We start from the raw sequence: 144,179 nt of genomic DNA, 5'->3' as shown, positions 1-144,179 counted from the left end.
GTTGGTGATCATGACAAAACAAAAGTCCCTGGGCTGGAGAGATGGCTCAGCAGTTAAGGTGCTTGCCTGCAAAGTCTGATGACCCAGGTTTGATTCCCCAGTAGCTACATAAAGCCAGATGCACAAAGTGGTGCATGTATCTGGAGTTCGTTTGCAGTGGCTAGAGGCCCTAGCGTGCCCATTCTCTGTCTCTCCATCTCTATGCTTACAAATAAATAAATAAAGTCCACTGAAAAAAAATGAGGACTTCTCACGCCAGTTGGAGGAAAGGCTCCAGGTTCAAGGCTCTTGTTTCCCACCTGGGCACCCCTTTAAAGGCCATTTATGTCTCCTCGATGACCTTGAATGTGCTCACACAGCTGATGGTCTCTTGGACTTCCCTTCCTAGACATGTCCAGTGTCAAATGCAGACATGCAAGGACTGCCCTGTAAGCTCACCTCAGCCAATCCAAAGCAAGGAATTACAGTCAGGGAGAGAGAAAACCACCAGGAATATTTTCTGGGAACCCAATGAATTCTTCCCGCAAATCCCACTCAAGAGCAGATCTTGGGAAGGCGGTGTTGCCTTGAGACTCATTTCCTGGGGATTTGGCATCAGGGCAGGTGGAGAGGAGGCACGTGCTCACTGTGCCCTCAGAGCACACGCCCAGCAGCGGCTCAGGTTGGGACTGGGGGTGTCAGCACTGCTGCCTGACCTGCTTCCCAGACAAGAGGGGGAGGAGAGGAGGAAGGAGAAAGGGGCGTGTGGTGGCGAGCAAGCAGTGGCTTTCTGAGAGATGGCAAAGTTGCATGGAGAAGGCAGCGAACCAGTGGAAAACATTGTAGGCAAATGATGCATTTGCCTTGAAAAGCCATTTACACTCTGCCAAGAAAGAAATCTGTCTCCTGCCTAGCAAAGAGAGACTGAGTGGGGCTCTGGCCTTGAGTCCAGTCTCCCAAACACGCTTGGGTTCAAATCTTGGTGCTGTTGTAACAGGACAGCTGGGAGAGTGATCCTGTGTCTCTGAGTTTGTCATCCGAAAAATGTTCAATCCGTATGCATGTCTTGTGGGGTTATGGTGACTGAGGGCAAGAAATGGCTTGGTAGTCTTTCCAACCTCTCACCTTCCCCTCCTCCTCTAAGCTTCCTTCCTGTCTTCCCTTCCTTCCTTCTCTCTCTCCCTCCCTCTCTTCCTTTCTTCTTTCCTTCCTCTCTTACCATTTCCATCCTCTTCCTTTTCATTTCTCCAAACATTTAAAATATTTAATTAATTAATTAATTTGGGAGAGAGAGGCAGACAGAAAGACAGAAAGAATGGGCACACCAGGGCCTTCAGCCACTGCAAACAAACTCCAGACGCATGCTCCATCTTGTGCATCTGGCTTACGTGGGTCCTGGAGGATTGAACCTTGGTCCTTTGGCTTTGTGGGCAAGCACCTTAATGGCTAAGCCATCTCTCCAGCCCTCTCCAAATATTGATTACTTCTTCTATACAATTCAATCCAGTTCTGCAAGTAGCAAAGCAATGACCTTTCATAACAAGTCTATCCAGAAAACTGATAGGGATAGTACAACTGAACTGGTAAGGCTGGATAGGAGTGGGCAGGGAGGAAGGGGAAGGAAGGGACAAAGGCTTCAAAAAGGAAGGGGCATTTGGGCTAGCTGAAGGGGGAAGATATCTGGGGAGATGAAGTATTCTAGAGAAAACTCACAACTAGAGCCTTAAATCAGAACCTAGTCCTAGCCTGGCTCTGGTGCCCTGCCTGGGTCTATGGAAGAAAGATTGGCATTGACATTTATCTGTTTTGTGTGTGTGTGTATTGTTTTTCTTTTTTTTTTTTTAACTTACCAAAGGTTACACATGCTGCCCTTTCTTTTTGTTTATTTTTATTTATTTATTTGAAAGTGACAGACAGAGAGAGAAAGAGGCAGATAGAGAGGGAGAGAGAATGGGCACACCAGGGCCTCTAGCCACTGCAAACGAACTCCAGACGCGTGCTCCCCCTTGTGCATCTGGCTTATGTGGGTCCTGGGGAATTGAGCCTCAAACTGGGGTCCTTAGGCTTCATAGGCAAGTGCTTAACGGCTAAGCCATCTCTCCAGCCCCTGCCTATTAGTGTTTTGAGGTAGGGTCTTGCTCTAGCCCAGGCTGACCTGGAATTCACTGTGTAGTCTCAGGCTGGCCTCAAGCTCACAGCAATCTTCTTACCTCTGCCTCCCAAGTGCTGGGATTAAAAGTGTGCACCACCACACCCTGCTAAGATTGGCATTTATAACAGAGATAGCAAACCTTACACTCAGATGTATGACGGTGTTAAATAGTTTAAAAAGATGCCAGTGGCAGGAAAACAAAAGAACAAGGTGAAGACTGTGCCAAGACCTTACACATGTTGTCAAGAAAGGCTAGTCGCTTGTGGTCCTGAGAAGGTGAGACCAGTGTTGTTAGAACTTCTGATTTTCTTTTTATCTTTTTTTCTTTTTTTTTGGTCTTATGTGAAACTTACTGACTCATACATGTTGGCAACAATTCTAAATTCAGGGGAAAAAAATCCACTGTGTGGACTAAATGTGGGTAGAGTTGGTAAACTCTGATTTATTATGTGTCTGCTGCGTGACGGGAACAAACACAGCTTGTCCCTAATCCTTACAACAGTCCTGTCGTGTGGGGTTAATACTTCAGATAGCAAACCACAGAAACCTATGGTCACCTGAAATTAGAAAGAACAAGCTAGAAGGGTGCGCATGAAGTTTCCAGACTTGAGAAAAGGCTGATGGAACAAAGGAAGGAGTGGCGAGCTCACAGGGGAGGACCCTAAACTCTGTACTAGGGGAAGGTAGGTGCTCTAGGAGGGTGACTCCTTCACCCCAGAGGGGATTCTGGTGCTGTCATGGTGCCTGTATAAAATATATAGATTCCATAATAAATCCCTACAGCAGAAATGAATTTCCTTTCTTTCCTTTTAAAATTTATCTTCATTTATTTATTATTATTTGAGAGAGTGAGAGGCAGGTATATATATAGAGAGGGAGACAGAGAGAGAGATTGAGAATGGGCCCGACAGGGCCTCTAGCTGCTGCATCAAAAGTTCAGACACATGCGCCACCTTGTGCATCTGGTTTACGTGGGTTCTGGGGAATCGAACCTTAGGTTTTCCTTAGGTTTCACGGAGTACTAAGCCATCTCTCCAGCCCAGGAATGAGTGTTCGTACAGCTCTGGAGACTGCAAGTCTGAGGTCAGTGTTCCTGACTTTGTGTCGCCCTCGCTGCGCTTCCTCCGAGTGTTCTGGGAGGAAGGTCCCTTGGTCTTCTTCTCCAGCTTCTTTCTGGTGCCCGCTTCCGTCTCTTGGCTTCCGGCCCCCATCACTCTCTCCTCTGCCTTTCATCCTGTTATGAGGATATGTGGGACTACATTGGAGCCCACTAGTGGATTAATTGCAAAATTCTTAACTTAGTAACAGCCACAAAATCCTATTTTGCAATGTAAGGTGATATAACTCAGGTCTTAGGGATTTGGATGTGGGACTCTGGGGAATTAAAAAAAAATCCTATTTTATTATGTATTTATTTGACAGAGGAAGAGAGAGAAAAAGAGAGAGAGAGAGAGAGAGAGAGAGAGAGAGAGAGAGAGAATGGGTGCGTCAGGGCCTCCAGCTACTGCAAACAAACTCCAGATGTGTGCGCCCCCTTGCGCTTCTGGCTAATGTGGGTCCTGGGGAATCGGACCTGGGTCCTTTGGCTTTTCAGGCAAATGCCTCAACCGCTAAGCCATCCCTTCATCCCTGGGGGGAATTTTTGTCTAGTTTACCGTGCCTTGGAGATAGTCCTTGAAGATTCTGGACAGGGACAGCCTGTTGGGCGAGCCTCCTCTTAGACCTCCAGCGGGTCTTGTTCTGGAGTAGAGGAAGAACTCTGCTACCCACCTAAGCTCCTGGGGTAGGTGGTTATGTCCAGGGCAAGAAGGGCTTGGGGTGCTGTGCAGTCCAGTGCTTGCTCCCCTGACTCCACCTGCACTGGGACGGTGTCAGCACCGAGAGTGTCTGAGTTACCAGTGCCACCATCTCCCATCCTCTGCTGAGCTTAGCACAATGCTAGGTGCTTAGTAGGTGTGCACCATTTGCTCACAGGTTGCTGCCTCCCAGGTCTATGTTTTCTCTAGTCCTGTGATACCCAGAGATGCCGGAGCAGCCAAGGGTACAAATGTATACATTTCTACACAGCTTTGGGCATATACCTGCCTTCTGGGGACACAGGCAGGCCACACCAAAAAAAAAAAAAAAAAAAGGCTTTTGCATGCCCCATTAATCAGAAGTCTAAAAGAACTGTGAACAGTGGACCAAAAAAAGAAAAAAAAAAAGCAGGATTAATTTATGAGGCGTTCTGCTGCCTGGATGGCTCATTGCATCCCTGTCCTGGCAGCAAGGTTCCGCAGCGAGCGCCTAGACTTACTGTACTTCCACATCCAGGGGCTCTTTTGTAACAAGCCAAATATTCCGCCGTTATTGTTCTAGGCACCTCCTGTTGGTCATTGGGCTAATTTATTTCAGTCGGAATTTCAGGACCAGACACACTCTTATTACTCACTGCTTCAGAGAGGGAATAAAAGAACACTTGATATTTGGAAAAATGAAAAATATGTCCAGAACACTTTGGGACCTGAGGCCAAGAAGGAAAAAAAAAAAAAAAGGGGGTGGGGTGGAGTGGGGAGCTGGAGGGAAAAGTCAGGCAGGCTCACTTCGTCACGCACCCCGTCGTGGCCGGTCTCAGAGACAGGGAGTCTAGAATGTCTAAATGAATCAACGACAAGTCGCTGAGAAATCCTGACACCTGGGTCCTTCCGCACATGACTTCAGCTGCCACCTGCGAGAGCAGGAGTGGAAAAGATGGGGGTGTAGGAGGCACCCGGGAACTAGTTGGTATGTGAGGGCGAAACCCCAGCGGAGCTGTTGAATTTCTAAGGGCACTTGCTCTCAAACCCAAGACTCTTCCTGGAAGACGAGCCTTGGAGTAGGGTTCGAGACACGACAACCCAGAAACACCTGCTGTCAGGAGATATGTCACAGAACAAGCAGCGATCTTGAGCCGGGTGTGGTGGCGCAGGCCTTTAATCCCAGCACTTACGAGGCAGAGGTAGGAGGATTGCTGTGAGTTCGAGGCCAGCCTGAGACTACATAGGGAATACCAGGTCAGCCTGGGCTAGAGTGAGACCCTACCTCCAGAAATCAAAAAACAAACCAACCAAACAAACAAATAAAAAAAAGGGATCTCTGCTGGGCAGAGAGATGATGAGTGCCTTAGCTAGTACACAGACTGGAGCGAACACCTCCTTTGCCACTCAAGACCTTTGCTGAGAGTCAGGGTGAAATCAGTGACTTTGCTGTTCCTGGGAGTCCTGGTCAGGATCTCTGGCAGCTGCTGCTGCAGAAGGATGGGATTAATCCTGTGCTGGTGACAGAAGTTGCCAGAAGGGGCAGCCTCTGTGATGGAGTCATGGCGAGGGGCCTTGTCTGGGCAGTCAAGAAGACCCTGCTCTCATTCGCTGTGAGACCTTGGGTGGCACCGTGTACTTCACCAGGCCTCAGTGTCTTTGTCTGCGAAGTGAGGATACAACCTTTTGCTTTTTAGGGGGCTGTAAGGGCAAAAATACTACTACCACTGCTACTAATAATAATGCACGTGAAAATTCTGACCCGTGGCCATGGTAACATCTGTCCCCACTGGCTGCATGTTCATTGTCTAGGGCACATTCATTCTCTTGTGGCATCATGTGACATGTCAGGGAGGCAGGACCTCATGCTGCTGCCTTCCAGATAGAAAACAGAGGTGGAGGGAGAGTCAGGGCCTCAGCCAAGATGCCAGAGCCCAAGTTCATAACATCTAGCTGCTTCCATGAACCTTCGAGCCTTCAAAAGACATGCTTCAAGTGGATAGACATCAAACGACAAGGGACTGTCTCCTTACAACTCCAACCTGCTCCTTTTCTTGGGACCACAGGACAGCTGCCATGTCATCTTCCACTGAGTACACGTCAAGGTGGCTATAAGAACATGCTGAACTAAAAAGAAGCCCAGGAAGATGGCATTTGCTTGCGATGCTTGTTACTTGCATTTGATTCCCCAGTCCCCATGGAAAGTCAAATGAACATGGTGGCACTTGCATCTGGAGTTCATTTGCAGAAGCAGTGGGCCCTGATGTGCCCATACTCTCTCACACTCTGTCTCTCTCTCTTTTCTTGCCCCTTCTCTCTGTCAAATAAATAAATAAATATTTAAAAAAGGGCTGGAGGGATGGCTTAGGGGTTAACGCATTTGCCTGCAAAGCCAAAGGACCCAAGTTCGATTCGCCAGGACCCATGTTAGCCAGATATATAAGGGGGAGCATGTGTCTGGAGTTTGTTTGCAGTGGCTGGAGGCCCTGGTGAGCTCATTCTCTCCCTCTTTCTCTGTCAAATAGATAAATAAGTAAAATAAAAAAAACCATATATATATATTTTTTTCGAGGTAGGGTCTCACTCTAGCTGAGGCTGACCTGGAATTCACTATGTAGTCTCAGGGTGGCCTCGAACTCATGGCAATCCACCTACCTCTGCCTCCCAAGTGCTGGGATTAAAGGCATGTGCCACCACGCCTGGCAAAATCAAATATTTTTCAAAATAAAAATAAAAGGAGAAGCCCACTTCAGGAGAAGTATGGGACAGTAGAGCCTAATGAAAGAGGGGCCATACTTGGGTCTGGTGCTAGGCTCTTCCAGCAACACTTTCCATAGGGTCTGGCAGGCTCTGCCCTCTCTGAATGCGTATGTGTGAATGTGAGCACAGGAGATGGCCACGGCCCACACCTCCAGGACGGCAGACCCTGTAAGGGTGCCCCTGAACACACAGCCTTCCTAGCACATGGAAATAGCTCATTGTCTATCCATAAAGTGACTATGGCCAAGGATGAGTGTCTGGCCTTGGCTACTAGCCGTCTGAGGTTGCGATGGCTTCGAGACAAGATCCAAATATCTGTGTCTGGACATTTCTGGGCTCAGAGAGCTGCTCCAGTTCTTGCCCTTCTGCTCTCCTAACAGGTCCCTTGGGGTCTGAGGTTGTCAGGGGTCTCCTGAGCAGGTCTGGGTTTGTATCTGGCATTCCTACCCCTCCCCCACATCCGGTCAGTAGCCTTAAGGCCAAGTTCTTGAGAACTCAGAGGGTGGGTGGTAGCTTGAAGGAACCCCTGCCAACCTCAAGCCAGGTCGTTTTTATTTATTTATTTTTTTTGTTCTAAGCCACTTTGGGTTTCTGGCAGCAAGCAGCAGAAGGATCATGAACACAATAGCCACATGTCAGGGTGTGCTTTTATAAGGAACACTGTGAAACTCTTCTGTGGCCAGGACACTTCTTAGGCCTTGCGGATGAGCCTCGGGATCAAGTTCAAAGGCACCTTTGATGGAATTTCACAGTGGGGCAGGGTAGGGTAAGGTTGGTGTGCCATGGACCTAGGTTGATAGAACCTGTGAGAGGGTTCAAGGGGTGAGCGACACCCAGGTTCCAGGGCCCGCTCAACCACCCAGAAGTGGGAGGAAGGTGAGGAGTTCAGGAGACCTGGGTCCAGTCTTCCCCCTGATTCTTTCATCCCCCTGCCTCAGTTCATACATCTCTGGGTTGTCTTACTCTTATTGTTTTCTTTTCTATTTACTTATTTGCAAGGAAAGAGAGAGATTGAGGATGGGTGCACCAGGGCCTCCAGCTGCTGCAAACAAACTTCTGATGACTGTACAGCTTTGTGCATCTGGCTTCATGTTGGGTACTGGGGAATCATACTCGGGTCTTTAGGCTACGTGAGCAAGTGTCTTAACCTCAGAGCCATCTCTCTAGCCCATGTCTTAGTGTTTTCTGTACAATGGGGACAGTAGTGCTATTGTCTGGGTTACAGGATCAGTGTGTCGAGGGACGGGTTCATCAGGGCCGCAGGACCAGTGTGTTGAGGCAGGGGTTCCCTTGGGCTCTCTTAGTGGGTGGGTTGAAGTGACGAAGGGTAGAACCATGAAGGCTATGGGACCCTGCCTTCAAACTAACTGTAGGGACTGGAGGGCTGGCTTAGCGGTTAGTGTGCTTGCCTGCAAAGCCAAAGGACCCAGGTTCGATTCCCCAGGACCCACGTAAGCCAGAGGCACAAGGTGGCACATGTGTCTAGAGTTTGTTTGCAGCAGCTGGAGGCCCCGGCACGTCCATTCTTCCTCTCTCTCATTCTCTGCCTTGTTCTCTCTGTCAAATAAATAAATAAATAAAAAGAAAATATTAAAAAAAAATAACTATAGCCAGTATGGTTGGGGTAGTAGCCAAGATGACCGGGATGACCACAGCAGATACAGCCTTGCTCTGGATTGTGGCAAGTCTAACAACTTCAATCTCATTCACCCTCTTCACAACCACCCTGAAGACAGATGCTGGTCTTCTTGCTAGTAGGCAGGTAAGGAACCAAACACTAGCTACAGGGCTATGAAGAACCCCAATAAGGAGCTACCCAGGAAGCATATGTGGGCACGTAGAAACGCCACTCACATATGAGCCCTGGTCCTCCAACCTAGGGATCTCTCTCTCTACTGGTCTGAAACAGAGAGGTTCAATAAATAGCAAGAATTTTCTTGCATATTCACATTTCTGGACTTTCTTGAAGAATGAACAATTTGACTACAAGAGCTCATGGGCTCCCCCCCCCCCAACCCCACTGAGGTAGGGTCTCGCTCTAGCTCAGGCTGACCTGGAATTCCCTATTTAGTCTCAGGGATTTTTGGCCCATTGCTGGGCATTCATTCCATCTTTCTTTAGAGGACCTGGTGCATGGGTGCACCTACTGGCCACATGAGGTAGTGTTGTGTTATCTGGCCAGCCTTGTTGTCCCTAGCTATGTTGCTATCCTGAGTTTTCTTTTAGAGAGACAGAGAGGTTGGGGTGGGGGTGGGGGGGGGTACGTGTTAATTTGGGAGTGCCTGCTGCTGAAAAAAGAACTCCAGACACATGCACCACTTTGTACATCTAGCTTTATGTGACTACTGGGGAACTGAACCTAGATTGTCAAGCTTTGCAAGCAAGCAAGCACCTTTAACCACTCTCCAGACTTACTGTATTTTCTTTAGTTATATAATCTTGCTGTCTCAAACCTTTTCTCTTTCTTTCTTTCTTTCTTTCTTTCTTTCTTTCTTTCTTTCTTTCTTTCTTTCTTTCTATCTTTGTCCCTTTCCTTCCTTCCTTCCTTCCTTCCTTCCTTCCTTCCTTCCTTCCTTCCTTCCTTCCTTCCTTCCTTCCCTCCCTCCCTCCCTCCCTCCCTCTTTCTTTCTTCTTTCTTTCTTTCTTTCTTTCTTTCTTTCTTTCTTTCTTTCTTTCTTTCTTTCTTTCTTTCTTTCTTTCTTGTTTTGTTTATCAAGGCAAGGTCTCACTCTAGCCCAGGCTAACCCAGAGTTCACTATGTAGTCTCTAGCTGGCCTTGAACTCATAGCGATCCTCCCTACCTCAACCTCCCTAGTGCTGGGATTAAAGGTGTATGCCATCATGCCTGGATCTTGATCCTTTTCTATACATTTTTTTTTTTTAAATCTGCTCTGGGATAGTACCCATTCCTATGTAAGGGAAACATCTTGATCTTTATCACTATTCCTATCCAGGGCTGGGTGAGCCCCAAGGCCAAAGATCCGTGGTTATCTGCTTGAGTCAGTCAAAGGATACACCAGCCCCACAAGGAAGTCTGGGAAAAGGTCAAATGACCTCAGAGGAAGGGACCAGCATTCTCAGACAGGTTGTGTGTTTCCATCACTCTAAAATATGGTGGGGCTGTGAATAGGAAACTAATGCTTATTAAATCCCTGCTGTACACTTGGCATAGTAGAGGGGCCTATGCAAATATCTTCTTGAGACCAAGGTCAATGACCCTCTCCCAAGGTCAAAACTGGCTTACCGGGGGCAGAGCCAGGATTAGAACCCAGATCTGTTGATTCCCACGTCTGACTCTTTCCATACACGCTCTGGGCCAGCTCGCTATGCCAGGCCCCTCTCTGCCAAAGAGAAGACCTTCGCAATGTTTTGTGTCCTTGAAGGCAAACCAAAAGAATTCCCTGCTCACTGCTGGCATTCCAAGAATTGGTTTATGGGGTTTTTGGTAAGAATGCATCCAGGGGCCTATCACCCTAGTGAAATAGATACTTTTCCAATCAAAGAGTCAAACCAGAACTTGGCTTCCTAGAAAACCACTTGTCTGGAGTGCTTGCCAGCCACCAGACACTCCCGCAGTTCAGATTTTTAAAGCTGTCTCGAACGTATGGAGAGACCTTTAGGGTGGAGGGTGGGAAAGTGTATGCCTTGCTATGGAAATATATAGACATTCAAGTCCTTGGGATTCCGTGGCTGGCCAGAAGCAAGCCAGTCCTTCTGTGGCATTCACAAGAGTCTTGCTGCCTTGCTGAACCCCAAATGGACTTTGATTTTATGAGACTTCTCTTTCATGAAACAAAAACAGTAATTAAAGAGAAAAACCTTCTATAAACAAGTGTCTATAGTTCTCGTTTGCTTAACTTTTTCCAACCTTATGAAAAACTGGAACTGAAATTGCCTTCTGAAAGAAGGTTCGGGAAGTATTTTCTTTCAGGTTCATTCAAAATAGTCACACCTCCTCCTTCACCCCTTCCTGAATCCCCAAGGTTTCCAGAGGTGCCCACCATATCCTGGAGGCTCATAGATCCCTGAGCTTTTCTTATCTCTTGCCACCGTTGTGGGGTGTGTGCAAATGACTTTTGAATATAATTTGTGATTTAGACCCTCAACTCCCAAATCTGGATTGGTCCTGGACACCCTTAAATGGTTTGACCATTTGCACTGAAGAAATTGGTTCATTTTATCCAAGATCCAGTTGTGGGCTGGTTAGAGACTGGTTCATTCATTCCAAATGGTCAATGGAGGGTGGTGAGCAGACATAACCTGTGGTTCAGCAAGGTTTCCCTTTAACCCTTCCTGAATTTTGATCTGAGGTTTATACAAATAGCAGTTCTGTGTGGGGTGGATCCCAGCCAGGAAGCCTCTGAGAAACCTCCATCTTACACATTTTGCTTTGAGACGGCTAGACATAAATCTTTGAGGATATCCGTCTTCACAACAGAGCGGCTGGGTTTTATGGTTACTACACCCTGGTTAGATTTTAATGGATAAAATACTTTTTGGAGTCCAAGTAAAGGGCTAGTATTCCCTGAATAGCAAATATGGTTTTTCAAGCAGAAAGGAACGCCTATTTTTCAAAAGTCAGAGACTATACACTATTAAAGGGAGAAGGATGTGTGTGTGTGTGTGTGTGTGTGTGTGTGTGTGTGTGATGCATTTCCACTTCTTTTTAAGATAAGTAAGTTAAAATTTTCTACTTCAGAAATAGTAGATTTAGTAGATTAAGCTGAAGTAGGTAGGCTACTTCCATGGGAAAGTAAGTCAGTATTTATCGGCACTTTCTTTGTGACCTTTGAAAAATCATTAATAATTCTAAAATGCCATATTTATCACTCATGCATTCCATCTCTTTTTATTTTGTGGGCTGGAGAGACTGCTCAGCAGTTAAGGTGCTTGCCTACAATGACTAACAACCGGGGTTTGATTCTCTGGTACCCATGTATAAAGCCAGATGCCCAAGGTGGTGCATGCATCTGAAGTTTGTTTGCAGTGGCTGAAGGCCCTGGCATGCCCATTCTGTCTCTCTGTCTGTCTTCTCTCTCTCTCTGAATACAAATGAATAAGTGGCCTCAAACTCATAGCAATCCTCCTCTGCCTCCCGAGTGCTGGGATTAAAGGCATGTGCCACCCGGCTTAAAATATTTTTTTTTTTTAAAAGATTATACGTGTGTGACTATTTTGAGGGCAGCCAACCACTTTTTAATTGGATTTGAGGCCTACTCCACAGGAGGGAATTCATGCCTGGTACAGTACAACTGGACAAAAGCCCATGGCTAGGGAGGTCTCCAGCCCTAGAGGAGAATCTACTATTGTTGTCTTGTGAAATGGGTGTGCTGTGCCCAACAAATTGCCTTCTAAATCTTTGTTTATGCCTGTAGATTAGTACTGCTTTCAGCCTTAATCAGAGAAGCCCTTCCCCCAGCCCCCCAGTGAGTGGCAGATAATAGAGAGACACACAACTGGTCAGAGTTCTGAGAATAAGTGACTGTTTTATTTATTTATATCACTCTGTCCATGGCCCAGCCACCACGTGAGAGCCAGGGGATGGGGAAGAGTGCTGTGGAGCACTGTCTTCTGGCTGTTGCACTCATGAACTAGCAGAAGCTGTGGTCACCTTCTCAAGACCTGGGCCCACCAGGATTCCATCATGGATGGGGGAGGGGTCATGATACTCCCCATCCTTCCCTGAGAAGCTAACGGTGGTTAACGATTTCTCGGGGAGAGCAAGATATTTTCTCCAGTGGTATAGCCACACTGGTATTTCCCACCCATGTTTATGCAAGCAGCCCGAATTAAACTTAGTGGATCACAAAAAAAGGGGCCATGAAAAGAGAAGGTGGACTAGTTGGGAGGAAAAAGAAAGGGGGGCTCTACAAGATTGGCAGGGAATGAGAGAGTAATGGGGTGAATATGACCATAACACATCGTATATATATATAAAATTCTCTGTGCAAAATAACTTTTTAAAAAAATAATGTATTTATTTGCAAGCAGAGAGCGATAGGAGCAAGACAGAGAGAAGAGAGATACAGATAAAGACAGAGAGAGAGAGAGACAGACAGATAGACAGTGGAGTGGGCCTTAAAACTAACCAGAGAGCAGTTGGTTACACTCCTAAACTTATACCACTATTGCAGCAGTGGGCACATCTCACCCAGCTAGCTGGTTGCGTCACCCAAAGGCCCACTGCTGGTTAAGAAAGTTGAGGACTTTTCTTCCCCAGCAGCCTACACAGCACTTTCCAGCACTGTGACTGCTGGCCAATGGAGAGGACACTTCCAGCTCAGCTCCAGTTTGACTTCTCAGTGTCGCACAACTGAAGCATGTGGTATCTTCAGCAACAGGGTCTTACCTTCTAGTTCTGGCGGGCAACCAAAAATAGAGGAGTTAAATCTCAAAGGAATTCACTGGTAGAACAAGGAGCACAGTGTGCGCCCTGGTACACTGGATAAATGGCTAATAGTGCAGACCTCCTGCAGGAGGACAACGGGGGAGGGCAACGTTGCAGAGGGCAGGAGAAACCAAACTTAGTAGGTATGGAGCTGGCTGTGGGGCCATGTGAAGCCACCTGGAGGGGAGCAAGGCCCAAGTGACCTGGGTTAATCACAGAATGCTCAGGAATGTGAGGTGGGGGGGCCTGGTGAGAAGGAAGACAGTTTGTATCACCAGCAACATGAAGACATGGAGGATAGAAAACCTGGGAATTCTGAACGGGATAGGCGCTGCTCACCTGTGCTGGCAAAAATGGAACATAGCTACCATTATCTTAAGCTCACAGTCAATGAGCATCTACTGTACACAAAGCCCTGCTCATGCTGGAAATGCATCACGACACAAAGACCCATGAGGTTCTGACTCTTGAGAAACTGACTTTCCATTCTAGTCATTAATAAATAAATAAATAAATAAATTAATTAATTCAGTCAGTCAGTCAGTCAGTCAGCCAGTCAGGCACATGTTTTGGCCATAGGAGACAACATTTGAATCTACTGTTGTATACATGTGGTTTGGGTAGTGTTGTAGTTACCTTCTCAAGGCTGGGACAAAACACCAGACCAGAAGTAGTTTACCGGAGGAGAGTTTATTTCAGGCTTGTATTTTCAAGGGGAAAGCATGGCACAGGCAGGAAGCTGGCTCACATCTTGTCACATATCGGGATGGAAGGAGTCTAAGTACTGGGCTTGGCGCTGGGCTAATCAACCTCAAGTTCTGTCCCCCAGCGACACACCTCCTCCAGCAAGGCTCCACCTCCTAAAGGCTGCACCAGCAGGGGACTGAGTGTGGGGTTTCATCATAAACACGTGAGGCCATGGGGGACATCTTACATTCAAACAGTCACAGATAGGGAGTGTGCCTCCATGTGTTGAAATCTTAGTACCAGCTAATGAGCTTTTGAGAAGTAACAGGTCCTGAGGGTGCTAACTTCACCCTTGGAGTAACCTTCCACATTCCAAAGTATAGAATCGTGCTTGCATGGAGTTCCCAGGAGGTGTGGAAGCTGTAGGAGGTGGAGTCTGGTTGGAGGAAGTAGGTCACTGGAAGTGTGCCTTGGAAAGGTTTATTTTGTCTCTGGCCCCTTTTCTGCTCACTCTGCTTCCCAGCTTCCGTGAGTGAGCATGTCTGTTCCTCCATGATGTTATGTCAGGCCCAACGCAATGGAGCTGACTAACCACAGACCGAAACCCCTGGAACTGTAAGCCCAAGTCACCCTCTCCTCATTTTAAGTTGTTTCTCTCAAGAGCTTGTCACAGGGAGGGAAGACGAACACAGCTAACGTGTACCAGATTCTACTTGTTCTTTATCAGATAGTTAAGTTGTAAACTAAAATACAGATTAAGAAATATATCACATAGAACAGACACATATATTAGTGGATGGTTACTAAGTGAACAACTTTGTAACCACTTTCCAGCTCAAGACATAGAGCTTGGCCAGACACCCAGAAACCCCTCCATGTGCCCTGTCCTGGAATCAAACCTCTTTCTCTTGCCAAGGGAACCACTGTCCTGACTCTTACAGTAGTAATTCCTTCCTTCCTCATCCTTTCTTTGATTTTTATCACTCAAATGTAACACTCTATTGCTAGAGTTTGATGGAATTCCTAAAAAGTTCAAGTGCTGGAAATATAACCCCCAGATTCATACACTAATGGTATTTACAAGTAGAGTATTTGGGAGGTAATTTATGCTAGATAGGATCCCCAAGATGATATTAGTGGTTTTATAGGAATAAGAAGAGACACCCACGCTCTTGCCATGTCCTGCTCTCTGTCATGTTCCAGCAGGAAGCCCTCGTCACATACTGAGAAGATCTTGGCACCAAGATTTTGAACCTCCCAGCTTGCAAACTGTGAGCCAAACCAATTTCTTTTTTTTTTTTTTATTGAAAACTTTATTTATTTATTTATTTACAAGGAGAAAGACAGGAAGAGGGAGAGTGAGAAGAGAGAGAGAGTAAGTGAGAGAGTGTGAGAGATAGAATGGGCACTCCAGGGTCTCTAGCCATTGCAAACAAATTCCATATGCATGTGCCACTTTGTGCATCTGGCTTTATATGTGCCCTGGGGAATTGAACTTGGGCCATCAGGCTTTACAAGCAAGTGCCTTTAATCACTGAGCAATATCACCACCTTTCTCTTTTTAAAATTTAAACTTAAAAAATTTATTTTGAGATAGAGAGAGACAGAGAGAGAGAGAGACAGAGAGAGACAGAGAGAATGTGCATGCCAGGGGCCTTCAGCTGCTGTGAACAAACTCCAGACAATGCGCCCCCTTGTGTGCAAGCACAACATTGCATGCTTGCTACAGTGTGCATTGGCTACATGGTACCTGGAGATTTGAACATGAGTTCTTAGGCTTCACAGGCAAGCAGCTCAACCATTAAACCATCTCTATAGAACACCATCTTTCTCTTGTTAAAAAAATATTTTATTTATTTACAAGCAGAAAGATACAGAGAGAGATAGGGAGAACATGGGGGTACTAGGGCCTCTAGCCACTGCAAACAAACTCCAGATGCATGCACCATTTTGTGCATCTGGCTTATGTGAGTACTAGGGAATCAAACCCAGGTCATTAGGCTCTTTAAGCAAGTAACTTAATTGCTGAGCCATCTCTCCAGCCTTCCTAATTCTCTTCTTTAATTATTTTTTTTTGGTTTTTCTTTTTGTAATTTTTTATGTTTATTTATTTATTTGAAAGTGACAGACAGAGAAAGAGGGAGAGAGAGGGAGAGAGAGAGAGGGCATTCCAGGGCCTCCAGCCACTGCAAATGAATTCCAGATGCATGCGCCCCCTTGTGCATCTGGTGAATGTGGGTCCTGGGGAATCAAGCCTCGAACCAGGGTCCTTAGGCTTCACAGACAAGTGCTTAACCACTAAGCCATCTTCCCAGCCCTTTTTTTTGTTTTTCGAGGTAGGGTCTCACCCTAGCTCAGGCTGACCTGTAAGTCACTATGTAGTTTCAGGGTGGCCTTGAACTCATGGCGCTTCTACCTCTGCTTCCTGAGTGCTGGGATTAAAGGCGTGCACCAGTACGCCCAGCTAATTAAATAGTTTTATGTACTTATTTTAAATTTTATTTATTTATTTTCAAGGAGAGAGAGAGAGAGAAAGAATAGAGACAGACAGAGAGAGTGGGAACACCAGGGCCTCCAGCTGTTGCAAATGAACTCCAGCTGCAGGCGCCACCTTGCGCATCTGACTTTATGTGGGTATAGGGGAAGTGAACCCTGGTCGTTAGGATTTGCAGGCAGGTTCCTTAACTGCTGAGCCATCTCTGCAGCCCTTTTTATTTATTTATTTATTTATTTTCCTTTTAATTTATTTTTGATGAGAGAGGAAGAGAGAGAAAGTATGGGCATGCCAAAGTCTCTTACTGCTATAAACAAACTCAAGTTTCACGTACCACTGTATGTATCTGGTGTTCCGTGGGTGGCTGGGGAAGCAGGGCTGGCAGGCTTTGCAAGCAATCACCTTTAACCACTGAGCAATCTTTCCAACCCTGATTTATTTTTATTTATTTTTCAAAATTGGATCTATGAATTGGATCCTTACCATCAATTAAAAGTAACTAACTGAATTATAAAAGGTATAATAAAAACTCATAGGTTTCTATATATGTGATAGGTCTGCTGGACAAAGTGATGATTTGTGTCTCAACTGGAAAGGTGCAAAATAACACCCCACTACTCAAAAAGGTGTATATGAATTGAGCCAAGTGTACTAGTCCATGCCTATAATGCAAGCACTTCTTTATATTTTTTAAAAATTTTTCTTTGTTGTTTATTTTATTTATTTGAGAGCAACAGACAGAGAGAGAGAAAGAGGCAGAGAGAAAGAGAATGGGTGCGCCAGGGCTTTCAGCCACTGCAAGCGAACTCCAGACTCATGCGCCCCCTTGTGTATCTGGCTAACGTGGGTCCTGGGGAATTGAGCCTCGAAACCGGGGTCCTTAGGCTTCACAGGCAAGTGCTTAACCGCTAAGCCATCTCTCCAGCCCAATGCAAGCACTTCTAAGACTGAGGCAGGAGGGTTGTGAGTTCAAGGCTGGCCTGTAACACATGGTGAGACTATTTCAAAACCAACCAACCAGCCAAACAAGTGAACAAAAGAAAACACATGAATTGTTTGTTCCTGCCTTGGTTATTAAATAGAAGTATTCTTAAATAGAAATATTTAATATTTTTGGACTATGGTTGGCTGGGGTAAAACTGAAACCTTGGGAAGCAAAGCCGTGGATAAGTGGAGAAGGCTGCGTAAGATGGTTCCCATGCTGTCTGTACCCAGCACAGGAGGCTAGGGGCCATCCACCAGCTGTCACTCCCATTGGCAGAGGGGAGCCCCTGGCAATGTCAGCACCACACTGCTATACTATCTTTGCAGAAGGTCTTGTTCACGGGGCAGGAGACTGAGCAGAATGTCATGCTAGGGCAGCAAGTAGGTGGGTGGGGTGATGTAAGTTTGAGGTACACTTCTAATATTTATTTATTTATTTATTTGAGAGAGAGGCAGATAAAGAGAGAGAGATAATGGGCATGCCAGGGCCTCCAGCCACTGCAAACAAACTCCAGACTCATGTGCTGCCTTGTGCATCTGGCTTACATAAGCACTGGAGAATCGAACCTGGGTCATTAAGCTTTATAGGCAAGTGTCTTAACCACTAAGCCATCTCTCCAGCCCTTGAGGTACATTTTTGCCTCATGGCAATACTTGATGCTGGGCCTGCAGTTAGAGAGGGATTAGAGGCTTGCTCCAGGCACCAGTAGCCTTCTGTTCTCGGCCAGCTCCTCAGCTCGTGTGAGACCTCTGCTCTGCCGATGACAATGAACTCTGGAGGAGGCTTGAAAGCTGTGAAGTTTTGCCTGTGAAATTGTCAAGTCGCGTGGCATGCAGTCCTTACCACTCCTAATCTGTCCATTTTGGGTGGTGTGGGGAAAGAGAGACACAAACAGTTAAAACAAAACTGCGATGAAGGAGCTTGTCTGCAAAACCTTGTAACCTGGGTTCCATTCCCCCAAACCCATGCAAAGCCAGAGGCACAAAGGGGTGCGTTTACCTGGAGTTCGTTTTCAGTGGCTGGAGGCCCTGGTGTGTCCATTCTCTCCTCTCTTCTCTCTCTCTCTGTGTGTATAAATAAATAAAAATGTTTTTAAAGGCAATTGTGATAAGTTCTTGACTAAAAGTTGGGGGAAGAAGAAGATATGATTTTAAGATGTAGCATCGCAAGACAAGCCCCCGTTTGTTCTGCAATTTCTCTAGGGTTATTTGTTTTTTTGGGGGACTGATGCTGGGGATGGAACCTGGGACTTTGCACATGCTAGACAAACGCTGCACTATCAAGCTGTAATCTGATTATTTTTTCTTTTTGCTTTTTTGAGGTAAGGTCTCTCTCTAGCCCAGGCTGACCTGGAATTCACTATGTAGTCTCAGGGTGGCCTCGAACTCACGGCGATCCTCCCACCTCTTCCTCCCAAGTGCTGGGATTAAAGGCACGCGCCACCACGCCCAGCTTAATTTTTTTCAGTGATTGGACAAAAGTGGCCATCATCCTTTGGTATCCATGGGAGGGTTGGTTCCCAAATCTGCCCACAGATGCCTAAATCTGCACAAGCTCAAGCCCTCATTAAAATGACCTGGTATTTGCATGGAATCCACACACAAGCTTCCATATACTTCCAATTACCTCTAGATGACTTACAGCTCTCCAAACAGCATAAGGGTTGTGCAAATAGTTGTTAAACTATATCACCTAGGGAATTAGGATATCAGAGGGGAAGAGCTTGTGATTATTTGTACAGATTTTTTTTTTTTTTCTGCACATACTTTTGGTCCATGGTTGGTTGAAGCCCAGGGCTTGGACCTGTGGATACAGAAGGCTGACTGGATGTCATTTGGATTTTATGGATTCTCAAGCCACAGGCAGTTAGAGTCCACCTATGGAACCCCAGGCTGGCTAGGAATGGAGGGAAGGAGTAGATAGTTCCTCTTCCTTGCCCAACACCCCCAGACCATAGCAGCCATGCTGTGAGATAAGCATTTGCCCTTGGGGAAGTCGGTGCCCACTGAATCCAGTCCTGTGCCCTGTTCGAGGTGCACCCCTCCTTACTTTTCATATGAGTTTTATTGAAGAGTCGGACGGGACAGTATGTCTTGGTTTAAAAATAGAATAATACAACAATAAATCAAGAAGGAAAAGTGAAGTGAAAAAAAAAAAAAAACCAACCCTGCCGAAAACAGATGAAAAGAAAAGGGGAAAAAGTGAACGGTATAAAAATACCCTCCGCGCCAGGCATTTCAAATGTGATTTCCTGTGGCCTGCGCTCTGAAAGCCCGCTGCTCCGCCGTGCGAGGCGTCCGAGGGCCAGCAGGGCAGGGGCAGAAAGGCGTGGGGAGACTTGGAGGCCAAGGTGACATCTGACCTGCTCTTGCTCCAGACGCGTCCACCGAGGACACGTCAGGAGATTTTTTCCACTTTGTGGCACGGAAGCCCCACGGGCGTGCTCCACCCGCCCTGCGCCCACCCGGCTCTGACACACTTCCTGTTACGGGCAGCCGGGCACACAGTGGGGCCACGGGCAGAGGCCAGCATTGCTGGCTTCCTTGTGGCTTTGGTGCAGACGACTTCAAAAGCTGCGTCTGGCATGTGGAGAAATGATTTAAAAGTGAATTTGGGTGGCTCCCAGTATGACCTATTCCAAGTAAGTAGAAAGAAAACATACATTATCTCATGTTAAAGAGCAGGCGTCTTTGAAAACCCTGCCAACTATTTATGAAATCCTAACTTACTGCTGAAACAAAAAAAAAAAAAAAGGCTCCCGACAACCTTAGCAGCTGCTGGCAAGGCCAAGAGGACATAAACCTGGTGTCAGGGTGCCAAAACCAAATTAGCCAGGATTGCATGACAAATTTGTGATTCTAATCAGCTAGACTCTCAAGTGATTGCCCCAAGAATATACTACCTGCATCAGGGATGCACTTGTCTGATATTAAGTTATGCCAAGGAAAAGCCAAGTAAACAGCTCTTCTACCAGGCTGGTTTGGGAGGGGTGTGAGGCGGGGGTGTACAAATGGAAAAAATAACATTTTAATAACATGAGAACAAATCAAGACATGAGTGATGTCGCTGAGAAACTGCCCAGCACACATACTTGGGGCTGAGGACTTTGCTGTGTGTGTCAAAGGCTGGTTGGGGTGGAGTGTGGGTGTGGAGGGAAAGTCTCCCAGCCCCGGGAGCACCTGACACACATGGGTTTGAACCTGAGAAGTGTCCCATGATGAATTGGGACCATATTTTATAAACCACTAAAAATGTTTCTGGTTTGCCAGGCAAGAAATTGACAGCAGGCATCCTCCAAATGTGTGTGTGTGTGTGTGTGCGTGTGTACATCTCTGTGTGTGTGTGTGTACGTGTGTGTGCGTGTGTGTGTCCTGGCGGTCGGGGTGAGGCCAGCTGTACTTGATTAGCGATCTCCAGCATGCCCACAAGCATGCATGTGACCAAGGGGTTGGTATGCTATTAAGCAAATGTGATTTGTTAACGCCAAACTGTGGCTGTGGGCTCCCGCTGCTGCTCCTCTGTGACTGAGAGCAGCATCTTGGGAGGTGCCGTGTGGGGCTGCCTGTTGAATGTGGGCTCCAGAAGACAGGTAACGAGTGGGAGAAAAGAAGGAAATGTAATTAGGATTTTCCCCCCTTCCTTGCTGTACTGACTTTACCCCAAAGAGGCATCAAGGCTCACATGGGCAGCAGTAAGTAACTTCTAATCTCTAGACCTGACCTTGCTGAGGGGAGCTAGACAAAGAAGTCAGAAGGCGCTGGCTATTGAACTTGAGGAATACTTTAATGCTTTGGAGCCATACCATACAGTGGGGATCGGTCACTATGTAACATTGATTTTAAGGACTATAGGCATTATCACAGTCACAATGACTGGTTATGAAAAATGTCTCAAATCTTTGGAATTGGCTCTGCTATACTGTCTGAAAATTCTGACAGTTATGCTTGCCCTGGGTTAGACATTGAAAGCTCATGTTTAAATATAAATCCCACCCAAGAGAAGGCATGATATATGTAGCTCCTCACAAGCTTGGCTCTAAGGCAAGATTCTTAAATGTTTGGGGGTCATGGAAATCTTCATGCTTGACAAAAGCTCACAAACTGCACATGCATACAGCCACATGAAGTTTACTTGTAATTCCAAGATGCTAATAGGTCCTTGAAAAGGGGGAACCAGGGAATCATATTAAGAAACTTTTTTTTTTCAAGGTAGGGTCTCACTTTAGCCTAGTCTGAGCTGGAATTCACTCTGTAGTTTCAAGGTGGCCTTGAACTCACGGTGATCCTCCTACCTCTGCCTCCTGAGTGCTGGGATTAAATGAGTGAACGGCCACCCCTGGCTCTCATATTAAGAAACTCTTATTCTAAAAGCTGTGAATACACAGCCATATATATATTGTTTTTATTTTTATTTATTTATTTATTTGGGAGAAACAGACAGAGAGGGGAAGAGGGAGAGAGAGAAAGAAAGGGGGGGGCAGAGAACGGGCACATCAGAGCCTCCAGCCACTGCAAACGAACTCCAGATGCATGCGCCATCTTGTGCATCTGGCTTATGTGGGTACTGGGGTCCTTAGGCAAGTGCTTAACCGCTAAGCCATCTCCCCAGTCCAGCTAGATATCTTTTGAAGCAAGTCAGGAAGGGTCAAGGGCACTGAACCCAGCCTTGGAGGGCAGATGAATATGTAGCAGGCCAGAGAGATGAAGTGATCTCAAGGTTATAGAGCCAACACATATTTTCACGAGGACCAGAGCCTAGAGCTACCAGACTCATGGCCTGATGGAATCGGGAAACCTGGGTTCCATACCCCACTCCCCCACTCTGTCACTTCTGCATAATTTGGAACATGTCACTTAACTTTCATGGGCATTTTCTCTCATCTAAAGCTTTTCCGAGAGCCAAGACACAACTGCATATGCAGGTTTGCTCATCTACGAGAGGAGATGCTGTTATTGACCGTAAGCATTTCACATGGCTTGGAGTGTTGTTAACGTGTGTGCCATTCATAAAGTCCCAGTGAAATTTCTGGCTGTCACCGCTGCAGAAAGGCAGGCACGATGCACTGAATGTTCATGAACCTTCAAAATTCATGTTGAAGTTTAGTCCTCAGTATATACTTGGGGGTGAAATGGTGTAAGTGGGGTTGAGAGAGAGGATGAAGGAGAGAAGGGAGTGGCAGGAAGCTTAATCAAAATTTAGGAAGTTATGAATAAACGGCATGGAAACCTGCTTTTTTGGTAGCTAACTGTCTGTCTGTCTGTCTGTCTGTCTGTCTGTCTGTCTGTCTATCTATCTATCTATCTATCTATCTATCTATCTATCTATCTATCTAAACAAAAGGAGAGTGTTTGGGTAGAAATACCCCGTGAAGGTGAATAATGTTATGTCTAGAAGCCATAGATTGTTATTAGGAAAATTTCAGTGCCAGGGGTGGGATACCTTCCAGTGAGTTGTTGGCCAGAGAGGATCCTGGTTCCCCGCCACCCCCCCGCAACATTACAGGCTATTGCAGATGCTCTTGGTTGCCCACCAGAACTAGATGGTAAGACCTTATTGCTAAAGACTCCACATGCTTGGGCTGCAGGTCACTGAGAAACCAAGCTGGAGCTCAGCTGGAAGCCTCCTCCTTGTTGACAACATGTCAAGATGCTAGAAAGACCTATGCAGCCTATTGGGGGAGAAAAGTCAAATGGTGTCAACCATCAGCGGACCCTGCAAGCTTTGCAGTTGGCTGGCCAGGCTACATATACCAACTGGTACAATGCTGGAATGTCGGTTATGGGGGAAACCAACTGCTCTCTGATTGGACTTGAGGCCCACTCCACTGGAGGGAAATCATGCCTGGTATTGCAAACCTAACCAAAGGTCTATGTCTGGAGAAGTCATAAGCTCTAGGGGTAAAAGTACTACCCTTGTCTAGCTAAATGGGTATATTATGCCCACCAAATTGCCCTCTATATACTTACGTGTATGTCCATATACTAAAGCTACTCTCACTCTTGGTTAGAGTAGTTTCTCTTTTCAGATGGTAGTGACCACTGGGGTGACTCACAACTCAACAAAGTGGGCTGGAGAGGTGGCTCAGCAGTTACGGCACTTTTCTGCAAAGCCTAATGACCCAAGTTTGACTTCCCCAGCACCCACATAAAGCCAGATGCACAAGGTGGTGCATGTGTCTGGATTTCATTTATAGTGGCTAGAGGCCCTGGAGTGCTCATTCTTTCTCTCCCTTTGTCTCTCTCTTTCTACCTCTCCTGCTTTCAAATAAAAAATAAATAAAATATTAAAAAAGAAAAAACTCAACCAAGTGCTAAGAAGGAGCAGTGGCGTGTTGAGCACTGAGACATCTCTGTCATACCCTCCAAGGCTCAGAGACCACTGGGGAAGAGGTGGTGAAAAGAATGTAAGAGAAGTGCTTTGCAGTATTGTCTTACAGACACACAGTGGCCACGGCACTCATGACCTCACAGTGGCTGACACAACCCACACAAGACCTGCATAACAGGAGACAAAAAAGACGACATCCAAATAGAAGAGAGACCATTTGGAAAGAAGGGATACAGGGCTGGAGAGATGGCTCAGTGGTTGAGACACCACCTGCCTGCAAAGCCTAAAGATCTGGATTGAATTCGCCAGTACCCGTGTAAAGCCAGATGCAGAAAGTGGAACGTGCATCTGGGGTTCGTTTGCAGTGGCTGGAGGCCCTGGCACGCCCATATTCTCCTTTTCTCTCTCTCTCTCTCTTTCTGTTTGTAAAGAATAAAAAATATTTTTAACGAAGAAAGGATTCAGTGGACGGGGGAAGTGGGAGGGAGGAAGGGCGATGGGAGGAGATTATGATCATGGTATAGTGTCTATGTTTACGGACATTGTTCATAAAAAGTGAAAAAGAAAAGATGGAGTCTTTGGTGACGAGGTGATAAGGACTTGAGTGCCCTTTATAAAGGAGGCTGACGGAGCTTATTTTCCCTTCTATGTGAGGGTGTAGCAAGAAAGTGGCATCTGTTAAGCAGCAATGGAGTCTGCCAATGCCTCAGTCTTGGATTTCTCAGCTTCCAGAACTGTGGGAAATAAATTTCTGTTTATATAAGCCTCCCAGCATAAGGTATTTTGTTACAACAGCCAAAATGGACTACAAGAGGAAGTATAAATATGACTTTTTTTTTTTTTTTTACTCAATAGCATCTTAGTAGAGATTAGGACAGTGTTATTCAAACTAGTCTGGCCTAGCCCTGGGAAAAATATGACAGAAAACCAGTTCAAGTTCTGGCATGGGTGCTGTGATGGCTGGAGTGTGTGGTGAAGGGCTCCGAGTGTATTACTTAGGAATCCTTCTATTATGAGAGAACTCCACCTTCAAAAGGCTTATGCAGAAAGGGGGATTTATTAGTTCACACAATTGTTTCTTTTGTTTAACATTCATGTTGTTTTCAGTCATATGTCATTTATTTATTTATGAGAAAGAAGGGGGGAAGACAGAGAGAGAGAGAGAGAGAGAGAGAGAGAGAGAGAGAGAGAGAGAGAGAGAGAATGGGCATGCCAGGACCCCTAGCTTCTGCTAACGAACTCCAGAAGCATATGTCACCTTGTGCATCTGGTGTACCTAGATCTTGGGGAATTGAAACAGGGCACCCTGGCTTTGCAGCCAAGCACCTAACCATTAAGCCATCTCTTCAGCCCCGGTCATATGGTTTTATCTCTTGGCATGCCTAGCACTTTGTTTGATTAAATAGCCATACCTTGTATCTAAAACAATTACTGAGTCTCTAGATATGTAAAATAATTATCTAGTCTCTAGAGAAGGTTCATTTCCCTTTATATGACTCAGGTCACATGGGTGCTGAACACCCCCATGAATTAGAGGAGGCTCTAACTCTGCCTGGCTCTAGGACTTGTGAAGAGGAGTCACTGGAACATCCTCCCTGAACAAGATCAGAAGAACCCATCTTTGTCTCCCAGCACGGTGGGATTGCTGAAGTCACTGCTGTACTTCTTTTTCTGTTATTTTTACTTTTGAGAAAGAGAGAGAGAATTGGCACACCAGGTCCTCAGCCACTGCACTCAAACACCAGATACTTGTGCCACCTAGTGCACATGTGCAACCTTGTGCTTGCATCACCTCTGTGCGTCTGGCTTACACGGGATCTGGAGGGAGATTGAACATGGGTCCTTAGGCTTACTAGGCAAGTGCCTTAACTGCTAAGCCATCTCTCCAGCCCTCACTGCTGTACTTCTAAAAGTCACCTCTGTCCCCTGTCAACTGTTCTGCCTAGGAAAATCTGAGCTTTCCCCCTCTGCACTTCAAATCAGGAAGAAATGGCTACACAGTGCCAGCTCACCTCTTGGCAGCTCTTCTTTCTGAATGTTGGCCCCTTTATAAACTACCCTGGTTGTTTGGGCAGAATTGCAATGCCTTTTTCCACTTGTTATCAGAAGGGGTGCACACCTGCTGCTGTCCACACCCACATACCTGTGAGCAGAAATGTCTGTCTGTCTGACAATATACATCTGAAATGAGTCATATCAAGGGAATCTAGAATACCAGGAAGTACTACATCTTGATGGCCACATCATTGCTTTCTCTATTTCAGTGCTCATTCAGTCTGAGCTTCCTTCTCATATAGCTTTGCCCTTGACCTTGTAGGGAAGACTTCTAGCAGCTGCAGACTTATATTGTAGCAGATTAACTTTCTGGGCTGGGATGAAATACCGGGCTGGGGAGATGGTTCATTGGTTAAAGGCGCAAGCTTGCAAAGCCTGCCAGCCCAGATTCAATTCCACACCACCTATATAAAGGCAGCTGCACAAAATGCACAAATATCCGGTGTTTGTTTACAAAGGTAAGAGGCCCTGGAATACACATGCATGCACGCACATGTACACATAAATAAAAATAAATTATTGGAAGAAAGTATTTTCTTCAATAAACTAAAATAAAACAAAAACTCTAGGAAACACTCACTGTCTTGCTTTGGTCTTGTGTCCACCTTAATCCAATCACTGTGGAAGGAGAAAAAAATATAAACTTTTAAAGGCATTATTTCAGACCAGAGAGATGTTAAAGTGCTTGCTTGTGAAGCCTAAGGACCTGGGTTCAATTCACCACTAACCACATAAGCCAGGTGCACAAGGTGGCGCATACGCCTGGCATTTGTTTGTAGAGGCTAGAGGCCTTGGTGTGACCATTTTCTCTCTCTCTCTATCTGCCTTTCTCTCTCTCTCTATTAAACAGATAAATAAATAAAATATTTTTACAAGGCCTTGTTTCATGTCTACCATGGAGCCTGGATGTCTTCAACCTCACATGACTCTTGGGGCTAACATAGGGAAGAGGTAGTATTTTAAAATTAAAAAAAAAAATGAAGGTATTATTTTTCAAGAAGAAACAATAGATGCTAGCCAGGTATCATCTACAGGTAACTTCTGTTTTAGCCTATTTACTGTTGCTATAACAAAACCCAGTGAAGCTGGGTCCTTTTTTATTTTTATCATTTTATTGGCAACTTCTATAAATATAGGCAATATACCATGATCATAATCTCCCCTCACCACCCCCTTTTCTCTCTTCCAAATTCCTCCACCACTCAATCCCTCTTTCTTTCCAGCTGGTCTCTCTTCTGTTTTGATGTCATTGCTTTTTTCCCTTCCTATTATGCAGGTCTTGTGTAGGTAGTGTCAGCCACTGTGAAATCATGAATACGATGGCCATTTTGTGCCTGGAAGATAACATTGTAAACAGGGCTCCCCTTCCTTTAACAATTACATTCTTTCCACCCCCTCTTTCCACAATGGTCTCTGAGTCTTGGAGGGTGTGATAGAGATGTCTCAGTGCCAAACTCCACTGTCACTTCTTCTCAGCACTTTGATGAGTTTTGAGTCTTTCAGTGGTCACAGCCTTCTGAAAAAAGAAGTTTCTCTAACCAAAAGTGAGAGTAGCATTAATATATGGGCATAAACATAAATGTTTATAGAGGGCAGTTTGGTGGGCATCCATTTAGCCAAACAACAGTAGTAGTTTTCCTGCTAGGACTTATGACCTCCCCCAGAAAGAGTCTTTTGATTAGGTTTTCAGTACCAGGCAGGAATTACCTTCCATGGACAGGGCCTCAAACCCAATCAGAGAGAAGTTGGTTTCCCCCATAACAGACATGCCACCATTGCACCAGTTGGCACATTTGGCTTGATTGGCCAGCTGTAAAATATTTTTATTTACCCCCACCACCAACTAGTGTGTGTATGGGCATGCCAGGACCTCTTGCCACTAAAAACAAATACCAGATGCTTGTGCTACTTTTTGGGTCTGGCTTTTGTGGATGGCTTGGGACTTGAATCCGGGCTTTCAGGCTTTGCAAAAACAAAAAGTGCCTTTAACTACTGATTATCTTCCTGGCCAACGCTGGGTACTTTATGAAGACCAGAGGTTTATGTACTTCATTGTTTTAGAGAGCTAAGATTGGGTGGCCTCATTCATTGGGTTTCAGGTGAGGGCACCCTTGGCTGTGTCAAAAAAAGGTGGAGAATCAGAAAGAAAATTTGCTGAATGCTTAAAGGCCAAGTACACGGGAGAGGGGAGAGATCACATAGTGAGACCAGAAGGCAGAGAAAGGTTGGCAGGGGCAGACGTGTTCTTTTATAACAAGGCGGAATCTGAGAACGAACTCCAGGAAAATAGTATTAATTCTTTCTGCAGATGGTGCACCTGATGATGTCTCTCTAGGCTCCATATCTTAAAGGTCCCACCACCTCTCATATAATTCACTGGGGTCCAAGCTTCCAACACATGAATAGCTGGGCCTCTCTTTTATACACTCCACAGCTCAGGGAACATTGTAGAAGAGGTGGCTGAAAGAATGTAAGAACCAAAACAAAGAGAGGAGTGATTTGTAACACTGTCTTTCAGATGCAAAGTGACCTTGATGTTCATGACCTCACAGTGGCTGACAACATGGCTTCCAAGGAGGCTGATGAGAAACCATCTGGTAATGTTTCAGAGACTCCCTTGTACATAACATGTTGCTTCCCTCTGACTGCTTTCGGGATTCTGTTTTTGAATTGTTGCACATCATTGGTTAATTTAGAATTTCCTGAAAGTGTTGGTTTTGACAAGTTAGGCCAGTATTCTTGTTGCTTTTCTTGTACAGATAAGTTCTGGAGGTCCTCATTCCTTTCTCCCAGCACTTCTAGTCTATTTACATTTAGTGTGATGACTATTTTAGGTGGATTTTGAGGGAGGAATTCTGAGGTACACTGGCCCACTTCAGAAACTGATGGTAGGGCAGGAAAGGACAGAGAACATGGAGAGAGGTTAGGTCAGAGAAGGGGGCTGGGGCCACCACAGGCTCTGAAGTCCATGGCAAGAAGTTTGGATTGTATACAACATGGGTTAAGAAGGCTTTAGAGGTTTTAAACAGGAGTGTGATATGATTGTACTTTCACTTAGGAAGATTGATGTGGCTGCTTGAGAAGCATGAACTGGGGGAGCAGGGCACAATTCGACATCTGTCCCCATCATCCAGGGAGGGGTGAGGTAAGCCTCCACCAAAGGTCTTTATCCTTTCTATTTCAAGACTACTTCAGCAGCCATCACCCACCCTCCCTGACATTTTCAACCCCTTGCTCTTTGGGTTACATGCATGATCAAGTCTCTCCTACAAACAAATCTGTCTGACAGCATGGTCCTTATTTCACTGACTCTAGATGCTGTTTGGCCTTCTTTTTCCACTTCTAAAACAGAATTTTCAAAAGAGAACTCTACAACGGTTACCGGACTTTTATACTTTCTCTTCCTTCTTGTTTTTTTTTTTTTTTTTGAGGTAGAGTGTCACTTTAGCCCAGGCTGACCTGGAATTCCCTATATAGTCTCAGGGTCACCTTGAACTCATGGTGATCCTTCGACCTCTGCCTCCCAACTGGCTTCCTTTTTTAAAAAAACAGCAGCAATATTTTATCTTTATTTATATATAGACAGAGACAGAGAAAGAAAGAGAGAGAGATTGAGAATGGGCACGGCAGGGCTTACAGCTACTATAAATGAACTCTGGATACATACATCTCCATGTACATCTGGCTTACATGGGTTCTAGGAATCAAACCCTGGTCTTTAAGCTTTGCAGGCAAATGCCTTAACTGCTGAGACATCTCTCCAGCCTGACTTTCACCCTTTCCATTGCCTCCTTCTTTCTCTGTGTTTTCTCTCCAGCTGTCCTATGATGCATATCCAGTGACTTTTTCAATGCTCCATCCCTGTCCTTCTCCCCGGCTGTTCCCTTCTGAGAATGGCCAGCTCACTATCATCTCCGTTCTCAGGCTTAATTCATAGAACCCAGCAAGTCTCAAGCTCATCTTTTAAGTATCAATGATAAGTGTCAGTGTTCTATAGTTAAGACCAGTTAGTCACATGAGATGTGTCATTTCTTGAGACATAGGGAATAACCAGTACACTCATGCATCTTTTCCTTCCTTTTCTTAGCATCTCTACTCTTATTTAAAATAAACTGTTCTGGGCCTGGAGACTGAGCTCAGCAGTTCAAGGTACTGGCTTGCAAAGACTGCCAGCCCAGTTCAATTCCCCAGTGGCCATGTAAAGCCAGATGCACAAAATGACACATGCACCTGGAGTTTGTTTGCAGTGGCAAGAGAGCTTGGCTTACCCATTCTCTTTCCTTACAGATAAATAAAATAAAATACTAAAAAAATAAGATTAACTCTTCCAGCTGTGCTAGCTATTAACTTATTTATTTCATGAGTAGTTCTTGAGGGCCCATACAGTGTCAGGACTCATTTATAATTAGTATAATTATGATCATCTGCCTTATTCAGGGTCTAGTAAGTGACTTGTACATACTCAGACCTTAGGAAATGTTTGGACTCAAGATGACTTGCTCTAGGATTTCTAGTTCCATTCCCATATCCTTGCTCCTCCATAAGATTAAAGGCAGTCATATTTTTAAAAAATCTTTTAAATTAGGTTGTCTTATGCATGGGAAAGTACACTGGTTTTAAGTGACTCAGTGGCCTTTTACATATGTATACTGGGTAAGCACTTTTCAGGTGGAGATAATTTGTCCCCTGCCCTAACTTTTTTAAAGAATTTTTCAAAAATTATTTATTTATTTATTTGAGAGTGACAGACACAGAGAGAAAGACAGATAGAGGGAGAGAAAGAGGGAGAATGGGCGCTCCAGGGCTTCCAGCCTCTGCAAACGAACTCCAGACGCGTGCGCCCCCTTGTGCATCTGGCTAACGTGGGACCTGGGGAACCGAGCCTCGAACCAGGGTCCTTAGGCTTCACAGGCAAGTGCTTAACTGCTAAGCCATCTCTCCAGCCCCGCCCTAACTTTTTTATGCACCACTTCCTCACATATTTTGTGGCATATGCACATGAATAAAAAACCCCTCCATTTTCAGGGCTGGGGAGGTAGATTAGTAGTTAAGGCACTTGGTTGAAAAGCCAAAGGACCCATGTTTGATTTTCCAGGACTCACGTAAGCCAGATGCACAATATTCATTTGCAGTGGCTGAAGGCCTTGGCAAGCTCATTTTCTATCTGCACTCCCTCAAATAAATAAATAATAAAAAAATTAAAACCCTACATTTTCTTTCATAACTGGTCATTAATGTCCTAGAATTAAAAAAAAAATAAGCAGCTACTGCCACCAAAAATTTCTCTAACTTCTACCCAAAGATTTGCTTTATAAAACTTGCATTTACAGCTTTTTCAAAAACTTAGAAACAGCCTTTTTTCTCAGATGCACATATTTCTGTCATCTGCATTATAGTTAAATCATGTAATTTTAAGGCTGGGTCTACCTTCCCTCAATAGTGGAGACAACAAACACAATGCTCTGTGGGTGGGTAAACCATTTACTTAAAGGCAGAACTTTCATGGGTATACAAAGATAGATGGATTTGTCTGCAAGTACAGGATCTGCTAAAACCAGATTTTCAAGCCTTGCTTAAAAACAACAACAACAAAAACAAAAACAGGGCTGGTGAGATGACTCAGTTGTTGAAGGTGCTTTCTTGTAAAGTCTGAGAGCCTGCCAGCTAGGGTTCAATTCCACAGTACCCCCTAAAGTCAGATACACAAAGTGGTACATGTGTCTGGAGTTTATTTGCAGTGGCAGGAGGCCGGTGTGCCCGTACTCATTCTCTTTCTGTCTGCCTCTTTCTCTCTCTCAAATAAATAAATAAAATTACTTAAAAAAATAAGAAAATCAGGCTGGAGAGATGGCTTAGCGGTTAAGGTGCTTGCCTGCAAAGCCACTGAATCCTGGTTTGATTCTCCAGGACCCACATAAACCAAATGCACAAGGGGCGCATATGTCTGGAGTTTGTTTGCAGTGGCTGGAGGCGCTGGTGAGCCCATTCTCTCTCTTACTCTCTACCACTTTGTCTTAGGCCTCCTCAGGCCTTCTTGCTTGCAGAGTTGCTCTTATCCTCTGAGACATCTTTCTAGCCCAAAATATGCTGTGGTACTTCCTAAGGAAGAAGGGGAAAGGGGCTTCCTTGGCAGCACTCTCAGGCGGATCCTGAATACATGGGGTCAGCGGGAGACATAGCTGTAGGTGAGGCCCAGTGTGATCACAGGCCTGGAAGGCAGGAAAGCAAGGCTCTGGGGATCGGGACTGGTGACAGCAAAGTTAGGAGATGGGTCAGGCCACCTATGTCCCAGCTTCCTGCACTGAACTCCAGTCATTTGGGGCCCCAATTTTGGCTTACCCTGTCCTCTATTGACTGGATGCCAGAGGAAGCCTTCTCTGGGGACATGGCCTGTGACCCCCTGGAGTGGCAAAATAGCCCCAGAAAAGAACTAGAGCCTCAAGGTGAGCAAATGACTGCTTGGGACATTTTGGAGCAAGAACACAGTGATGGGATTCATGGGGCCTGTGGTTGTGACGGGACTCATAGACACCGTGGCCAGTGGTTGTGACGGGACTCATAGACACTGTGGCCTGTGGTTCCGATGGGACTCATAGACACCATGGCCTGTGGTTGTGACGGGACTCATAGACACCGTGGCCTGTGGTTCCAATGGGACTCATAGACACCATGGCCTGTGGTTCCGATGGGACTCATAGACACCGTGGCCTGTGGTTCTGATGGGACTCATAGACACTGTGGCCTGTGGTTCCGATGGGACTCATAGACACTGCGGCCTGTGGTTCCGATGGGACTCATAGACACCATGGCCTGTGGTTGTGATGGGACTCATAGACACTGTGGCCTGTGGTTGTGATGGGACTCATAGACACTGTGGCCTGTGGTTCCGACAGAACTCATAGACACCGTGGCCTGTGGTTGTGACGGGACTCATAGACACCGTGGCCTGTGGTTCTGATGGGACTCATAGACACTGTGGCCTGTGGTTCTGACGGGACTCATAGACACTGTGACCTATGGTTGTGATGGGACTCATAGACACTGTGGCCTGTGGTTGTGATGGGACTCATAGACACCGTGGCCTGTGGTTCCAATAGGACTCATAGACACTGTGGCCTATGGTTGTGATGGGACTCATAGACACCTTGGCCTGTGGATCCGATGGGACTCATAGACACCGTGGCCTGTGGTTCCGATGGGACTCATAGACACCGTGGCCTGTGGTTGTGATGGGACTCATAGACACCGTGGCCTGTGGATCCGATGGGACTCATAGACACCATGGCCTGTGGATGTGATGGGACTCATAGACACCATGGCCTGTGGATGTGATGGGACTCATAGACACCGTGGCCTGTGGTTGTGATGGGACTCATAGACACCGTGGCCTGTGGTTCTGATGGGACTCATAGACACCGTGGCCTGTGGTTGTGACGGGACTCATAGACACTGTGGCCTATGGATCCGATGGGACTCATAGACACCGTTGCCTGTGGATCTGACGGGACTCATAGAAACCGTGGCCTGTGGTTCCGACAGGACTCATAGACACCGTGGCCTGTGGTTGTGATGGGACTCATAGAAACCATGGCCTATGGTTCCGATGGGACTCATAGACACTGTGGCCTGTGGTTGTGATGGGACTCATAGACACCATGGCCTGTGGTTCTGATGGGACTCATAGACACTGTGGCCTGTGGTTGTGACGGTGCTCATAGACACCATGGCCTATGGATCTGATGGGACTCATAGACACCGTGCCTGTGGTTCTGATGAGACTCATAAACACCGTGGCCTGTGGTTGTGGTGGGACTCATAGACACCGTGGCCTGTGGGTGTGATGGAACTCATAGACACCATGGCCTGTGGTTGTGATGGGGCTCTTAGACACCGTGGCCTGTGGTTCTGAAGGGGCTCATATACACCATGGCTTGTGGTTCTGACGGGACTCATAGACACTGTGGCCTGTGGTTCTGATGGGACTCATAGATTCTGTGGACTGTGGTCCTGCCAAAGGTAGTTTAGAGAGCTCATTTACGGGGCTGCTGTGAAAAGGTATGATGAGGTGTGTGTGTGTGTGTCACATCTGGTGTCTGGTGTGTATGGTGCAGAGCACTGTGCCAAGAGCCAGGTAGGGTCACCTGGCTGAAGCTAGCTTTGGTCAGTGGCAGTGGGGAGCAAAAGCAGGTGCTGCACTGATTCAGTCCTCTGTGTCTCCTGCCCCTCCAGCTGCACTGAACTTGTTCACCTAAGACCTCAGAGGACCAGCTCTTTCTACTGCTTCTCTCCAAGGCAGAATGGTGAGTGGGGGACAGTGGGAGGTCACCCTAGTGGCCAGAGCAACTTCACCTCTTTCCAACAGAAACCTCAGGCTCTGGCTTTGTCATTGCTACTGTGTAACATTCCTGTCACTCAGCTTTGGTTGGACCAGTGCCCTGAGTAGGATTTCTTACCAGCATCTGAAGGGTGAATGTATTCCAGGTTGTGAATGGCTGGCTAACGTCAGGGCACAGAGAAGTCCCCCATACTCTAGGGACTTTGTGCAGGTACAGGAGGCTTTGGGATGAAAGGCCTGGCCAGGTAGCAGCCAGCCCTTCAAGAACTGTTCCCAGCAGGCCAGAGACAGCAGGTTATATGAAAGAATACCTCCATGGAGGCCCAAACCCCAGTCCTTTTGAACACAATCATGGTGCAGTGAGGGGGCACTTGGTCAAGGAGATGCTGTTCAAGGGTGCTGGCTTTGCGCCTGGCTTGTCCTCCTTCCTGTACCCTTCTTCCACCACGCTCCCTCCTTCCCTCCTCCTCAGCAGCGGTGGAGCTTTTCTGGAGCACTTGGCACCCACCCAGACCTTCCAAGGTCTGTCAAGAATAATCTGTCCTTGTCTGCAGACAGAAGACACAAAGAGGCAAAGCTTAGCAAACTGTCCACATAGAGCCTTGGAGGCGTGATTCAGCCAGAGCACGCTCTCCAAGGAGCAGGGCTATCTCTCTGCTCGGTGCCAAGACGAGCTGTTCTTCTCGCCCTTGCAAGACTTAACTCCCTCTGCCTTAGATGCGACCTTAGCGGTTGCCTGACTGTCCTTGGCCACCCAGCACCTGAGTGCTCAGGCTATACGTCTTGGCAGGTGCAGAGCCCCTTCTCCAGACCAACAACTCAGAATGTCCATGTCTCCTTTCCCAGCCTACCTTGAGGCTGGGACATGGCTTGTCCTCGCAGCAGAGGGTCTCAGGTATACTGTGTGTCAGCTCTCACCAGGAGGCGGTATTAAGTGCTACAAACATCGCTGCCTGTGAACAGGGATGTTCACTATGGTCACAGAGAACTTGCCCTCTGTGCCTGACATTCTTCTTTTAATTAAAAAAAAATTTATTAACAACTTCCATGATTGTAAACAATATCCCTTCCCCTCTTCTTTTACTTTAAAAAATATTTTATTTATTTATTTTAGAGACAGAAAGAGGGAGGGAGGGAGGGAAGGAAGAAGAAGAAGAAGAGAGAGAGAAAGAGAGAGAGAGAGAGAGAGAGAGAGAATGGGCGTGCCAAGGCCTATAGCCACCCCAAATGAACTCTAGAGGTATGCACCACCTTGTATATCTGGCTTTATGTGGGTGCTTGTGAATCAAACCTGGGTCTTTTGGCTCTGTAGACAAATACCTTAATCACTGAGCCATTACTCCAGTCCTATTTTTTGTTTTTGTGAGGGGAAGAGAGAGAGAGAGAGAGAGAGAGAGAAAGAGAGAGAGATAGAGAGAAAGAGAATAGGTACACCAGAGCATCTTGCTACTATACAGGAACTCTAGACACATGCACCACCTTGAGCATCTGGCTTTATGTGCATTCTGGGGAATTGAACCAGGAATGATAGGCTTTGCAAGCAAGTGTCTTTAACCACTGAGCCATCGTCTCTCCAGCCTCTCACATTCTTATTTAACAAATGACTTCCCAGGTGTATTAGTTGGAATGTTTTCAGCTTCAAGTGACAGAGTATCTAAACAATACTGGCTTAATTATCAAATACTTGCATTCTCTTACAACAGGAAGATGGAGTAGGTTGCCGGGGGCAGGGGGTGGTGTTCACGAATCAGTCTTGTCACCAAGGAGCTAGTGTCTTTCTACCTTTCAGCACTGCCATCTTTAACCTGTTGCCTTTTGCCTTTAGACCTGTCATCTCATGATGACAGAATCGTTGCTGTAGCTCCAGGCATCACACCTTCATAAGATACTGTCCAAACCAGAAGCACATGGTCTCTGCTCCCACATGAATCTTTTTTCTTTTTGGTTTTTCAAGGTAAGGTTTCATTCTAGCTCCGGCTGACCTGGAATTCACTATGTAGTCTCAGGGTGGCCTCGAACTCACGGTGATCCTCCTACCTCTGCCTTCTGAGTGCTGAGATTAAAGGCATCTGCCAACACGCCTGGCTCTGCATGAATCTTTTGATCAAGGATTCTGTCAGAGGTTTCTTTTCACATCTCATCCATGAATACTGTTGTAGACAGCTTCATGATGCTGGGACGAATATCCAACCAAACACAGTTTTGTGGGAGGAAGGGGTTTATTTCAAGTTGACAGATCTAGGAGAAGTTCCATCAGTGGTGGAAGTATCTGGCTCCCATTCACAAATCCAAGCAGAGATAGAAAATATCTCCAGCCAGAAAACACAAAAAAGAAAGGAGGATCCCCCCACCCCATTCCCAGAGCTCAGATCTCTCTGCACATCTTTGGGCTGGAATTCATATCTGCGCCCCCCCCCCAACCCCAGTGACACCTTAGGACTGGACCCCAGGATCCTCCCCATAGTGACGTCTCCTCCAGCCAGGCACTGGAGATCCAAGTTACAAGCTTAATTTTTACACCTCAGTCCATGAGGCTGTGGGGGACCTGCATTCAAACAACGTCAAGTAGCGTAGACATAGGGGAATTTGAGAAAGCATCTTCCATTTTCAACTTGTGGTTTTGGAGAGTTACTTCTCCAGGAAGTATGGGAGAATGGCTGCCAGGGGAGCTAAGCACCGTTGTCTCTACAGACCGTTCATGGTCTGCTTCAAGCAAGGCAGTAGTACCGTGTGCTTCTAGAAACTCAGGCATATGTCTAAAAGGCTGTGCTTGGGTCCAGTTCTTTGTAAGCCTTACTACACAGGCTGCTGCAGGCTATGCGGCTGTGTAACGTCGAGGTTCACAAAGAGCTCATGGTGTGCTGGCCCCAATTCCTGCTTGCTTTCTTCTTTTCAGCACTTCAAAAATGTATCCAAAGATGTTTTCACTTTGACTTTCTTCACTTCATGGTAAGAAGACATTTCTTTAAACAGCTCCTGGGCCAACACTAATGAGCAACGCCATGGCCAAGACCGAAATGGATGTGCATGACTGCGTCACGCCGTTGGTGGTTGCTGGCCGAGCTGGCCAGTGTCTTTAGTGAGTAGCTGTGTTATCTGTGGCTGTTTGTAAGTGGAGGAATATCAGCACAGACGTGAAATGATTTTTTTGTTTATTTTTATTTATTTATTTGAAAGTGACAGAAAGAGAAAGAGGCAGAGAGAGAGAGAGATGAAGAGATAGAGAATGGGCATGCTAGAGCCTCCAGCCACTGCAAATGTATTCCAGATGCATGCACCCCCTTGTGCATCTGGCTAACGTGGGTCTGTAAGACCCCCAAAACGAGGACCCCACGCTCTGCCCGGATATGGTGACACCCCAAATCACTCACGAGAAGCCGTCTTGATGCAAACTGCAAGAGGATTTTATTCCAAGCGCGCTGGGGCCCACAGTCGTACACCGCACAGGGGTAGAGGACTGCAGAGCCCCGAATGCAGGAACGGGACAGTTTTTATAGGGTTTCTAACAAAGCCTGTGCATTAGACCAATCATTTTTTTAATATCAGGAGCCCGCGGGGTGCGAGCCAGTCAGTTTGTGCCACTCCATAGTTTCTAAGCCAATTAGTCTAATTTGTTCAAGCCCCTCGTGGACCAATCAGTCTCTTATGACCTTGGTGGTCAGCATTTGCGCAGGTCCTTGGGTGGGAGTAGCAGAGTGTGGTATCAGTCTCCTATGACCTTGGAGGTCTGAGGCAGGCTGCTACAGCTTATGGTGCGAGCTACTAAGGCTTACAGTGTGGGCTATTAAGGCTTATGGTGCAGGCTATTTACAGAAACCAAATAAGTGGTTCACTTCATTACTCATTTCCCATCCTTGAGGGCTATCTCATGCCCTTTTACCTAGTTTTATATTAGGAGCGGGCTCTGATATAATGAGAAGAGGGATTCTTTACTTGCTTCCAACAGAGAGTAAAGCCTGGAGTTTGAGGTATGCAGGAGCCCACTTAAGCTCCCTTTGGAGCATGATAGTATTTCTGGGCTTCTGAATTCTTGGGCCTTTCAGGTCCTGTGGAATTGAGCTTCGAACTGGGGTCCTTAGGCTTCACAGGCAAGCGCTTAACCACTAAGCCATCTCTCCAGCACCCGTGAAATGATTTTTGAAATATGGGTGGCTCTTGTCATCTGCATTCTTTATATTTAAACATTTTTTTTGAAGCAAGCCCAACAGACTGGCCTTTTTTTTTTTTTTTTTTTTTTTTAAATATGAGAGAGCAAGAGTGGGAGAGAGACGGGGGGGGGGGATTGGCATGTCAGGGCCTCCAGCCACTGTAATCGAATTCCAGATGCATGCACCACCTAGTGTTCATGTGTGACCTTGCACACTCGTGTCACCTTGTGTCTGGCTTACATGGGACCTAGAGAATCGAACATGGGTCCTTAGGTTTTTCAGGCAAGTGCTTTAACTGCTAAGTCATCTCTCTAGCATCTTTTTATTGCTTTATTATTTTTTTTACTTAAAAATTTTCATTTATTTATTAGAGACAGAGTGGGGAGAGAGAGAGAGAGAGAGGGAGAGAGAGAGAGAGAGAGAGAAGGCACTAGGGTCTCCAGCCACTGCAGATGAACTCCAGATGCATGCACCATCTTGTGCATCTGGGTTACATGGGACCTGGAGAATTGAACCTGGGTCCTTAGGCTTTGCAGGCAAACACCTTAACTTCTAAGTCATCTCTCCAGCGCCCCCTTTATTTTTAAATGGATCCTTTTGTTTTGTTGGGCTTTGGGAAGGATTAGAAAGAAAACTCAAAGACAAAGAGGTGAAGTCCTAAACAATAATGTGACACCTCCTGTCTTTAGTGCATGAATGCAGTCACAAGGTCTTGGTATGCTTGCAAGGAGACACTGAGTTCTCCTACCCTGGGGACTTGTCAATATCCTATGTGGCAGGGGGAAAGAGCACAGGTGTTCCAACCTATTTTTTTTTTTTTTTTTGTGACTTTCTTGATTGGTAGGACTTTGGAAAGCTCTGTTTGCTTCTGAGCCTTGATTTTCTAAACTTGGGCATAGTGAAATACTATCTCGTAGGGTCTTTGTGTGGACTGGAGACATTGGCTGGAAGACTTGTTAATGTCCTTTCCTTCCTTCATGCTGCCCTCACCATCTCCTGAGTGTTCTTTTGTTGCTGTCTTGAGTCCTCTCCTTGCATGACTCATTGAGTTACCATAGCAACCCTGCAGGGCAGGGACATCCCACAGGCTAGGAGATGGAGCATAATGAAGAGATTTGCCCTTGACACCCAGGTGGCAGAAAAGTGAGTGAACATCCAGCCTGGTGTGTTCTACTTCAGAAACCATTCTGTTTCCTTGCCTATTTCTCAAGGAGCCTGTTCTCTGGAGTGAAGCTGGGGGTCCCACAGATCAGGCCTAGGGGTACTGCTCAGATCCATCCCCTCTTCTTTACAAGAAAGTACCTCAACATTTTCTTTAGGGAACTCACCTCAACTTCACTCTTAGTCCATGTGTTTGGGGAGACTTAGTCCTTCCTTCCCACTGCCTTCATTTCCTGATATGTTAGACAAGGTAACACTATCTGGTATTGACCAATCAATCAATGTTTCTTCCATTTGAGCAAAGTTCAACGTCAAGGGTTCAAGTTGTCAAATGATCCTTAATCTTAGAGCTTTGAGGGGAGCTACTGAGAAAGAACTGCTTTTCTTTTTAAATATTTTTTATTTATTTGAGAGAGAGAAAGATCATGAGCATACCAGGATCTCTTGCTATTTCAAACAAACTCCAGATGCATGCACCATTTTGTGCATCTGGCTTTATGTGGGTGTTGGGGAATCAAACCCAGGCTGTCAGGCTTTGCTAACAAGCGCCTTTAACTGCTAATCCATTCCCCAATCTAAGAGTTGGGAGGGGTTACAAGTTGTAAGTAAGGCTGCTGGTCCCCCTGAGGCCTAAACCCTGTCAGAGGAGCTGAGGCAGAGGGAAGCAGGCCTGACAGATGTACCTAGATGAGGCAGTGCCCAAAGCCAGTCTTTTCTAAAATGGGAAGAGTCATGAGTGGGTTCCCTGTGGCCTTGCAGTGAATTAATCAGTCATTCTAGCACAATTTTTAAGTCCTTATTTTCTGGAATTTTATTTTGTCTATATTTTTGTGTATGCAGGACATATATGAAATGCATCTTATCTTTCCATCACACCCTCAAATGTATTTTGGGTGTGGAACTTTGGCAGGGAGATGGCTCCAGCTTGGTGCTTTCTGATATAAGTAACTGCCAGTTAGTCCTGGAACTAGAGATAGGTAGAAGCCCCAGTGGTCCTGGGGACAGGGATCCTGTGTCTTCTTGTTGAAGCTTTGTTTTCCTCTGCACCTGTGCCCCGTTCTGGTTTGGCCACCCGTGTTTTCTGCTTTCTTACAAGTTCCCCTACCTCAGATCTCTGTGAACATTTGACCCACCCAGGCCCTGACTCTGCTCACATGATATCCTTTCTGCCTCAGTTCTCCCCAGAAGCTCACCAGAAGAGTAACACGGGCTCAGCTGAAACCTGGGCGTCTGGGTATCCCAGGCTGGTGCCCAGTCCGCATGTTCTTAACTCTATTGCCCAGCTCAGTTTCAAACAGCTTTGCTGACAATGGGTACATGTGACCTACCTAATACACCCCTCAGGAGGGGTGGTGGGTGGCAGGGCTCATAGGAAGGACCAGCTTAGGGGGCTGGAGCTATGGCTCAGTAGTAAAGATGCTTACCTACAAAGCCTAAGGACCTGGGTTTTATTCCCCAGTACCCAAATAAAAAGCCAGATGCACAGTGGCATATGCATTTGGAAATCATTTGCAGTGGATGGAGGCCCTGGTGCATCCATTCCTTCTCTTTCTCTTTTTCTCTCTCTCTCCTTGAAAATAATTTTTTTTTTAAAGGAAGGCCCAACCTAACAGTTACTGCTATTGAGGAGAAAGTGAGGAATGTCTCCTGAGAGGTTTCTAACCAAGGCAGTTATCATGAAATGAAGACCTGTGTTGGTCCACTTTCTTTCACTGTGACAGCATACTTGTGATGGGCTGGGGAGATGGCTCAGTGGTTAAAGGTAGTTGCTTGCAAATCCTTACAGCCTAGGTTCAATTCCTCAATGCCCACATAAAGCCAGGTGCACAGAGTGGCACATGCATCTGGAGTTTGTTTGCATTGGCAGCAGGCCCTGGCATGCCCATACTCTGTCTCTCTCAAATAAGTAAATAATTTTTTTTTTAACGAATGCTTGAGATAACCTAAAGAAGGAAAGATTTATTTTGGCTTAGCTTTCAGAGGGGAGGTTTCAATCCATGGTGTGCGTGTGGGCCCATCGTTTGGGGTCTGTGGTGAAGCAACCCCATGGAAGCCAGGAAAGAAAGGTGGGGAGAGGAAAAAGGTGGAAGAGGAGGAGTTGAAGGAGGAAGAGGAAAAGGAGGAGGAGACAAGCTTCCAATACCCCTTCAAGGGTACCACCCCAACGACCTTATTTCCTGCCATGAAGCCCTAATTTCTAAAATTTACACGGCCTCTCCATAGCCCCACAGACTGGAGACCAAACTTTCAACACATGGACATCCCAGAAACACAAAGATCCGAAGTATAAATTGCATGGTCTAAGTGGGGAGGTGAGCTCTAAGTGGGCCACGATACAGAGGACAGTGGGAGCGCCTGTTGAAGATTAGGTAGTCAAGGCAGGTCTCACAGGTACAGTGGAACAGTTGAAGTGTCCAGATGCGTCACTCTTGTGCAGAGAAATGCCCCCATCAGAATCTCCCCTGGAAATGAAGCCATGTATTTGAAGAACTAAACCTCATGTGTGGCTGGGGGAGAGGGTCCTGGGGCATGACAGCAGAGACGTCAGGAGGACACCGCTCATGCGTGGGTCCTGCTATGACGCCGGCCTTCTATTCTGAGTGTGATGGCAAGACATCAGTAGAGCTGATCCAATTATATTTTCCACGTCTGTGACCTTGAAGAAATCATGTTATATCTCGGAGCTTTTATTTTTTTTCTCTCCCTTCTGTAAAGGATAGATAAGAAGCAAGCCAATTTTTGAAAGGAACTGTAGATGAGGTGAGAAAATGGGCTGAAGTGAGATTAACCTGTTTGAAAATGGCTGGACCTTGGCAGACCTCTGCGAAAGTGTTATTTCTCCTGTTTCTTTGGAAAAGAAATTGTAATTGTCACTCATCCACAAACTCTGTTCTCCTTTGAACAAAATAGATGTGTGCTTTGGTCTCCTGCTTTTAGTTCTCAATTGGCTCAGCTTACACCCAGGTCGTCTGCTCCCTCTGTACTCTCTTTTGGGGTGCCTTGTGCATGCGTTGCTTGGATCATGGTGTTTCATACATCTGTCCCCACTGTTAATCACGTGTTACTTCATCCCTTCTCTCCGAGCAGAGTTCCTTTCCTGCTTAGCATTTATTTGTTTTGGTTTTCTTTGAGGCAGGGCCTCACTCTATCCTAGGCTGACTTGAAATTCTGTAGCCCCAGGCTGGCTTCAAACTCACAACCATCCCCTTACCTCTGCTTCTCTGGTACTGTCATTAAAGGCATGTGCCACCATGCCTCGGCTCCTGTGCAGCATTTATATAATTCTTCTCTTGTGATCCTTATCTTTTTAAAAAATATTTTTATTTATTTATTTGAGAAAGATATAGAGAGAAAGACAGAGGGGGGGGGGAATGAATGGGTGTGCCAAGACCTTTAGTCCCTGCAAAGGAACTCCAGATGCATGGGCCACCTTGTACATCTGGCTTACATGGGTCCAGGGGAAACAAACCTAGATCCTTTGGCCTTGCAAGCAAGTGCCCCAACTGCTAAGCCATCTCTCCAGCCCTGAGAACCTTTTCTTTATTTCATCTGAACTAGCCCCTTTACATAGATTTTAGCTGAATGGGGATTTTGATTTTATCTTTAACTTCATGGCCAGGAATGATCAAATCTGCTATTTGATGTTGGAGATAACCACAGGGTGAGATGGAAGAGCATCCAAACACTAGGTTTCCTCTGTTTGGACCATCAGGCCTTAGCAAGAGAGTTCACCACTCCAATCCCAAGCTTTCTCACATGCATAACAGGCAGTAAGGGTGCCCACCTTGTGAGCTATTTGTGCCTGGCACATATGTGTTCAGTAATGCCAGTTCATGTGTACTGGGTTTTCCCTTCCTGCCCACATCTCATTCTTTGATCTCGACACTAATGGTCTCTGGTTAAACTTTTAGCATGTACCTCTTTTTTTTTAAATTTTTTATTCAAGGGCCTTCTGATAAACTTCTTTCCATGTTTCATTGATTGTGATCTCTGGGTCTTGTATTAGTCTATGTTTTTGTTGTTGTTGCTATAACAGAATACTCAATGCAGGGTACTTTATAAAGAAAAGAGTTCTAGGGCTAGAGATATGGTTTAGCAGTTAAGGTGCTTGCCTGAAAAGCCAAAGGACCCAGAGTTGATTCCCCAGGACCCACATAAGATAGATGCACAAGGTGGCACATGCTTCTGGAGTTTGCAGTGCCTGGAGGACCTGATGTGTCCATTCTCTCCTCTCTCTCTGCCTCTTTCTATCTCTCTCAAATCAATAAATAAATAAAAATGGAAAAAGAAAAATGAAAAAAATACACTTAAAAAAAAAAAGTCTGATAGATGGAGAGTTCAAGCAGTCTGGTACTGGTGACCTGGCAAGGTCCTTCCTGGCTGGGTCACAACGTGTGGTAGAGGAGTGACAAGGGAATTGGTACCTGCATTAGGGATCAAGCACATGGGTGGCCTTGGTTCATAACAACCTGGTCTCCTGAGAATCAACTCACTGTGTGCATTAGTCAGGACTCTCTGGAGGAACAGAACCAGCGGAATGAATATTTCAAGGTGATGTACTGGATTAGCTTATGGGTTGCAGGCTGGGCGGCCCAACATTAGCTGTATGCAGGCTGCGCAACAGGCAGTTGCTCAGTCCACAGGGCCAAAGGCCTCGGCAGTCCCAACCTGGCGCTGAGGGCGAGGAGGATTTCTGGAGCCGCTGGTCTTCAGCCCATGTCAGGAGGCTGATGAAGCAGGGTCCCAAGGTCTGAAAAGGACAGCCGCACCAGGGTCGACGCCTCACCAGCTAGTAGTTCAAGCAGCCAGTTCACAAGCAGGCCCTGTGTTCTCTTGAAGCTTTTTTTTACAAGGTCCACCATGAGAAGGGGTGCCCACTCTGGGAGAAGGTCTTCCTTCCTCATTAATTCTTCTTAGAAATACCTTCACAGACTTGTCTGAGAGCTGTGTCTCTTACTTGATTCCCAATCTGATCAAGTTGACTTCAGAATTTAACTATCCCTTTGGGTGAGGCCAGAGCCTCCATTAACACAATTACCTTTCCTAAATCCTCTCTCTCTCTCTCTCTGTTTTTTAAAAATATTTTATTTGTGAGAGAGAGGAGAGAGAATGGGTACACCAATATCTCTAGCCACTGCAAACAAACTATAGACACATATGCCAGCTTGTATATCCGGCTTTACTTGGGTACTGAAGAATTGAACCTGGGTCCTTAGGTTTTGCAGGCAAATCCCTTAACTGCTGAGTCATCTCTTCAGCCCTCTTACTTTTTTTTTTTAGGATCTCACTGTAGCCCATGCTGACCTGAAGCTCACTTTGTAGCTCTATTCTGGCTTTGAACTCATGGTGATCCTCCTACTTAAGACCACCAAGTTCTGGAAGTATAGGTATGTGCCACTATGCACAGCCCTTCTAAATCCTCTCTCTCTCTCTTTTAAAAAAAAATTTTTTTTTTTTTGAGAGAGAGAGAGAATGAGAATCTAAGACCTCTTGCCACAGCACATGAACTCCAGACACATCTACCACTTTGTGGGTACTAGGGAATCAAACCCAGGCTTTACAAACAAGCACCCTGAACCATTGAGCCATCTTTCCAGTTCTCCATAAATCCCACCTCTTAAAGATTTCACCACCTCAACATGGCTTCAGTGGGGACCAAGCCTCCAATATACAAGCTTTTGTTTCAAACTATATAGTAAGGTTTGAATTGGGCTCCAGTCACTTCTCCCACTTAGATATTGTATCACTTCAACCCTCAGAGACTCTCTTTCCTCATGTGCTCTTGGGAGGTATTCAGATGGTAAGAACTCCAGCGTTCTCACAAACACAAGATAATGTTCTAGAAGGATTCAGCGCAGTCTAAGTGATTGCTCCTACACATTATCATAACACTAGACTCTAAACCCCTTGGGAGTAAGGACTGCAGGCCCTTGGCCTTGTGGAGGGCTGGCATACCATGGGTTCCTAGCTGGCTTTCGTACCAAAACATAGAACTTCTTTGCTTCCAAGTTGGCCAGAACACTGGCATCCCCATAAAGTGGTACCTGTTTACACAAATACCACTTTCTAAGATCTGAGAGACAGGGCAGGACCCTGAAGTGGAAAAGCCTGAGACTTTATTGAGCAATCAAGCCGTTGGCCATGGTCCCCGAGGGAGGGCTGGGGAAAGGCATGACTGACCGCAGGTCGGCTTCTCCACGGGGCGGGGCCTGGCTTTTGAAGAGCCTCTTGTCTTATTTACATGTTCTCAGCTCTTTATTTTTCTGAGAACCTTTTTAGAATTTCATTGGGAGTCAAAAGACATATTTTGCCAAATTCAGAGGCCTTGTAACCACAGGGCCTGGTCCTGGTGACCAAACTGAGACCAAACCCCAGCCTCCTGGCACTGGCCACTGTTTACCGCTGGCGAAAGACCATTTTGGATTTCACAGTAAAAAGGGTTAGAAAATTGTATGAAAGGGCTCAGAAGACTCATGGACATCAAATAGCTCTTACAAAACCAATGTTGTAATTAGTTAAGTATAAATGAATCAGAACCATATGGCTTAAAAGTTAAAGGGAAAAAGAGTTGAAGAAAAAAAAATGTCCATTGGGATTTAATCAAACAAAATATGTTGGAAAAATTGTTGATTTTCACCAAGCTCAGACCCCTATTGGGTCCCTACAATCTCTGTGAAGCTTTCCTCTCCTTTTCTGGTTCTTTCTGCAGAGCAGGGAGACGTTCTTTGGATGGTGGGGATCAGGTGAGTGGCGTAGGTATGGGGTGCAGGTTAAGCCAGAGAAAAGTTTCCCCATGGGGGGGTGTATAGAAAAAGGGGCTCCAGCCAGCCTCAGCAGACGGGACACAGCTTCCTTGAGGAAATGATGTAGGAGCCAGCCTCACAGGCACCTGAGGAGTGATGGGTAGCATAGAGTGGACATCCTGGAGGCCACACATTGCAGACAGACTGAGCATTGAGGATGGCCTCAAGTTCATCCACTTCTACCTCCCTGACCACCCAGGTAAAGAGGCCAGACCCCCTTCCTAGTCTTTCTAGCATTTTCTTTATGACACTTTTCACAATCTGAAATGCTCCTGTTTCTTTCTTTTCCTCATTGTCGTTTAGCACGTACATTCATGAGAAGAAGGCATCTCATTGGTCTTGGCACCTCTTGCTGTCTCCCCCAAATCTGGTTTAGAGTTGCGGTGTAAGCAGTAAATGGGGAGGGATGGACAGGGTGATGGCTAGAGCAGAGGGCAGGAGCAGCTGTGTATATGACGCTGAGCCGCTCCTGAAGCAAATGGGTAAAAATCAAGTGAAGGTTTTCAAGTAAAGCTGTGACCGTCAGTTCTGTATTATCTGGGAAGGAACGAAGAAGGGTAGGAAACCCCAAACCAGGAAAAAACAAATGGCAGATCGGATCCTCTGTTTGTTTGGCCTTCCTCTACGGCCCCTTAAGTGCAGGTAACACGGTGCTCCTGATAGACCGGGGACCTAATAAACGCCCTGGAGTCAGTAAATGATAGATGCTTTGGTTTGAAACCGCCACACACAAGCCATTATTTTCTCATTTTGAAAATGGTTCTTGAGGCTCGCTGTGGAAAATCATCTTCCAGAAAAAAGAAAAAGAGAGATGTGTATGTCTGCTCCGTCTTGAATATTTTCCCTGAACCAACTTCTCTTTCCGTAGGGTGGCTGCCCTTGGCAGCTGCTGGGTTACATGAAGCTGGGCCGGGGTTTCTCTGACATTTCGGCAGAGTCACGAGTGGGTGAGCTGAACTTCTGGGCTGCAGAATATCCCTGGAAGGCCTCTGAGGGGAGAACTGAATGTTATTTGGTGGGGTGTTTTAGGTGCAAAGTCATCTTTGTGTTAGGAGAGGAATACATAGCTCAGGTTCTCCAAGTGGTTAATCACTGTGTTATTCCTGGAAGCCCCAGGAGAGCCTGGATTCAGTCCCCTTAGCGGGCAGTTGTGTCTCGATGAAAAAGCTATTTACTTCACAGTCACATCTCTCTGGCCCTATTGTTCACCCCGTTAATAGGCTGGAGGAGACCCCCTTCCTTTCTGTGCAGAAGAAACCCCCATCCCTAGGGTTAGTTTTTCTTGGGGTTACCACTCCAAGTGCACCCAAAGGGCTCACTGGGACACATGCTCACAGAGGCGAAGTCACTTGCTCAAGGTCACAGCTAGGCTCACTGGAGGTTGGGCACAGCCCCTCTCAGCGTCCTTCCCCCTTGCTGGTTCAAACTCCTGCAGCTGGAACTTACTGGAAACTCAAGCCCACCCTTCCTGCTACGCCTTGTAACTGCCCACTGTTTAATCAAGAAACACATCTGTCCTGGGTTAGGACAGCACACCTGCGGTTGAGTACCTGGGGGCTGGCTCTCTCCTCGGGAACCAGCACCCGAATTCATGCACCAGTGGGACCCTCCCTCGGCCCTGGTGGATGGTCGTGAGAGCCGTCGAATGGAAACACGGCCCATTTCCCTCTCTCTGCTCCAGCTTCATTAGAAGGTGGGCATGTCACCTAGGCAAGGGCAACCAGACCTTCCCCCCAGGGCCTGGAACCCCACATGACTGATTTGGCCCTGAGAAGGATGGTGTGAGGCTCTTTGAGCCAGAGGCAGACGGTGGCGTGCAGGCCACCCGTTCCCGTGACCTTGTGAAGGCCTCTGTTGCAATCCCTTGGTCTCTGGCCATCTTCCAGACTTCATCACTAGTCCCTGCCAATCCCATGAGCCCCTGATAGCCTTCCAGTAAATTCCATTTGATTACCACACAGCTTTCAATCAAGCAGCCCGACTACCACACAGTCGTTTTGTTAAACACTGAGCAGGAGCCAGAGCCTCGACGTGCGGCATCTTGTCGCATCACCAGATGCCCCGTGAGGACAGTGTCATTGTACCTGTTTTCCAAACGATGACACTAAGGTTCAAGAAGCCGCAGTCACATGCCTGATGCTGCCAAATGGCCAAGCTGGAATTTGAACCCAGACGTTTCGGTTGCTAAATTCTGTGCTTGCCTAGTTCATCTGCTCTGGCTTGCAGAGCCGCAAAGAGGCAGTGTTGGCTAGTCCAGGACATCCAACTCACAGCTTGTACTGCTGGCCTGAGACTTACTGCAGAAAAAAAAGAAAAAAAAAAAACCTTTCAGTGTCAAATTTGCTCACATACATGAACACCTGCCAGGAAGGAATCTGAGGCGTTTGGTCTAAACATGGAAAAGCTGAGTTCACTTGCCCCAGAGGGGCACCTGCGGGGAAGGGGAAACATGGTGTTAACCCTTCCCTTGAGTCAGTGAGTGAAGCCACGGACTCCTTCCCTGGCCTGTCAGAAGCCTGGGCTGAGAATTCTCCAGACGCAATTCACGGGAAGACAGGAGAAATCTGCAGAAACCAGAAGTTCTTCAATCTTTGTGATTTTTTTTTTTTCCTTTTGTCAGGTTGGAGAATTTTTTAAAAATATTTTTATTTATGAGAGAGAGAGAGAGGAGAGAGAGAGAGAGACTGTGAGTATGGGCATGCCAGGGCCTCTTACCACTGCAAACAAACTCCAGACACGTGTCACAAGGTGCGTCTGGCTTTCTGTGAGTACTGGGGGATCAAACTGGGGATAGCAAACTTTGCCAGCAAGCACCTGTTACCACTGAGCCATCTCCCCAGCCCCAGGTTGGAGGACATTTGAAAGACGTCTGAGTATGAAGATACCATTTAGTTTCAAGCAGCTTGCTGGGGGAAATTTTTGTGAATATAAGAGTTGATCAAATAATTGGATTTTAGGGCCTCTGAGAGACCCAACCTACTGAATCCTCTCTCCCTACTACCTCCCTAGTGACTACTTAAGATTATACCTTTCATGCTGGAGAGATGGCTTAGCGGTTAAGGTGTTTGCCTGCAAAGCCAAAGGACCCAGGTTCGATTCCCCAGGACCCACGTGCCAGATGCACAAGGGGGCACATGTTTGCAGTGGCTGGAGGCCATGGCGTGCCCATTTTCTCTCTCTCTCTCCCTCGCCCTCTGTCTCTGTCCAATAAATAAAATATGAAAAAATAAATATTTTTACAAAAAGATTATACTTTTCAAATAATGGGCAGTTCCTGAACTTAGTTTACAGGAAAAAGGAACAAAGTCCTTTGCTCGTTGATCTACTGCAGAACTCACAATCACCTTGGACATGACATTCAGCAAGGGCAGCCCAGATGTCCTGACCACTCATTTTAGGACAGCAGCTGCATGTCTCAAGAGGCATGGCTCTTGGTTCAGGAGTAAGTGGTTAAACTCCAGAGGACACAATGAATTTGATCACAGATGTGGATTGAGTTTCTATAACTTTCTCCTGACAGTTCTGGCCACATGATAAAGCTCTGGCCAGTGTGTGTGTGTGTGTGTGTGTGTGTGTATGAAAATCCATTAGTTTTTATGGATAGTGAATGCAAGATCTGTCTACTCTAGGGGCTGGAGAGATGGCTTAGTGATTAAGCGCTTGCCTGTGAAGCCTAAGGGCCCTGGTTCGAGGCTTGATTTCCCAGGACCCACATAAGCCAGATGCACAAGGGGCTCACGTGTCTGGAGTTCATTTGCAGTGGCTGGAGGCCCTGGCGTGCCCATCCTTTCTCTCTCTGTCTCTCCCCTTCTTCCTCTTTCTCTGTCTGTCACTTTCAAATAAGTAAATAAAAATAAACAACAAAAAATAAAAATAAAAGATCTGTCGACACTCTCCCACGGCATAGAGGGCATGGGGTGTCCTGCAGGAGCAGAACCTACTCATAGTAGCTCAGGTTCAGTGGGGACCTGTAAAGAAGACCTCTTGTGAACAGGAAGCATGGTGATATTTGTCCTTGTGGGAGCTAGAAGGTTATCTCATGACCCCACAGTGAATGTCAACAACCCTGCTGGGAGGGTCCTCAGTGGAGTGGGAACAGGGGAGAGGGGACATAAGTGTGCAATCCAATGGGAACATGACCAATATGCAATATGTTCATACTGTAAAGTTCATAATCATAAAAATAGTTTGAAAACTATTTTTGGGGCAAAGAACCATGGTGTATGTACATGTGCAACCTATCTCAAAACATTTGGGAAAATGTGTATGTGTGTGTGTGTGTGTGTGTGTGTACACATGCATGTGTGAGACAGATAGAGAACAAATGGCGGAGCAAGTGAGGATGAACATAGGTAAAGGGTACACAGGGACCATATATACTATTTTTAGCCTTACAACTTTTCTCCAATATTGAGATCACCTAAAAATGAAAGAGAGGGCTGGAGAGATGGCTTAGTGGTTAAGGTGCTTGGCCTGAGAAGCCTAAGAACCATGTTCAGTCTCTCTCCAGATCCCACATAAGCCAGATGCACAAAGGTGAGGCAAGCGCAAGGTCACGCATGCCCACTAGGTGGTGAAAGCATCTGGCGTTACACTACAGTGGCTGAGGCCCTGGCATGCCAATTCTGTCTCTCTCTCACTCACTTGCTTTCTCTAAAAAAAAAAAAAATTAAATAACAAATAAAATAAAAACAATTATAGTGAATCTTTGCTATACTTCTAGGCAATTAATGAATTAATAATGCAATCTGAATGAAGTCTGATGAGATTTATGATTGAAATTTTATTAAATCAATAATCAGGGCTGGAGAGATGGCTTAGCAGTTAAGGCACTTACCTGCAAAGTCAAAGGATCCAGGTTTGATTTCCCAGAACCCACATAAGCCAGATGCACAAGAGGGTACATGTGTCTGGAGTTCATTTGCAGTGGCTGGAGGCCCTGGTGTGCCCATTCTCTCTCTCTCTACTTGCCTATTTCTCTCTCTCAAATAAATAAAAATGAAAAATAAAAAATATCAGTTCAAGAACTGATATTCTCGGGCCGGGCATGGTGGCGCACATCTTTAATCCCAGCACTTGGGAGGCAGAGGTAGGAGGATCACCATGAGTTCGAGGCCACCCTGAGACTACATAGTGAATTCCAGGTCAGCCTGGGCTAGAGTGAGACCCTACCTCAAAAAACCAAAAAAAAAAAAAAAAAAAAAAGAACTGATATTCTCATAATATTGAGTCATCAATTTCATGAACACTTTTTAACATTTCTCTAATATTTACTTAAAATATTTCTCACCAATGTTTGTTTTCAGTGTAACAATCTTGTATATGTTGTATTAAATTTTTCCTAACTATTCAATTTCTTGATACTACTGTATTCTTTTACTAATATTCACATCCAATGTTTGCCACTCACATATAGAAACTGATATTTGAATATTGATCTTGCATCCTATGACCTTGTTAAATTTACTCAGTTCTCATAGTCATTTTTTGTACTTAATATAATTTCCAGTCACGAATCATTGCTTCTTATCTTTTTTATATTTTTTGTCATTTGGCATTGATGAAGACTTTTAGTAACATGTTGAACATAAATGCCAGGAGTCATCTTTGCCTAAGTCCTTATCTTAAGGAGAAAATTTTTAATATTTTGCCACTAACTGTAGTGTCACTAGCAAATTATTTTGTAGGCAATCCTTGCCAGATTGATGAATTCCAGATGCATGTGCCACTTTATGCATCCAGCATAAAGCGGGGAATCGAACCTGGGTCCTTAGGTTTTACAGGTAAGTGCCTTAACCACTGAGCAATCTCTCCAGCCCAAGGACATTCTTTTCTATTCTTATTTACTGACAATTTTCATGGTGGTTTGATTTTGCCTATGTATTTCTTCAATTGTATCATTTTGTATATGTGTTAATACAGTCATTTATGGTCACTGACTTTGGAATGTTAAGCCAAGCTTGATTTCCTGGGACAGATGCCAGTTATATGATATCCCCTTTATGTATTGCTAGATTCAACTTGCAAATAATTTTGTAAAGATTTTTGCATCTATGCTCATGAGAGATATTGGTTTATAATATTTGTTTATTGTTAATATTCTATAGATTTTGTTGTCAGGATTATGCAGGTTTTTAATCAAACATGAGTTTGTGAAAGATTGCTATTACATTTTCTTAAGCAATTTTAAAAAATGTATTTATTTAAACATGTGTGTGTAGAGGCATGCCAACATCTCTTGCTGTTGCAAATAAATATCTGTCCAATTGAACTGGGCAGGCAACTTTTACAAGCAAGTGCCTTTAACGGCTGAGCCATTCCTGTAGCCCCATTAAGCAACTGTTAAAATACTAGTGAAACTGTGTATCTTTCACGTTGTCCTTTCGAAATGGGATTAGATGATGATTAAAATTTTTTCAAATAAATATAAAGTTATTCAGATGTTCCATTTTATCCTGCAAAAGTTTTGGTAAGATGTCTTTTTAAAAATATTTTTAGGCTGAGCGTGGTGGCTCACACTTTAGTCCTACCACTCGGGAGGCAGAGGTAGGAAGATCACCATGAGTTCGAGGCCACCCTGAGACCACATAGTGAGTTCCAGGTCAGCCTCGTGGGCTCGTGCGAGGCCCTATCTTGAAAAACTGAAAAAAAATTATTATTTATTCATTTGAGAGAGAGAAAGAGGAAGATAGAGAGGCAGAGAGAACAGGCATGCCAGGGCCTCCAGCCACTGCAAATAAATTCCAGACGTATGCACCACCCTCTGAGTCTGGCATACATGGGTCCTGGGGAATCAAACCTGGGTCCTTTGGCTTCCTAGACAAGCGCCTTAACTGCTAAACCATCTCTCCAGCCCTGGTATTATGATTCTCCTAAGAGATTGGTCAGTTTCATTTCAGTGGAAATGTATTATAGTAAGTTTTTCAAAATAGTATTTATTTATTTATGACAGGGTCTCATGTAGCTTAGGCTGACCGTGAACTTGCTCTGTATCTGAAGATGATTTGAACTTCTAGTCCTCCTGCTTCTCTTTCTGAGTATTGATATTACAAATATGTGCCACCATGCCTGGTTTATTTGGTGCTGGGGGTCAAACCCACGGCTTCCTGCATACTGTAGACAAGCACCCTACCAACTGAGCTACATCTCCAATCCTTATTAGCCCCACCCCCTGTTTTTTTTTCCGAGGTAGGGTCTCACTCTAGTTCAGGCTGATCTGGAATTCACTAGGTAGTCTCAGGGTGGCCTCGAACTCATGGCAATCCTCCTACCTCTGCCTCCCTAGTGATGGGATTAAAGGTGTATGCCACCACATCTGGCTCTTATTACCCTTTTCATGTGTTCAGGGTTTGAATCAGTTACTTCCTTGTTGCTGGCACAAAATACCTGACGAGAAATAACATAAAGAAAGAAGAACTGATTTCAGCTTAAGGCTCCAGGTGACAATTCACCATGGCAGGGAAGACAAGGAGGTGGGAGGCGGAAGCAGAACTGGTCACTCTCACCCCACGGTGTAGAGGCAGAGAGTGGTGAATACTGGTACTCACCCACCTCCGCTTTTTTTTTTTTTTCATTTTTAAAATTATGTATTTATGTGCAAGCAGAGAGAGAGATAAAAGAGAGCCAAAGAGAATGCACATGTCAGGGCTTCCAGCCACTACAAAGGGACTCCAAATGCGTGCGCCCCTCTGTGCACCTGGCCCTACGTGGGTACTGGGGTATCAAACTCCACTTGCTGAGGTCGACAGGTAAGTAGCTTAACAATTGAGCAGTCTCTCCAGCCCCTCTCTGCTTTTTTTAAAAACTTGTTTATAGTTTTATTTATTTATTTCAGAGCAACAGAGAGAGAGAGAGAGGAAGAAGCAGATAGGTAGAAAGAGAATGGGTCAGGGCCTTCAGCCACTGCAAATGAACTCCTGATGTTTGTGCCCCCTTGTGCATCTGGCTTACGTGGGTCCTGGGGAATCAAGCTTCAAACTGAGGTCCTTAGGCTTCACAGGCAAGTGCTTAACCGCTAAGCCATCTCTCCAGCCCCTCTGTGCCTTTTTTTTAAAAAAAATATTTTATTAGAGAAAGAGAGAAAGAGAGACAATGTCCATGCCAGGGCCTCCAGCCTACAAACGGATTCCAGATGCATGTGCCACCTTGTGCATCTGGTCTATGTGGGTCCTGGGGAATCAAACTTGGGTTGCCAGGCTCTGCAGGCAAGAGCTTTAATCACTGAGCCACCTCCCAAGCCCCTCTTTGCTTTTTATATAGTCCATGATACCAGGCAGTTGAGTGGAGCCATCCACAGTGAAGACAAATCGTCCCATGTCAACTAACCTAGTGGAGATGATCCCTCACAGACATGCTCAGAGGTTAGCCTAATCTAGATAATCCCTCACATATGATTCTAGGCCCAAATTGACAATCAATATAAACCACCATAGGGTTCGTAATTATACATTATTTTATTTCTAATTTTGTTAATTTGTATTTTCTCTGTCTTTCTCAGCCAACTGACTGGATCTGATTAAGGAACCAACTGCTTTTTGCTAATTTTCTTTTATAGTTTGCTTATTGCACTGGCTGCTATTCTTATTTTACCTTGCCTGTGGTTTGTATTCTGTTTTTTCTTTTTAACATTTTATGGCAGAGTCTTAGATGTTTGGTTATAAGCTTTTCCTGATCTCCAGGTAAATATTTAATTTATTTGTTTTCCTATAAATTATAATTTAATTAAATGTCACTTCTTATTTTTTAAAAACTCTGGTTCTCTCTTTTGAAATTTATTTTTATTTATTTGAGAGACAGAGATTGACAGAGACAGAAACAGAAAGAGACAGATAGAGAGAGAAAGGGTGCTCCAGGGCCTTCAGCTGCTGCAAACGGACTCCAGATGCATGCACCACCTTGTGCATGTGGCTTATCTGGGTCTTGGGAAATTGAACCTGGGTCCTTTGGCTTTGCAATCAAGCACCTTAACTGCTAACCCATCTCTCTACCTCCCATATTTTTTAAATTTTTGAGATAAAAATCTCACTACATACACTAGGCTGGCCTTGAACTTGCTAAGTAGTCCAGCAGAGCCTTGCATGTGTGACTCTCCTGACTCAGCCTCCCAAGGGCTAGGACTAGAGGTATGTGCTCTGTGTTCAAAAAAATATCACAAGGGGCTGTAGTTAAGGGCACTTACTTGCAGAGCCTAGTAGCTCCACATAAAACCAGATGCACAAAGTGGCACGTATGTCTAGAGTTCTTTTATAATGGCAGGTCTTAGTGCCCCTATTCTCTCTCTGTCTGCCTCTTTCCCTCTGTTCTCTCAAATACATAAGTAAATAAATACTTTAAAAACAAAGAATATGAAACCTTTAATATCTTGTATTTCTATTTCTACCTCAGTTCAAGATATAATTAGATTTCTCATGTGATTTCTTCTTTAAATATAAATGCATTGGTTCATTTCCAAAGATGAAGAGCTATTTCTGGACTCATTCTTATTATCTAGCTTAATTTTTGTGTCATCCGAACACAGTGTGGAGGAGCTCAAGCCTTTGAAACTCACCAATGTGTTGTTTTATGGGCCTGTGTTTTGTTATTCCACAGTAGTTAGATATAATGTTCTATAAATGTCTATCAGGCCGGTCTTGTCAATACTCTGGTTTCTCCTGCAGTCTTTGGATTTATGTCTACTTTTATTAGTTACTGAAATGTATTAAAATGCCCGAGGTGATTCCAAGCTTATTTTTCCCATAGTTCTATAGTTTCAAGCATTAACTATACACATTTATGATTCTAGCATGTTCCTGACGACCATTTATGATTCTAGCATCTTTATCGTTTTCAGTGGTCCCATTTATCCCTGCTAGTTCTCCCCTTCCTGAAGTTTAGTCTGCCTGATTTAACATAGCAAGGCTTATGCCAGGGCTGCAAATGAACTGAAGATGCATGTGATTCTTTATGCATCTGGCTTTACATGAGTAATGGAGAATTGAACACAGGTCATTAGGTTTCTCAGGCAAGACCCTTGAGCACTGAGCCATCTCTCTAGACCTAGGCCCACTTTTTTTTTTTTAATTTGGGCCACTTAAAATAATTAATTTCTTTTATATTAACAACTTCCGTGGTTGTAAACATATCCCATGGTAATGCCCTCCCCCAACTTTCCCCTTTGAAGCTCCTCTCCATCATGTCCCCTCCCCCTCTCAATCAGTCTCTCTTTTAGTTTGATGATATCATCTTTTCCTCCTTTTATGATGGTCTTGTGTAGGTAGTGTCAGGCACTGTGGGGTCATGGATATCCAGGCCATTTTGTGTCTGGAGGAGCACGTTGTAAGGAGTCCTATCTTTCCTTTGGCTCTTACATTCTTTCCTCCACCACTTCCACAATAGCTCCTGAGCCTTGGAAGGTGTGATAGAGATATTTCAGTGATGAGCACTCCTCTGTCACTTCTTCCCAGCACCATGATGCCTTCTGAGTCATCCCAAGGTCATTGCCATCTGAAAAGAGAAGGTTCTCTACCAAAAGTGAGAGTAGCATTAATATATGGGTATGAACATTAAGAGAAGTGCTTACTGGGCAGTTTGATGAGTATAGTATATACATCTAGCCGAACATCAGCAGATGTTATACCCCTAGGGCTCATGACTACTGCTGTTATAAGTTTTCAGTATCAGGGATGTATTGCCTCCCATGGAGCGGGCCTCCAGTCCAATTAGAGGGCAGTTGGTTTCCACCATGACAGACATGCCACTCTATTGCACCCATTTGGCTCATTTGGCCCAGCTGGCCAAATATAAGGCTTGCAGTATCCACTGCTGAGTGTCTTCATTGGTGATTTCTCTCTTTCCCATTGAACTGCATGCAGAATGGCTTCTTCCAGCTTTCTGTCAGCTGGTCTACATGGAGGAGGTTATCAGCTCAGCTCCAGCAGGATTTCTTAGTGGCCTTGCAGCCCAAGTATGTGGAGTCTTCAGCAATAGGATCTTACTATTCCTGATGGGAAACCAAGGGTCTTGGCAATGCCTAGGCCCACTTTTTTTTTTTTTGTTGTTGTTTTTGTTTTTTGAGGTAGGGTCTCACTCTGGTCCAGGCTGACCTGGACTTAACTCTGTAGTCTCAGGGTGGCCTTGAACTCACTGCGATCCTCCTACCTCTGCCTCCCGAGTGCTGGGATTAAAGGCGTGTGCCACCACACCCGGCATTAGGCCCACTTTTTAAAGGTAGTTTTTTCTATCTTCTTTCTTTCTAGCTGTCTTTACCTGCATAATTCGTTTCTTGTAGATGAATTATAGATGAGTCTTACTTTCCACCCATCTGATTATCTCTGCCTTTTCAGTGGAATGAATTTATTGTATTGACATTTAATCCAACTATTAGTAGTACTAGTGTGTGTGTGAGAGAGAGAGAGAAAAAAAAAGAGAGAGAGGTGCACATGTACCAAATGTGAAGGCCAGAGAAGAATGTCAGCTGTCTTTTTCTTATCATTCACTTGCATATTTCTTTTTTATTTTTATTTTATTTTTTATTTTAGAGAGAGAGACACACACACAGAGAGACAGAGAGGGAGAGAATTGGCATGCCAGAGCCTTAACCACTGCAATCGAACTCCAGTTGCTTGCTCCACCTGGTGGTCATGTGCGACCTTGCACTTGCCTCATCTTTGTGTGTCTGGCTTACCTGGCATCTTGAGAGTCAAATATGCGTCCTTAGACTTCGCAGGCAAGCACCTTAACTGCTGAGCCATCTCTCCAGCCCTGCCTTCATATTTCTTCCTTTGAGACAGGGTCTCAGAGAACTGCCACCTGTCAGCTGCTCTGTTCTCAACCCTACTGTAGTGACCAGGGTTACAGACGTTCATAGTCAGCCCTCATTTTTATGGGAGTTTTAGGCAGTTGAATTTGGTCTTTTCCAGCCCAAGGTTTACGTGGCCAGTGCTCTTTTGAGCCATCTCCCCAGCCTACTTCTGGCCTTTTAAAACTTCTTGTATATTCTTTGTAGCAGCTTTTTCCTGTCTTTCACTCTTTGTGCTAGTAAGTACTTTTTAATATCTCATTTTAATTCATTTTTTCAGCTGTATCTCTTTTTTTTTTGTATTGTATTTTGTAAAGTTGCTATAGAAATTGAACCATGTTTCTTTTGTGGGGGAGGAAGGGAGGTTTTAAGGTAGGGTCTCATTCTAGCACATGCTGACCTAGAACCCACTCTGTATCCCCAGGCTGGCCTCAAGCTCATGGTGATCCTCCTATACCTCTGCCTTCTGAGTGCTAGGATTAAAAGATGTGCATCGCCATGCCTGGCATATGCTGTGCATCCTTAACTTATCAGTAACTAGTCAGGTTAGCATGGTACAATTCACATGCAGTGTGTTAGTGAAAAAGATGTGGGAACCAGCCCTTTGTGTGCCATTATCATCTTGCACATGGTGCTTACATATACATAAGCCCCACAAAATGCTAGTATGCTTTTTATTTAATTTTTTTATTGACAACTTCCATGATTGTAAACAACATTCCATGGTAATTCTCTCCTTCCCCTTACTTTCCTCTTTGAAACTCCACTCTCCTTCATATCCCTGGCCCCTTTCAATTAGTCTCTCTTTTATTTTGACATCATGATCTTTTCTTCCTCCTCAGTGGGGTTTCAGGTATTCCCTATGGGGTTGTGGGTTATATGTTGTGGGAGCAGCAGTCAGTTGGTCTGTGTTTTTCAGGGTGGGGGGAGGGAATGTCTCTGGCATGATGTCTCAACCTGTGGCTCTTACAATCTTTCTACCCCCTCTTCTGCAAAATTCCCTGAGTCATGGTGGGTGAATTTTATTTAACTGAAAACTTACTTTCATTTTGAAGGATTTAAAAATAATACTATTTATTTATTTATTTATGAGAGAGAGGGGGGGGGACAGAGAGAGAATGGGAGCGATAGGGCCTCTAGCAACTGCAAATGAACTCCAGACACACGTGTCACCTTGTGCATCTGGCTTATGCAGATACTGGAGAGTCAAGCCTGGGTCTTTAGGCTTTGCAGGCAAGCGCCTTAATCACTGAGCCATCTCCCCAGTCACTTGAAGGATATTTTTACCAACATCCAACAATGAACTGACAATCCTTGCTACCTTCCATCCTTCCATTCCTTCCTTTGTCTTTCTGTGCTGGAGATCAAATCCAGGGCCTAATGCATTGTAGACAAGCGTTCTTGTAGCCATGGAATGTTGTCTCCAGCCCCAACGTTTTCCTTCAGCATTTCATGTTTAGTTATTTATTTGCAAGGGGAGAGCAAAAGAGATAGAGAGAGAGTGTGAATGGGCGTACCAGAGCTTCCAGCAGCTGCAACCAAACTCCAGATGCATGTGCTGCTCTGTGCTTCTGGCTTTATGTGGGCCCTGGGGAACTGGACCTGGGTCATTTGGGGAACCAAACCTGGGTTGTTACATTTTGCAGGCAAGTGCCTAACTATGAGCCATCTCTCTAGACCTTTTTAGCATATTAAATATGACCTTTTATTATGTTCTAAAGTTGATTGCTTTTGATGAGAAGTTCATTTGTAGTCTGTTATTTTCTTCTGACCATTATGAAATCTTGTCTTTATATTTTTATTTTTTAGCGGTTTGACTGTGCTATGCCTGGAGGATAATTTTCTTTGCATTCATTCTGATTAAGCATTTTAACATATCTCAGTAACTGATAAAAGCAGACATAAATCCAAAGATTACAGTTTCTTGGCTGAGATTCTACCATTGTGACAATATTTTCCTTTAAGTCATTGAAAATATTTATAGTATCAGCTTTGACATGCTGTTCTGCTCATTCAAACTTTTGGATGGTCCCTCAGGGAGATTTTTAATGGCTGTTTTTTTTTTTAAACCACTGGTCATAGTTTTATATATATTTTTAAAGAAATGGATGAATTTTTAAAAAATTATTTTTAGAGATGGTGGGGAGGGGAGAGAATTGGCATGCCAGGGCCTCAGCCACTGAAATTGTTGAACCCCAGACACTTGCGCCACCTAGTGGGCACGTGCGACCTTGTACTTGCCTCACCTTTGTGCATCTGGCTCACGTGGGATCTGGAGAGTAGAACATGGGTCCTTAGACTTTGCAGGCAAGTGTCTTAACTGCTAAGCCATCCCTCCAGGCCCATATTCATTTTTATGTTTAGTAATGTTCTATTGTATTCAGGAGAACTATAGTGTGTAGTCTCTGGACTCAGTTCTGTTTTTATGAGCGGTATCAATTTTTTTGTTCCAGCATGCAGTTAACTTGGCTGAATTCATATTCCAAGCTCATTCTCCCCCGTGCTGGCAAACAGCCGAGCTGCTCAATTTCTGTGACTGCTTAGTGGCTGCTCTCTGCAGAGAACTGTGGACTCTTCCCTCGGCATGCACAATTTAGAAGTCAACAAATACTGGGTCGGCGCTTTTGTATGGGCTTTTGCGGTTTCACATTTGGAAACCTCACTGTCAGTGCTTCCTCCTGGGAACCTTAGACTCCATCTTCTGGCCCCTCCCATCAGAATCACACGGGCTTTTTGCTGAGTTCAAGTCACTCCAGGATATATAGACAGGAAAGTATTCTTAGACAAACACCTAGTCAACGTCCTGAGTTTCTGTCACTTTATTTTTTTTAAATTATTTATTTATTTATTTGAGAGCGACAGACACAGAGAGAAAGACAGATAGAGGGAGAGAGAGAGAATGGGCACGCCAGGGCTTCCAGCCTCTGCAAATGAACTCCAGACACGTGCGCCCCCTTGTGCATCTGGCTAACGTGGGACCTGGGGAACCGAGCCTCGAACCGGGGTCCTTAGGCTTCACAGGCAAGCGCTTAACCGCTAAGCCATCTCTCCAGCCCACTTTATTTTTTCCTAAATATTTTTGTTCTTTTGTTTTTGTTTTTTGTGGTAGGGTCTCTCTCTAGCCCTGGAATTCACTATGTAGTCCCAGGATGGCCTCAAACTCATGGCGATCTTCCTACTTCTGCCTCTCGAGTGCTGGGATCAAAGGAGTGTGCCACAACATCTGGCTTCTAAATATTTTTATTTTTAGTTATTTATTTGTGTGTGTGTGTGTGAGAGAGAGAAAGGGAGAGAATGGGTGCACCAGGGTCTGTAGCCACTGCAAATGAAGTCCAGATGTATACAATACCTTGTGCATCTGGCTTAGATGGGTCCTGGGGAATTGAACTTGAGTCCTTTGGCTTTGCAGGCAAACACCTTAACTGCTAAGCCATCTCTCCAGCCCAGTTTCTGTCACTTTTGATAGCAAGGTAATAACTGCTTTCAAAGAGTTATTTTGTCTGAGGGCTCATTATAACATATAGGATGGCTTTTACACTACACGTTACTCTAACATTTTTGGAAGATTAGAATTACTGGCTATTTGATAGTTAATAAATTATAAGTAAAAAATTAATAACAGACAAATTAGTAGTGAAATCACTGCTTGCTATTATATATTTGTGTCTACTTATGTATACCTGCCTTTCTCACTGGAGAGAGCTCATAAGGGTAGGGGCCATTTTTATTCTATTCATATTCTCATGTCCTGATATGTTGTAACTTCTCAATAAAAAAATAGCAGAATGAGGCCAGGTGGGATGACGCATACCTTTAATCCCAGCACTCGAGAGGCAGAGGTAGGAGGATCACCATGAATTCAAGGCCAGCCTGAGACTACATAGTGAATTCCAGATCAGCCTGGGCTAGAGTGAGATCCTATGTCAAAAAGCAAACAAAAACAGAGTATTACTTAGTTCTCTCAACTCACGCATCATTAGGTATTTGTGGTCTTTCTATCTGTTCCCCACAGCTGTGTTAGCTCCTCACATAATCTCAGCATAGCTACTATTATAGGCTCCAAAATCCCGTGCTACATGACCATGACAAGAATGAGATGGAGACATGATCTCTTATCATGATTTTGTTTTTTTCTGAAAGCAAAGAAACTTTCCTTAGCATTCCTCTGGCTGGTTTCCTATCTTGCGTATCTCCCAGTCATTCACTATGAGTGGCTTAGACCAGCCAGGCATGGTGGTGCATGCCTTTAATTCAAGCACTCGGGAGGTAGATATAGGAGGATTACTCTGAGTTCAAGGCCAGCCTGGGACTACAGAATGAGTGCCAGGTCAGCCTCGGCTAGAGTGAGAATCTACTTCAAAAAAAATAATAAGAGGGCTGGAGAGATGGCTTGGTGGTTAAGCGCTTGCCTGTGAAGCCTAAGGACCCCAGTTTGAGGCTCAGTTCCCCAGGTCCCACATTAGCCAGGTACAAAAGGGGGCGCACGTGTCTGGAGTTCGTTTGCAGAGGCTGGAAGCCCTGGCGTGCCCATTCTCTCTCTCTCCCTCTACCTGTCTTTCTCTCTGCATCTATCGCTCTCAAATAAATAAATAAATAATTTAAAAAAATAAAAAGAAAAGAAACAAAAAACTTTGGAACTATGGGTGGCTTAGAATAAGCCTTCATTGCCTTCAAGGAGAAGTAGACACCAGAGAAATACTGACTCAGCCAGCAAGGAGAAAGGAATAGAGATGGTTGATGGGCAGTAACCAACAATGTCTTCTACAAACGGCTATAATGCTGGAGGCAGCCCTGTCCTCTCAGAGCATGCCATCTGATGCGGAAGAGGCAGCTAATTTCCTTCTTCAATGTACTTAAAACAGAAGTCAGCTGAGCGTGGTGGCATATGCCTGTCATTTGAGCACTTGGGGCTGAAGCGGGAAGCTCACAAGTTAGTAGTCAGTTTGGACCACATAGTGAAGCCTTGTTTCCAAGACCAAACCAAACTACACAGGCAAGAGTAATGAAAATCAGTCAACAATCTCAGAAGGACAAGAGAGACCTTGGGTGGATGGGAGAGTGTTGCATGTGGTCAGGGACAGCAGGACATGGCTGCAAAGTTTGGCTTCAAATTTCACTTTTATTATTATTTTTTATTATTTATTTATAAGCAGATAGAGGGAGAGAGAGAGAGAAATGGGCAACCCAAGGCCTCCCACAATTGCAGATGACCTCCAAATGCATTCGCCACTCTGTGCATCTTGTTTTATTTGGGTACTGGGGAATTGAACCAGGGCCATTAGGCCCTACAAGCAAAGTGCCCTTAACTACTGAGCCACCTCCCCAGCCCCCACTCCACTTTCAGATGTGCGCCTTTTATCTCTCTGAGTCCAACTTCTCCTTTAACAATCTTCATAGGGTTTTTAAAGGATGAAACAGCCGCCCTCTGTAACCACGTGGCACGTAGTAGGCACTTAATCGGTTCCTTTCTGAGCTTAGAGAAGGGGGTGGTGGATGTTTGGAGTTAGCAACAAGACAGGATGATTCCTTATGTTTGCTTTGGAAAATAAGCCTTAAACCCGCAGCTGTGACAGGGGCTGACATCATCAGACACCAGGCACTTTAAAGAATCACACTCCTAATTGAAAACGCTCAGGGTTTGTGATTCATTGCCGTCCTGTGCAGATATTTTCCCTAAGAATTTAGTTTTTCTCCCCAGGTCAGGCTTATCGTGTAACAAGTACCACAAATCCAGCCCCTCCCTAAAGATGGCCTCTTTGGAGCCCAGGCCTGGTCTGGCTTATAGACCTAGACGTGTGGAGTCACCTGGCGAAGCCGGGGATGCAGCTGGAGCCTACCTAATTAAGACCAGAAGGGGTGGCTCGTCTCCTAGGTCCCTCCTCCAGGGTCTGGTTCTAATAAGAGAAGCAAGTAGCAAAGGTGGCAGGGTGAACACAGAGCTTCGTGACATCATTCCTCCCCAGCTGTTTTACACATCTGTAACATGGCTCATTAGGACTCTCTTAGCACCTCATCCTCCCTCGCTCTGAGCAGCTCCAGCCACATGAGGAGAGGTTTCTGGTGCCCGGGAGGGGCGTAGACAGCTGATTTTCCAGGGTCAGGGGTTAGCTTGGGCACTCACCCAGTCATCAGGCATCATACAAGGACATACCTGTCCAGCGTGTGCCCCTTCAAGGCGCTAATGGCTTCAAGATGAGGCTGGCATTTCTGCACTCTCCCGCAGCTCAGGGCCCGATCTGTACAGGGTGCAGGCCCATGTGCAGCAGCTGCAGAAATGCTTTTGCTATTTTGAGGATTCTAAGATTTCCCCAGCCATGAGTTACAACAATCAAATAAATCATTCCATAGTGGGGAGAGGAGGGTTTCTGCTTTCAAGGAGAACAAAAAAAAAAAAAAAAAAAAAAGAAAAAAAAAGGCATATCATGTACTATGGATATTATACACAAAAGTTCCACCAGATTTCTCTGTAGCATATTTAGATATTTGAAACTGTCTCAAGTCAGATGAATAAGAGAAGCTTCCAAGATTTCATTGGAAAGCCTAAATAAATGACTAATTTAAAAAATAAAACATGTTTCATTACTACCAAGTATAGTGCCTACTCTGAAATAAAACATATGTGATATTTACAAAATAAAAATCAAAGCTTTGTCAATGACAGCTCATGAAAGGAAACAGTCTCAGCTTTAGAAACCTTGGTTTGATTCCTAAAATTTAATGTGGATGAGTCAGTATAACACTTTATATCTCCACATCTCCAAATGGGTTGGTGCAAAGATGCCAACACCTTGACAGTCATGCCAGTCAGATGTGACAGGCTGCCTTAGTACTGTCCTGCACTGGCCCTCAGGCTGCCACCCGAGATGAAGGTATTTCTATCATTTCTGTTAGCGCTTCCACCACGGTGGTATCTCCACCATCTTGCCCTTCTTGGGTGTTAGCAGCTCCCATCCCAATGGCTGGAAGTGTTCAGACCATGTGCCCTGTGGAGCGGGGAAGGTGAGGGTCTGGCCTTCTCAGCTTTGTTAAAGGCTGGCAGACACTACCTGTTACCGAGGTTCATGCAGTGAGGAGTTTATTAAACATAGGGTGGGGGTGAGACACTCTGCCCTGAATTAGGGGAAAAAAACCCACCCCACAAAGTCCTTCACAAGGGCGTCCCATGGGTCTGCAAAGCTGCTCTCACAGGGAGTCTGCAAGGTTCCTGTAGTACTTTTCTTGTTGCTGTGATCAAATATCTGACAAGAAGCAACTTGAGACAGGAAAGGCTTTTCTTGGATTGCAGTTCAAGAGGACATGGTCCATCAAGAGAAGTTCTGGTGGCGGGAGCAGGAAGCAGCTGGTCACAGTTATTCCAGAGTCAGGAAGCAGACATAAATGAATGCTGGAGCTCAACTCACTTTCTCCTTTTTCTTTTTTTGAGGTAGGGTCTCACTCTAGCCCAGGCTGACCTGGAATTCACTATGTAGTCTCAGGGTGGCCCCGAACTTATGGTGATCCTCCTACCTCTGCCTCTCAAGTGCTGGGATTAAGGGCATGTGCCACCACGCCTGGCTTCACTTTCTCCTTTTTAGTCATTCAATGACCCCTGCCCATGGAATACTGCTGCTCAAATTAGGGTGAGTCTTCTCACCTTAATCTAACCTAGAACCTACCTCACAGACACATCCAGAGTATTTTCTCCTAGGTTATTCTAGATCCTGTCAAGTTGACAATAGTAACTATCAAGTTATTAACAACCCCTTGTCAAGTTGGTACCAAAACATATCACCTTTAAGCCATTATCTATCTATCTATCTATCTATCTATCTATCTATCTATCTATCTATCTATCTATCTCCCTTTGTTCCTACAGGTTCATGGCTATCCTATAATGGAAAATGTAGTCAGTCTAACTTCAAAAGTCCCCACAGTCTTTAACAGTCCAACATTGTTCAAAAATCTAAAATCTCGCCGGGCGTGGTGGCGCACACCTTTAATCCCAGCACTTGGGAGGCAGAGGTAGGAGGATCGCCGTGAGTTCGAGGCCACCCTGAGACTCCATAGTGAATTCCAGGTCAGCCTGGGCTAGAGTGAGACCCTACCTCAAAAAATCAAAAAAAAAAAAATCTAAAATCTCTTCTGAGATTCAAAGAAATTGCTTAACTGAGAGCCCCTATAAAATAAATGAATGACATACTTCCAGTATGTAAGGGGACAGAAAAAACATTCACATTCTCAAAGAGAGGAGGCATAGCAAGGAAACAGTAAATCAACACAGGACTGAAACATTTCATGGTGACCACCAAATCCCATAGCTCCATGGTCAGCATCTGGGCATGATATGGAATCATCTAGGCTCCAAAGGGCTTGGGTCATCCTGCCCTACCAGCTATGCTGCCTGGAGTACACATAGCCACTCTCTTGGGCCGGCTCCACTCTGTACCTGAAGCTTTTTCTTGGCATATGTTCCTTGGTCCTGGCATCTCCAACATCCTGGGGTCTCCACTGCAGCACAAGTTTTACCTTCATAGCTTTACATAGTGGCTTCTCAGGGCCTCCTCGCAGGGACTCTGAACCTGCCACACATTGCCTAGCTGCTCTCTGGAACCATGGTGCAAGACTCCATGACCTTGGCTATCTTGTATCTTTCATTGCTGCACAGCCAGTACTATGTGCCACCAAGTTCTGCTGCCAACTTGAGATATAGTGTGGCTCCCTCAGACTTCAGTTGTATTGACCTCTGTGTGTCTCCTAAGCACACTCTGGGGAAACATTTTCTTAGAGCCTTGTGTTAGGGCAGGATACTCCATCTGTGGCATTATCAGTTTAGGCTCTCTTCTTGTAAATATATTTGTATTTTCACAAGATGAAGTCTTCAATGGGTATGGTCTTGCCCTTAAGGCACTTTTCCTGTTATCATCAAGCAGAGTACTAATCTCTAACAACCGCTGTTGCTTTTGAACCTGGTCTTTATGTAATTTTCAATATGCTCACCCTTTTGTCCTTGCTAAACTGTACAATTTTTAATATTTTTCTGCTTCTGTGCCCCCCCCCTCTCTTGACTTGGATCAGAGAGCAGTGAGCAGAAACTCTGACATGACTTGAATATTGTCCTGTCTTGAGATCTCCTCTGATAAAGAGATTAGCAAGTTACTTTTGACACCAACCTCACTCAAGTTCCAAAGACATGAATGGAATGTACGGCCAGATTCTTTGCAGGAATGTCACATGAACTTGCCTCTAGCCCAGTCCCTGGTAGATTCCTTCCTAGGGAGCAGGCCTTAAATCAAATCAGAAAGCAGTTGGTTACCCCTGGAACAGTCCTTCTGCTACACCACCGGTGGGCACATCTTGCATGGCTAGTTGGTTTATGGAATGCATGGTCCACTGCGGGTTAAGACTGTCGGTGACGTCTCTCTCTCTGCAGCCTGCAGAGCACCTTCCATTCTGTGATAGCTAGCCTGCAGGGAGGAGGCGTCCAGATCAGTTCCAGCTTGATTTCTCTCTCTATATCCAAAGCACGTGACGTCTTCAGCATAGGGTCTTACCATCTTGTCCTAAGACAGGGTCTCTCGTGGAACCTGTAGCTAGCCAGCAAGCCTTGGGATCCCTACCTCTGCCTCCCTAGCTCTGGGATTACAGGTATATACCAACAAGCCTACCTTTTATCTGGATGCTAGGGATCTAAACTCAGGGCCCAAGCTTATATGTCAATCACTTTACCCACTGATCCATCATTCCATCCCTCAAATATTGCGTTTTATGTCTGGTGTGAGGTAAGGCTCAAAGTTTACTCTTTCCTTTTGTAACTATCCAGTAGTTATGGCACTGCTGCAAACACTTTGCACGCATATGTGACGTGTGTTTTGAAATTATGTACTTAAATTGTCTCCGTTTTCCTTGTTTTATGTCTCTCTACTTAGTTGGGCAAACATTTCCTCTGCCTTGGCAACAATCGACCTTTGGGTGAGTTTAACACTTTCCTTGCACGCATGTTAAATTTGCATTGTCTGAGGAAGACATAAGTGTAGCTGGAGAAGGTGGAGCTCCAGAAAAAGTCTTTGCTTTAGATAAACACTGGAGAGTTAGCAGTGATGTCTACCATTGCACATTTGATGGATCCTCCTAACACCAAGGCAAGGCCTTCCTGGATCTGCAGCTCTGGTACCCTCCCCCAGCCACCTTGTTGTTCTGTCTGTGGGTGTGGGGACAGCTTCCTGTTGTCACTCTTCTGTGGCTTACCATTCCTGGCCAGCCCCCACCTTATAAATAGTCCTTCATTCAACCTTGGAATGTCCCACCTGTCTCCTCCCAAGAGCCCAATGATGTGTCCCCTCTCCCCTTAAGGGGATTTTAAAGTACCCAGTTCATTCCAAGGCTCCCCTCCCAGTGACACCCAGGCATTTCAGCAGCCCACCAGTGAAAGCTATGGATTGCCATTGCAGAGCCTGAGGATGGACATACAGAGCCAGGCTGCTGGAAGGTAGCATCTTTGTGGAAGGGACTGACTTTCCTCGGGGCACTAGACAGTCAGTTCCTCCAGGCTTCTGTGCCGATGCACCCTGGCCTCCAGCACCCAGGACAGCACCAACACATCCTCAGTGGGAAACCCAGGCCTCCTGGAGCCCGCCCCAGTGCCACCACACTGCTGCGTTCCTGGGGCCTTCAACACAGAAACACGAGCTCCAGAAGGCACCCAGCAGTTCCAAAACCAAGAGGCCGTCTGGTTGTTTTCACCGTCTTACTGGACATTTGAAGGAGTTGCCGGTCATTTGTTCAAGGCCTCCTTAGCAAGGTCTAAACAAGGCTCGGCGCTGCCCGACAGCTCCGGGTGAGGTGGAGGGAAGTAGAAAGGAAGGGCAGGTAGGGATGTGGGGGGCAGGGGGGGACTATGGTGTGGCTTCTGGAGCATGGTGACAAGCGTTCTTCACCTGCCTCAGACCCCACCTCAGACACGTCTCAGATGTGTGGCCTTAAGTCCACGACCTTGAACAACGAAGGTAACTCGACTGCTCCACGCCAGGTAGGAGTCAAGCAGGGTTGGCAAATCCAGACAGCGCGAGGCCATGGCTTCTCCCTGTGTCTGGTCTCTAGAACCTACGCCTTCCGTTTTCAGTGCTGCACAGGTCTGCTGCCCCAGGCTCAAGCCTTTTGTACACAGCGCCATCTTTCCAGCCATGTCTCCTTCATTGGGTCACAAGCCAACTCCAGAGCCTATGTGTAACACACCAACTAGTTTGGGCATGACCATGCCCTCTATTGCTGGGCCTGGCATGGAGCCTAGACCAGAGCATATAGGCTGAAAGAGGGGTACGACTAGATTCTCCCTGCCCACATACTCCCAGAGGCAAGTGGGGTGAAGGCATGCTCCCAGGAACTTATGTAACGCCTACCAATTCTACTTCCCGAAGGTTCCAACAGCCCTCCCCTGTTGACCAAGCCTTTAACACCTAGAAATTTGAGAAACATTCATCCAAAGAATAGCAACAGAGGGCTGGAGAGATGGCTTAGCAATTAAGGTGTTTGTTGGCAAAGCCAAAGGACCCGGTTTCAAGTCCTCAGTCCTCTTGTAAAGCGAGATGCACAAGGTGACACATGAGTCTGGAGTTGGTTTGCAGTGGCCGGAAGCTCTGTCACACCCATTCTCTCTCTCTCTCTTTCTGCCTCTTTCTTTCTCTTCAATAAATAAATAAACAAACAAACAAATAAATAATTGAAAGAATAGCAACAGAGATGGATGGCTCAAATGCTCTGCGTGCAAATCACACTGCTTCCATGTCATTGCTGTGTGGATGCAGGCAAGTCACTTCCTGGAGCCTCCACAGCCAAGCACATCCTTTCCCATCCAGAGTCTGTATGCTAATGAGCAAGCATGGAAGGTGGCCTGCTTGGGACACAAGCCTCTGGTGTTTGCTCAATAGTAGCAACTTTTATTCTAATTGTTATCATTCCTTGGCTTGGGCCTCTGGGAGTCCAAAGATGCCCAAGGGCCAGCTGCAGATCATTAGACTTCATGTGGCTGACATCTGGCTCGCAGCTAGCACATGCTGAGGTTGTGTCACCGTCACTCAGACCGCAGGGACACAGCTGGATGGGGGCTCAGGCCGCAGCTTGAACCTGTTGAGCATATGCACCGGGGTGGGGCTTCTTCTCTCCTGCCCAGGAATCTCAGGACTCACTGGTGAGTATCACTTAGCAGTCTGATCTAAATGCACACTAGAGGGGCTGGAGAGATGGCTCAGTCGTTAAAGGTACTTGCAAAGCCTGCCAGCCCAAGTTCAATTCCACAGCCACCCATACAAATCCAAAAAGGCATTTATATGCAGCAGCCAAAAGTCACTGGCATGACAGCCCCTTGTGTGCATGCATACACACATACATGTGTGGGTATGTATGTGTGCAAGTAAATAGTATAAAAAAAGAAATGCATATAGAGGGTGACAGTGACTAGATGATTAGCAGCAGGGCAATCTGGAACACTGAGGGTTATTGGTATAGTTATCGATGATATTGATCCAACATTTAATGCTGGCTAGATTTGGGGCTAAATGATTTTATGAACAGAGACTTCCCAATATCTTCCCTATTCTCTCTTTTCTCTTGCAGGATCAGACTCCCTGATTTTGAGATTTTTTTTTTTAATTGTCCAAAACAAGGGAAAGTGGTGGTTTGAACGAGATGTCTTCCATAGCCACATGTGTTTTGAACACTTGGTCCCCAGCTGGCTGCAACTTGACAGGTGGGGCCTTGCTGTAGGAGGTGTGTTGCTAGGCGCGGGCTCTGGGATGCTATTACCCAGCTCTCCATTGCCAGTACTAGCTAGTTCACTCTTGAAGCCACCTCCCGGCTGCTGTGGCAAGCTGTGATGCCCAACCTCTGCTCTGCCACACTTTCCCTCCCACGATGAAGCTTCCGATCAGGACTTTGAGCCAAAATGAACCATTTCCTTCTACATGCTGCTTTTGGTTGGATGTTTTGCTTTGGCAATAAGAAGGTAACTGCAACAGTATCTTATCTAGTCCTTCAGTCAGCTAGGATCATATTCTGGCCAGTGGGACATGTGCAGAAGAGACAGGTACACTTTTAATACCATGCTTTTAAAGGGAAAGAGCACCCTATTTGTGATGGTCTTGTGATGTGTCAATATGGCTACGCTAGTCTCAAGTTATTCAGGCAGACAGAATTCTAGGTGTTGGTTTGAAAGTATTTTATAAGCATGCATCAGCTAACTTTCAGGGTGGGCTCTGGTTAATCGGTTGGAAGGCCTTCAGAGCAGCACTGAGGTTTCCTTGAAGAAGAAATTCTGCCCAAGAGCTCCCTCCTGGACTCTTGAGGGACAACCCTCTGGGCCTCAGACTTGCCCTGCCAGCCCCTCACTAGAGTGTAAACTAGATCCTTGCAGCAAGCTGTGTAAATCTCCGAATGGGTTTGCTTCTCTGATTGGACAATGCCCTCTACTTCTACTCTTTCCCTCTAAGTTCTGCTTCCTGGGACAATCTCTTACATTCCAGTAACATCATTAATGTAGGTAGCAGATTTTTTTTTTTTTTTCATGAGCATTTACCGTTGCCATATCCCGTGCAAAGGACAAACAAAACATGGTCTCGGACTTCTGGTATATGAAGAGTGGCCTTCATCAGAGAATCAGACAGAAAACTGTGTAGTGACACCCTGGAGTACAGGCTGTGATGGGAGACACCAGAGGGCTGCAGACCTGTTACCACCTGAAGAGTCAGAGACAAGCTTCAGATAAGTGGCATTTGATAGCAGTGACATTTCGCTCAACGAAGGAGTGTGGGTATGTCCTAGGAAGGTGCTCCAGGCATAGGGCAGCTCAGGCAAGGGAGTCGAGGTGGGAAGCAAATGCACACAGGGCCACCGGAGCTGAGCCAGGCAGGTCCTGGAAGGAAACAAGAGGCATGGGAGCAGGCTATAGCAGCTCTTTGAAGATTTCTGTCTTTATCTAAGAAGCCATTGAATAATTTCCAACAGGAGGGTGACGTAGCCAGTCTTCCCAATGAAAGGTGACATAGAAAGCTGTGGCAGAGAACATTGGGAGCCCCATGGAATGTTCCAGGAATCTCTCAGTGTTCCTAAGAACTTTCCCTTCTCACAGGAGGCAGCTGTTATGCCAAGGATAAAGACAGCGTGATTTTCCTCTGAAACACTGTTATACTGTCTTCCCATATATCCACAAACCACCCACTCAGATATCAAAGTCCTACCCAGAGGCCATTTCACCAGAGAGGCCTGCTGAGCCTTTCACTGCCCTAAGAAATCAGCTCCTCACCCCCACCCCTACACTGCTTCTGTCCTCTTCCATGATGGCATGATTCTTACAGTGTCACGATCATTGGCTTCGTGAGCTCTTGGATGTCAATGGCATCTTTTATCTTTCAGGAAAAACACAGGGCAGGTGTGTTAAATACATAAGTGAAGGAATGTCACTGTACCTCTCTCAGGATGTTTTTGTTTCCATAGGCAATGCAGGATTTGCTTAATGGATCTCCACCTCGACCATTGTGGAGAGGCGTGTTGTGGGGTGTTTGAAAGGCTCCCACAAATTGCACCACTGTGTTCCATTGGGTCTGTACTGGCCGAGGGAGCATTGGATTATTATGTGTGTTATTTATTTGCATGCATGCGTGTGTGTGTGTGTATGTGTGTGTGTGTGGGTGCGTGGGCATGCACCAGGGTCTCTTGCCACTGCAAACGAACGCCAGATGCTGGCACCGCTCTGCACATCTGGCTTCATGGGCATGCTGGGGAATTCAACCTAGGCAGGCAGGCTTTGCAAGCAAGTTCTTTTCAACTGCTGAGCCGTCTCCCTAGCCTACATTATTTTGGTTTTAAAAACTCATACGGTTAGTTCAACATTTCCTAAAAGTTTTTATTTTAGAATCGCAGTGCCGGGGAATGGGAATAGATGCTATCGATGCACTGACCCTCTCTTATGAGGCCATGTGTGAAGCACAGGTTGGAACAAAGTGGAACATGCCCCTTTCTTTGAGGAAAGGTGCCAGCAGCAGCATGCTCGGGCAGCTCTGGCAGGGGGATGGATGTCTGACAGCGTTTATACATTTACCAGAAAAATGTTGGGTCGTTGGCGCAAAGCATTTTTGAAAAAAAAACTTGAGTCGCTTTTCTTTGTGGTCCTGAGAGTCAGTACACATTCCCTACTCTCTCTCACCTCTACCTCTAGACAATCTCCTTTCTTCTTGATTTTCTTTCCCCCAAGAACAACTGTTGCAGTCAAGTTCATGTTGCTGGCAGAGATCACCCAACCAAGAGCAGATTTGGAAAAAAAAAATCACCCATTTATTTTGACTTATAGACTCAAGGAGAAGCTCCAAGATGGAAGGGGAAAACAATGGCATGAGCAGAGGGTGGACATGAACCCCTGGCCAACATAAGGTGGACAATAGCAACAAGAGAGTGTGCCAAACTCTGACCAGGAGACAGTGGCTATAATACACATAAGCCTACCACCAACAATATACTTCCTACAGGAGTCTTTAATTCCCAATTGCCATCAGCTGGGGAATGTAGCATTCAGAACACCTAAATTTATGGGAGACACCTGAATCAAACCACTATATTCTCCCCTGGGCCCCCATAAACTGATAACCGTACATGATTTAAAATACAATGCATTCAGTCCAACTTTAAAAGTCCCTATAGTTTTTATCAATCCTAATGATGCTCAAACATCCCTGTAATCCAAGGTATTTTAAGTGAGACATAGAACCAAAATATCTCCCACATAAACCCATAATGGCACAGAATACACATTCACCCTGTAAAAAATGGCATTGGAGATAGCAAAGAAATATTCAACCAATAGGAAATTTAAAACAGGACAAACATCAAACTCTGTAGCTCCAAGTCCAACAACTCTATTAAGTGACAAATCTCCAAGTCTGCTAATTCTAACCAGCAACAAGTCTCTGGAGTTACAATTCCAACCCTCCAGCTAGGCTACTCATAGTTCTGGACAACTTCATCTGTGGCTGGCAGCTTTCCTTAGCAGCCATCTCATAGTTCTGACATTTGCACTGGGTCTCTACTACAATCCATGGTTCATCCTCATGGCCCCATGGGGTCTCCATGCAGGCATCCAGCAAACCTGCTTCACACTGCCCATGGCCATTTCCAAAACACAAGACTGTGTTGCAAATTCAATGACCCTCTCTTTCCTACATTTCTTATACTCCATAATACCAACTAGAGTGCCAAGTTATTAATCCAGAGGGCAATAAAACAGACTTTGAAGAACAGGGCATTCCTTGAGCATTCAGACCCCTTCAAAAGAGTCTACATTCTTCCCGTTGTCCCAATGCAGGTCAGCTGGCCCAGTCTCAATGGTTGTAATCTCTCAATTGCAGCTTAATGGGCAGCAGTTTACCCAAAGATTTCATTTCTTTTTTTCTGTGTGCCATATCCGTCTTCTCACACCAGCTCATTTCTATGCAAAGCAGCCCTGCACAACTTCCAGGACATTGGCATAACAGCAAGCTTCTCACACAAACTTCTTCTAGCCCAGTGCAGGCAAAGCTCTTTCTCACCTCCATAAGCCAAACCTCACAGTCCATAGTTCTTATTGCATTCAGGTCTTTCAACTCTGACTAGAATAGTCCATCAAGCTGTACTTAGAGCACCGCAAGGCATCTCGTAGGCCAAAGTTTCAAATCCTTCCACATTCCTCTTGAAAATCAGCTCCAAAAGGCCAAAACCACATATTCAGGTGTCCAGTAGCAATCCCACTCCTCGGTACCAACATTACTATTGTAGTCAGGTTCACATTGCTGGCAGAAATCACCCAACCAAGAGAAACTTTTGGGAAAGAAAGGTTTATTTTGGCTTACAGACTCGAGGGGAAGCTCCATGATGGCAGGGCAAATGATGGCATGAGCAGAGGGTGGACATCACCCCTTGGCCAACATAAGGTGGACAATAGCAACAGGAGAGTTTGCCAAACACTGGCATAGGTAAACTGGCTGTAACATCCATAAGCCCGCCCCCAACAATACACTGCCTCCAGGAAGTTTTAATTTCCAATTGCCATCAGCTGGGGAACCTAGAATTCAGAATACCTAAGCTTTTGGGGGACACCTGAATCAAACTACCACACTGTCATTCCTGAGAGAGTCATTGTCATCTTTTAAATTTGTTTTGTTTATTTTTATTTATTTATCTGAGAGTGACAGACAGAGAGAGAGAGAAAGAAGCAGAGAGAGAGAGTGGGCATTCCAGGGCCTCCAGCCACTACAAATGAACTCCAGATGCATGTGCCACCTTGTTCATCTGGCTTACGTGGGTACTGGGGAATTGAGCCTCAATCCGGGGTCCTTAGGCCTCATGTGCAAGCACTTAACCACTAAGCCATCTCTTCAGCACCCCCTTTTTTTGTACAACAGCTCTCCCTAGGTCTGTCCCAGTGAATTTCACACCTCAGCCAATCTGGCCACAGGGAGTTAAATTCTGCTGGTGTTGAGTGCATTGCTGACTCCCCACCCTGTTCTTGGGCAGTACCCACCGTCTTGCCTGGTTCTTCTAAGCAGTTTGGATGCTCCCACACCCGAGCCCAACTCAGTGTTGGCACTCCACTGAGAAATTTCTCAACTTTTTCCCCACAAGCGCCTAGTCCATATTGCCCACTCTTGTTTTTTTAACAATATATTTATTTATATGTAAGCAGAGAGAGAAGAGAGTCAGAGATAGAGTGAACGGGCACACCCAGGCTTCTAGCTGCGTCAAAGGAACTCCAGATGCATGTGCCACTGTGCACCTGGCTTTATGTGGGTACTGGGGAGTTGAACCCAGGTTGTCAGGCTTTTCAGGCAAGTGCCTTAACCGCTGAGCCATCCCTCCATCCTTGTATTGCCCACTCTTAAGGCTTTCAGACTTGGCTTAAGGAGAGAGTCCTTGGGGCGTGGTATACAATTAGGCAGGCTCCTATTAATTCCCTCCACTGATGTAGATGCGTGTGCATGTGTGGAGGTCAGAGAACAACCTTGGGTGGTGGGCCTCACCTTCCTTGTTTGAGGTGGTGTCTCTTCTTACTCACTGTTGCTTACCAGGCTAGTTTGCCTGTGAGCTTCCAGGAACATTTCTCTGTCTCTGCCTCCCACCTTATGGTCGACATGCTGGGATTACAGACAATGCTACTGTGTCCAGCTTTACATGGGTACTGGGACTCCAAACTCAGTTACATTTTCATGGTGAGAGCTTTATCCACTGATCCATCTCTCTCCCCAGACCCTTGGATCCTGCTGGAATATGCATTCATTTCTTTCGCATCTTTACCCCTCCAGTTCTAGGTAAACTCCCAAGGTGGAGCCCATCTGTTGATGACCAGCTCCTGGAGCTCACAGGCATGTGGGAGACAGTTAGTCCACTTCTGCCGAGAGGAAAGAAGAAGACACTGGATGTGTGTGGTGCTTCTCAGACCACTTGTGAAATATTTTAAAAATACATTTCATTTTTTATTTATTAGAAAGGCAGAGAGAGAGGGGGAGAGAGAATGAGAATGGGTGTGCCAGGGCCTCTAGCCATTGCAAATGAACTCCAGATGCATGCACCACCTTGTGCATCTGGCTTACGTGAGTCCTGGGGAATTGAACCTGGGTCCTCAGGTTTTGTAGGCCAGCACCTTAACTGCTAAGCCAGCTCTCCAGGCCCTTACTTGTGAAATATTTGTCAGAGCTGGGTCTTGCCACGTTTGCTGTGTTCTGGCAGAGACAGAAGGATCCCTGGGGCTCCCTGGCCAGCTAGTCTAGCCTCAGTGGTAAGCTCCAAGCCAAGAAAAGACCTTGCCTCAAAACAAACAAACAAACAATGGACAATGTTCCTGAGTTTGACACCATAGATTGTCCTTGGGCCTCCGTGCCCACGTGCATACATGTATGTACACCCTTCCCCCACACATATGCACATACATTAAAGTATGTATCACTGTATAAAAATAACCATAGTGATTTTATATAGAATGCAAATATAACATAGAAATACAAAACAAATATAGAAAATAAGTAAATACAATTATTTTTAGGAACCTATCTATAGAAAACAAGGGCTGAAGAAATATTAAAATATGAGCAGATGTTTGAGAGGCAAGCACTATTAACTCTGTTTTTCTTCTTCCTATTTTTATGAATTTTTGCTTTCTACTCAGCCTATTTTCTGTGCATAATTATGTGTTATCTGAACAAGTCTGACAAAGTGATTGTGGCCATCAAATTCATATTTGGTGACATAGATGTCGTAGAAGTTCAGGGCTGGGGAGAAGGCTTGGTGGATAAACACTTGCCAGGAAACTCTGAGGACCTAAGTTAGGATCTTCAGACCCCACATAAAAGCCAGGAGCTATGGCAGTCTTCGGTAATCTCAGTATACCTATGGTGAGAAGGGAGGCAGACAGGAACATTTCCTGGAAGTCTGAGATTGGACAGAGGACGTTATCTCAAACAAGGTGAGAGAAGAAGACTGAGAGATAGACTGTTTTCTGATGCCCACACATGAGCCATGGCACATTGCACACTTTATTCAAATACACACACACATCACGCATACATGTACACATGAGCACACATCGAACTAAATAAATTAGTAAATAATTATTTGTTAAAAAAGGGAAATTGCCGGGCATGGTGGTGCACGCCTTTAATCCCAGCACTCGGGAGGCAGAGGTAGGAGGATCACTGTGAGTTCGAGGCCACCCTGAGATTACCTAGTGAATTCCAGGTCAGCCTGGGGTAGAGTGAGACCTACTTCAAACAAACAAACAAAAAAAGGGAAATTGAGTTTAGTGATAAAAGGTCTATTTTTCATTTTCTTATCCAAAACCTTTTCCTTGTGGGTAAAACCATCACATCTCACTTATCTGGAAAGGATATTAGCTATTTCCCCATATTAGAAAGTGAATCTGCAAAGAAACAAAGAAAAAACAAACTCGATAAGCATTTGTTGGAAATGAAAATAAGTTTTAAAGCATTAGTTCCTTACTTAGGTCCATACACCAGGAAGCCTGTGGTTAGTTATAGAGCCTCTGTAAATGTGAAATTTTATCCAAACATTTGGAGTTTGTATGGATTTTGTGGGGAAGAGGTTCCACATTGTTTATCAGATTTGCAACAGGGCCTGATACCACAAAAAAAAAAAAAAAAAAGGTTAAGAACTACTACTGTGGACAAAGTGGTTATAGTTAACCTGTCTTCATTTATTCATTTACAAATAAATATTTTTTGTATCAGCTGGGAAGTGAGCATGACCGTCATTGTCTTGGTACCTCCTGAGAGTCCAGGGCTTCATGTCCTCAAGTTGGACCTTCAGACTTGTCTGAGAGGTTCACCCCATCCCCTGATGAGAATCTGAGACTTTGGGACCTCTAAGCATTCATTTACTTGCTATTCACAATGTTCTGGGTCTGTACTGCCTAGCACCCAGCCTCCAGAGAACAGACAGAGCCTGTGCAATGTAGCTAACACACTGGAGATGTAAATGTGTTGTATGTATAAAATACAAAATGAAGCCGGGCATGGTGGCGCACGCCTTTAATGTCAGCACTCAGTAGGCAGAGATAGGAGAATTGCCATGAGTTCGAGGCCACCCTGAGACTACATAGTGAATTCTAGGTCAGCCTGGACTAGAGTGAGACCCTACCTCAAAACAACAACAACAACAACAAAACAAACAAACAAACAAAACCCAACAAAATACACAATGGATTTTTCAAAACAGTACAAATAAGAAATATGAAATCTCACTATTTTTATCTTTATTTTTTTCTCTTTGTTTTATTGACAACTCCCATAATTGTAAACAATATCCCATGGTAATTCCCTCCCTCCCCCTACTTTCCCCTTTGACACTCCACTCTCCATTATATCACCTCCCCCTCTCAGTCAGTCTCTCTTTTATTTTGATGTCATCATCTTTTCCTCCTATTATGATGGTCTTGTGTAGGTAGTGTCAGGAACTGTGAGGTCATGGATATCCAGGCCATTTTGTGTCTGGAGAAGCACATTGTAAGGTGTCCTATTCTTCCTTTGGCTCTTACGTTCTTTCCACCACCTCTTCCATGATGGACCCTGAACCTTGAAAGGTGTGATAGAGATATTTCAGTGCTGAGCACTCCTCTGTCACTTCTTCTCAACACCATGGTGCCTTCTGAGTCATCCCAAGGTCACTACCATCTGAAAAGAGAAGGTTCTCTAACCAAAAATGAGAGTAGTATTAATACATGGGTATGAACATTAAGAGAAATACTTACTGGAAAGTTTGGTGAGCATAGTATATACATTTAGCCAGACAGCAGTGGACGTTACACCCCTAGGGCTCATGACTACCCCTATTGTAGGTTTTCAGTATCAAGGATGTATTCCCTCCCATGGAGCAGTTAGAGGGCAGTTGGTTTTCTCCATAATGGACGTGCCACTATTGCACCTGTTGGCTCATTTGGCCTGGCTGGCCAAATATAAAGCTTGCAGTGTCCACTGTTGAGTATCTTCACTGATGATTTCTCTCTCTACCATTGAACTGCATGCAGTGTGGCTTTTTTTCCCAGCTTTCTGTCAGCTGGTCTATGGAGGAATTTTCATCGTGGATCCATCAGGATTTCTCAGTGACCTTGCAGCTCAAGTATGTGGAGTCTTCAGCAATAGGTTCATACCATCTATTCCTGGTGGAAAACCAAGGCATTGGCAATGGCCTGTAATGTTTTGGGAGCATCAGGGACCTCCCTGGCCAACAACTCACTGGTAGGTATCCCATCCCTGGCACTGAAAATTTTCTAGTAACAATCTATGGATCCTGTGTGTACGAAGTACGTTTCCATATGACTTATTTATATTCTCTTAGATTTTGATTAGCCTTCCCTCCACCTTTTCTTTACCCAATCTCTTTAAATTCATCACATGTTGTAATCATTAGCTTTGGATCTATTGAGTTCAACAATACATGCTATTAGAATTATTTGTGTGTGTGTATGTGTGGTGTATGCACACATGTGTATGCCATGCATGTGTGTGTGAAGGCCAGAGGAGGGTTTCAGGAACCCTTCTCTATTGCTAATCTACATGCTTCTTTGAGATTGGGTCTGTCTCTCAACTTAAAGCTGCCCCCCCCCCATTTTTTTTGGTATTTCAAGGTAGGATCTCACTCTGGCCCAGGCTGACCTAGAATTAGTCTCAGGCTGGCCTCAAACTCACAACAATCCTCTTACCTCAGCTTCCCAAGTGCTAGGATTAAAAGCATGCACTACCACTCCCAGCCAAATATTCTTTTAAAATATTTTATTCATTTATTTGCAAAGAGGGAGGGAGAGAGAGAGAAAGAGAGAGAGAGAGAGAGAGAGAGAGAGAGAGAGGGAGAGAACAGGTACGCAAGGGCCTCTAGCTACTGCAAACGAAATCCAGATGAATGCACTACTTTGTGCATCTGGCTTTACTTGGGTACTGAGGAATCGAACCCGGGTTATTAGGCATTACCAGCAAGCACCTTAACTGCTGGGCCATCTCTCCAGCCCCTCAGAGCTGCAGTTTTCCAGTCATCAGTCCCCAGTGATTCTCTGCGGTCCACTCACCATGGACTGGGGTTGCGGAAGGGCCACGCGTGGCTTTTACATGAGCGCCGCAGCACCAAACTTGGGAAGTCTCAGGCCTCCCAGGCCTCCAGGCATAAGCAGCAAGTTCTCTTAACCACATCCCCCCAGTCCTTGAAATTTATTTTACTTGTTCCTTTTAAAGTGTTAAATGTGGCTACTAGAAAATTTCATTTTGTATGTGGCTGGTATTCTGTTCCTACTGGTCCTCTGCTGGCTCCCATGGAGCTGGTGGTGAGGAAAACAGACACAGAACTTAAATTTGGGCACAATTTGTTAAAAAAAAAAATCCTAACGGGCTAAATGCAAACAAAAATGAGGAACTGCATTTAGATTTTTTTTTTACTTATTTATTTGAGAGAGAGAGAGAAAGAGAATGGGTACACTGGGGCCTCTAGTCACTGCAAATGAACTCCATATGCATGTGCCACCTTGAGCATCTGAGTTTATTTGGGTCCTGGGGAACTGAACCTGGGTACTTAGGCTTCGCAAGCAAGCACCTAAACCACTAAGCCATCTCTCCAAACACAGACTGGGGAACTGCATTTCAAAGCAAAGCGGAGGCTGAAGAGATGACTTAGAGGTTAAGGCATTGGCCCTGTGTGGCTGATGGCCCTGGTGTGCCCATTCTCTCTCTCTCTTCCTCTTTCTATCTCTCAAATAAAAAATAATAATATGCAAAGTGGGCAGGAAACAAACACTTCCCATTTTATTTGAACCGCTTTCAACGTGATGTGAAGGCCCCTTTTTAGTAGGAAACTCAACTGTGGTCTGATCATGACTGGTGCTTACTCCCCTCCCCCAGCTTAGGTCAAAAGACCTTCAGCTCATCAGTAGCCCTAGTTCACATCTTGCTAAGGTAGCATGGTCTCTTCAAATCCAAATGGCACTGAAGTGACATATAGACACTGGCAATCTCCATATATTGGGCTACCTCCACACAGTCACTGTGGGGTCTTGCCACCTTATGAGGCACTACCATGGACATAGAGGTGGTCCTCACGTCTCTTGTGTCCAGAGCCATCTCCTCACTCTCTCCCTCCTATTCCTTTTCATACCCGACCCCAGCACATACCTCCACCTTTCTGACCCTGCTCATCAAGGCTTTAGCTGACCTGGACCAGAGAGCTGTGACTTCATAGTCCGAGGGCTGAATCTCGCCTGACTGTGTGCTTCGTTTGGTGGAATGTTCAGTTCTAATGTGACTTTCATATCAACCTTTTAAAGTCACAAGCTTTCTCTTTTTTTTTTTTTTTGAGTTTTAAAAACATTTATTTGAATTTATAAATAAAGACTGGTATACCTTCTGATGCACTCACAACCGAAGTGGAAAACAATCTAAGTCAAAAGTGCATCAATAGGACTGGAGAGATGGCTTAGCAGTTAAGCGCTTGCCTGTGAAGCCTAAGGAGCCCGGTTCCAGGCTTGATTCCCCAGGACCCACGTTAGCCAGATGCACAAGGGGGCGCACATGTCTGGTGTTCGTTTGCAGTGGCTGGAGGCCCTGGTGCGCCCACTCTCTCTCTCTCTCTCTCTCTCCCCTCCTCTTTATCTGTCGCTCTCAAATAAATAAAAATACACAAAAAATTTTTTAAAAGTGCAGCAATACATCTGACCTACCAAATACCACAGCTTAGCAGAACTCACTTTAAGCCTGCCCGTATGCTAGCTTCCAAGTGGGGAAAAGAATTGAACTTGAACACCCAGCCCCTCAGAGACCCAGGAATGCTGTCTACACAACTAGAAATGGTCTCACCAGGGAAAAACCACAAGGGCTAGTAAGAGAGGAGGAGCTGGCCATCCCCAGCCCGCCCCCATCACGGTGTCCGTTTCTTCTCATCCAAGCAGTAAACATGCCGAGGTGGGCTGAGCCACTCTGGGAGATGGTCTGGATCCCTGGGTGTGGGCATTAATGATGCCAGCATCAGGGCCAGGAACACTCAGGCTCCATCCACAGACCCCTTTCCTTCTCCACCCTGGGGCTGGGGTTAGGGGCTGTCCCGTGACCCAGTGACAGACACACCCCTGACAATTTGGAGCCACTTCCCAGATTCTTGCTCCATGCATCCTAAGAAGGGAAAACTTCCTGTTTGTGAAGGCTAAAGGCTGTGGAAACGCCGAAGGCCCTTGCACATCAAAGGGTGCTTGCGAAATAGCGAAATAGCCCCCGCGTGGCTCAGTATCAATGAATCAGGACATATGGATCCCATTTGACAGAAAGTACTTGCCGCCTTAAAAACCCCTGAAGAAAAATGCCAGGCAAAACATGTTTCAGGTTTTATTGAAGGAAAAAAAAACTTGAAAAAGTTAGATTTTTGACCATCACCAAACTGCCTGCCAGAGGGTAGCTGTAGAGAAGCTTGGGTCCCCCAAGCCACGGTACTTGATAGAAGTGACTTCAGCTAGATTTTGAAGTAAAAGAGATAGAAAAGGCTTTTATGGGATTTTTTTTTTTTTTGCTGCAGGGACATTTTAGGTGTGTCTAAGAAAAGCCTTGCTCAATGTCTGGTAGAACAGTAACTTTAAAGTTTGGAAGGTGTGTTATTTGGGACATCATCTGAAAGTCACCCTTCTCTGGGGGAAAGCCAGGAGGGGAAGGGTTGGTATGGTCCCCCAGGTTTCAAAGTCTCTGTTTTCCTAACTTGCAACCCTGTTCAATGAGACAAAAAGAGCGAGAACAAGGGAGAGAGTGAGTCAAGGAAAGAAGGAAGACAGGGAAAGGAAGAGGAAAGAGCATTTTCGTGTTTTCCTAGAATCCACGCTTCCACATCAGGATAAAATGGTGTGGAAAAAAAAAAGTATTAGCAACTGAACTGGGTTCTGCATTTAATTTTTCTAGTCATATATTTCTCCCCGGTTTGCAACTTTGCTTTGTGAAAAGTGTCATAAAGAAATGCTTTGCCGTTAACACACTCTGACTAGATCATATTTCAGGTTGTTACTCTCCAAGACATTATCCCAACGAGAATCCGTGTACTGAGGAGTGATCTGTCGGAGTTTCTTAGAGGGACAGATGAGAGCGTTGGAATAGGGCCCGGGCTTCGTAATGAAACCTTAGCCCAGACAAGGGCCAGAGAGGGGGGCTGTGGTTTTTTTTGAGGGGGGGGTCTTAAGGCATTCACATAGCTCTGCTTTGGATGGGTTCGAAATAGCTCAGTGATGAAAGATGGGCATTCCTGTCTTTTGGCTCCTTTGTACTCCTTTTGGTAGGTGAACCAAGCTCGGGCCGCTGATGTCTCCTCCTGCATGAGAACACCAGACAGCCATCTGGCTTGACTTTTAGTTTTTTGATTGTGCATGCACGCATGTGCATGTGCATATGGTGTGTGTTCTTGTCACTTTCAAGTGGAATATGGTATGTTATACATACAGCTCATCATTCTGATCGCTCGCCATATGACTGGGGGTGGGGTGGAGCTGGGAAGATCGGAGCACATATTCACCACTGGTCCATGTGCACCCCAGATTTCCTTTCGAGAATTCCCGAGGCCGGGCCCACACTGACATGAAAGTATTAAGTACTTTAGTTGTACAACAAATTATCATCCTATACTGTTGCAACAGGCATTTCTACAGAGAATGCAGGTTGTAGTAATTTTGTCATACAGAGTAATATGTCACATGGACCATTCTGGATTTAGACCAATATATACAGTTTCTGGCCTAAGCAGTAACACATGTTTGGGGGAGAGATCGTTTCATTTTACTGGAATGGACAGTAAGTACAAACACATTCCAGATTTCTATTTTTTCCCCCTGTCCTGACTTTGGCAGCTAGAGTCTCGCACTTGGTTTCAGGTCTTCAGCTGCTTATGAACGATGGTGCTCTGAGTACAATGAGGCTCGTGTGCCCAGGAACTGGTTACCAGTGAAATCAAAAAGCACTGCTCACTGCGTTTCCCAGAACTCCTCCAAGAGCCATATTAAAGCCAACATAAATGACACTCAAATTTCCCCCAACAATGTGTGAGCTATGGGCAGAATTTTTATGCCGTTGATGCTTTCGAAGTCTGGCTTTGTGACTCCGCCCTATGCCAGGGCATGAGTTTAAGAAGTGCCCTGTGGGTAGAATGAAACATGGGACACACTAACCAGACCCTAAAGGTCCTGGCCTCAAGTCAGAGACACATAGGTACCTATACCTGAAGTCCCAAAGTTCCATTCTATTACCTTGCCACTTTATCCAAACAGAGAGGGAGGGCTAAGACAGGCAGCGGTATTTGCTGCAGCTGGTCCCAGAATCAGGAAAACTGGCTTGAGTTGGAGAATGGAAGGAGATTTGGTGTTAGCTGAGCATTTATTTTGCAACCTCGCTTCCCTCAGAGTCTCACGGTGCAGGCTGTGGGATCTGCTGGCTGGTATCCCCCATACAGCCCAGTCTTACTCCTCTTACTTGGATCAGTGCACACAGTAGGTCCTTGGCAATTTTCCTTGGGGGGGGGGTATTTTTTGCTTGCTTTTTTTTTTAAGATAGGGTCTCACTCTACCCCAGTCTGACCTGGAATTCACTATGTAGTCTCAGGCTGGCCTTAAACTCATGGTGATCCTCCTACCTCTGCCTCTCGAGTGCTGGGATTAAAGGCGTGCACCACCACACCCGGCTCTTTTGGGTATTTTTATGTAGCATTTGTAGATAGTGTGAGGTACAGGGTTGCTGAGTTTTCTGTATACATCTTCTCCCCAACTTTGGGTCCTATAGAAAAGTTGTCCTCAGTTAAGGATGTATCTGGAGATGTTTTGTCACAACTGGGGTATTAGCATCTCATGGGCAGAGGTCAGGGTTGCTAGTAACGCAAGACACTCGCTCACATCAAAGAACCACATGAGCCCAGGTGTTACCAGCATTGACACCAAGAATCAAAGCAGGCGGCCCAAGTCTCATAGAAACAACCCAAGTGACTCATTTTAAAGACTTACAAAAACATTACTAACCATTCAATAGACTTCCTTTGAAAGTTAAAGCCATAGCCCACCAAACTTGTGCAAGATTAAAACAAAGTGGGGGAGGGGTGGACAGATGGCTTAGTAGTCAAGACACTTGCCTGCAAAGCCTAAGGACACATGTTCGACTCTACAGGCCCCACATAAGCCAGACACACATGGTGACGCAAACGTTCAAGGTTGCACATGTGCACAAGGTGGTACACGTGTCTGGAGTCCCTAGTGCACCGATTCTCTCTCTCATAAAAAAGTAAATTTTTGTTTTCCAAAAGGTGGGGACCAGGTAAAAGTGGAGAGAGAGACCAGCTACAGTAGTTACTTCCTGAGGGTAAGGGTGATATTCAGTCTCTGGACAGAGCTCATAGCTGGGGTTTAGAAATGCTCTCTGGGCCCAGGGTGGTGGCGTACACCTTTAATCCCAGCACTTGGGAGGCAGTAAGAGGATTGCTGTGAGTTTGAGGTCACCCTGAGACTCCATAGTGAATTCCAGGTCAGCCTGGGCTAGAGTGAATACCCTACCTTGAAAACCACCCCCCCCCCAAAAAAAAAAACAAAAGAAAGCTCTCTAGAGCTAGGGGTGGCTCAGCACTTACAGGCACTTGCTTGCAAAACCTGCTTGTCTGGGTTTGATTTCTCAGTACCCACATAAAGTCAGATGCACAAAGTGGCACATGCATCTGGAGTTTATTTACAACTGCAAGAGACCCTGGCATGTCCATACTGCTTCTCTCTCAAAAAATAAAAATAAAAATTCAGCACTTGGGAGGAGAAGGTAGGAGGATCACTGTGAGTTTGAGGCCAGCCTAAGACTACAGAGTGAGTTCCAGGTCAACCTGGTGTAGGCAAAAAATAAAAAAATAAAAAAAATAAATAAATAAAAATGAAGTAATGCTCCCTGGTGCCTGATAGAATAATCAGAGCCTCTTGGTAATAATGTGGCACTGGCTTGTGTCAGCCACCATTCTCTGCGCATCCTGCCATGACCAAGGCCATCGGTGGGGACCTTGCCATCTTATGAGGAAGTGCCTCCCTCTCACTTTGGAGTACTGTGGATAGTACAGGAGGCCACAGCTGCCCCATTGGCCAGAGTCTTATTCCTCAGCAAGGGCCGCAGTTGCCGGTGACTATTCACCAGTAAGATGATACAGCTGGCGTGGGACAGTGGTGGGAGATACACACAAACTCAGACTGTACACGCTCACTCTTGGTTATCTGTCTACACCCCTCCCACACACACATTTGTTCCTGGATACTGTGTCCTTGGTGAGTGACCAGGTAGGATCTGACTAAAGGTCTTCATCATGTTATGAGCACCTTCCTTGGGGAATCAGGGCTCATTCAGAGACACCAAGTTAAATGGGGTGTGCTTTCCCCAGAAATTCTTTTTGTTCATTTTTATTTATTTATTTGAGAGTGACAGACAGAGAGAGAAAGAGGGAGAGAGAGAGAGAGAGAGAGAGAGAGAGGGAGGGAGGGAGAGAGGGAGAAAGAGAGAATGGGCACGCCAGGGCTTTCAGCCACTGCAAATGAACTCCAGATGCGTGCGCCCCCTTGTGAATCTGGCTTATGTGGGTCCTGGGGAGTTGAGCCTAAAAGCGGGGTCCTTAAGCTTCACAGGCAAGCGCTTAACCGCTAAGCCATCTCTCCAGCCCTACTTTTTAAACATGCACATTTCAAATTCATTTAATTTCCAGCCATCAGCGGAAATGGAGCCATTCTGTATTAAGTCACATACATTTTCATTCTGGGAAGGCCCGTTTCTGGAGCTGTGGTCCACTACACATGTGTGTCAGGGGGCAGGGCAAGGGCCGAGAGCTGTAAATGGCTTTTCCATGTGGCTCACTGCGGTCGTGGGAAGGCCTGCCATGGTGGTTGGTGCTTTCTCAGCTGCTGAAGGCATCTGTGCTGGCTGGAGCTGCAGAGCGTGCAGACTCTGGCCCCTCTGGCCGCGGCAGGGCTACGAAGACCACCCCCTTCCCAGCAGGCAAGATCTGAACATGAAGAAGGGAGTGGAGAGCAGACAGAGAGGAGGGGAGAAGGAAAAAAAGAGGGGGAAAGTTAGATGTTGACACACGCTCCAAAGAGGCCAAGGAATTCTGTTTACTCCTTGGTGATATTTCTGCCTTTTGTTGTGGCAAAGACCTACCTTTTACTATGTTGTTGAAACATCTTCGAGGTCTGCAAAATGTGAGGGACTTTCCAACAAAAACTTTGCTGGGCTGCAGAGGAGAGAACCCCAAATTCGAATCAGGTTTGAGTACTTGGCAGTGCAGTGGGACCCAGCGGTGTGAGGGGGTGGAGGACGCCAAGACGTCCTGTCTGGGTGACAGGGCACTTGAGGTACAGAGTCCAGCCAAGGAAGGGTTTCTGCTTCAATGGAATCTTGTTTCAAACCCTAACTCCACCACTAATTCCCTATGGGATCGTAAATTATGCTTTGGGCCTCTGAGCCTCAGTTTTCCCACCTGTGAAATGGATATGTGTCTATGTGTATAAATCTCAGGCACAGATTAGAGACAGCCTGTGCGGCAAGCTCTTGGCATGAGCAAGTGCTAGATAATTTTGATTTCCATCCTTGCTGGTATGGATAGATTCTCCACTCCAAGCAGGAGTGCCCCAATGCTGTTAGGGATAAAGAACATTTTTTTAAAAATATTTTTTGTTCATTTTTATTTATTTAATTGAGAGTGACAGAGAGAGAGAGGGAGAGAGAGACACAGATAGAGAGAGAATGAGCACACAAGGGCTTCCAGCCACTGCAAACGAACTCCAGATGCGTGCGCCCCTTTGTGCATCTGGCTAACGTGGGTCCTGGGGAATCGAGCCTCGAACCGGGGTCCTTAGGCTTCATAGGCAAGCGCTTAACCGCTAAGCCATCTCTCCAGCCCATAAAGAACATTTGATGTCTTTTGCTTCATCACCCTTCAAGACGGGAAGAAAACGTGGGGGGGGGGGCGGGTCCGCTCTGAGGCAGGAGGTCAGTCCCATGCTCAGTTGCCTGGGTCAGCAGGTGCCACATCAGGCCAACAAGGGGGTGGGATGTTACATGGCCTTTTACTATGTGGTTGAAACATCTTCAACATCTCCTCATGGGAGGCAGGTATAGAAGCCACAGACTTCTGGAAGCCAGGGTGAACTGAGTAAGGCACTCATGTCTGTGCCCTGTTCGCTGCCAGCATTGCCCACCCATGTGCAGACGAAGGGAGGCCCCTGATAGAAAAGATATGGGCACTGTTTCATGCTAGAACCCAGGCTAAGGAGCGAGCTCAGTGGCCCCACGCTTGTCTAGGAAGCACATGTCCCTGGGCGCAATCCCTGTTTTCTAACATTCACTCTGTGCCTACCACATGCCAGGCTTTGAGCGAAAGCTTTGTATGTGTCCAATCTTCTTTCAGGCCCCAACTCGAAGGAGAGAGTTACGATCTCTATGCCTATTTTACAGAGGACACAGCTAGGCCCACAAGGAGTTAAATAAATAACTTGTCCAAGGTCGCACGGCCAGCATGGGTGGAATTTGGAGAAGGAAGCTGGGAGACAGCATGTAGGCCCTTGCAGTGTTAGGCTTAGTGCCTCTCTCTCTCATTTCGCAGAAGGAGAAACTGAGGTAAGGGGGAAGGCATCATTCACACCTCGAAGTTTGCCAGAGGATGGATGTTCCTGTGAAGGCGAAGGTTCCTGTCATTTTTCTGCTCCACGGTTTCAAGATAGTTGGCCATACCCCCTTCTGGGTGGTTTTCTGAAGGAGTTTTGGGATGAAATTCACGTTTCAACGGGTGGACTTTGAGGGAAGCTTATTGCGTTTCTGGATGTGGTGGGCTCCCTCCAACCAGGTGAAGGCCTCAATGGAAGGGAAAATAACCCTGTCCCCAGAAAAGGGGCTCCTGCAGCAGCTGGCCTGTTGAGCCCCACTGCTTCCAACTGCTGGCCTACCCAGTGACAATGGGCTTACACCCACCACAATCACATCCTGCCTGCCAACTGATCTCTCCCTCTCTGTCTCTCTCTTTCACATGTTCTTTAACTTATGATGGAGTTGCATCCCACAAATTCATTAGAACTAGAAAATATCCTAGATCTGCCGGGCATGGTGGCGCACGCCTTTAATCCCAGCACTTGGGAGGCAGAGGTAGGAGGATCACTGTGAGTTTGAGGTCAGCCTGAGACTACATAGTGAATTCCAGGTCAGCCTGGGCTAGAGTGAGACCCTACCTCAAAAAAAAAGTGCAAAATTTCTGAGGATGCCATCTGAGATTGTCCCCCTCCCCCCCACATACACTCACGGAGATTAAAATGCAGTCAACACTCCTATGAACCCATTGTAAAAATCAACCCATTGTCAGTCAGAGGCCATCTGTGTATATACACATATCACATATACCAACATACTTTATAGAGAACATACTATAGATGAATATGCCACCTATGAGTTCTTTTTCCTTATGCCACCCTACCTCCCCACTTTCTTTCCCCTAACTGCGGGAGCCCATTGAAGTCCTGACTTAGCTGGGCTCCGACGGCTCCCAACACACCCAAACACACCCTGGCACCTTGCACATGTCTGGGTGCCTGGTCCTACATTTTGGTCTGTATAAGGTTCCCAGAATTCTTCCACTAGTGGAGAAAGAGAAAGTGTCTCCTCACACCCACCCCTAAGAGCTGAGATGGAATGTTCTGACTTGGATCCAGTAGGATGTAACAGAAGGGAGGGGACATCAGCATCGTGTGTCCAAATGCCAGACTCTGTCATGACGGAAGATGCCCTCCTTCGTCATTAACATTGCTGGCGACGTCAGATTGACGGGGGCTCTTCTTATTCCTGTCACTCATGCCCTCCTCCCTCCTCCCTCACTGCTTTCCTGGAAGGTGTTTGCTCCTGACAGGGCACTTCCTCCTGCCCCTGGGCTCCTTGGGGACTGGGCATGGCTTAATGGCTTCCTATTTCCTATTCATGAGCTGAATGCCCAGACCCAGGCTGCCAGGGGCTCTTTTTGCCAGAGATCCTGGTCTGACAAGCCCCTTCGAGAACCTGCCTGTGCTTGGAGAGGCTGCCAGGCTTTGGAGAATGACCAGTGGACATGAAGTCAACAGGTCTGTCTGGGCATTAAATGAGATCTGGTCTGCTGCTGTTTGAGTAACTGTCCCCACTGGCTCATGTGTTAATGGCTTGGTCCCCAGTCAAGGGTGTTATTGGGAGGTAGTAAGACTGTAGGAGGCTGGACAGAGAAGAAAGGTCACTTGGGACATGACCTTGAAAGGGATAATGAGGCCCGAGCCCCTTCCTTTCCCGCTCTTATGTTTCTAGGCCACAGTGAGGCAGGCATCCTCTGTCACAAACTACTATGATGTGCTGTCTAGTCACAGGTTCAACATCATGAGCCCCATCAGTCAGGGACTAACACCTCTGAAACTGTGAGCCAAAATAAGCTTTTTGGTTTTTTCCCCTTTTAAGACAGTTATTTCAGGTAACTTATTATGTTGATGGAAATCTAAGAATGAACAGCCAAACACCTTTGTGGCACAGTGCTCTGACGCAAGGAAGCTCACATGCTATCTTTATGTCAAGTCACACTGGATCAGGCTCAGGAAATCCCATCTCAGCTCATTAGGGGTGAACGTGGGGAGACACTTTCTTACCTTCTACTTGTACAAGAATTCTGGGACCCTCATACAAACAAAACTTAGGGCCAAGCCGCCAGTCTTCCTGACATATGCAAAATGCCAGGGCATATTAGGTGAAGGCGTCCTTTATGACATCCAAAGCCTCCCTTGGAGCCCAGCTGAGTCACGGAACCTTCACTGGGCTTCTGCAGTGGTTTGTGTAAGTGCTTCCCAACAACCCATGGGCTAAAATGCTTGGTCCCCAGTGTAGCACCATTAGAAGCTGATGGTCTTCTTTTTTCCAATTTTTTTTATTAACAACTTCCATGGTTATAAACAATATCCCATAGTAATGCCCTCCCTTCCCCCACTTTCCCCTTTGAAACTTCATTCTCCATCATATCCCCTCTCAATCAGTCTCTCTTTTATTTTGATGTCATGGTCTTTTCCTCCTATTATGATGGTCTTGTGTAGGTCACTACACAAGTCAGGTACTGTGAGGTCATGGATATTCAGGCCATTTTGTGTCTGGGGGGAGGGGAAGCATGTTGTAAGGAGTCCTACCTTTCCTTTGGCTCTTACATTCTTTCTGCCACCTCTTCCACAATAGACCCTGAGCCTTGAAAGGTATGATAGAGATATTGCAATGCTTATCACTCATGTCACTTCTTCTTTCCAGCACCATGATGCCTTCTGAGTCATCCCAAGGTCATTGCCATCTGAAAAGAGAAGATTCTCTACCCAAAGTGAGAGTAACATTAATATATGGGTACAAACATTAACAGAAGTGCTTACTGGGCAGTTTGATAGCATAGTACATACATTTAGCCAGACAGCAGCAGATGTTACACCCCTAGGGCTCACAAATACCCCTGTTTTAAGTTTTCAGTATCAGGGAAGTATTCCCTCCCATGGAGCGGGCCTCCAGTCCAATCAGAGGGCAGTTGGTTTCCATCATGACAGACGTACTACTATTGCATCCATTGACTCATTTGGCCTGGCTGGCCAAATATAAGGCTTGCAGTGTCCACTGTTGAGTATCTTCACTGGTGATTTCTCTCTCTCCCATTGAACTGCATGCAGAATGGCTTCTTCCAGCTTTCCGTCAGCTGGTCTACATGGAGGGGGTTATCAGCTCAGTTCCAGCAGGATTTCTCACTACCTTACAGCCTAAATATGTGGAGTCTTCAGCAATAGGGTCTTAGCATCTGTTCTTGGTGGGAAACCAAGGGCCTCGGCAATGGCCTATTATGTTTTGGGGTCATCAGGGACCTCCCTGGCCAACAACTCACTGGAAGGTGATGGTCTTTAGGTTGCTGGGGGCTTGTGCTTTAATAGGATTGGGGGAACCAACCTCTCTTTTATTTTCTGGTCATGAAGTGAGTGATTTTATGCACATCTATTAGGATATGTTATCTCATCCCAGGTCCAAAACAGATACCAGTTAACCATGAATAGGAATGCCTAAATCTGTGACCCAAAATAAAACTTCCTTCTTTATAAGCTGATGATCTCAGGGGCTGGAGAGATGGCTTAGTGGTGAAGGTGCTTGCCTGTGAAGCCTAAGAATACATGATGGAATCTCCAGGTCCTTCATAACCAGCTGCAGTGACGCCAGTGTGCAATGCTGCACCTGCCCACAAGGGGGTGCATGCATCTGGAATTCACTCACAGTGGCTGAAGGGTCCTGGTGTACCCATTTTCTCTTGCTCTCTCTGCCTCTTTCTCTTTCTCTCTCTCTCTCAAAAACTAACATAATGATAATAAGATGATCTCACTCATGTTATTGCAGTGAAAGAAAGCTGACTAACATGTCTGGAGCTGCAGTGGGGCATGCATGGTAGCCTCCTGAACGTTGACTTGTACGGCTGTACAAGAAACCATGTTTAGAAGTGGTTTGAATGTAAAATTAAAAAAATGCTTTGAGTGCTTGGTCTCCAGCTGGTGGCAATTTGGGAACATTGTGGCACCTCTGGCATGTGGAGCCTGGCTGGAGGAGGTGTGTTCCTGGGGGATTTTGTAGCCCAACCTCTGCTTGTCACAGCTAGCTTGTTCTTGAGGATTCCTCCAAGACGATGGGACAAGATGTGATGCTCTGTCTACTCTGTGATTCTTTCCCTGCCAGGATGAAGGTTCCCTTTGAAACTGCAAATTGAAATAACCCTTTCCTTCCATAAAGTGCATCTGGTCAGGTGTTTCGTCAATAGGATCCCTGCTGTCACTGTTCTGAAATTCTGAGTGATTTTTTTTTTTTTTTTTTTTTTTTTTAGCAGGTGACCCCCATGGTCACCGTGCCCTGCAAATTCTGCAGCCAGTCCTACTCTAAGAGTCCAGATACATATCACCTTTGCAGATTCCATTCCCAAGGACTCTCTCTAGGAGTGGGAAGCCCTTCTTTCAAACCCAGGACTCAGATCTTCTCAGACAAAACAATTCTTTGTGCCCCCGTGATGTTGAGCACAGTGAAGGCTCTTCTTTTTCACTGGCCCCAAAATCCTCAATTCCCCGGGGACACAAAGCCCTCTTTGGACTGGTGGCCTTTCATCACTGTGATTAATTACTTGACAAGGAGCAACATAATGGAGGAAGGGTTTATTTTGGCCTCAAGTTCAAGGGGATAGAGTCTACCATGGTGGAGAAGGCACAGCATGGTGGCAGGGACGGAAGGTGGCTAATCACATTGTAGCTACAGGTAGGAAGCAGATAGGAAGGTTGCTGCTTAACTCACCTTCTCCACTTTACTCAACCTGGGAGCCCAGCCCATGGAAGGGCGCCACCCATAGCTAGGGTGGGTCCTCCTACCTTAATTAACCTAGTTTAGAAAGTCCTCCAAAAACATGCCTAGACATTTGTCTTCAAGGTGATTCTAGATCCCGACAACTTGACAGTTGAGGTTAACCGTCTGTGGTGGTTTGATGCAGGTGTCCTCCATAAACTCAGGTGTTGTGAATGCTAGGTTCCCAGCTGATGGAGATTTGGGAATTAACGCCTCCTGGAGGCAGTGTATTGTTGGGGGCGGGCTTATGGATGCTATGGCTAGTTTCCCGTTGCCAGTGTTTGGCACACTCTACTGTTGCTATGGTCCACTTTATGTTGGCCAGGGGGTGATGTCCACCCTCTGCTCGTGCCATCCTTTTCTCTTGCCATTGTGGGGTTCCCCTTGAGCCTGAAAGCAAAAACATACCTCTTTTTCCCCACAAGCTGCTCTTGGTTGGGTGATTTCCACCAGCAATGCGAACCTGACTGCAGCACCATCATATTTCTTGAAAGAGAAAAGAGAGGGAGGAAAATCCTCTCCCTTTTGCATGCCAGGGTCTTGGACGCTACACAGGATTTGCCCTATCAAAGTGCAACTGCCCAATAAGCTCACAGGATTTGTATGCATCATGGACAGTGAATATGTATTGGCCATGAGTAGACTTCTTTTTAAAAATACTTTTAAGGCAAAGAAACCTTTATTTTGTTTTATTTTTGAGAGAGAGGGGAGGAAGGAAGGAGACAGAAAGAGAGAGGGAGAGAGAGAGAATGGGTGTGCCAAGGCCTTTGAGCCACTATGAATGAACTCCAGATGCATGTACCCCCTTGTGAACATGTGTGACATTGTATGCTTGCATCACTTTTGCATCTGGCTATACATGGGATCTGCAGATTCGAACAAACATTCTTGGGCTTCACAGGCAAACAACTTAACTGCTAAGCCACCTCTCTAGTCCTTAGACTTCTTATCTTGTCATTATTCCCTAGCAATATAGTCTATCTTGTATTTATATAACACTCCATTGTGTTGGGCCGTGTCAGTCCCCTACAGCTTATTTGAAGTCTAGGGGAGGATTGAGTAGGCTGTGTCAATACCATGCATTTTTAAAAACATATATTTTGTTTATTTATTTGAGAGAGAAGGAAGGAGGGAAGGGGGGAGGGGTGGGTAAGGAGTATGGGCACACCAGTGCCTCTCCAGCCACTGCAAACAAACTCCAGATGCATATGCCACCTTGTGCATCTGGCTTACATGGGTCCTGGGGAATCGAACCAGGGTTCTTTGGCTTTGCAGGCAAACACCTTAACTGCTAAGCCTTCTCTCCAGCCCTAAATGCCATGCATTTTAGTGAAAAGACTTAGGCATCCATGAGCTTTGGTATTTAAAAAAATTTTTTTTGTTTTTTTTTATTTATTTATCTAAGAGTGACAGAGAGAGAAAGAGAGAGAATGGGCACACCAGGGCCTCCAGCCACTGCAAATGAACTCCAGATGCGTGTGCCCCTTGTGCATCTGGGTAAACGTGGGTCCTGGGGAATTGAGCCTCGAACCGGGGTCCTTAGGCTTTACAGGCAAGTGCTTAACTGCTAAGCCATCTCTCTAGCCCAGCTTTGGTATTTTTGAGGATCCTGAAAGGAGTCCTTATAGATACTGAGAGATGATTGTATCCTCTGGAGAGTTGGACAAACAGTAACTCTCACCCACACCAGCATCCATAGCGCGGGGTTGAGAATGAATGCTTCCATTTTACAGATGATTAAACTAAGGCCTAGAGAAGTTCTGTGGCTTGCTATAGATATCACGGTCCCCTGGCTTCCCTATCTTCTCAAAATTTCCATCGAGCCGGCCAGAGAGGGGAGGAAATGAAGAAATGCATGGGTAAAGTTACTGATGATGTCATTTTTTGTTCCTTTAAATAAAAAGTCTTGGCTGAAAGTAGAACTTGGAGAAATGTAGACTATTTCTCATTACACAGTGAGTATATGACAGACACAGCTGTGAGAGTTAATATGTGTGGGCTGGAGAGATGGCTTAGTGGTTAAGGAACATGCCCGCAAAGCCAAAGGACCTAGGTTCAATTCTCCAGGTCCCATGTAAGCCAGCTGCACAAAGTGACACATGCTTCTGAAGACCCTTTGCAGTGACTGGAGGCCCTGGTGTGCCCATTCTCTCTCTCTCTCCCTCTTTGTCGCTCTCTCCCTCTCTCTCTGTTTCTAATAAATAATAAATAAATCTTTAAAAAAAGAGTTAATATGCATGTGTCACCTGTGCCTCATGCTAGTTCTAGAACTCTCTCTCTCGCTCAATAGTCTCACCAAGTAGTTTGAGCTTGCCTCAAACTCACAGAGCTTCTGCCTCAGTCTCCCCAGAGCAGGATTAAAAACACATGACCATGCCCAGCTAATGCTCTTTTATTTTATTAGCAGATGAAAAGTCCGAGGTTTCTGGTAACTAAACACCACACTTACACAGACACAGAAATGGAGGATCTGAAGTGAAAATTAGCACTGTCCTAAAGACCCTCTCATTCATTAAGTGGACCACAGAGCTACCTACCGCCTGCTCTGCAGGTGAGAAGATCTACATGGGAGACAGAGTTGCTCAAAGGATGGTTTCTATTTTCAGGCTCTGGTCTGACCACTCATGTGTTTGAAAATAAAAAAAAAAAAAATTAAATCTTGGCTCTGGCCCAAGAGCAGAGAAGTGATATTCTACTTTTGGATTCCTGCCCGCTCGCCCTCGTGAATTGAGGGCTCTATACTGAGAGGGAAATGGCAATTTCCGCTGCCAAAGAACAGATTGGACGCCCTGTAGCCCTTGAACCTGAGTTATTGCTGGGGGTGGGGGGGAGAGTTGGGCGGCGGGGCCGGCCTTGATGAATGGGGAATGGCTTGACATTTCAGGGTCCTCCAGAAATCGTATCTAGGGGCAGGAAGTTGCTGTGTGCTTGAGGGAGACCTGACATGGGACACTGAGGTCAGGTTCCTAGGATGACGTGAATTCAGATGAGTGGCTGCAGCAATAGCCAGGTCACTGGCTATTGGGAGAAACCTAGATGCATCTCTCCAAGGGCCTCCTTGGTCCTCTGTCTCTGTCGGGAGGGGATCCATAGTTGACTAATCTGTTGTCTCCATGGCCTGTTCCGGCCTTTCCTGCCAGGGGGCTTGTTCTCACCGCTGCTGGTCTCCCTGTGTCTCTCCACCTCTCTCACATGGTTGTTGTGCCAAACCCACCACACTGCCGGGAGCAAACCTTCGGGGGCTCCAGTGTAGCATGTTGAGACACTGGAGGGTTTGGCTGTAACTTGGTTGTCTCTGGTCTCACCTTATCCAGGTCACGCATGGCAAACCACAGGGGGCTCTTCAAACATACCATAATTCCTAATCCCCCCCACCACCCACCACCGAGGGTCTTTGTCCCTTCTTTGCCTCATCTGGCTAGCTCTGGCTGCCGATAGAAGTTGTCTATACCACGAGTTCCCAGCTCACACCTTTGTTGAATGAAAATCAACTTGTAAGCCTATGCCAGGGCACCAGTCCTGTACCTGGGGTTCCTAAAGGCTAGACATAAGCCAAAGGGCTGGGGAGATGGCTCAGCAGTTAAAGGCACTTGCTTGCAAAGCCTGCTGGCCCAGGATTGAGTCACCAGTCCCCACGTCAAGCTAGATGCACAAAGTAGTGCACACACCTGGAGTTCATTTGCAGTAGCAAAGGCCCTGGTGTGCCCATACTTTCTCTCCTCCCAAATAAATATAATTAATTTTTTTAAAAAGTTCTACAGCTCTACCACAAAATCAGAATTTGAGTTTTTGGTTGTTGTTCAATGATTATTGTTGTGCACATGCTGTGTCCCACATATGGTCAAGGGTGTTGGGTGTTCTCTTATGAGGTGCGGAAGTGATCCAGCTTCCCACAGGGCATAGGAGTCAGTGAGCACATACATGTACCACACACACTGGGTAAGAGTGCCCAAAGACTAGCTGTGTAAGCATATGTAAACATGCACTGCGTAAAGGAAAAAAAAAAAAATCCAGGGGCTAAGAGAGCAGAGAGCTACCAGATGCTTGGGCAGAGGAGGCATCTTTGCAAAGAAGATGTTGAAGACGAGGCCAGTTAATGGCACCTCACGTGCTCTAGGCTAGCCTCTAATTTTATGCCACGCGCTTGCATTACAGGTGTGAACCGCCGCACCCAGTTACTGGCTTCTGGGGGTCGGGCCCAGGGCCCAGGGCAGTCTAGGCAAGTACTACTCAACTGAAATACACCTCCGAGCCTAGCATCTGGTTTTGAAGAAGAACTTTCCAAGCAGAGGGAGGAGCGTGGTTGAGCAAGGCCCAGGAGGTAGGAAAGTACTTGATGCTTTTCTTAAAAAAAAAAAAAAAAAAAAAAAAAAAAAAAAAAAAGTCTTATTTATTTATTTGCAAGCTGAAAGAAAGGGAGAGAAAGAGAGAGAGAGAGAATGAGAATATGGGCACAGCAGGGCCTCCAGCCAGTGCAAACAAATTCCAGACACATGTGCCACTTTATGCATCTGGCTTTACATGAGTACTGGAGAATTGAACCCTGATCTTTAGGCTTTGCAGGCAAGCGCCTTAACCACTTAGCCATCTCCTCAGTTCCCCCCTTTTGAAAACTATTTTAAAAACTATTTTATTTTACTTATTTATTTGAGAGAGAGAAAGAGGGAGATAGAGAGAGAGAGAGGGAGAGAGAAAGGAGAGAGAGAGAGAAAGAGAGAATAGGGACGCCAGGGCCTCTAGTCACTGCAAACAAACTCCAGATGCATGTGCCACCTTGTGCATCTGGCCTATGTGAGTTCTGGGTCTTTTGGCTTTGCAGGCAAGTGCCTTAACCGCTAAGCCATTTTTCCAGCCCTATAAAACAATTTTTATTTGTTTGTAGGCAGAGAGAGAGAGAAAGTGAGAGACTTAGTACTTTTGAAGGACACAAGCAGTGACTGGTATGGAATGAAAAAGGAGTGGAGGGTCTTCTCTCATATCCCCTCTCATCCTGGATTAAATTTATTTATTTATTTGCAAGCAGAGAAAGAGAGAGAGAGAGAATGGGCATGCCAGGGTCTTTAGGCTTTTCAGGCAAGCACCTTAACCACTGAGTCATCTCTCTAGCCCCTCACCCTGGATTTCAAACAAAGATTAACGCTGTGGGATGTGAAGGTGTGATGCCCACATCTATTCATTCCTCATGGGCGCCCCTGGGCAGATGGAGCGGGATGCCACACTTAACGGAAGCTCAATCTCTGGGGCCCAGAAAGACCAAAGTAAGCCCCAGACTTGGCCTTGGAGTTACTGTTTTTGTGAGATGACATCTTTGGGAGAAACCTAGATGCATCTCTCTAAGAAACCACCTGTGTCTGAGGCAAACTGACTTGAAGCTCTACATTGAGGAGACAGTAGCAGACAGTCCCCATCCAACTAAGCGGGTTAATGACGGTCAGGGTCTCAGGACAATGTGTAGCCCACAGTAACAGTTCAATAGCCTCAGCTGGAGTTGTTATTCCTATCTCACCAATGCCAAGGCCTCGGGTGCCTAAGAAATTGTTTACATGTTACCAGCAGGAAGAAATATGCAGAAAGCCATGGGCCTCAGAGTCCTTCTGAAACATGCCCATCAGGGTGACATAGTGTCCAAGGAGTATGTGGTTTGTTGTATCAAGCAGCTGGTTCCCTAGGGAAAATTCCCACTCAGACTTTATTGGGTACATGGACAAGCAGGTCCACCTGTTTATCCCTCCTCGTCTCCCATGTTTCCACCCAGGGCAGCCTAGGTGCCGTAATGGAAATCTGAAGTTTATGTTCTCATCAAACACAATGAGCCACCTGGTCCCGTTTATGTCCAACCTCATTTCATCCAGTTATCAAGCTCCAGGCTTTAACAAAAGCCAAAAAAAATTAATAATAATAATGAAAATGTAAAATGCCTTTGCGATGTTTGTTTGTTTGTTTTCCCTGCAGCAGTTTTCCTTTGATTCAAGTGAAATATGATCCATATGTTACTGATCATTTACTGATTAACTAATTTATGACTGTAAAATGGCTTTGAAATGAAACTGTCCAAAGTCTCGGCACTATTGTTACTTACACTTGGACATCAAATAGCTCTTGTGAAATATTTTGCTAAGTGGCTGAGTGGCTTTTCTGGTCAAAATGTTGTCTTCTCTTAAATCTAGTCTGGCTGCCGTTATTTGCTATTCCTTATTCTCCTCCTCCTGCATCCTCCTCTCCTTTTATTTTTGGTGAGGATTCATTGACACTTGACTTCTGAAAGTTTCCTTGATGTTTATATTCATCATGGTGAAAAAAGTGCCTTGTAAATCTATCCACACAAGCCCAGGTTCCCACTGTAAACAAAAAACAAACCAAAACAAAAACAAAAACAAAATCCACCACCAACAATAACAACAATAAACCAAATAAAACAATGGGAGCTGGGTATGGTGGCTCATGCCTATGATCCCATCGCTTGAGAAGCTGAGGTAAAGGATCACTTCCAGTTTGAGACCAACCTGGACTACTGAGTAAGTTCAGGGTCAGCCTGTCCTAGTGTAAGATCCTACCTCAGAAAAGTGGGAGGGGGCCCGGCGAGATGGTTTAGCGGTTAAGGCACTTGCCTGCAAAGCCAAAGGACCTCGGTTTGATTCCCCAGGACCCACATAAGCCAGATGCACAAGGTGGCACAAGCATCTGGAGTTCGTTTGTAGTGGTTGGAAGCCCTGGCATGCCCATTCTCTTTCTCCCTCCCTTCCTCTCTCTCTCTCTCTCTGAGCTTCTTTCCCTCTCTCAAATAAAAAATTTAAAAAAATAAGAAAAAATAGTGGGAGGGCCCTAGAGAGATGGTTCAGAGATTAAAGGCACTTCCTTGCAAAGTTTATCAGTCAGGTTTCAATTGCTCGGCCACCCACATAGAGCCAGCAAAAGTAACACATGCATATGGCGTTTGTCTGCAGTGGCAAGAGACTCTGGCATGCATACACACACACACACACACACACACACACACACACACACACACACACATATTATTTAAAGAATCAATGGCCCAGGAAAGTGGGGGTGGTCTTATGAGGTTAGGCAGAGATGAGAAGAGTGGCTGAGTGAGCGCTACAGCAGGGAAGGACATTTAAAGTATGTTCAGCTTGGCATCTTCAGTCTAAAAGGAAGAAAAAAAAACACTAAGATTTTCCCAACCGAGTGAAATGGTCTTGGGATATTTTTTGAGGAATTTGAAGAGGGAAAAAAAAAAAACACACCTAGGGAAATTGGTTGAATTTTTTTTTTTAATTTTGAAAACAAATTGTCCAAAAGGAAAAAAATTAGCCGGGCGTGGTGGTGCACGCCTTTAATCCCAGCACTCGGGAGGCAGAGGTAGGAGGATCGCCGTGAGTTCGAGGCCACCCTGAGACTCCATAGTTAATTCCAGGTCAGCCTGGACCAGCGTGAGACCCTACCTTGAAAAAAACAACAAAAAAAAAAAAAGTAAAAAATTAAAAGATTCAAGGTCAGGTGTAGATGGCTGTCTTCTTGTTTATTTTTACCCTGGATTCTTCCTTCTCCCCACAGCCTGTCCTCTGCCGAGTGCCACAGAATTCTCACTGCGTCGGTCCTTTGTGCTCCACTGAGCACAGCAGCCCCCCCCCAGCTCTCCTGGCCCCACTCTCCTCCCCATGGGGGGGGAAGGGGACACTTTCTAGAGCCAGATGAGAGTGTGCCCCCCGATACTTAAAATTTGCCTGCAGGACAAAATATGTTTCTGATCACTCACTCGGCTGAGTGTGTTTCACACAGACTTGCCTCACTCACTCCCTCACCTTTATTCCATAAAGACGGCCCTCTGGAGAAGCTGAGCTCGGTCATCCAGAGAGGGAGACTAGAGCGCTTGCTTTTGACAATCTAGCTATCTGGCTTACCTCTCTGGGGTTCCTGCAGGAACAAGTTGATAGTGATTTATTTATTTGAGAGGGTGGGGGAGGGAGAGCATGGGCATGACAGGGTCTCTAGCCACTGCAAACGAACTCTAGATGCATTCACCACCTTGTGCATCAGGCTGACATGGGTACTGGGAAGTCGAACCTGGGTCCTTAGTCTTCACAGGCAAGCACCTTAACCACTAAGCCATCTGTCCAGCTCAGGGACGAGTTAAAATGTGAGGCCAGCCCACAGGCCTGCAGACCTTCATTTGCAGACAAACTCCAGAAGCATGTGCCCCCTTATACATCTGGCTTACGTGGGTCCTGGAGAATCAAACCAGGATCCTTTGGCTTTGCAGGCAAGTGCTTTAACCACTAAGCCATCTCTCCAGCCCCTTACTCATATAGTGACCTTATCCCCCCTCCATCCGAAGCCACATCTCACACTCTCCCACGTACACTCTGGTATTCAGCTGTGGTAAACTGTTAGCCCGGTATGTCCATGACTGCGCACAGGCTGCTCCTCTAGTGGGAAGGTCCTATTTCTCACAGTCTCAGTGCTACTCACACTTGCCTTTGTCCTGCTTGACAATAACTCCTGGCCCCTCATCTTTGAGCCTCCCTTGCTCTTGAGATGTTTCAACAGCCTCTGCCCACGGGATAATCTGGTCCTTCTCCAGGGGAGAAGTTCAGGGGTAGTCCCTCCTTCAATTTTAGGAGTACGTAGATCACCTTGCCTGGCCAATACCAAGCAGTGATTCCATATCTGTGGAGATGGCTCTGATTCACCAACGGAGGGGCACATGGTCTGAAAAAAATCTATCCTGGGGGTTTGACTGAGATGAAAAGTAAATAGAGTTACTCTTCAAAGAGTAAGGAATAGAATCTTTAAAAAAGAAAAAAAAGAGTGCGGCTGGAGAGATGGCTTAGCGGTTAAGGTGCTTGCCTGTGAAGCCTAAGGACTCCTTTTCCAATCCTCCAGATCCCACATACAGCCAGACGCTGCAATAATGCAAGCATGCAATGTTGTGCATGCCCACAAGAGGGCGCATGTGTCTGGCGTTCATTCACAGTGGCTGAAAGGCCCTGGTGTATCCATTCTCTCTTTTTCTCTGCCTCTCTCTCTCACTCTCTCACTCTCAAGAGAGAGAGAGAGAGAGAGAGAGAGAGAGAGAGAGGGAGGGAGGGAGGGAGGGAGGGAGGGAGAGAGAAAAGAAAAGAAAAGAAAAGAAAGAAGAAAAAAGAAAAGAAAGGAAAAAGAAAAAATAGTGTGACAGAAAGAAAGAAAGAAAGAAAGAAAGAAAGAAAGAAAGAAAGAAAGAAAGAAAGGAAAAAGGAAAAGAAAAAGAAAAAGAAAAAGAAAAAGAAAAAGAAAAAGAAAAAGAAATATAGTGTGGCTAAGAACACTGCCTCATGCTGGGAGAGATGTCTCTGGTCATGGAAGTTCCTTAGTCAAGCAGTGCTTGAAGCAGATTCCCTGAACTTTTCAGAAAGAGGAGCCAACCGACTTCTTACTTATTCCCTCTTAAAACCAATTTAGACTCCTTGTCATTGAGGGTTGTGAAGCATACACCATTCAGGTTGACATGGTCATCCTTTGTGCAAACTCTGTGTTGCTTTAAACGTAAAATATCCTCCAGGGCCCCGTGTGTTTGTGATGAACCTTGTACTCAATCCCCGGCTGGTGGAGCCTTTGGGAGGTGGAGCCTTGCTGGAGGAGGAGTGTCACTGGGTGTGAAAGGAGGGAGACAGACCTGCCCCACTGGCTATAGCTAGCACGCTCTTGCTGCTTCCTCCCTGTTGATGTGACGAGATGTGATGCTCTACTGTCTGCTCTGCCATGGTTTCCCCTGTCATAATGAAACTTCCCATTGGAACTGTAAGCCAACATAAACCTTTTCCTTCCGTAGGGTGTTTTGTCTTAGCCCTAAGAAGGTGCTGCAGTTACTAAGTTACTAAGGACCCAGCTGATGGGAGAGAAGCTGTTTATTTGGGCTTAGAGTCTTGAGGGGAAGCCCCAAGATGGCAGGGGACAGCTTGGCAGGAGCAGAGGCTGGACGTCACCTCTGCCACAGCAGGTGGAAACGGCAGCAGGAGAGTGAACCGAATGAACACCGGCAAGCCAGGGCTAAGAAACCATGAAGCTCCCCCACCCCCAGCAATAGACTTCCTCCAGCAAGGCTCCACCTCCCAAGTTGCCATTAGCTGGAGACCAAGGATCTTGGTGTAGGCTAAGAATCAGTGTCGAGCCAACATGAAGGTCGTGGGCTTGCAAGTCAGTGATACACAGGTGTGAATCCTATTTCTGCCCGATGACTGTGTAGCCATGGGCAGTCTTCTCTTTGGCCTGTCGGAGGGTCGATGTTCTGGATGCCCACTGATAAGGTCACTATATGAGTAAGGGGCTGGAGAGATGGCTTAGTGGTTAAAGCACTTGCCTGCAAAGCCAAAGGATCCCGGTTTGATTCTCCAGGACCCACGTAAGCCAGATGCACAAGGGGGCACATGCTTCTGGAGTTTGTTTGCAGTGGCTAGAGGCCCTGGCATGCCCATTCTCTCTCACACACATATAAATAAATAAATAAAATATACTTGAAAAAAGACTGAATAAAAAATAAAAGAATGAATGACAGGGCCAAGGAATTAGCTCAGTCTAGTCTACGTGGTAAGCTCCACGCCAGTGAGAGACCCTGTCTCAGAGGTGGATGGTGTCTGGGCAATGACACTCAAGACTGTCCTTTGGCCTCCATATATACATGCACCCCCTCACACACATGTGTACTTGAACATACATGAACACACATGCAAAGAATAAAAGACGTCATTCCTGTTTCCCTTAGCAAAGTGCCGGGCCACCATCAGGCATGTAAGAAACAGTGGCCTAATCAGCAGTCGACCCTGGACGTTGTACGGGTGGTCAGACAGGCCAAACGTGCCAAATGGTGCAATGCTGGACATGTCTGTGGTGGGAGATACCAACTGCTATCTAACTAGACTTGAGGCCCCCTCATGAAGGGAACTTATGCCTGGTTCTGAAAACCTAATCAAAAGCCTATGGCTGGAGCTGGAGACATTGCTTAGTGGTTAGGGCTTTTTTCCTATGAAGCCTAAGGACCCAGGTTCAACTCCCCAGTGCTCAAGTAAGCCAGATGCACATGGTAGCACATGCATCTGGAGTTTATTTGTACTGGCTGGAGGCCCTGGCATGCCCATTCTCTCTCTCTCTCCCTTCTCTCTCTGTCTCTCTTAAATAAATAAATAAAAATGACTTTTTAAAAAGCCTATGGCTGAGGAGGTCATAAGCCCTGGCAGGGGCGATCTCCTATGGTTGTCTAACTAAATGGATATATTATGTCCACCAAAAATGTCCTTTGAATACTTATGTTTATGCATATTTATCAATGCTACTCTCGATTTTGCTTAGAAAAGTTTATCTCTTTAGATGGTGGTAACCATTGGGGAGACTCAAAACTCATCAAAATGCCGAAAAGAGAATGTAGCGTTCGGCACTAAGTGACACAGCTCTCTCACAGCCTCCAAGGCTCAAGGACCATTGCAGAAGAAGTGGCAGAAAGAATGTAAGAGCCAAAGGCAGGGCAGGGACCCTTTGCAATACAGTCTTCCAGATACAAAGTGGCCGCGGCACTCATGACCTCACCATGGCGATAGATGCTACCTACCAGAGTGGTATAACAGGAGGAGAAAAAAATGATGACACCAAAATAGAAGAGTGACTAGCTAGGAAGAAGAAAGCAGGGCTGGAGAGATGGCTTAGCGGTTAAGCGCTTGCCTGTGAAGCCTAAGGACCCCGGTTCGAGGCTCGGTTCCCCAGGTCCCACGTTAGCCAGATGTACAAGGGAGCGCACGCGTCTGGAGTTCGTTTGCAGAGGCTGGAAGCCCTGGCGCGCCCATTCTCTCTCTCTCCCTCTATCTGTCTTTCTCTGTGTCTGTCGCTCTCAAATAAATAAATTAAAAAAAAAAAAAGAAAGCAATCACTGGAGGGGTGAGTCAGGAGGGAGAAAAGGGAGGGTGGCGGGATCGCAGGATATGGTCCCCATGCATGAGGATGATAAAAACTTGGGGGGAAATGGCGGTAAGGCAGACCTGTGACCACACATCAGCACAGTGGAGTGAGCCTGAAAATCGCCACCACAGCAGTGCCCAGGCCAAGTTCAAGGGCGGGGACAGGTTACACACAGACGAGCACTGTTACTGGAAAGGGAGGAAGCTGTTCCTGGACTCAGAGATGTGGGGCTGGGAGAAGCTCCGTGGGTGGAAGAGGGCAGCTCCTCCCTGCCTTGTCCCTAAGGCTATGGCACTTCTCAGAGTAGGCAAAGGACCTTTTCCAGCCCACACACCCTCACCCCAGACCCAGACTTCTGGGTTTTTGGCTTGGGGGAGAAGTACATGGTTTGGAACCCAAGCATTGGAGCTAGGCAAATTTGAATTACAATCTTGGCTATCTTACCTTCCTAGTAGCATGAGCCTCTGTTTTCTCATCTCCGAGATGTTTTCCGTATGATCACTATAGTTGACGTTAATGGTAACTGCATTGAAGGATGAAAAAGCAGTTCATAAGGGACTGCTCCCTCCTCCTGCTTCCTGCTGTCTTTTTATTATTTTTGGTTTTTTGAGGTAAGATTTCAGTTTAGCCCAGGCTGACCTGGAATTCACTCTGTGTTCTCAGGGTGGCTCATCCTACCTCTGCTGGGATTAAAGGCGTGCATCACCATGCCCGGCTCTTCCTCACTGGCTGAGTTTTCAGCTTGACTTTGTTCAAGAATGTGCTTTTTTAGGGGCTGGAGAGGTGGCTTAGCAGTTAAGCAATTGCGTGCTTGCCTGTGAAGCCTAAGGATCCTGGTTCAAGGCTCGATTCCCCAGTACCCACGTAAGCCAGATGCACAAGGGGGGGGCACATGTGTCTGGAGTTGGTTTGCAGTGGTTAGAGGCCCTAAAGCACCCATTCTCTGTCTGTCGCTCTCAAATAAGTAAATAAAAATAAAAACAATGACAACAACAAAAGAATCTACTTTTTCTACTGTGTCCGACACCAGGGAACTTCAGTTATTTCTAGGGTAATTTTTTGCATTAACAGAGTGCCATCAGAAATGTAGTCTCACTGAGAATGACAACAAGGGTGATGGATTCACAAACAGGAGGTGACAGACTTATCTTGCTTCAGTGAGAAGCAGAGCTGCCATGAGTCTTGGACCAGGCTTCTGTTACCATGGGACACAGGGCCCCTTCCTTCATGTTCTGTCGAGTGCACACCTCCTTGGTGTCGCCCATGTGGCCCTGGTGAAGGATAGCACTCATGGAGTCCCACTTTCCCAGCCACAGGGTTGGCATGTGACCAAGGATCTGCAGTGGCTGATCCTGGGCCGGGCACCTGACCGAGGCTGGGCCTGTGCTGGGGTCTTCCTCACTGGTGATGGTAGGAAGAGCCATCTGGGTGGTTTTCTGTGCTCTGGCTTGTGAGGCTGCAAGGCTTGAGCTTCAGCCGTGCTTCCTGCTCCACAGTGAGCTGATCGAGGGGAGTGGAAGGGAGTGAGGGCAAGAAGGAACACAGAGAGAAAGAACAGATACTCGGTTCACAGCCCTCTGGCATTCTCCGGCTTAGTTACAAGCGCTAATCGCCAGCCTCGATTGCTAAATGAAGTTGAGATGTATGTGTGTGGGGATATGCATACAGTGGTCATACTGAGCTGTTTCTTAGAGAAGAAAACTTCCAGTTCATGCGTGTGATCTTCTGCTCCTCCAGAAAGGGGCGCAGAGCTTGCGGGGGGGCTGGAGGAGAAGGAGGGAAGACAGCAGGCCCTGTCGCCCAGAGGGAGGAGGTCACGCCGAGAAACGCTCTCACCCACCGCAAAGCCACGACTTGCCGCCCGAGTCACGGCACGGCCAGACTTCAGTTTCGGCTCCGTTTCCATCAGCCTCAGCCTCAGTGGGAGATGATCCCTGCGTTTCCCCACCGTCGCCGCTCTTCCTCACGTGAAGCCCAGCTGACTGCCTGCGTCTGGTCCTAATTAGCCGGAACACTGCCCAGCAAGGCACAAGCGAGTGAGGAGACAAGAGTGTCACAAGGCAATGTCCTCCATGAGCGACTAGCAAGTGCACACAGAAATCCAGGGATGAGCTGGGCGTGGTGGCGCACGCCTTTAATCTCAGCACTTGGGAGGCTGAGGCGGGAGGATTGCCATGAATTCAAGGTCACCCTGAGAATACAGAGTTAATTCCAGGTCAGCCAGAGCTAGAGTGAGACCTTACCTTGAAAAACCAAAAAAAAAAAAAAAAGAAAAAGAAATCCAGGGTACATATTGGGCCACATCAGCTGCTAACCTCTCCTGATGGTCATTCAGTTTCTACCTGGACATCTCTAGGCAAAGAGAGGCTGCCCAGAGCTGGAGGGCGCTCTGAGATCTCACTGGCTCTTGGTATGACCTGGGGCCCATTACTTCCATCCCACAGGCTTCAATTTTCTTCTCAACTATGAAATGACAGAAGCTGAGGCCTGGACCAACTTACCTTTAAGGACCAACTTTCCTTTAAGGGTTTGTCTAAGCCAAACATGAACCTCAGACACTGACTTCACTTGAATATTTTACAGTTTATACAATTCTTGGAAGAGGGCTGGAGAGATGGTTCAGGGGTTAAATGCACTTGCTGAGCAAGCAGGAAGGCCTGAGGGGGCATGGGGGCTGCCAGTCCCATAAGGGAGCAGAGACCCAAGACCATTAGAGTCCACAAGCTCTGAAATAGGAAGAGAGAGAGAGAGAGAGAGAGAGGGAGGGAGAGAGAGAGACTCCAGCTCACAAACAAGACCAGACAGAGGAGGGATGGAGTGGGGCGCTTGACATTCCACTTAGGCCACCGTGGGACAGTGACCCCTGCTCAGGCAAACACATAGGTCCCTACAGGCATGCACACAACACACACAAAAGCAAAACAAAAAATTCTCCCTTGATCCTCTGATGCAGTAGTTCTCAACTATTTTTGGTTGGTGCCACATGACCAGGTGGCCAGACATCTAGCACTCCCCCACGGACTGGCTGTCTCCTTCCATGTCACTCAGGATAACAGATTAGAAGGCAAACAAGAGAGGACGGTACTGTCATCAGAGTACTGATAGACTCTGCCTTGCATTGCTATAACCCAAATCACTGGACAATATCGGTGTTTGGGGCTGGAAAGATGGCTTAGCTGTTAAGGCACTTGCCTGCAAAGCCAAAGGACCCAGGTTCAATTTCCCAGAACCCATGTGAGCCAGATGCACAAGGTGGCACATACATCTGGAGTTCATTTGTAGTGGCCGAAGGCCCTGGCGTGCTGATTCTTTCTCTCCTTGCCTTTTTCTCCTCCTCCTCTCTTCAAATAAATAAATAAAAGTAAAAATTTAAAAAAAAAAACATTTTCTTTAAAAAGAAAAATCAGTGTTTTGTTGTGAGTCAACATTGCCAACCAGTTTTGACCCATGAGGTAGTCTAGACAGCGCATCAAAGCCACGACTCCGGTGGGCCCAGGGGGAAGGCAGCAAGGCTTAAGTGGATGACGCTTCTCTAGTGAGTGTCCAGATTCCTCCTAGGGTGGAAATTCAAACGCAGACCGGGCTGGTCCTGAGGGATCACTGTACCTGAGCTTCCAAGAGGAGGGAGGTAAAAAACCATGGAGACAGGGGTTGGAGGAATGGCTTAGTGGTTAAGCGCTTGCCTGTGAAGCCTAAGGACCCTGGTTCGAGGCTTGATTCCCCAGGACCCACGTTAGCCAGATGCACAAGGGGGCGCACGTGTCTGGAGTTCGTTTGCAGTGGCTGGAAGCCCTGGCACGCCCATTCTCTCCTTCTCTCTCTCTCTCTTTCTGCCTCTTTCTCTTTCTGTCTGTCGCTCTCAAATGAATAAAAATAAATAAGAAATAACGTGGAGTCACAGCATAGGAGGGACGAGGTGATGGGGACAGGAGAGAAGAAAGGGAGAAAACATGAGAGAATGAAGGTTCTGCTGTCACATGCCTCCCTGCCCTGAAACTTGTGGACTTTCAGATACTCTTTCTGGCATGTGCATGTGTACATGCGTGCGTGCGTACGTGCATGTATGTGTGTCTCCAGCAAAAGAAGTCATCAAACCACCAGGAGACAAGAGCAAGAGGACTTCAAACCTCAGTGACTCTACAGGCATCTCAGAAAGTCCTAAGCAATTCCAGGCCATCAAAGTGGAGGTTGCAAACCCTCCTAGCTAGACCTGAAATGCTGCTGCCCAAGGCCCTGTGACATCTGGGTTTTTATCCCCTTTTCAAAGGACGAGCCAAGGCTGTCCAGACTGAGCAAAACTGGCGGCTTCTTCCCACTGGCTCCTGACTAGGTGTTTGTTTTCGTATGGTCTCTGCTCCAGAGCCGCCCCGTGTCCTCTTTCAAGACTGAGTTAGCTCGTCTAGCTAGCCAATCCCTTAACTGGTAAATGTTAGCCCCTGCCTTTACTCAACAGCTATTTCTTGAGTTTGTATTCTGAAGTGATTCTGGACTTACATGTATCCTCTACCCTCCTTCCCTGAATGTGAGCATCTTACATAACGGAATGCTAGTCACTAAACTACCCACAGCACTCAGAGCATTGCTCACTCTTTCCTTCCTCTCGAAACGTTGAATACCATGCATGTTGGCTCTGCATACATGCATACACATTTACCTATGCGTTCAACGGCCCATCAACACCCGCATGGTGTCAGGACCTATGGGAGGCACAAGTGACCCAGAATTGAATCAGGTGAGTGAAATCTCTGATCTCAAGGATCTCACAGAGAGGGAGACTCCAGCAAGATTCAGACCAAGAAACCAGAATCTAAAAATTGCTGCAAAGCAAGGCACAGGGGAAAGGCCTGAGCCTGTGAGTGCAAATGGAGCGGAAGGAGTGGGATTTGAAGCGAGGCACAGAGCACCTGGCCAAACTTCACACTGAGGCCAAAGGATGGTCCTTCCTCGAGGAGTTGTCAATCGGACAGCGTGCAGTGCAGCATGGACACGGTGTATAACATACCTTGGCAGCACAGCCCAAGACCCACGCTACATTCCCTAGTACCCACGAACGTGACCATCTCTGGAATAAGGTCTTCTCTGAAGAGATCAAGATAGGACAAGGTCATATTGGATTAGAGTGTGCCCTTATGAAATAAAGTGAAATCTGGTCACAGATGAGCAGGAGAAATGGCATGTGACAACGGAGGCAGAAATGGTATTGATGTGCCTTTGGGCCAAGAATTGCTGACAGTCACCTGAAGCCGGGAGCCACTAGAAAAATTCTTCCCTAGAGCCTGCAGGGAGAGCTGGACTTGGCAGAGACCTTGATTTGATTTCAGTTTTCTGGCCTTGGCAACTGTGAGACGGTACGTTGTGTTGGTGTAGATCATTGAATTTATAGATTACTGCCAGCCAGCCTGGGGCTGGGGGAATACACCAATTCCTGGTGAACCCCCTGCCCCGCCTCTGGCATCCAGGTTTAATTCCCAGGTATAATCACTGGGAGGTTCCTGACCCAGTGGCTTGCTGCTAAGCAACAAAATACTTCAAAGTGACAGCGATCACTTCCAAGATTAGCAATAAAAGATGGTGATGTTGGCTCTCTCCATCATCCTCTGGCTAGCCTTGCTTGCTTGTTCCTTCTTTCTTTCTTTCTTTCTTTCTTTCTTTCTTTCTTTCTTTCTTTCTTTCTTTTTAATTATTTATTTATTTATTTGAGAGCGACAGACACAGAGAGAAAGACAGATAGAGGGAGAGAGAGAGAATGGGCGCGCCAGGGCCTCCAGCCTCTGCAAACGAACTCCAGATGCGTGCGCCCCCTTGTGCATCTGGCTAACGTGGGACCTGGGGAACCGAGCCTCGAACCTGGGTTCTTAGGCTTCACAGGCAAGCGCTTAACCACTAAGCCATCTCTCCAGCCCATTGTTCTTTCATTTTTATTTATATATTTGAGAGAGGGGTAGAGAAAGACGTGGTGGGGGAAGGAGAGAATGGGCGCACCAGGGCCTTCAGCTACTGCAAACGAACTCCAGATACATGCGTCATCTTATGCATCTGGCTTACGTGGGTCCTGGGGAATCAAACCCTAGTCCTTTGGCTTTGCATGAAAGTGTCTTAACAGCTCAGCCATCTTGCCAGCTCTTGCTTGCTTGTCCTAATGAAGCATCTTGACTAGTGCCTCAGAAGCCACATGCTGAGGAACTGTGGGTGGTTCTGGCCAGCAGCCCTGGCATGGCTGAGGCCCTCCAGCCAGTGCCCACGATGAGCTGGACTCTACTAAGAAGTACTTCAGTGAGCTTAGAAGCACGTGCTTCCCTGGTGAGTCCCTGAGGGGAAAGAGATGTGGTGGACAACTTGAGCCAGAAAATCCAGGCTCTGAGTTCGGCTGGACCTGACCCGCAGGTACTGGCGACATAACCATTGCTGTAAGCCACCAAACGCTAGGCCCAGCAATAGATAACCGATACTCGCGGAGCAGAGGAGCCGGTAATCAGCAGCTGGCTGTGTCCAGATGGAAATACTGATCCATTGTTTACAACTCTGGAGGTGTTTCCAAGAGCAGCTGGAAATCTGGATTTTCTTTTCATTGCAGAGTGTTCCAATGCGAGAGCAGTATTTCTCTCCACAATTTTGCTCCACACAGGACATTTAGCAACACTCTCAATGACCATGCCTGGAAGGTGCTGCGGATTCTAATGGACACAGGCCACGATGTTCAATGCCCCCCCCCGAAAAGTAATATTTGATATCTGGCTCAAAATAACAATCTAGTCACAGGACAGCCCTGTCCTCCCAACAGAGAAATGTCTGGCTCCAAATGTCCATCATGCCTCTGTAGTTCTAGAAGCTCTGGACAGAAAAGCAATGTGGAGCCATGCAAACAAATCCAATGAGCAGACCTGGTGGAGATCCCAGGCTGTAATTTCACTGCGAGGCGGTTTCATGATAATTGTTGCCACCTTGGGTTGTTTACAGAGGTTCCTCCCTCCTCCCCTACCTTCTAGAGTTCGTTTATGGTGACAAGAGACCCTGGCATACCCACTCTGTCTATCCCTTTCCTCACAAACAAATAAATAATAATAATAACTCTCTCTCTCTCTCTCTCTCTCTCTCTCTCTCTCTCTATATATATATATATATATATATACATATATGTATATATGTATATATATATATACATATATATACATTATATATATGTATATATGTATATATATATACATATATATATACATATATATGTATATATATATACATATATATGTATATATATATGTATATATGTATATATATATACATATATATATACATATATGTATATGTATATATATGTATATATATATATATATATATATATATATATATATATATATATAAATATTTGGTTTTTCAAGGTAGGGTTTTACTCTAGCCCAGGCTGACCTGAAATTCACTATGGAGTCTCAGGGTGGCCTCAAACTCATGGCGATCCTCCTACCTCTGCCTACCGAGTGCTGGGATTAAAGGCGTGCGCCACCATGCCCGGCAATAAAAATATTTTTTAAGAAAATAAAAAAGGAAGTTTTTTTTTTGTTGTTTTTCAAGGTAAGGTCTCACTCTAGCTCAGGCTGAGCTGGATTTCGTTATGTAGTCTCAGGGTGGCCTCGAACTCATGGTGATCCTCCTACCTCTGCCTCCCAAGTACAGGGATTAAAGGCTGGCTCAAAAAAGGACTTTTTTTTTTTTTTTTTTTATGTCTTCAGTTCTGATCTCATCTGAGAATTCTTTAGGTCAGCTCTTAACATAGGGCCAGAGGCACCAACCACAGTGCAGAGATGACAACAGAAGCCATCCAGAGATTTAAAAAAAGTTTTATTTATTTATTTATTTGCAAGGAGAGAGAATGGGAACACCAGCACCTCTAACCACTGCAAAGGAACTCCAGATGCATGTGCCACTCTGCACATCTGGCTTTACATGGGTCCTGGGGAATGGAAGCCGGCTGATAAAGCTTTGCAGACAAGCACCTTAACCTCGGAGCCATCTCTCCAACCCTATCCCAGGGATTTCTAACAGAGGGACCTTAATATAAGGGATTGATTAAATGTTAAAAGGGGGCTGGAGAGATGGCTTAGCAGTTAAGCGCTTGCCTGTGAAGCCTAAGGACCCCGGTTCGAGGCTCGGTTCCCCAGGTCCCACGTTAGCCAGATGCACAAGGGGGCGCACGCGTCTGGAGTTCGTTTGCAGAGGCTGGAAGCCCTGGCGCGCCCATTCTCTCTCTCTCTCCTTCTATCTGTCTTTCTCTCTGTGTCTGTTGCTCTCAAATAAAATTAAAAAAAAAATGTTAAAAGAATGGAAGGGCAGAAAGGGGAAAGGATGGTAACACTGAGGTAAGTAACTTTAGAGAACACTTTGGAGCTTAGGGTGAAGAGAGTGAGATTATTAGTAGATTCTACAAGCTTGGGAGAAAATTATGGCCATCATAAGAGATGGGACCATGGGCAAAGCTAGTTCTCAGGGGTGAGGAGAGAGGTTGGGAAAAAAGAGAGAGAAAGAGAGAATCACTCATCTAGAATGAAGTCAACAGTTATTCTAGTCAAGCATTAATTCGGAGCTACATAAGATTGCACTCGGGAAAACACAGACTCAAACAATCTTGAAGCGTGCCCTGAGGTTTTACAAAACAGCAGCTAGATTTGTAGCTCTAAACCCAAGGGGATTGGAAATTCCATCGCTGGTTAGGGGTAATGATGCTGCTGGCAGAAGCACGGCTGGTTCTTAGGAAGGGGTCAGATGCAATCTTGGTCCCTGAGTTGTTAAGGGGAGAGGTACGAAGTGCAGGTCAGCAGAGGTTAGCAATGTTTCAAATGCCAGCTGCACACCCAGGTGGCATTTGTGTAGCCTTGCCCACAGGTCTAGACCCAATGTGTCCGAAAAAACACCACCCCTGAGTCCATTTTCAGTGCTCAGAACCCCCTTACCCATTTTGAATGTTTTTTTCCTTGATAGAACTCGCACCTCACACCCACTGATCTCCCTAAGAGAACGCACCTTGAGAACTGTATGTTACAGAACCCCAGATGCATCTTATAGGGTAGATACAGAGGAAGGAGAGAGAGCTCAAAGGCTGGCTCTCATGTATGGGTTCTTCTGAGCCTGCCTCTGGGGACCTCTGATTTTCCCATTTTCCATCTTTTCAGTTTGTTTTTTAAAATATTTTATTATTTATTTATTTATTTGAGAGAGATAGAGGCAGATGGAGAGATAATGGGTGCATTAAGGCTTCCATCTACTGCAAACGAACTCCAGATGCATGTGCCACCATGTGCACCTGGCTTATGTGGGCACGGGGATGGGAAATTGAACCTAGATCCATGGGCTTCGCAAGCAAGTGCCTAAGCCACTAATACTAACCCCTACAGTTTGTATTGTTTTGTATTGTTTTGTTTTGTTTTGCTTGATTTTCAAGGTAGGGTCTCACTCTAGCCCAGGCTGACCTAAATAGAATTCACTCTGTAGTCTAGGGTGGCCTTGAACTCACCGCGACCCTCCTACCTCTGCCTCCCTAGTGCTGGGATTAAATGCTCTGTCTTAACAGATCTAAGAGTCCCCTGGCTTTTGAGCTTTCCTGGTGCACAGCTCACAGGAGCATCCTCCTGGCCCTCCTGTCCTGACAGGCTCCCTCCAGGTGGGAGGCAGCTGCCACACTGCCTAAGGACAAGGGCACTCCTGATGCAGCACCACCTCCCACATGAGTCCTTGTGGTAGACCAGCTGGGCTTTTGCCTTCATGTACCACTCCATGGAACGCTGGGTACTATGTCTGGGTAACTAACTCTCATAGTGCCATAGAGAAACCTACCACAGAGCACCTGAATAAAAGTGAATAGCAGGGCTGGAGAGATGGCTTAGTGGTTAAGCGCTTGCCTGTGAAGCCTAAGGACCCCAGTTCGAGGCTCGGTTCCCCAGGTCCCACGTTAGCCAGATGCACAAGCGGGCGCACGTGTCTGGAGTTTGTTTGCAGAGGCTGGAAGCCCTGGTGTGCCCATTCTCTCTCTCTCCCTCTACCTGTCTTTCTCTCTGTGTCTGTCGCTCTCAAATAAATAAATTAATTAATTAAAAAAAAAGTGAATAGCAAAGACACAGCTACTTCCTATAACAACTCCCCCACCCTGCCCCAGGCTGGATTGGAGGCTGGGCTGGTGTCTCCATGAATCTCTTTGGCCTTATCCTTGTGGCGGCAGCGTCTCCAGGAATCCTGTCTTTAACTCTAGAGTCCTACGTGAAAAATGAAAGATGTGTAGGAAGAAAGAATATTTTCTTACCTGCCGTGTGTGTGTGTGTGTGTGTGTGTGTGTGTGTGTGTGTGTGTGTGTGTGAATGCATGTGCCACCTTGTGCATCTGGCTTATGTGGATACTGGGGAATTGAACCTGAGTCTTCAGGCTTTGCAGGCAGGCGCCTTAACTGCTAAGCCATTTCTCCAGCCCAGCACTGTTCTTTTAATGTTTTCCAAAAAGGCCCTTGCAATCTTTGGCTGACATTATTTTTTTCTACCTTAAGTCTGTTTTCTCTGTAAACTTTATTGGCAGTCTCCGTACATACACACAATGAACCCTGATCACAATCCCCCCTCCTACGCCCACCCTCCCGATCTTCCCTCTGCTGAACTTCTTCTTTCCAACTAGCCCCTCTTCTATTTCTTTATTTTTATTTATTTATTTTTAAATTTTTTATTTATTTATTTGAGAGTGACAGACACAGAGAGAAAGACAGATAGAGGGAGAGAGAGAGAATGGGCGCGCCAGGGCTTCCAGCCTCTGCAAATGAACTCCAGATGCGTGCGCCCCCTTGTGCATCTGGCTAACGTGGGATCTGGGGAACCGAGCCTCGAACCAGGGTCCTTAGGCTTCACAGGCAAGCGCTTAACCGCTAAGCCACCTCTCCAGCCCTATATTTTTATTATTATTTATTTATTTGACAAAGAGAAGAGGAGAGAGAGAGAGAGAGGGGGGGGCACACCAGGGCTCCAGCCACTGCAAACGAACTCCAGACACATGCACCCCTTTGTGCATCTGGCTTACGTGGGTCCGGGGGAATTGAACCTGGGTCCTTTGGCTTTGCAAACGCCTTAACTGCTAAGCCAAACCTCCAGCCCTCTCGTCTATTTTTTGTTTGTTTGTTTGGTTTTGTTTTTGTTAATACCTCCGTTCTCTCATGCATCTAGAACACATTTCAGAGAGCAGCGTGGTATAGAAGGGTCTAGCTATAGGTCTAGAGCCTGTGAGAAGTGAGGGGTTCACTGCCATTTCCAAGTCCTCTCTCCGGTCCTGACCTGCCTCTCTTCTCAGGTCAAATGGAAACAAGAGGCCACAGGCACCTAAGGAGTGTGCTAATTGGGGGGGGTCATTGCCTCCCTAACTGGAAATCTGTTAGTGTTGTTGGGCATAATTACGTGTTCTAGAGCTCTCTGTGCTTTGCACAGTTGTGTCAGTGAAGCTAAGTACCATGAGGCTGCAATTACCTCCACTTTACAGTTGAGGAAAACTGAGGCTTATGTCATCTGCCGCAATCACACACTGGAGCGGTGACCTGGATCTGCCCCATTCCTGGGCTTCATTTCCTCCAACTCTTCAGGACCTTGCCTTCCAGGCAACTTACTATGTGCGTACTGTGCCTATAATGAAACTGCTTGGATGGTTTACCTTTACAGATTGTGCGGGGCTGAGGAGATGGCCCAGTGGTTAAAGGCACTTGGGTACAACATCTGCTAATCTGGGGTTCCATTCTCCAGTAACTCTGTAAAGCCAGATGCATGAAGCGGAAGGCTCATGTGTCTGGAGTTTGTTTGCATCAGCAAGATGCCCTGGAACCCCATAATCTCTCTCTCTCTCTTCCAAATAAAGAAATAAACCTATTCTTTTTATGAGAGTGTGAGAGAGAAAACTGGTGTGCCAAAGCCTCCAGCAACGCATGTGCCACCCTGTGCGTCTGGCTGACATGGGATCTGGAGAGTTGGACATGAATTCTTAGGCTTTGCAGATATGCATCACAATGGCTAAGACATCTCTCCAGCCCATAAAACTGTTTTTAAATCTTATTTTATTTTATTTTATTTATGAGATAGAGAGAGAGAATGAGCACTCCAGGGCCTCTAGCCACTGCAAACAAACTCCAGATGCACGCATCCCCTTGTGCATCTGGCTAACGTGGGTCTTGGAGAATCGAACCTGAATCCTTTGGCTTTGCAGGCAAATGCCTTAACCACTAAGCAATCACTCCAGCCCCCAAAATGCTATCTTTTTGTTGTTGTTGTTTTTTCGAGGTAGGGTCTCATTCTGGCCCAGGCTGATCTGGAATTCACTATGTAGTCTCAGGGTGGCCTCGAACTCACAGCAATCCTCCTACCTCTACCTCCCAAGTGCTGGGATTAAAGGCATGTGCCACCATGCCCGGCTCCCAAAAAACTATTTTTTTTAAAATTTATTTATTTGAGAGCGACAGACACAGAGAGAAAGACAGATAGAGGGAGAGAGAGAGAATGGGCACGCCAGGGCTTCCAGCCTCTGCAAACGAACTCCAGACGCATGCGCCCCCTTGTGCATCTGGCTAACGTGGGACCTGGGGAACCGAGCCTTGAACTGGGGTCCTTAGGCTTCACAGGCAAGCGCTTAACCACTAAGCCATCTCTCCAGCCCCCAAAAAACTATTTTTAAATGTGACTTCCGGTTAAGATGGCAGCGTAGGTACCACGCCAAAGCAGCCTAGGGGGGAAAAAGACCAAAAAAACTCAGCAAAATACACACTTTTACTAAAAAGTGAGGTGTATAGGAAATTGAGGCGGCAGCGGAGAAGTAGAAGAGTTATAGAGCATCCAGAGCCTGCACAGGCGGGAAAAGCGGCTCCGGCAGCTTGGCCAACCGCCGCAGCCGCGGCGCAGCAGAAAGCCGCCAGACTCTCGGCACGAGCCGCAGGAAAAGCCAGTGCGGGATTTTCCCCTCACACCGCGCTCTCCGCAACTCGGGAAACGTGAGGGGAGAGCGGCAGCAAGCAGCGGAGGAGCAGACCGCGAGGTAGAAGAACGTGGAGCCGCGAGACAACCAGAGCAGCCGCGGCTCCCTCCCCTCCCCCGCCGCCTGAGCCCAGCTCCAGCGAACACAGCAGCGGCCCGGGACCCGGCCACGCCAACTTGGGCTGACAGCGGGACCCAAGCAGGAGCAGAGTTCAGGAGCAACATCAGCGGCTCCAGCACCGGTACCAGCGGCCCCAGCAGCAGCGGACCCAGGAGCGGCAGCAGCGGCAGATCCCGCAGCAGCGGCTTCGGGGGGAGCAGCGGCGGTGGACACGGCAGCAGCAGCTTTAGCAGCGGTGGTGGCTCCGGTGGTGGCAGCTACGGCAGCAGCAGAGGCAGCAGCAGCGGCTCGGTTTGCCCCGTAGGAAAAGCAAGTGCCCAGCTCCAGAAATCAGAACAGCAGCCCGACGACCCAGGCAGCAACTTGACTGAGACCAAAATCACCCAAGGTAACTGGGATTGCACCAGGGAAGGGTCTCACTTGGTCACAAGCTGACTTGGATCCCTCAACAGACCAGAAATCTAAACCTCTTTGTTGATAGAGGATCTGGTCATTATAATAACTACTCTTGCATACATACTCGGGGCTGTTTTTGATTGAATGTGTACAGTGTTTAGTTAAATTTTAGAATCTACCTGTATTTTATTCCACTCAGCCTGCTTGAATACTCCTATAGCAGGGAAACTCAACCCCTAAGAACATCTTTGTAGATACTCTGAGAGTCTTAAGAGCCACACCTAATACCTTAAGGTCCTACCCTGAAAATATATTACATCAATTCAATTGATACAGCTAAGAATACACAGCTAGCTAGAAAATCCAAGCATTAACTTAATCCAAGATGCAAAAATATATACATTATAACACAAGAAACACTAAAAAGCAAGACAATATAAATCCACCTAAAAGTATTAATGCATCAGAAATGTCCTCCAGTGAGAAAGAGTTAGAGGAAATGCCTGAGAAAGAGTTCAAAAGAATAATTATAAATATGTTCAAAGAGGTCAAAGAACACATGAAAACAATCAAAGAAGAAATCAAAGAGGAAATCAAAGAGGAAATCAAAGGAATCAAAGAAGAAATCAAAGAAATCAAAGAAGGACACCAATTTAATGAAATAAAGAAGGCAATACAAGACATAAATAGGGAAATAGAAATAATAAAAAAACCCAGTCAGAATTACTAGCAATGAAGAACACAGTTAATGAAATAAAAAACTCTGTAGAAAATCTCACCAGTAGGATGGATGAGGGAGAGGACAGAATATCTAAGCTAGAAGACCAGGTGGCAGACCTAATGCAGTCCAACAAAGAGAAAGACAAACTTATAGAAAAGTATGAGTGGGAATTTCAAGATATTCGGGACACTATGAAAAGATCCAATATAAGAATTCAGGGCATAGTAGAAGGAGAAGAACTCCACTCCAGAGGCATAGTAGGCATCTTCAACAAAATCATAGAGGAAAATTTCCCCCAAATTGGGAAAGAGGTGCCAATGCAGATACAGGAAGCCTTTAGAACCCCAGCCAGACAAAACCCAGAAAGAACCTCTCCTCGCCATATTATAATCAAACTTCCAAACACACAAACCAAAGAAAAAATATTGAAAGCAGTTAGAGAGAAAAATCAAGTTACCTACAAAAGCAAGCCCATCAGGATTACAGCAGATTATTCAACACAAACTTTTAAAGCCAGAAGGGCTTGGAGTGATATATTCCAAGTTCTGAAAGATAACAACTGTCAACCAAGGTTACTTTATCCTGCAAAGTTATCCATTCAAATAGATGGAGAAATAAAGACATTCCATGACAAAAGCAGGTTAAAGGAGTATTTGAAGACAAAACCAGCTCTACAGAAAATACTTGATAGAATCCTCCATGCTGAACAAAAGGAAAAGCACACATATAAGGAACCTAGAAAAACAAGCTATACTCAAATACCAGTTAACAGAAGAGAGCACAGGTAGAACCAGTAACACACACACACACACACAAAAATGGCAAACATAAATACACACCTTTCAATAATATCTCTTAATATCAACGGTCTCAATGCCCCCACGAAAAGACATAGATTTGCAGACTGGGTTAAAAAGCAGGATCCTACAATTTGTTGTCTCCAAGAAACTCACCTTTCTACAAAGGATAGACATTATCTTAGGGTGAAAGGTTGGAAGACGGTGTTTCAAGCAAATGGGCCTAGAAAACAAGCAGGGGTTGCTATCCTAATATCAGACAGGGTAGACTTTAGTCTGACGTTAGTCAAGAAAGATAAGGAAGGTCACTTTATATTGATTAAGGGCACACTCCAACAGGAGGACATTACAATCCTAAACATATATGCACCTAACATGGGGGCTCCCAAATTTGTTAAACAAACACTATTAGAACTAAGGTCACAGATAACACCAAACACAGTGGTGGTGGGTGACGTTAACACCCCACTCTCATCAATTGACAGGTCATCCAGGGAAAGAATAAACAGAGAGGCATCTGGACTAAATGAGGTCATAGAAGGAATGGACCTAACAGATATATACAGGACATTTCATCCAAAGGCTGCAGAATATACATTCTTTTCAGCAGCACATGGAACATTCTCTAAAATAGATCATATATTAGGACACAAAGCAAATCTTAACAAATTCAGGAAAATTGAAATAATTCCTTGCATTCTATCTGACCACAATGGAATTAAACTACAAATCAGTAGCAAGAAAGGCTATAGAGCATACACAAAATCATGGAAACTAAACAATACACTACTAAATGATGAGTGGGTCAATGAAGAAATCGAAAAGGAAATCAAAAAATTTATAGAGTCAAATGATAATGAGAACACAACATACCAAAATCTCTGGGACACAATGAAGGCAGTTCTAAGAGGTAAATTTATAGCCTTAAGTGCCTATATTAAGAAATTAGAAAGGTCGCAAGTAAACGACCTAATGCTTCACCTTAAAGCCTTGGAAAAAGAAGAACAAGGCAAACCAAAAATTAGTAGACGGGAAGAAATAATAAAGATTAGGGCAGAAATTAATGAAATAGAAACAAAAAGAACAATCCAAAGAATTAATGAAACAAAGAGTTGGTTCTTTGAAAGGATAAACAAGATTGATAAACCCTTAGCAAATCTGACCAAAAGAAAGAGAGAAGAGACACAAATTAATAAAATCAGAGATGAACAAGGTAACATCACAACAGATTCCAGAGAAATTCAAAAAATCATAGGGACATACTATAAAAGCATATACTCCACAAAGTATGAAAATCTAAAAGAAATGGATGATTTCCTTGATCTATATGACCTACCTAAATTAAATCAAAATGAGATTAATCACTTAAATAGACCTATAACAAACATGGAGATCCGAACAGTTATCAATAATCTCCCAACTAAAAAAAGCCCAGGCCCGGATGGATTCACTGCTGAATTTTACCAGACTTTTAAGGAAGAGCTAACACCATTGCTTCTTAAGCTTTTCCAGGAAATAGAAAAAGAAGGAATTCTACCAAACTCCTTCTATGAGGCCAGCATCACCCTGATACCAAAACCAGGCAAAGATAGAACAAAAAAAGAAAATTACAGACCAATCTTCCTCATGAACATAGATGCAAAAATTCTCAACAAAATATTGGCAAACAGAATACAAGAGTATATCAAAAAGATCATTCACCCTGACCAAGTAGGCTTTATCCCAGAGATGCAGGGATGGTTCAACATACGCAAATCTATAAATGTAATACATTACATAAACGGGTTGAAGGACAAAAATCACATGATCATCTCATTAGATGCAGAGAAAGCATTTGACAAAATCCAACATCCCTTCATGATAAAAGTCCCACAGAGACTGGGAATAGAAGGAACATATCTCAATATAATAAAGGCTATTTATGACAAGCCTACAGCCAACATATTACTAAATGGGGGAAAACTGGAAGCTTTTCCACTAAAATCAGGAACAAGACAAGGGTGTCCACTGTCCCCATTTCTATTTAATATAGTTTTGGAAGTCTTGGCCATAGCAATAAGGCAAGAGACACACATAAAAGGGATACAAATTGGAAAGGAAGAAATCAAGTTATCATTATTTGTAGATGACATGATTCTATACATAAAGGACCCTAAAGAGTCTACTAGCAAGCTGTTAGATCTGATCAAAACCTACAGCAATGTAGCAGGATACAAAATAAATACACAGAAATTAGTAGCCTTCATATATGCTAACAACAAACACACAGAGGATGAAATCAGAGAATCACTCCCATTCACAATTGCATCAAAAAAAAAAAAAAATACCTTGGAATAAACCTAACCAAGGAAGTAAAGAATCTATACAATGAGAACTTTAAAACACTCAAGCAAGAAATTGAAGAAGACACTAGAAAGTGGAGAAACATCCCTTGTTCCTGGATTGGAAGAATCAATATCGTGAAAATTGCAATCTTACCTAAAGCAATCTACACATTTAATGCAATCCCTATCAAAATTCCAAAGGCTTTCTTCATGGAAATAGAGAAAACAATTCAAAAATTCATTTGGAATCACAAAAAACCTCGAATATCTAAAATAATACTGAGCAACAAAAAAGAGGCTGGTGGTATCACCATACCTGATTTTACCCTATACTACAGAGCCATAGTAACAAAAACAGCATGGTACTGGCACAAAAACAGACATGTAGATCAGTGGAACAGAATAGAGGACCCAGATGTAAGCCCAAGTAGCTATAGCCACCTGATATTCGATAAAAATGCCAAAAATACTCATTGGAGAAGAGACAGCCTCTTCAGCAAATGGTGTTTTGAAAACTGGATAAATATCTGCAGAAGGATGAAAATAGATTCTTCTCTCTCGCCATGCACAAGAATTAAGTCCAAATGGATTAAAGACCTTAACATCAGACCGGAAACTTTGAAACTGCTAGAGGAAAAAGTAGGGGAAACCCTTCAACATATTGGTCTTGGCAAAGACTTTCTGAATACAACCCCAATTGCTCAGGCAATAAAACCACAGATTAACCACTGGGACCTAATGAAATTACAAAGATTTTGCACCGCAAAGGACACAGTGAAAAAAGCAAAGAGGCAACCTACAGAATGGGAAAAAATCTTCGCCAGCTATATATCTGATAGAGGATTAATATCTAGGATATACAAAGAACTCAAAAAGTTAACCAATAAGGAATCAAACAAGCCAATCAAAAAATGGGCTATGGAGCTAAATAGAGAGTTCTCAAAGGAAGAAATACGAATGGCATATAAGCATCTTAAAAAATGTTCTACGTCACTAGTCATCAGGGAAATGCAGATTAAAACTACATTGAGATTCCATCTCACTCCTGTCAGATTGGCCACCATCATGAAAACAAATGATCATAAATGTTGGCGGGGATGTGGAAAAAAAGGAACCCTTCTGCACTGCTGGTGGGAATGCAATCTGGTCCAGCCATTGTGGAAAACAGTGTGGAGGTTCCTAAAGCAGCTAGAGATTGATCTACCATATGACCCAGCTATAGCGCTCCTAGGCATATATCCAAAGGACTCATCTCATTTCCTTAGAAGTACATGCTCAACCATGTTTATTGCTGCTCAATTTATAATAGCTGGGAAATGGAACCAGCCTAGATGTCCCTCAACAGATGAGTGGATAATGAAGATGTGGCACATTTATACAATGGAGTTCTACTCAGTGGTAAAGAAAAATGAAGTTATGAAATTTGCAGAAAAATGGATGGACCTGGAAAGTATTATACTAAGTCAGGTAACCCAGGCCCAGAAAGCCAAGCGCCACATGTTCTCTCTCATATGTGGATCCTAGCTACAGATGACTGGGCTTCTGCGTGAGAATGAAAATACTTAGTAGCAGAGGCCAGTAAGTTGAAAAGGAGACATAAAGGGTGGAGAAAGGAAGGGAGGAGGCTACTTAATAGGTTGATATTGTATATATGTAATTACAATGATTGTAATGGGGAGGTAATATGATGGAGAATGGAATTTCAAACGGGAAAGTGTGGGGGTAGGGAGGGAAGGAATTACCATGGGATATATTTTATAATCATGGAAAATGTTAATAAAAATTAAAAAAAAAAAAAAGAATTTTTGGTTACTGGTCTTCTGCGTGAGAATGAAAATACTTAGTAGCAGAGGCCAGTATGTTAAAAAGGACACATAAAGGGAAGAGAAAGGAAGGGAGGAGGGTCCTTAATAGGTTGATATGGTATATATGTAAGTACAATGATTGTGATGGGGAGGTAATATGATGGAGAATGGAATTTCAAAGGGGAAAGTGTGGGGAGGGAGGGAGGGAATTAACATGGAATTTTTTTTATAATCATGGAAAATGCTAATAAAATTTAAAAAAAAACTATTTTTAAATGTGCTTATTGTCTTCAAAATAAGGTAGAATGACCTTAGGTGAAATGAATATCCCTTTCTTCCTCCCTCTGTCTCCTATGACAAAAATTAAGTGTTTAAGAATCCCTGCAGGACTGGAGAGATGGTTTAGTGGTCAAGGCACTTGCCTGTGAAGCTTGAGGACCTAGGTTTGACTCCCCAGGACCCACATAAGCCAGATGCACATGGTGGCACATGCTTCTGGAGTTCTTTTGTGGTGACTAGAGGCCCTGGTGTTTCCATTCTCTCTCTCTAATAAATAAATAAGAATAAATATTTTTTAAAAATGAATCCTTACAGTGGGCTGGAGAGATGGCTCAGTGGTTAAAGCACTTGCCTGCAAAGCCTAACAACTAGGCTTGATTCCCTAGGACCCACTTAAATTCAGATGCATAAGGTGGTCTGTGCATCTGGAGTCCTTTTGCAGTAGCAGGAGGCCCTGGTGTGTCCGTTCTCTCTTTCTGTCCTTGCAAATAAATTTTTAAAAAATTTAAAAAGATGGGCGTGGTGGTACAGGCTTTTAATTTCAGCCCTCAGGAGGCAGAGGTAGGAGGATCACTATGAGTTCAAGGCCATCCTGAGACTACATAGTGAATTTCAGGTCAGCCTGGGCTAGCACGAGACTCTAACTCAAAAAAATTAATTAATTAAAATATATATATATGGCTAAGTAAAAGAATCCCTACAGTAAACAAAAATGCAGAAGAGGGTCTGCTCCCAAGGGAGTGTCTGGCCACCTCGCTGGGTGCAAGCCGTCACCATGAGGGCATGAATCCCTGTGTGCTGCTGGGGTGACAGCCGCAGGGCTGCTGAGCAAGAGTGCGCGTGAATCTACAGAAACAAGCAACTGCCGGAGATTTGGGGCACAGTGGAAATTCTCATTCATTTGCCCACCTGTTTTAGAAAGACTTTCACTTTTGAGAATCTGCAGGACTCCTGTGTGAAGGACAGGGCGACAGAGAACTGAGCAGAAAGTGGGAGGGAAGCCCAATCGTCACATCATCTTCATGGCTTATAAAACCAGGCCAATGATCTCGACTTCTGAACAAACTCTGTTGCCTCATTTTCTCGCTCTCTCAAGTAAATAAAATATATAGTTTAAAAGGGCTGGAGAGATGGCTCAGCAGTTAAGGCAACGGCCTACAAAGCCGAAGGTCTCAGGTTCTATTTCCCAGGATGCACAGAAAGCCAGATGCACTAGGTGGCGCATGCATCCGGAGTTCATTTGCGGTGGCTGGAGGCCCTGGAGTGCCCATTCTCTCTCTCTCTCGGCCTCTTTTTCTCTAATATGAATAAATAAATAAACTATTTAAAACAAACTCTGGAGCTACCAGTCTACCCTGTCAGCACGCTTCTGACACGAGAGTTGGGGGGGGCGGGTCCCAAGCAAGTACTCACTTCTGCAGAGGACACCAGCTGGATGCCCCCTAATCCAATTCTGTGCTGACACCATCCACCTGACTGGACAGGGTGAACCTCCAGCAGGTGGCACAGCCCCAAGAACCTCAGCAGCTCTGTCCAGAGAACAAGATGGTCTTGACTTTCAGCAAAGGTTCTTTGAGACCTTATGAACTTCCAGTCCAGAAGGGTGACCATAAGAAGACAGTTATAGGAAGTGACAAGGGAGTTTAGATCATGGAACAAGGTCAGAATACTGTGCTTTCTCACTCGGCAGTGTCCTAATCACAGTTGTGTTTGCCTCAATTAAATAGAGCCGTTCAACTAAACAGGTTGGAAGAACTGAGCCACGCATTCCTCTGCAAGCTATGAGAGAATCCCGACTTCACGTTTCACTGGGTTTAAACAAGTTCAAACATGATCAGCAGCCTTCTGCATATGGTGCCATGGTCGTAGGGGACAGGTTCAGTATCCTGAGTGGAGACAAGAACAGAGTGGGAACAACCTGGTTTCTAAGACGGCTCTTCTGTCAGGAATCTCTCCCTGCCTGGGATGGTTGCAAATGCAGGGACTATCTTATGTTTGTTTGCCAACTGTAGGAAATATCTGTGTAAAAAGTTTGAAAACCATGGAGACATCTAAAGAAGCGGGGAGGGCTGGGGAGATGGCTCAGCAATTAAAGGCACTTGTTTGCAAAGCCTGGCTCAGGTTCAGTTTTCTAGTACCACATCAAATCAGATGCACAAAGTGGCGCATGCATCTGGAGTTCATTTGCAGTGGCAAGAGGCCATGGCACAGCCATTCACATATTCTCTCTCCTCTCTCCAAGTAAATAAATAAGAATTGAAAAGAGAAAGGATGGGGGAATGGCCAGTAATCCTACTGGTAATTACCATGTTACATTGGAGTCTTTTCCTCTGTACAATTTCTTTCTGGGCTTTTGTTATTATTTTTTTAAAATAAATGTGAATCCTGGCTCTAGACCCATCCACTTCTCAAACTGGATGGAATGAGGCCCATTACATCCAATAAATATGTACATTTCTGATTCTAAAACTGCAAGGCACACACTAGAAAAGTCTAAAAATTGCAACATAAGAATGAAAAAAATCTTAGTTAAAATTAAAATCCTACCAGGAAGAAAATTAACACAATAAAATTCCCTCTCATCTTTCTTTACATTGCTTTGAGTATGATATATATTTTTATTTAATTTTGTCCTTGCTCTCTTTTCTTACTATTATAAGTATTTTCTCATGTTATTGCACATTCTTTGAAAGCTACATAATATTCTTGATGTAGATATTACATAACTTATTCAACTATTTCCTTTATGGTGAACATTCGATTTTCTGCTAATTCTGTTTTAAAAGCCTTTGCCTATATTTCTTTAGGATTGATCTTTCATGAAGAGCTACTAGGTGGGGGCTGGAAAGATGGCTAAGCAGCTAAGGCCCTTGCCTGCGAAGCTTAATGACCTGGGATCGATTCCCCACTAACCATGAAAAGCTCAATGTACTAAGTGGTGCATGCATCTGGAGTTTGTTTGCAAAGGCTAGTGGCTCTGGCACACCCATTCATATTCCCTCTCTCTCCTTGCAGTAAATAAATAAAAATAGTTTTTAAAAATAACCATCATTGGGCTGGCGAGATGGTTTAGTGGTTAAGCGCTTGCCTATGAAGCCTAAGGACCCTGGTTCGAGGCTCGATTCTCTAGGACCCACGTTAGCCAGATGCACAAGGGGGCGTACGTGTCTGGAGTTCATTTGCAGTGGCTGGAGGCCCTGGCACGCCCATTCTCTCTCTATATATATCTGCCTCTTTCTCTCCCTGTCTCTCTCAAATAAAAAATTAAAAAAAAATAACCATCATACTTGGCACCTCAAAGCAAGGCATATTTTCCTGTCATACAGCATCCACTTGGTCAAGCCCTCAACACCAAAAGCTCTTGCTAATGGAATAGGTGTGTGATGATGAGCTAGGACCCGGGGCCTCGAGTATCTTTCCCAGGCAGTGCCTTGCAACACTCACACCTGACTTTCTCTCAACAGATTCTTGCCATTCTTGCTGTCATGCCTGTTTCTTAAAATCCCAAGTATAGGGCTGGAGAGATGGCTTACTGGTTAAGGCGCTTGCCTACAAAGCCACAGGACCCAGATTCGATTCCCCAGCACTCACGTAAGCACAGGGTAGCACATGCGTCTGCAGTTCATTTGCAATGGCTGGATGTCCTGGCATGCCCATTTTCTCTCTCTCTCCCTCCCTTTCTCTGACTCTTTTTTTTTTCTCTTTCTCTCCCCCAAATAAATAAATAAAAATACATATTTTTTAATTCCAAGGATAATTTCACCTTCCTGAAGCTGAACAGATTGGCTCTAAAATTAGCTTGCCCTCTTCAGGCCTCAGTTTCCCCATGTGCACAATGGGAACGTACAGAGTCAGGGGTGTACAGACAAAACAACAACAACACATTAATTGTGCTGGAGAGATGGCTCAGCCCTTAAAGAGGCTTGCTTGCAAAACCTGACGGCCTGGGTTCCATCACCCAGTTCCTACATAAAGCCAGATGCACTGGGAAGCACACATGTGGAGTTTGTTTGCAGCAGCAAGAGGGCCTGGCTAACCCATGATCCCTCTCTGTGTGTTCTTATAAAGAATTGCTCAGGGCCATGGCACATAGCAGGTGCCCAGTGCCTCTTCCAGTTCCCATCCTGACATTCTTCTGTATCCTCAATCTTTTGAGAGTCAGGAAAAGTAGCTTTAAAAATACCAGATTTATGGGCTGGAGAGATGGCTTAGCGGTTAAGTGCTTGCCTGTGAAGCCTAAGGACCCCGGTTCGAGGCTCGGTTCCCCAGGTCCCACATTAGCCAGATGCACAAGGGGGCGCACGTGTCTGGAGTTCGTTTGCAGAGGCTGGAAGCCCTGGCGTGCCCATTCTCTCTCTCTCCCTCTCTCTGTCTTTCTCTCTGTGTCTGTTGCTCTCAAATAAATAAATAAATAAAATTAAATTAAAATAAAATAAAATAAAAATAAAAATACCAGATTTCTAGCCCAGGAAGCCAAAGCTCAGAGAAGCAGTATAACCCTCCTAAGTCACTCCAGCCAGGACACGACCCCCAGGCTGCGCTCAACAGTCTGAGAGACCAAATCGGGCCTGCACATCTATTTGATTTGAAACACAAGCCCAAAACTAAGGAGGAAGGGGAGTAAATAGGATAAAATCCAATAAAGCCAGTCATCAAACCGAGGACATTTTACATCAGTGTGGTATAGGATTTCTCATTTCTCTTCACATTCTCTTCAACTTGAGGGAGTAAGTGGAACTTCTTAAAGGCAGGGCTTCATCAGGTCCAGTGTGTGGGTGTTAGGACCCCCACCTGCCCACATGCCCTGGAACTGACCATCCTGTGCTGATCCAGGGCTATGGGGACCTACCGTTTTCTCTGGGCTCCCGGAATCCAGGTAACCTGGGAGGGCCTGAGCCCAGAGGCAGGAGGATTGCCTCTACCTAGTGAGGCTGGTCCTGTGGCTAGGTCGTCGTCCAGGAATTTGAACGTGCATTGTTCTCCGCCCAGGCGCATGCATGCGGGGTGAGCTCACGCTGGCTGGCTGCCTCCTTCCCCCAATCTCTCCAATTAAAAACATATTACCTTCCCACTCTGCCGGGCCCGGAGCAGCCCTGGGCCGCAGCTTTATTTTATAAACACATTTAGACACGTTCTAAAAAGGAATGATTCACGCTGGACCTGAGCGCTCCGAAACGCGAGGCCGGCTGAGCTGGACCAGGCCTGGCCCTCGGGGGGTATCATCTCTCCTTGCACCAAGGCGGGGATCACCTGGCCGCAGCTGGAAGGACTTACCCACATGGCCACCTTTCGGCACCCCCAGCGCAGCTCAGCCGGGGTCTGTGCCCAGCGCCAGCCAGCCAGTGCAAGCTTTTGGAAAGGAAGGATGTAGGTCCTACCCTGCCCCCACTGGGAGGCTTCCCCAGCCCCCCACCGCTGGCCCTTCTGCTCTCGGTCCATTATGTGGTTCATACTCGCAGAGATTTGAATTCCCTGCTTTCACCCACTCTTGAGTCCTCCTGGAGGCTGGGACCTGGAGGGCCTTTGGGAGACACCTGTCTAGGGTGCACAGAGAGGCAGGTGTCAGGTGTCTGAAAGATAGGAATAAGTCAGGAGCGGTGGCGCATGCCTTTAATCCTAGCACTTGGGAGGCAGAGACAGGAGGATTGCTGTGAGTTCCAGGCCAGCCTGAGACACATAGTGAATATGTCACAGAGGTCAGCCTGGGCTAGAGTGAGACCCTACCTTAAATATATTAAATAAAACAGCCTGGTGAGGTGGTGCACACCTTTAATCCCAGCACTTGGGAGGCAGAGGTAAGAGGATTGCCGTGAGTTCAAGACCACCCTGAAACTACAAAGTGAATTCCAGGTCAGCCTGGGCTAGAGTGAAACCCTACCTCAAAAAAATAAACAGACAAAAAGATAGGAATAAATGGTAAGGCTGTTGGATAACAAATATTGATGGTCCTTGGTAATTTATGTACATTCATTTTTTAATATATTTTATTTTTATTTATTTATTAGAGAGGAGAGATTGAGAGAGAGTGAGAGAGAGAGAGAGAGAGAGAGAGAGAGAGAGAGAGAGAGAGAGAGCGAGCATGCCAGGGCCTCTATCCACTGCAAATGAACTCCAAATGCATGTGCCACTATGTGCATCTCTGGCTTAGGTGGGTTCTGGGGAGCTGAACCTGTGTCTTTAGGCTTCACAGGCAAGTGCCTTAACTGCTAAGCCATCTCTCCAGCACCTACCTGCATTCTTTCATTTAATTTGTGAGAACCCAGTGAAGCAGATGGTGTTTGGATAAGCCCATTTCACAGATGAGATCAGTGGCTAGAAGTAGAGGGGCCCTGTGAGAAGTTGAGGCCCAGAGAAGAGAAAGGGACTTCCTCAAGGTTAAACAAGGATGGCACAGCTACAGCCAATTGCCCCGCAGCCTGGCTCCTGTACCACACTGCGCAGCCCCCGGTGCCATTCCTGGCATAGCAGGAGCTGAATGCATTTTTCTGAAGGAAGGAAGGAACGTGAGAAGGATATCTTAGTGCTGTGATGAAGTTCACTCCCCTTAGCCATTATTACTATGACTATATCTTATCTGTATCTAAATCCCTTCTTTTGAAAAGTCCAGGGCCCAGCAGGTAAGAGCATTGGCCACTTCAAAGCTAGAGGGCCTGAGAGGGTCTGAGACCTCCTTAGTTTGATTCCCCAAGCACTAAAAACCTGGGTGTGGTCAGGCACATCTGCAGCCCCGGTTTGAGGGTGGAGGACCGGAGAACTACTAGGGCTTGCAGACCAAAAAGGGCAGCGGAGTTGAGCAAGAGACCCCGTCTCAAGGAAGCACGCCAATGAGTGACTGGGTGCCACCCACTGTTCTCTGGCCACTGCACACACAGGTGTATATGTCGCTCACACAGCACACTGTACGTACGCTACACGTGCCAAACTCGAAAAAGAAAAGAAAAGAAAGAAGAAAAGGAAAAGGTAAATGCAGATGAGAATACCGAACAGGACCTCTCATTCACTGCTGGTGGAAATGCAAATGATCAAGCCATTTTGGAAGACAGCCTTGTCCGTTTAAATGAAACACACTCTCGCCTTGTGATTCAGCAATTATGTTTCTTAGCGTTTTATCCAAATGAGGTCAAAACCAATGTCCCTGCAGAAGTCTACACATCAGCTGTACTCATGACTTGCCCAGCCTTGGCCGCCATGGGATGTCCTTCCATAGGTAAAAGTGGATAAACTCACCGTGGCATGACAACGGACTGTCACCATGCAAGACCACATTGTTGCCTCCTTGAGCCTGGAACACTTGTGACAATGAAAGAGGAAGAAGGATGGAGAGGTGGGACACTCTGAGTGGGCAGGGATAATCCTCTTGAGTCCCCAGTTATAAAGACTGGGGTGGGGACTGGAGAGATGGCTTAGCCGTTAAGTGCTTGCCTGTGAATCCTAAGGACCCTGGTTCGAGGCGCGATTCCCCAGGACCCACGTTAGCCAGATGCACAAGGGGGCGCACGTGTCTGGAGTTCGTTTGCAGTGGCTGGAGGCCCTGGTGCACTCATTCTGTCTCTCTATCTCTCTGTCTGTCACTCTCAAATAAATAAATAAAAATAGACAAAAAAATTAAAATAAAAGACTGGGGAACCTGACTCTGCCACTGAGAGCAGTATGGACAGAATGGCGTATGGTAGTTTCTCATAGGCAATGTGAGGGGGGGAGGGGAGTGTCACGAAGCTGGCTTGGCTGCAAGGCTGTGTGGGATCCTCAGCAAAGGTGACACACTTCACTCAAGCACAAGCGCCTTCCACCTGCCCCTCAGCCAGCACCAAGTTCAGCCAGGTGCTTCATGTCGTCAGTACTTACTGACTGCTGCGGATGCCTGTCTTTGACCAGATAGAATGGCGCTTTGAGTGTCAAGTGTCCCAAGTAAACGTATGTGCTTGAATACTTAACCTTCACTCGGTGGCACTGTTCAGGAGGGTCGAATTATCCTTAAAGAGGTGGAGGAGGTCTGTCGCTGGGACTGTCCTTTAGGTGTTACTGCCTAGCCCACTTGCTGGGTTGCTCTCTCCTTCCTCCTGTAAGATGTGATGATGGGACCCTCTCCCCCACCCAGCTGTCTTCCCCTGCCATGTCTTCCCCACCATGACGGACATGTCCCCTCAAAACTGTAAGACAGAAATAAAATTTTTCTGTCCCTAAGCTGCTTCCGGTTGGGCATTTTGTCCTAACAATAAGAAAGTAATTTATACAAGTATGATGAAAATGGCACCTTGCTGCTGTGACCCAAACCTCATAATTCTACTCTTACCATGAGAAAAATATCACAGAAATTGCTGTAGAGAGGCATCCATTAAAATGCCAGACCAAAAGTTATCAAAACTATCACAGCCATGAACAAAAGAAACAGAATGACTAAATATCACCCCAACATGCTAGAATCTGGCTAGATGGTAGACTTTAATTAATAGTAATGTGTCAACATCAGTTCACTAGCTTTAGCTAAGACCATTACTATAAGGTGCTACCAGGAGAAAGTACACAGCCAGGGTGGCAGGGGAATAGCCTATACTAGCTGCTCAACTTTCCTGTAAACCTAAAATTGTTCTAAAATAAAGGTTATTCATAAAATGAAATCTTTTAAAAAATATTTTATTTATTTATTTATTTGACAGAGAAAGAGGGAGAGAGAGAGAGAGAGAGAGAGAGAGAGAGAGAGAGAGAGAATGGGGCATGCCAGGGCTTCCAGCCACTGCAAATGAATTCCAGATGCGTGCACCCCCTTGTGCATCTGGCTAACGTGGGTACTGGGGAATAGAACCTGGGTCCTTTGGCTTTGCAGGCAAACGCCTTAGCCGCTAAGCCATCCCTCCAGCCCCAATGAGATCTTTTAATTAAAAAAAAAAATCACACATGGGCTGGAGAGATGGCTTCGCGGTTAAGGAGCTTGCCTGCAAAGCCTAAGAATGCTTGTTCAAATCTCCAGGTCCCACGCATAGCCAGATGCAAAAGTGACACAAGTGTGCAATGTTGCACATGTACACAAGAGGGTTTCCAAGCATCTGAAGTTCATTCACCGAAGCTGAAAGGCCCGAGCACTCACGGTCACTCTTTCTCTGGCCTCTATCTCCCTCTCTCTGTCTCTCTCAAAAAAAGAAAGAAAGAAAGAAAGAAAGAAAGAAAGTAAGAAAGAAAGAAAGAAAGAAAGAAAGAAATCACACATGATGAGGACTTTGAAGTCAGATAACTTGGGTTTGTATTTTGGCTTTAAAACAATTTTTGATGGTATGACCTTGGACAAATTGTCTTAACTTCTTTATGCCTCTGTTTCATCACTTGCAGCATAAGGCTTAGAGCAGTTTTTAGCTCACTGGTATATTTGGAGAATAAAAGAATGCATTACTTATGCAATGTTTGGCACAGTTCCTGCTGGATATATGCTGCTCATTAAGTGATAAGTATTATTATAGATATATATTCAGGAACACATGTACTGGAGTTATTACTAATGAAGAGTTTATTTTGTTGTTGTATTTTATTATTTTTTAAAAGCAAAAACTGTCATCTTATATATTGCCAGCCAGTTATATTTTTAGTATAAAAGTCTTTTGTGTTTAAGCCAAAAGCACTTGAATTGGGTTTATAATGATACCAGCAGGGACAAGCATTCAGGTTTAGGTTGGGGTGAGAGCATTTTTCTCCCTCTGAGCGCAGGACAGCAACTTTTCAGTGCACTGTTAACTTATCCTTTCCCCCTACATCCACTGGGCCTAAAGGTCTCAGGGAAGGAGCTGGTCCAATCTTCACACAGGCCGAGGAAGTTTCTGGGAGAAAAAGGGACCAAGATTTCAACCTTCACCTTTGAGATTCTAAGCTTCCAAAAGATCTGTAACGATCCAAGGCATTTGACCAGGAGCTTCCATCTGAATGGGGATGTGACTTGGGAAGCCCTCCTGACCCTGTGGATACAGCTTTCCTCCCCAACCACTCCTTCTTTGGTGCAGAGACCCACCCCGAGCGTACCCCTGGAAGCACTGGACTTTCCCACATTGAAAGTCCAGCTGGAACTGCGAAAGTCACCCAGGAGCAGACAAAACCCAATGCTACCCGATTTCCCGGTGGAGCGGTGGCCCCTGCCGTGCTGTGGGCGGCGGGACGGGGGCGGGGGGGGGGTGTTTACTGAAAGTTGTGGCTTTTTTTGTTTTCTCCAGCTGAGGACATTGTCCTATCTCCCAGTGTGCTCTTCCAGAACAGAGCAACCGGGTCTCAGCTCCAGCTTCATATGGACCCTGAAACACTTGATCTTCACAAGAGTGAAAAACAGTCAAAGAGAAAAAGGCTCAGAACCCCCTTATGTCCAAGGGCATATAAGTCAAGGACCTAAGGACTCCCCCTTCCCCCACCAGACAACATTTTCCAAAGGTACTACCATTTTTCAACAACACTGCCCTGGGAACCAAGTCTCTCTCTCTCTCTCTCTCTCTCTTTTTTGAGGTAGAGTCTCACTCTAGTCCAAGATGACCTGGAATTCACTATGGAGCCTCAGGGTGGCCTCGAACTCATGGTGATCCTCCTACCTCTGTCTCCCAAGTGCTGGGATTTTAAGGTGTGTGCCACCAGGCCTGGCTCCAAATCTTCTATATATATAATTTTTATTTATTTATTTATTTGACAGAGAAAGAGGGAAGGGGAGAGAGAGAGAGAGAGAGAGAGAATGAAGCACGCCAGGGCTTCCAGCCGCTGCAACCGAATTCCAGATGCGTGCGCCCCCTTGTGCAACTGGCTAACATCTGCCTCTTTCTCTATCTCGCTCAAATAAATAAAAACTAAAATCAAATCTAAATAAACGTTACGAATCTTCTTAACATGTGAAGGCATATACACCCCATGTATCTGCACTTGTAGCTCTAACCACAGTTGTGGCTAATTGTGCCCTTCTGTTGTTTAGGGGCCTGCTTTTGCATGTAGTAGATGGTGAGCATTCTTATTCCATCGAGCATTGGAACGTAGGTTTTCAGATGTGAAAATACTTAGGAAAGAACAGAACTGGCTGCCTCACCCGAGCCTTGTCTCCCCACCCCCAGCCCAGAGAAGAGAGGACGGTGCTGGCCAGCCTAGCATCCTCAGAACATTCCAGCACATCTGGAGGAATGGTTACAAAGATTAATGTCATGCTCAGTGTCAGAGCTCCCCTGACATTTCCTCAGTTTATCCAAACAATTTAGGAGGTGTTCTCTGGGAATTAAGAACTGCACTACAGTGCAAGACCAACACTTACCCTCTTAAAGTCTCGTTTCCCCCGAGACACACGTGCAAGGTTTATTCTTTAATTGCTAAAACAATGAGGTCATGTGCAAAATCAATACAGCAAGAGCTTGAAAGAGTTTAAGGCAAGAATCAAAAAGATCTGGACCCTCCAATGTCTTTGACCAGGGGCTGGATGCCAGTTGCAAACAGAAACTAAATGATAAAGAAATTGGTGGGTTTGAAGGCACTGTAGGTATGAAATGAGACCTTGAAACAAAATGAAATATTTTGAAGTGTGATTTCAATTCCTGCCCACCCCTGACTATCAGAAGAGATTAAGTTTAGTTTCATACTGGTTAACTTGTGTTTAAAAATGATTTCTCTTTGTGGATAATGCATGCCACGTAACCAATTCGTCTTTCATATGGCTCTGGCTGCCAGAGGGCTCAGTAACTCACGGCTTCAACTTAAATTACTTCATAGGTCTTGCATATCAACGTTGTAATATTCCTTCTGGTTTTAATATTTTTTCCCCGATCCTGGTTTTTATCTAGTTAGATTTTTGTTTTATTGCATGTATTTCTTGTAAGCTACCTCAAATCTTTTGTTAGATAGATTCATAGATCAAAACAACTTGGATTTGTGGTTCAATTTAAGAAGAAATGAATGTTTTGGTTTGGTTTCGGAGTTCAGCAAATTAGGGTGATTAACTCTGATTTGAGGTTTACAGTTCTATTACGTTAAAGTCCTTGCTGTTTAATACATCAAAGGCCTGTGAGCTGCTGTTAACGCTACACAGCGCATCACGTGTGTGTTGGCGGTGATTACGCGGTGAGAAGCAATCTGAGATCAGCTCCAGGAATCCTGCTCAGCCTGTAGGTAACTGAAGAGTTGGATGCCTGGTCCCAGCTTTCAAACACAGGTACCAGGAAGGGTTTAGAAGGTTTCCACACTCACACCAGGGTCCCTCTGCATCTTTGTTTTCAGAGATGAAGGTTTAAGTCTTAGGCTATAACATCCACTGTAGTTCTCAATTCCCCATCACAGCAATTCCAGAACCTGCCTGGTGACGCTGCATGTGTCTCTTGTCCACCTTTTCAGGGCTGTTGGAGAACTTTGGACCAAAGAGAGAGTTCAGTCTCTCTGAGAGGGAGGGAAGATCACCTGGGAGGCTCAGGCTTCTGGAATTTTAACTTCTCATGTTGGTGAGCCCTCCAGAGAAGCCCTTGGATCCATTCATCTAAGCAAATACCTCTGCAGGTACTGCTTCTGGTGACGGAATCCGGCATCCAGGGCGCTGCTTGCTGCTAGGACACTGGCTCCTCGTTGACCCCTGTGCAAATGCTTGGCTATGGTTTGGATCTAGAATGTTCCCTAAGGCTCAGGTTTTTTTTTTTTTTTTTTTTTTTTTTTTTTTTTTTTTTTTTTAGCATGCAGAGTGAGACAGAGAGGGAAGGAGAGGAGAGGAGAGGAGAGGAGAGGAGAGGAGAGGAGAGAGAGAATGCATGTGCCAGAGCCTTTAGGTGCTGCAAACAAACTCCTGATGCACATGCTATTTTGTGCATCTGGCTTCTTGTGGGTATTGGTGAATCGAACCCTGGTCGTTAGGCTTTGCAGGCAGGCACCTTAACTGCTGAGCCATCTCTGTAGCCCAAGGCTTGGGTTTTAAAGGTTTAGCCCCCAGCTTGGCATTCTGGAGAGATAATTTTAAGATGTGGGGGCCTAGTAGGAGACCTTCCAGGCATTGACCTTCCACCCCTTGACGGGGGGTATGGAGACCCTTGGCCCCTCCACTACTTAACTTTCCACCACCCCCCACCATGATGCCTCAACACAGGCTCAGAGGAAAGAAGCCAGCCAATCATGGACCAAACCCCTAAACTGTGAGCCAGGAAACCTTTCCTACCTGCTAATCATGGACTGAACCCCTAAACTGTGAGCCAGGAAGCCTTTCCTACCAACCAGTCATGGACTGAACCCCTAAACTGTAAGCCAGTAAACCTTTCCTAATTTTTTTTTGTTTCTTTTCCAATGAAGCCTTGTATTTCTGCAGTCACCTGTTCCCAGGACTCCCTTGACCTGGTGTCACGGTGATGCGTAAAATCAGTGAAAAGGTATTTCATTTTCTAGTAAGTTTTTCTAGTAAGCTAGAAAAGAGATATAAGGGGAAGAGAAGGGAAGGGAGGGTGTACTTAATAGGATGATATTATATACATGTAAGAGAAGAATAGATTAATGGGGGTGAAAAGGCCCAAAGTGAGGTCAGGGGAAGAGATTGAGTAAAGGAAAGGTGGAGGGAGGGCTAATAAAAAGCTAAAAGGAACACTCAGGAGCCGTAGATTGTTGCCAGAAAATTTTCAGTTTTGCCAAGGATGGGATACCTCCAGTGAGTTGTTGGCCAGGGAGGTCCCTGATGATCCCAAAACATAATAGGCCATTGCCGAGGCCCTGAGTTTCCCACCAGGAATAGATACTAAGACCCTATTGCTGAAGACTCCACATACTTGGGCTGGAAGGCACTGAGAAATCCTGTTGGAACTGAGCTGAAAATCTCCTCCATGTAGACCAGCTGACGGAAAGCTGGAAGAAGCCATTCTGCATGCAATTTAGTGGTAGAGAGAGAAATCACCAGTGAAGATACTCAACAGTGGACACTGCAAGCCTTATATTTGGCCAGCCAGGCCAAATGAGCCAATGGGTGCAATAGTGGCACATCTGTTATGGTAGAAACCAACTGCCCTCTAATTGGACTGGAGGCCTGCTCCATGGGAGGGAATACATCCCTGATACTGAAAACTTAAAAAAAGGGTAGTCATGAGCCCTAGGGGTGTAACGTCTGCTGCTATCTGGCTTAATGTATATACTATACTCATCAAACTGCCCAGTAAGCATTTCTCTTAATGTTCATACCCTTATATTAATGCTACTCTCACTTTTGGTAGAGAATCTTCTCTTTTCAGATGGCAATGACCTTGGAATGACTCAGAAGGCATCATGGTGCTGGAAAGAAGTGACAGGAATTCTCAGTACCACAATATCTCTATCACACCTTCCAAGGCTCAGGGTCCATTGCGGAAGAGGTGGTAGAAAGAATGTAAGAACCAAAGGAAGGGTAGGACTCCTTACAATGTGCTCCCTCCAGACACAAAATGGCCTGGATATCCATGACCTCACAGTGCCTGACACTACCTACACAAGACCATCGTAATAGGAGGAAAAGATGATGACATCAAAATAAAAGAGAGACTGATTGAGATGGGTGGGGATATGAGGGAAAATGGAGTTTCAAGGGGGGAAGGTAGAGGGAGGGAGAGTATTACCATGGGATATTTTTTATAATCATGGAAGTTGTTAATTAAAAACTTGAAAAGAAAAAAATAGAAATAAATAAAAACAAAAAATAAAAATAAAATATTTTAAAAATAAAGAATAAAATAAAATATATTACAAAAATGTAAGCATAGAAGATTAACAGAGGGTAAGATTTCAATAATGAGAGTTTAATTTTATAAATATAATATAATATTTATATTATATTACAATAATATATGATATAATAGATTATACATAATAAATACAATAATAAAAGATTAATTGAAAAGAAGTCATGAGCAAATGGGACAAATGAAAAGCAAACCACAAGATTGCAATCCACTCCTTAATATGTACTAAGTGCCTTACAAGTGAATGAGGTATACAGTCCCACTGAAAGTCAGTAATTATCCAACAACAATTAAAACCAAGCAAAAAGCTGGGCATGGTAAATCCCAGCACTCGAGAAACAGAGGTAGGAGGATTGCCATGAGTTTGAGGCCACCCTGAGACTACATAGTTAATTCCAGGTCAGCCTGGACCAGAGTGAGACCCTACCTTGAAAAACAAAAAACAAAGAAACAAAAACAAACAAAAAACTCGCAAAGGGCTAGGGAGATGGCTCAGTGGTTTAAGGCACGTGCTTGCAAAGCCTGACTCCCTGGGTTTGATTCCCTAATACCCATGTAAAGCCAGAAGCACAAAGTGGCTCATGTGTCTGGAGTTCATTTGTAGTGACAAAAAGTCTGGCCCACGCCCATTCTTTCTCTCTCAAATAAATAAATGAAAATAATTATTTTTTTAAAAAAAACAAAACAAAAAGCTGGGTGTGGTGGTGCATACCTTTAGTCCCAGCACTCAGGAGGTAGAGTCTAGGTTAGCCTGGGCTAGAGTGAATCCCTATCTCAAAAAACTAGAAAAAAAAATATATATACACACATATACACTGTATGCTCTTTACTTATTTATTTGCAAGCAGAGAGAGAGAGAGAGAGAGACAGAGAGATGAGGGATGAGAAAGAGAGAGAGAGAGAGAGAGAGAGAGAGAGAGAGAGAGAGAGAGAGAATGGGTGCACCAAGGCCTCTAGCCACTGCAAATGAACTCCAGATGCGTGTGCCACTTTGTGCATCTGGCTTTCGTGGGTTCTGGGGAATTGAACCCAGGTTGTTAGGCTTTGCAGGCAAGGGCCTTAACCACTGAGCTATCTCACCAACCCCTACCATATGTTCTTTATAAGACCCACATTTTAATATAAAGACCAGGGAAAGGTTCACTGAGTGAAAGGAAAGAAAAGCACACCGTGCAAACAGAGCCATGCTATGATGTCTTACAAAGGAGACAGAGACAGGGAGAAAGATGGTCAGTGGCAGTAATGGACAGTGTCCTCCACTGGGGACATGTCCTTCTAGATGTGTTTGTACCTCACGACAAACCTTCAGACATGAAGTAACCATTGGCAGATGCAAAGCAGAAAAGACAAGCCCCCAGCCGTGGTGCCATGGAGTACCACATGGTCCTCATTGGCTCCCAGGACTGACAAAGAAGGCGAGACTTCCTGAATACCTTTGCCAAGTGGACTGGACCAGCCTGACCTTCCCAGTGCCGGCATCCCGCACTGTTGATATAGTACCTTCCTTCCTTGGCCTCTGGGCTCTGACCGCCATGACTGACTGATCCATCTCCCCTACCTCTTCCCTCCCCAGACCCTTCCCTGGTCATGTTTTCTGTTTGCATTGCCCCTAGTCACCTCAAGTTTTTTTTTTTTTTTTCTTGAAAGTAGAGAGGAGGCTGGAGATGGCTTAGCAGTTAAACACTTGCCTGTGAAGCCTAAGGACCCCAGTTCGAGGCTCGATTCCCCAGGACCCAAGTTAGTCAGATGCACAAGGGGGCGCACGCATCTGGAGTTCGTTTGCAGTGGCTGGAGGCCCTGGCGTGCCCATTCTCTCTCTATATATATCTGCCTCTTTCTCTCTCTGTCACTCTCAAATAAATAAATAAATAAAAATGAACAAAAAAAATTAAAAAAAGAAAGCAGAGAGGAATTGATAAGGAAATAAAAAACCAGCACATAAGTGTTGGGTGAGATATGAGTTTGGGAATCCTGGGGTGTAGCCCTGCCATTTCTTTCCCAAGGGGAATTTAGACTTAGGGTTCATGTGGGAAAATTGAGAAAGTAAGAGCTGGAAAGATGGCTTAGTGGTTAAGGCACATGCCTGTGAAGCCTAAGGGCCCAGGTTCGATTCTCCAGGTCCCATGTAAGCCAGATGCACATGGTGGTACATGCATCTGGAGTTCGTTTGCAGTGGTTAGAGGCCCTGGCGCGCCCATTCTCACTCACTCTCTTTCTTTCTCTAATAAATAAATAAATTTATTTTTAAAAAGAAAATAATAGTAACATCATAGGACCTGGTATGGTGAAGTACTGGTCTCAAGCCTTCGCAGAGCAAGTATGTAATCATGACACCTATTAGGAGTCCGTGTGAGTGTGATGGCATTGGAAGATAGTGGGTCTTAAAAAAAAACTACACACACACACACACACACACACACACACACACACACACACATATGTTTTGTTTATTTGTTTATTTTTAAGCAGATAAAGAGAAAGAGAGACAGGGTACATCTGGCTTTACATGGGGTACTGGAGAACCAAATCTGGGATGGCAGACTTTGCAAGCAAGTATCTTTTCACTGTGAGCCCCAGCCCCAGCTGGTCTTTTCAATGGTGAGACTGCGTCCGCATCCATCTGAGGTCCTCCCGGCGGGCCGTCTGCTGAGTCAGCTTTTCTGTAGCCTAGAGTGTCTGAAGAACAGGAAGGGAAAATGAATGAAGCTGGCATGTTCAACCCCCCCCCCCCCCCCGCCCCTTCCCAGCTGAGCTGAGTAAAAGGCTGTAAAAACAGACTGCACATGCTTCTGGACCAGGCAGGGAGCCATCAAGGACAGTGTCTCCTGGAATAGGGCACAGAGGGACAGATGTTGCCTCGGAGCCTAACGCACGCGATGCCCTTAACTCAGCTCGTTGGGGCCGGGGCGGGGAAAGCCTGGCTCTCTCCGAATCACACCAGGGACACTCAAAGGCTGCCCTTGAAAACCGGATCAGAGTGGGTCCCAAAGACATAAATATATGGAACACATCCAACTCTTAGGAGGACTCCTACCTATTATTCCTTCAAAACCCTAGCATGAGGGGAAGTCTGTGCCAATGCCCCCTGGCATGCCTAGCCATTGGCTTTCTCTGGAATCTCAGTTCTGCACCAGAGCCCATCTTTCCTGTTGCTTTCCATTCTGTTCTCTCGCTCTCTCTCTCTCTTTTTTACATATATATACATATATACATATGTATATATATTTTTATTTAATTATTCTTTGAGATAGGTTCTTGCTCTAGCCCAGCCTGACCTGGAATTCGATATGTAGTCTCAGGCTGGCCTCGAACTCAACGTGATCCTCCTCCCTCAGCCTCCCAAGTGCTGGGATTAAAGACGTGCATCACCATGCCAGGTCTCCATCCTCTTCTCCAGTCATCCACTTGTCTGTCTGTTTCCCTCACCAGGCTAGTGGTTACCCAGCTGTTCCATTGAATCTGGTGCTGCAGCCAACAAGAACAACAATAATAATATAATGAAGCCAGGCTTGGTGGCGCACACCTTTACTCCCAGCACTTGGGAGGCAGAGGTAGGAGGATCACAGTGAGTTCGAGGCCACCCTGAGACTATATAGCAAATTCCAGGTCAGCCTGGGCTAGGAAAAGCCAAAAATGATGATGATGATGATGATGATGATGATGAAGCACATACAGGAGGAAATGGGGGGAGAATGATGGATGGGGGAGATGGCTCAGCCGTTAAATGTGCTTGCTTGCAAAGCCTGCCAGCCCAAGTTTTATTCCCTAGTACCCACATAAATCTAGACACACAAAATGGTACATGCGTCTAGAGTTCATCTGTGGTAGCAAGAGGCGCTGGCGTGTGCTTTCTCTTTTCCCTCATAAATAAGTAAAACTTTCATATAGCAAAGGGTCACCCAGATTCACCTAGATGCCATGCACTGCCAGCTAGATAGGAACAAAAATCAAACCAAGTCCTCGTCCTGGTGAGGCTGACATCCTAGTCAGGAAACAGGTAACATTCAAGAACACTGGGAGATCAACAAAACATTTGTTGGGCTGAAAAGATGGTTCGGGGATCAAAGATACTTGCCTGCAAAGCCTGTCAGCTGGGATTCAATGCCTAGGCCGCCTATGCAAACCAGACCCAAAGAGTAGGGCAAGTGTCTGGTGTTCAGTTGTAACAGAGAGGCCCTGGTATGTGAACACGCACATGCAAATAAATTAAAAGACACAGAGAGAAGAAAGATGGAAAAAAAGAAAAAAGAAAGAAGAAAGGAAGGAGGGAAAAAAGGAAGAAAGGAAAGAAAAAGAAAGGAAGGAAGGGAAGGAAGATAAGGAAGGAAGGAAGGAAGGAAGGAAGGAAGGAAGGAAGGAAGGAAGGAAGGAAGGAAGGAAGGGAAGGAGGAAAAGGAAGGAAGGAGAGGAAATGTTGTGAGAAGTGCCATCCTGGGGCCAGGA

Source organism: Jaculus jaculus, chromosome 6 (assembly GCF_020740685.1).
Source record: "Jaculus jaculus isolate mJacJac1 chromosome 6, mJacJac1.mat.Y.cur, whole genome shotgun sequence".
NCBI lineage: Eukaryota > Metazoa > Chordata > Mammalia > Rodentia > Dipodidae > Jaculus > Jaculus jaculus.
This window is presented reverse-complemented; position numbering follows the sequence as displayed.